This window comes from Macrotis lagotis, chromosome 7 (genome assembly GCF_037893015.1).
Source record: "Macrotis lagotis isolate mMagLag1 chromosome 7, bilby.v1.9.chrom.fasta, whole genome shotgun sequence".
NCBI lineage: Eukaryota > Metazoa > Chordata > Mammalia > Peramelemorphia > Peramelidae > Macrotis > Macrotis lagotis.
In genome coordinates, this window is record NC_133664.1 from 143,545,869 (window position 1) to 143,667,382 (window position 121,514).

The window sequence follows — 121,514 nt, forward strand, 5'->3', positions numbered from 1 at the left end:
ATTTTTGACATGGTCCCTAAAGAAGGTGAACTGGATGGTTAAGGAACATAAAGTCATGCTAGGAAGAGTTGAAGAAACTAGATATATTTAATTAATAGGAAAGACAAAGAAGAAATGACAATAATGTTCCTTGAATGCTGAAAGACTGTTACCTGAAAGAGGGATTTTGATACCCAAGGAATTTAACTTGGATTAAGGAGTAGAGTTATAAGGAGGCAAGAGAAATGTCTCTTCAACTCTGATCATTGAGTCCTTTAGCTTCTGATCCATACTTGCCTTAGAGAAGGAATAACTCAAAGGATGCTCTGAAAAATTCAACAGCCCTTGACCGTATGCTAGGTCACTCTCTCCAAATCCTTCTGTATATCCTATGACCAACGCATAATACATTATAATATACAAAATCCCTCCAGGAATCACAGAGTTTAGGGTAACATAAGGCACAGAGGTAAGCAAGCCAGGAATAACAACAAGAATAATAGAAACTAAACTTTATATAGCAATAGCTGCACTATGGAAACTGTTTAGTGCTTTACAAGTATAGTCTCTTTTCATCCTCACAACATCTCTGGGAGGTAGGGGTTATTATTGTCCTCTTTTTTATAGATGAAGAAACTAAGAGAGAAAAATTAAGTGACTTGCTCAGGGCTAAGCAGCCAGATTTGAATTTAGGATTTCCTGATAACAGATCCAACAACATTCAAGACCATGGTCAGCTGTCTGCATTCATCAGCAGTGTCCTGAAAGTTTCTAAATGCTCCTACCTATTTGGGATTAATGGTAAAGAAGTGAGATTTGAAGAGATGAATAATGACATTGACAGTTGATAATGAGAAAAGCCTCTACAAACCATCCCCTTCATGAAAATGCAAATGTATATGGAAATATAAGCATGACTACAGGCATATAGTCAAAGTCATAGGCACTCAGAAGTATGAGTAGTACAGGTGATTGTCACAGGAGTAGATAAACAATGGAATTACAGGTTATACTAGGGTAGATCTTTCCCACAGCAAATTATAAACAGCAAAGACTGTTGTCAAAGATGCTGGAGCAGAAAGTGAGAATGCTCAGGGTACCAGGACAGAGACATACCAGATATAGCAACACAGATGGGGCACATTCTTCCAAATGCTTTTCCTTTCCATTGAAGTCAATCAGCCTAGTGTATAAAAGAACTACAGCTACATTCTGCTACTAGTCATCTTAACTTTGCCCTTGTTTAAACCTATTTGACAGAGCAAATTATGCAAATTTTTTCAATTCCTTGGCAAAAAGTTGATGCAAAGTTGCTCCAAATAGACAATGCAGTTCCTTCTTAGCTAGTGTTTGAATTGGTATCTGCCTCAAAGAGATGAGGATCACTGGTGGGGCACTTCATTGGCTGCTGGGAAGGAGTTCACATGATGCTAGGAAGATGAGGATCACTGGTGGGGCATGGTGCTTAACTGTGGAGAGTGGGGAAAAAACCTCAGTATCTGAATTGGTCAAAAAACAGACAAGGGTGAATTGTAACCCCAGATTTGGATGATAAAACTTACATTTAAGAATGGAGGGGCAGCTAAGAGGCACAGTGGGTAGAGTACCAGCCCTGGAGTCAGGAGGACCTGAGTTCAAATTTGACCTCAGACACTTAATAATTACTGTGTGACCTTGGGCAAGTCACTTAACCCCATTGCCTTGCAAAAAAAAAAAGAGTGTATCCCTCAGGTTCCTCCTTTTTCTAATTCTAGTGAACTAGATACTCCAGAAAAAAAAATTCATCCATGTTGACAAAGGACTTCTTTTTCTTGGCTAAGCATATCTAGAGTAAGTTATTTCTTACATAATCTATTATAAATACTTTTCTTCTATATGTGTATATTCAAGTTAATTTTAGTAAAGAATTTTTATGGTGTCAAGTGCTATTGTTCACAAGAATTTATTTTACTTCATACAAATTAAAATGTTTATTTAGTATATAATAGGTTAACAGACTATAATAATAAATTGTTTGGAAAAATTATTTTACAGTGCTCCAACTATGTCTGTAAATGTACTTAAAATTACCCTAAAATTCTATGGCTTGGTCAGGGCCTGGGATGAAGAATGAGACTATAGAAGGCAAAGGAATCTCCTGGGATCACTTAGCTCCTAAACATAAAACTCATGATTTTCCACATTTTATTAGGCTAATCTACACAATGAGAAACACATCTGGGAAGGAATAATAAATATAAGCATATCACCCTATGAAAATTAACAAAATCTTTCTTTCAAAAGTTTTATTGCTTTTATGTAATATGGAGAAATGATTTTGTTTTTAAAAATTAGTAATTACCTAATAATGATCCATTGCAGATCTGACTGACATCCTCCTAAGATAGTACTAAGTAGAATCAACTCACCAGGCTTTATATTTGGCTTGCCATTCATGACTAAGAATGATCATTCCTATTCATAGATTCTCTGATGGAGAAGGAATAAAAGAAGAAGGGAACCAAAAAGTCTTGACCACTGTTCCCCAATGATCAAGATACTTCCTGATACTTCTGCCAACTTCTTTTTATTCCTCTGTTCATGATGCAGAGAGGTCATCTGGAAGGTGAGGTATAAAGAAGCTTTGAATAGGGTAATGTCCCAATTAAAAGATGCTATCTGACTTAAATTTTGAAATAGTATTTCTGAAAGTCTAAGGAGTAGGTTAAACTGCCACATTGCCCATAGACTATTTATAAAAGTGCAATGCTCCAGCTATAGTTATAAATTCCTAGCCTGCTAGACAAAAGGTACAATTCCAGTAACAATGCTGTAAATATCCACAATTCTCTTTTGTGTTGTCAACTTTTGCCTCAATTCTATCACTGCCTAAAAATATATATATGTCAAGCATAATACCTTTCCAGCATTCATATATCCATACACCCTTTGCATCTCCAAGGGGCTTTCTCTCTCTCTCTCTCTCTCTCTCTCTCTCTCTCTCTCTCTCTCTCTCTCTCACACACACACACACACACACACACACAGACACTCTATGCCACAAAAATGTGTGCATAGGTATATCTATATATATAGTATCAAAATATCTATTATGTATTATAAATATGTCTAATGTATAATCTCTATTTCAATGTTATATTTTAGAAATATAATGTATTATATGTTAGATAAATATCATATTTCTAGCATATATAGTATACCATATACCATATATACTATAATATATGTGCATGTTTGTGTGTGTGTGTGTATGTGTGTGTGTGTGTGTGTGTGTGTGTGTGTGGTAAACATATAAAAAAGATAAGGAGTTTCTCTACATCCCCTTAAATGGTTATGAAGAAGTGGAAATCAATTTGAGAGGATTATGACATCCTTTGACACAACACAGGAAATATCTAGTGATTGGCTAAGGGAATTAGTCATGTCCCTTGGGCTTATCTTTTTAAAAGTAAGTTATATAGCATATGGAGAGCTGGTTCAGGCCAGCAATGGAGGGACAACCTGACCCCTAAAAGACCATCTCTCTTGGAGGAGAGGAAAGGATATTTCTTTCTCCTCTTCCCCTCCCTGATCAGCCATTTCATTTTGAAGCAAACCATTCTACTAATAAATGATAGTGCATCCAACAGGAATCAGAGTCATACACACTTCAGACAGACAGGACTACGGAAAGGTAATCACTTAAAGCAGGAAAAAACTTCCAGAATGGAGACCTCTGGCAACAGAGAACCAAGCCAGCTATAACAGGGCTAACTCTGATCTTAAAGAGTTGAGCCACAGAACTGGCAATATGAAGAGAGAAAAACTTTTTAGATCCTACATTTGCTATAGTTGTAAGTGCCATGATACATATGTTTGGATGGGCCCATTGATTATTTTGCTCCACTTAAAAGTAATTATCTTTGTCAGGTAATCAATCACAAGACCTGGATATCTTCCTGACTCAATCAAAGACAAACTTACTCAAAACCCAAAAGATTTTAAGGATTTTAACATGGAAAACACACTAGAAAGACTCAGCAGCGCAGGTACAACTGGTGAAAGGAAAAAAGAGAATATAGGACTGAGCTGTGAAAGAGAAGAAAGGGACTTCAGAAAAGGCCTGACAAGCAACTTGAGCAGAAGCCTCAGACTTATGCCATCAGTTGGACCTATCTCCTCAAGGATTAATGGAAGTTCCAAGAAAATATCTATTCTTTCTGCCAACTTCCTTCATGGTGCCTGTCTATTAATAGACACTGTCCTATGCCCTGCTGCTTCCTCACCTAATTGTACCTAATTGTAACCTAAATTGTACATCAACCACAAAGAAACCAGAAGTTAGCCAGCAGTTATAAATATAAAAATAAAATAAAACAAAAAGCCAAATCTTTGCCTAAATATTAGTTACTGTCCCTGTGAAGGGCTTAGTATGATAGTGATTTTTTTCTAACTTTACATTTATTATAAACTCTATAAAACAACAGAGAAATGCATAACCTTTGATCCAGCAATACCACTACTAGGTCTATATCCCAAAAAGATCATTAAAAAAAGGGAAAGAATCATATGTACAAAAATATTTATCGCATCTTTTTGTAGTAGAAAAAAATTGGAAAATGAGGGGAAACTCAGCACAAATTATGTTATATGAATATGGAGTACTATTGTTCTGAAAGAAATTAAGAATAGCTTCAGACTTCAGAAAAGCCTGGAAAGCTTGCATACTAAGTGAAGTAATCAGAATCAGAATATTGGACACATTAACAATACTGTGTGATGATCAACTTTGAAGGACATAACTTCTCTCAGCAGATCAGTGATCAAGGACAATCCTAAAAGATTGTGATGGAAAATGTCATCTACATTTAGAGAAAAAACTGGAGTCTAAATGCAGGGCAAAGAAAACTATGCTTATTTTTTAAAACCTTTTTTTCCATTCTACAGCTTTCACAACATAACTAATATGGAAATATGTTAAACACAATTAAATCATATCTAGGTAGATGATAGTTTCAAAAACATTCAATTCAGGATCTAAGAAACTTTGAGATTAACTCATCTGAGGGCTGCCATGCCCACATTGGTTGCCATCATTCTCAGTGGCTACAAAGATCCTTAGTAGGGAGATTTCTCTTGTGATCTCTCCACTCTAGGTGACTCTATTTATAAATCCTTTTAGCCTACATATGTCTGTGGCTTGTCTCCTGATGTGTTAGGAGGTTTCCAACTTGTTGCCATGGGGAGGGGGGAAAGAAGGGAGGGTGGTAGGAAAATGTGGAACAAAAACATAAATGTTGAAAACTATCTTTGCAAGGAATTAGAAAAAAATAAAAGCAATAAAAGGTAGGAATTGGGTGCTTTTCTTGAATCTCTTGTTTTCATTTCAAAGATCTTATTCAGCTCTGGTTTTTTCGTCAGAAATACTTGAAAGTCTTTGTTCCATTACAAATCCATTACTCTCCATCTTCATAGGATCATACTCAGCTATACAAATCAATTATCCTAGGTTGTAAACACATACATATTGCCTTTTGAAATACTGATTTCCAAAATTGCCTCATTTATTTTTGAAACTGTTAAGTCCTATATAATCCTGATTGTGATTTCTTGGCAAATTCTTCCTGGCTCCTTCCAGTATTTTTTTTTAATGTGGATATTATAGGTTTTGACTATGACGTTCCTGAGACTAGATTATTTAGATTTTTTCAGGAAGTAATAAGTAGAATCTTCCTAACTCCACTTTGCAATATAAGTCTAATAGAGTTGGGCAATTTTCATTTGTGCTTTCTTAAATATAGGCTCAGGCTTTTTGTTGTTCTTTTACCTTGATTTTGAATGAATCCAGTTATTCTTAAATTATTTATATTTGACTAATTTTCCAGTTGGTTTGTTTTTTTATATCAGATACCTAATATTTCTTGTATTTTTATTTTTATTTAAATTTCTTAAAGATTAGATTTAGAATTATAATAGTAACATTTTGATTTTATTCTAGTATTTCTTGTCCTCCTTGATTTCCATTTGGTCCATTGCAATTCTCAGAGAGTCAGAGACCTGGATATGATTTAATATTTTCTGTTCTGGGGGCAGCTAGGTTATACAATGGATAGAGCACTAGCCCTGGAGTCAGGAGGACCTGAGTTCAAATACTTTCTGTTCTAAATTACTTATTCTTTTTCTTTTTTTTTCTTTTTTCTTTTTTTAATTCTTTTTCTAATCTTTACTTCACAGCTTGTATTTCATTTTTTAAATCTCTTGCTTCATTTTTGCTAGATATTTTTGTGGGAAATCCACAAAAATACTTGCAGTTGTTAAGAGTTATTCTCTCCTAAAATGAATTTTTGGGCATTTGATTCCACAATAATTCTTTAATGTAGGCAGTGTTTTCTTCAATTTGTCTCATTTCTCCAACTTTAATTACCAAATTGAACCCTTATGCCAAGGCAAGGCTCTGCCTTCTATTATATTGTTGAATGGGACAGTTGGTCTTGTTTGATCAACACAGAACACCCAGATTCCTATGCTGACCACCATCTATCAGAGTTAGTCCTCCCCAGATCTTTGAGGTTCAGAGTACTAGATCTTCAAGACTCTCTGTAATTTACATATTGATAGATAGATAGATAGATAGATAGATAGATAGACAGATAGATAGATAGATAGATAGATAGATAGATGATAGTTTCAGAAACATTCAATTCAGGATGTAACACCTTTAAGATTAACTCGTCTGAGGGCTGCCATGCCCACATTGGTTGCCATCATTCTCAGTGGCTACCAAGATCCTTACTAGGGAGACTTCTCTTGTGATCTCTCCACTCTAGGTGACTCTATTTATAAATCCTTTTAGCCTATATATGTCTGGCTTGTCTCTTGATGTGTTAGGAGGTTTCCAACTTGTTTGTATGCTCTGCCACCAACTTTGCCAGAAACTCGTTTTTCTTATTGTTCATAGGCTATTAGCTTTTTATCCAGTTCTAGGGTAGATGAAATCACTTAAATGTGGTTTCTCATTGAATAATTCTTTTTATAATATTTTATTTTTTCCCAATTACATGTTAAATAAGTTTTTTAGCATTTTTTCATTCCTCCCTTCCTCCCCTCCCCCTTCCTGAAAAAGTGAGTAATTCAATATAAGTTATACATGTGCAATCTTATAAAACATTTCCTTGTTAGGAACTTCCCCTATTCCCCTCCCACAAAAAAAAAAGAATGAAAGAAAGGAAAAATACCATGCTTCAGTCTATGTTCTGATGATAGAAACTTTTTCTCTGGAGTCTGATAGTATACTTCATCTTGAGTCCTTTGGATCATTGTATTGCTGAGAATAGCTAAGTTATTCACATTTCTCCATCATACAATATTGCTATTACAATATACGATGTTCTGGTTCTTCTCCACTTTGTATCAGTTCATGTAAGTTTTTCTAAAATCATCCAGTTTATCATTTCATATAGCATGATAATATTCCATCACAATTATACACCATAGCTTATATAGCTATTCCCCAATTCATGAGCATCACTTCAATTTCCTTATGGATAAATTTTTGATAATCATTTGGTCTGAGGTAATTTTTAGGTTTTTGCTGGAGTTGCTCTGTGAAAGCTGAGCAGTTATCTCTTTTTTGGGGTAGCCATCTAGAATGAAAGTCCTAACTGTCAATGAAAAATTTATTGGTGGGAAGGAACTCATGAGCTACAGTATTAGGAACAAAGAACTGAAGAAATTAATTTGTCAGTCTCCCTCTGGGAACACAATTCACAAGCAGGAGTATAAGATGGGGAATAACTCAGAATAGGTGCTACATATTTGCAGAGAGAGAGAGAGAGAGAGAGAAACATATTGCAGTTAATAGAGAGACAGTCCTGAAGTTCAAAAGACCTGTATTCAAGCCTTACCTCTGTCATATATTGATTGAGTGACCTGGGTGAGTCACTTAACCATTCTCTAGGCAACTCTTTACCCTTTTTTTTAAGGTTTCTGCAAGGCAATGTGGTTAAGTGGCTTGCCCAAGGCCACACAGCTAGGTAATTATTAAGTGTCTGGGGCCAGATTTAAACTCAGGTCCTCCTGACTCCAGGGCCAGTGCTCTATCCAATGCACCACCAAGCCACCCCTTTTAACACTCTTAAATTGCAGAGAAGCTAAACACTTGAATTTGTAGATGGAGTTTCCATACTAGTTGTTAACTTGTTTCAGTTGTGTCCAACACTTCTTCACCCCTCTTTAGGGTGTCTAGCAAAGATACTAGAGTAATTTTCCATTTCCTTCTTCAGTTCATTTTACAGATGAGGAAACTGAGGAAAACAGTTAAGTGACTTATCTAGAGTCACACAGCTAAGTGGCAGAGACTAGATTTGAACTCGATAAGATGAATATTCCTTTTTTTCCACAATTGATATTTTATTTTATTTTTCCAATTACATGTTATGAAAGTTTTTCAACAATCATACACAAGCATATGCATATTTACAAATTACATAATTTTCTTTCACCTTCCCTTCCCACCCCCTCCCCTCAACAGTGAACAGTCTGGAGACCAACGTATATATACTTCAGGGTATAGACCCAGTAGTGGTATTTCTGGATCAAAGGCTATACTCATTTTTGTTGCCCTTTGGGCACATTTCTTTTTTTTTAAAGATTTTATTTGAGCTTTGAGTTTTACAATTTTTCTCCCAATCTTACTTCCCTCCCCCCCACCCCCACCCCCACGGAAAGCAATCTGTCTGTCTTTATTTTGTTTCCATGTTGTACAATGATCCAAATTGAGTGTGATGAGAGAGAAATCATACCCTTAAGGAAGAAATAAAAAGTATAAGAGATAACAAGATCAGAAAATAAGATATCTGGGGTTTTTTCTAAATTAAAGGGAATAGTCCTTGAAATTCATTCAAACTCCATGGCTCTTTATCTGGATACAGATGGTATTCTCCATTACAAACAGCGCAAATATTGTCCCTGATTGTTGCGCTGATGGAATGAACAAGTCCATCAAGGTTAAACATCACCCCCATGTTGCTGATAGGGTGTTCAGTGTTTTTCTGGTTCTGCTCATCTCACTCAGCATCAGTTCATGCAAATCCCTCCAGGCTTCCCTGAATTCCTGTCCCTCCTGGTTTCTAATAGAACAATAGTGTTCCATGACATACATTACCACAGTTTGCTAAGCCATTCCCTAATTGAAGGACATTTACTTGATTTCCAATTCTTTGCCACCACAAACAGGGCTGCTATGAATATTTTTGTACAAGTGATGTTTTTACCCTTTTTTCATCATCTCTTCAGGCTATAGACCCAGTAGTGGTATTGCTGGATCAAAGGCTAGGCTCATTTTTGTTGCCCTTTGGGCGTAGTTCCAAATTTCTCTCCAGAAAGGTTGGATGAGTTCACAGCTCCACCAACAGTGTAATAGTGTCCCAGATTTCCCACAACCCTTCCAACAATGATCATTATCCTTTCTGGTCATATTGGCCAGTCTGAGAGGTGTGAGGTGGTGCCTCAAAGAAGCTTTAATTTGCATTTCTCTAATGATTTAGAGCAATTTTTCATATGGCTATGGATTGCTTTGATCTCCTTATCTGTAAATTGCCTTTGCATATCCTTTGACCATTTGTCAATTGGGGAATGGCTTTTATAAAAAAAAATATGACTCAGTTCTCTGTATATTTTAGAAATGAGTCCTTTGTCAGAATCATTAGTTGTAAAGATTGTTTCCCAGTTTACTACATTTCTTTTGATCTTGGTTACAGTGGTTTTGTCTGTGCAAAAGCTTTTTAATTTAATGTAATGGAAATCATCTAGATAGTTTTTAGTGATGTTCTCCATCTCTTCCTTAGTCATAAACTTCTCTCCTTTCCATAGATCTGACAGGTAAAACTAGTCCTTGTTCTTCTAATTTGCTTATAGTATTGTTTTTTATGTCTAAATCCTGTAACCATTTGGATCTTACCTTGGTAAAGGGTGTTAGGTGTTGGTCTAATCTAAGTTTCTTCCATACTAACTTCCAATTTTCCCAGCAGTTTTTATCAAAGAGAGAGTTTTTATCCCAATAGCTGGACTCTTTGGGTTTATCAAACAGCAAATTACTATAATTGTCTCCTGCTTTGGCACCTAGTCTATTCCACTGGTCCACCACTCTATTTCTTAGCCAATACCAAACAGTTTTGATAACTGATGAAAAGCACATTTCAAAAAAGTACATTCATAAAAAAAATTCATTAGGTAATCTTGAAGAGTAAGAGCATAATTCACTTGCAAGTAAATGAACTTCAAGGTCATATGATGATTGGTTGAGAGACCTAAAGACTGAAGGAAACATGAGTTTTCTTCAGGTATTTAAAGGGAAAATGTCAGGGAAAAGACTCACTCTGTTTGACTTTGGAGTACAGAATTAAATGGCGTGGGTAGAAGTTTCAAACAGGAAAATACAAGATTGGAGTGAGAGAAAATTTTCTAATAAGAAAAGTCCAAAAAGAAAAACGAATGCTTTAGGAGGTAATAAAACTTCTCTCCCCACCCCCACCCCCCCCAAATTGAGGAATTCAGGTAAAAGATGGATGACTACTTGTCAGATAATGTATGTCAAACCATTGGCACTACCATTGTCATTGCTTTCACTTTTTCTTTTCTTCTTCTTCTCTTCATCCTTTTCATCCTTCTATTCCTCCTCTTTCTCCTCCTCCTCCTCTTCCTTCTTTTCTCCTTCTTTTCCTTCTTTATTTTCCTCCTCTTCCTTCTCCCCCTTTACCTCCTCCTCCTACTCTTCCTCTTTTTATTTGACGAAGCAGAATGTCCTTTATTCATGAACCTAAAATTGAGAAATTCTCAAATCAATGGATTGTTTAAAAGGCAAAATTCCAATGTACAAAATCTTAAGGTGTTCCATCTTTTTTCTATATGAAATGGTTGACTTAGTGATTAGAATAAGCCTGAGGGCAAGAAGTAGCTCAAGATAAAGGAGAAACATGGGAAGTTATCTCCATCTCAAAAGTGTTTTCTCAAATTTGTTTATTGTACACATCAGGGCAGATACAAAAAAAAAAAAACAGCTCTGCCATAGACTTGCTTTGTGTCCTTGGACAAGTTACCTCACCTGTAGGGTCAGTTTCATCAGTCTAAAAATGAAATTGGATCTTGGAGTTCCCTTCCAGCTCTCAAACTGTAAATTTACAGTTTAGTTTGATTGGGGATATCCATAAACTTTGAGGAACTAAGCAGAATGCGCTAAGGCCAATTCTGCAACAAATTTACTGATTCAAATCAAAATGAGGCATTATGCCATGCCTCCTCGACTGATCCTGGATAACCACTTTGTATTCATCCTATCCTAGCCTAGTTCAGGTTTTCTTCCCAAGGGGACGAAATAGCTCAATTCCTTCTAGATTGACTTTAATATCTCAGATTAGCAGACCTAAACACCTTTTAATATCAATGAGAATCATATAACTAGATGTTTTATACAATTTTGAACCATTGTTTGTAAGTGAAGGAAGAGTGGATTGGTGGAGGGATGGGGAGGTGGGCAGTGCAAGGCTTGGGGAGGTTGCTAAACTTTTAATGTCCAGAGCCTTTTCTCTTGTCTTTGCTAAGCATATATAGTTTGGAAGTGCTGAAGAAGGTGAAAGTTTAAAAGGGTATTATAGTCTCTAGCATTGCTTTAAGCCTTGTTCTTAGAAGTCCCTAGGTTCAAGTACACAGGGAAACTAGAGGGGAATTTTTTTTACAGATAACTACAATGTTATTAAGTGGCTGCCCTTTCTACTCTGATACTCTGGGATTCTGTGACCAGAAACTGGTCACTGCTGACTCTAGCATTTGCTACTTGATCCCAAAGAAGTTTCTGTGGCTATTGCTATAGAGGGGTGTGTGTTTTGTGTGTGTGTGTGTGTATTTAACCAATTTATAGCTCTTCGGCTCCTGTTCTGGAATTTGTTCTCCAGGTTAACTGTACAGGACAATCCCTTCTTTCTCCCTTACGTTGACCTTTCGACTCATAGCAAATTAATGACGGTGATGAGTTTGTTTGTTTGTTTTTTTTAAGTTGGGAAAAACATTGCACAAGCTGGGAAGAATATATAGTTACAAGATGGTGCTGCACCTCACTGTGCTTTCTTTCCTCCAGTCTTTAACACTCTTAGAGCACTCTCCCAAAAGATCCAATATATGCCCTAATATAGATATTTGTATTTATTTTTTTCAGCCTTAACAGAATTAAAGTTCCTTCTCCTGGACTTTTTGACCATCTGAGATCATTGTTAGGCTTAGAATTCATCATCCAACTGAGTTTCTTTGGCTGGCATTCTATCAGTCCTTCTCTGGGGATATGTAAAGCATTCCACTGGTTTCTCCATTTGAAATACCCAGAGGCTTGTTTAGGTTCTTTGATCATTCTCCAAGAAGCACTGACATAATTTGCTGACTGTATAAAATACTGAGTTGGCAGTTAAAATAGCTTCTCTAATCTAACTTAAATTATCCTATTTGGATACCAGCTAGCTATTTTTAGCATGGCAACACTACATCACCTGAGAAATAGTTACACAATAGAGTAATATACAACAGATTAGATATGCTTACCTCTTCCTGATAAGAAGCTGAATCTGCGATTGAACCCCTGGTTCTGCTCCGTGTTTGAGGTTGGAGAAATCATTAGGAAACTAAACCTCATCTTTTAAATGAAAGCATTGAATACATGACTTCTAAAAGTCATATTCAGTTCAAATACTGTGGTTCTAATTTTTTAGGTACTTTTATCTCTCTTCAAAGCTCACCTTTCCTAATCCTTTTTTTTTTAACTCTGCGGTATATAAATGGGAAGCTAGGTGGTGCAGTGGACAGAGTGCCAGGCCTGGTGTCAGGAAAACTAGAATTCAAATCTGGCCTAAGACATGTAGGAGACCTGACCCTGTTTGCCTCAGTTTCCTCAACTGTAAAATGAACTGGAAAAGGAAATGGCAGACTTTTCCATTGCTTTTGGTAATAAAACCCAAAAATGGTGTCACAAAGAGTCAAACATGACTACAACATTAGACAAAGGTTTATGTCTTATAACTCATAACTGACTGGGAAATTCATTGAACTAATCAGAAATCCTACTGCAAAAGTATGAAATAAGTCAATCAATCAACAAGAATTTATTAAGTAACTACCTTGTGCTAGGAATACAAAGACAAACATCCTTGCCCCAAGAAGCTTATATTTTATTAGGGAAGACAAAATTGTTCATAAATAAGATATACCTAAAATACAGAGAATAATGTAATTAGGTGCTAATGTGTGAGCAAAAGAGAGACTAGCAAGCTAATTTCTAGAATTGTGATGAAACCTTGGAGAGACTGTAAAATATATGTGGACACTCCAAAAATCATTCTTATTGGGTAACCAAATGTGAAAAAGAAGTTCACCAATTGTATGCAAAGACATTCAAAAAGACCTATTCCTCTCTTGGTTTTGTTCAGTGAGACCTAAGGTCTTTCTCTCTTCTGGGGTCATGGGGTCCAAGAAATAGGTCTCAGTCCTTAGCCTTTTCATTTGTTCTTTACCCTTCTAAATAAAAGAAGAGTTCAACCTTGGGAGTTTTAAACTATCAGGAGAAATCAGATCAGAGAAATACTAATTCTCAGTATACAAGTACATATATATATATATATATATGTATATATATATATATATATATATTCATATTCTATCTTCAAAATAAATTTGCCTTTTTAAAGGAACGCAATGCCAAGAGATTAAATGGAACTAGGGTACCAGTAGCTAATGTCTAACTTTAGGGGAAATATAGCCAATGGAGACATAAGCCAATGACAATAGAAGAGAGACACGTGACACTTTCTCAGGGTGCTGTGCTCTAACACCCTGAGAAGCAGATAGAGCAAGAATGTCTCAGAGAGAACCAGAGCTATAATAATATAAGCTAATTTTAGGAGAAAAATAATGGAAGCATCTAGGATGAAGGAAAGGTAACCGGAAGTGTTTCTTGTAAAGAAGGTAGTAGGAGTGGCTAGGTGCCACAGTGGATAGAGCACAGGCCCTGGAGTCAGGAGTACCTGAGTTCAAATCCAGCCTCAGACATTTAATAATTACTTAGCTGTGTGGCCTTGGGCAAGTCACTTAACTCTACTGCCTTGAAAAAAATAAAGATAAAAAAAAATAAAGAAGGTAGTGTTTGAATTGAAACTTGTCACAAAGAATTCTAGGAGGTAGAGGTGAGGACATAGTGCATTCCAGACTTGAAGAATAACTAGTGTAAAGGCATGGAAATGGGAGAATGAATGTTGTATGTGAGGAAAAAATAGAAGGTCATACATAGAGTATGAGAACTAGAGGAATATCTTAGAAGACTGGAAAGATAGGTTAAGACCAAGTTATGAAGGGGTTTATGCCAATCAAAGGACTTTATATTTTATCCTAGAGGCAACAAGAGTTTATTAAGAGTCATTGGAGTTCATTGAGTAAGGGAGTGACATAGTCAGACCTGTACCTTGGGAAAATCACTTTGGCAGCTCCAGTAGGCATTGGCCATGCCCAGCTACAACCTCTAAGTCCTGAATGTTGCAATTATGATGAGGAAATAAACCAAGGATATGCATAATAATAATTTAAGTAGATGGAAACCAGAAAACAAGATTGAACGGGGGAGTGGAAGAAAAAATCTAGAAAAGCAAACTTGTAAAACAAAGGAAAGGGAGAATCTAAACCCTAGAGGATACACGGATCCAAGTCACATAAGTCCTATTTGAAAAATTTCTGAGTGACTTTTGGGTGATATGGTCTGAAGCATTTTTTGGGGAAAAAAAGATTAGGGGTGGGGTAGGGTGATTGTTGCTCTTCTGATTTGGCAAAACCTGTACCATTTACATGGGTGGCTCCTATCAGGACTAGGATAACCTCTGGGAGGTAGTGAGAAATATAAGGAGATCCAAGTCCAATTGCAACAGCTATTGGGTTACATCTTTTCATCTTGTATCTTTAATCACTAAAGTTCTTATGTCCATTGAGTTAAAAAAAAAAAGTAATACATTGATATGAGTGCTCATATTTTGCCCAATTAGTAATATGAAACTATGCAAGATAAAGTTCCATGAAGGATGGATTAGAGGAGGAAGAGGAGAAAGACATTAGAGAATAAGAAACCCATTAATAAGATATTAAAATAGTTCAGGTAAGAGGTGACGACAGTATGAACTAGTGTTGTAGTCTTGTGAGTAGAAAGAAAGAGACTATGATAGGATTACTATTAGAGTTCCCCTTCTCCCACCTATATGTGGGATTCCTCCCTGAAAATTTTCAGTCATCCCAGGACTTAGAGTTCAGCCTCTCTTCAGGAATCTTTCTGTTGGCCTCTGGAAAAGCTTCCTGTTCTCCTACAGTCATAAAAAAAAAAAGGTCTATTCAAACGGAGAATATTTGATTTGGAAGATATGCTGAGAGTATGACAAAGACCTGCTGACTAGATAAGTTTCCAAATATAAGGGGAATAGGGAGTAGGACTCCTACCCAGGCTAAAGATTACAGAATCCTTATTGAATTTTCTTTCTAAATCATAGTTAAGAAAGTCTTCTTTGGTTAACAATTGAATTTAAGTTTCTCATTTCATTCCATCATCAAACCTAAATTATCAAGAAATAAGTCTAAGGGGATGGCTAGGTGGCACAGTGGATAAAGCACTGGCCCTGGAGTCAGGAGTACCTGGGTTCAAATCCAGTCTCAGACACTTAATAATTTACCTAGCTGTGTGGCCTTGGGCAAGCCACTTAACCCCACTGCTTTGCAAAAAAAAAAAAAAAAAAAGAAGTCTAAGCTAGGTCCACCTATTACAAGGAGGAGATAAAAGAGATATTATAAGATTTGGCGATTGAATGGATACTTGAACTGAGAGAATGAGAAAGGACAGAACTCACCCACCCATTTGCCATCTAAGTAAATTCCAAATTTCTTTTCTGGCCTTAAAGAACTATATAACATAGTCCTGTACATTCCTGACTTTTTTCATGTTTATATCATACTATTCTATACCAAAACCATCTTACCAAACTGGACCCCCTTTTGTCCCTCATGCACACCCTTGTAAACTATAAACCAAAAGTAAGAGATAAGAAATTCTCCCCTTTATAGACATGTGATTGATCAAAGAGAATGCTTATTTTGGGCAGTTGCTATGGCAGCAGAGAAACATGGGCACCACAGACAAACAGGAGAAGCCACACCTCCCCTGGAAGGAAGATCATGCAAGGCAGGCAGTTATTAGAGAGAAAAATAACATGTACCAACATGGTAGAAGAGGTAAGCTAGCAGTGACATTGGGTCATGTCTTCTTCCCAAAAAATTATAGAATTGCAGAGTTTCAGAGATGGAAGGGAGATAAGAGGTCACCTATTTCAATCCCATAGAGGAATAAGAATATCTTACCTAGCCTTTCTTGAAGGTTGCCAGGATGAACCAATCAGTATCTTAAAAACAAGTTCATTCCACTTTTAGGCAATCCAAATTGGTAGATAAATTAGAACTCATTGGCAGAGGTGCTTGAATGCTAGGAGTTATTTGTATTTAACTCAATAGGCAACAGGGAGTCAGTGAAAACTTTTACATTAGAATTATATGCACAAAATTAGGAAGATTGTTAGGGCTATAATAACTGGACTAGGCCCAGGAAAGACTCCACAATGAGAACTCAGGGGTGATATACTACTTACATGTTTTATTAAATAAAATAAGTGAAAAAACTAGCAAGGATACAAGTTGGTTTAATGGTGCTTCCTATGTCTTCCTTATTCTTCTGGTGAGAATATACTTGTGACCCCAATAGACAATGATCTATACAGAGCTGGGGTTCTATCAAGTTAAAGAAGCCACCACCCTAGGGTTATATCATGCTATTTTGCCATAGTATAAGTTGTTTCTTTCCACTAGCCAATGTGGCCTCACTCCATCATTTGGAGCTTAGCCATTGGTATAGGGTAATCCTACATCAGCACCTGTCGGCCTTCCTGGTTATGCTATTCCTTCTATAAACCAAGCTAAATTTTATCTGTGTCACAGTGGTGTCCATGTAGATGATTGAAGAAAGGAAAGTCTAGAAACATCATGACAGTTAGGAGACTATTATTTTGAGGTAAGGAATAATTAGAATTTGAACTAATCTGAATGGAGGAAAGCAGACAGAGTCAAAAGGTATAATAGCAGTAGTGCCAATGGGACTTGGATGTTGAGACTAGGGCTTAGAGAAAGAGAAGGAAGAAGAAAGATAGCTCTAAGGTTTTGTAAAATCTACAAAAACATGGAAATCAGAGAGAGGGACTAGTTGGAGACAACAATAAGTAGTTCAATTTGGATATTCTATTTTAGGTGCCCACAGGATAGTCAGGTCTTAGAGACCATTATAAATATGAAATTGAGACTCTGAGGGAAAGATTGGGAATATATGTGTGCAACACATGATTACATTAGCCCCCACTGCCTAAAGACCAGGTATGCCTCATTTTGCCCTTTCCACAAGGTCCTCCAGTACCATAAGTGGATTGAATCTACCATGGACTCTAGCCTCCACCAACATATACATATGGATACACACACACACACACACACACACACACACACACACACATATTCAGAGTAGTTTTTATGACTATTTCTAAAGTAGAGAAAAAACAAATATACAAAATCTCCATTCTCTCTTGCATTACCTCAGTCTCTAAGGAGGGAGGAGGAATAAGGTGACAGCTTGGTTTAATTCCTATACATAGTCCTACCATATTTCAAATGAAAACCCTCTTGGATTCAAGTACCAGCACTCTGGCTTCTCAGGGCTTCTCTGCCAGGTTGACAGCAATATCCCATCTGGAATCCTGGTTTCCAAAATCACCATGGCTCCAGCTCCAGGTCCATCACATTCTTAGACCTGAAAAGGACAAGCAAAACAGAACAAAATCCCAAACCCATTTCTTAAGTTCTAAAGGGAAAAAGGAAAGAAGATAGTCCTTTCCCTCTTGCACCCAAATTGAACAAGCTTCAGGTGAAAAGGATTTATATCCTGTGAAATGCTACAGAAAGGTGAGCAAGATTGTCCAAGTCTGGTAGTTTTAAAGATATAGCCTTTTCTAGCCATATAGTCAATGGAAAGAAACTACCTATATACTTGGTCAGAGCATACAGAATGTCTTCTACCAGCAGAGAGGTCCCTAGTACCCACATCTCCATTTGGGCATGTAGACCTCCATGCTCAGCAAAGTCCCATTACACATACATAGAGACATATATATAAACATATATATTTTTATATATGTATATATATATCCTTATACATCATATATATGTATATATATGTATATATATATACATATATATATATATATATAAAATTAAGCTCCAATACAAACTTAAAACTTCACTGAGACTTTTGGAATACAGATATAGACATATGCATATATAAATAGGTGTGTGTGTGTAAATGTTTATGTATGTGAGGATTATTAAGGTAAATTCATGTAAGAAAAATTCAGTAAGAGAGGGAGGGCAAGGCTGAAGGCCGAGGACAAGGAAAGGAGACTTTAATAGATAACAAAATCAATAGAAGGTAACAGCCAAAATATGGCAGTCAAAAATGCCCATATATAGTAAGCTGCCTTAATAAAAGCTGATAGCTGATAGCTCTGTTTGTAGTGACAAAGAACTGAAAATTAAGGGGATGCTCACCATTTGGGGGATGACTGAACAAATTGTGGTATATATGTATGTAATATAATACAATTGTTCTATAAAGAAATCATGAGGGACAGGATTTCAGAAAAACCTGGAAAGACTTACATGATTTGGTGTTGAGTGAGATGAGCAGAATCAGAAGAACATTATACACACTAACAACAACATGAGGTGATGATCAACCATAATGACCTTGCTCATTGCAATAATTAGGGACAATATTAGGGAATTTGTGATGGAGAATACTCTGTACCCAGAAAAGGAACTGTGGAGTTTGAATGAAGAACAAAGCTTATCATCTTCAATTTTTAAGTATGATTTTGATTTATTTATTTTATGATATTACGATAATTGTGTTATAAGAGTAAACATAAATGCCCCCCCAAAAGAAGATGAGAAACCTTAAGAATGGTGAGAGAGAAAAAAATGTACTTCAGTCTGTGTTCAGATTCCAATGGCTCTGTCTCTGGGGTGAGTTGTCTTCTTTATAAGTTCACCAGAAAAGTTGTTTCAATATTTTTCCCACAGGAGCTATTACTAGCTGTATTTCCCTCCATTCTATTCCTCCCCACTTTCATTTATTCTATTCTCTCTCGCTCTCTCTCTCCTTTCATCCTGGCCTTGTCTAAAAGTGTGTTGTATCTGAATACCTTCTCCCATGATCTTCCCTCTCTTCTGTCACCTATTCCACCTCCTTTCCCTCCCCCATTCCCCCTTATTCAATCCCTTTCCTCTCATATTTTTCTCTAGGTATGATAGATTTCTATACTTTATTAAGTGTGTATGCTATTTCCTCTGAGCCATTTCTGATGAAAATGAAGGCTCACTCATTCCACCCTTGTCTTCCCCCTTTCCACTCCATTGAAAAAGATTTTTCTTGACTCTTATGTGAAATTTCTTAGCTCCTTCTTCCTCACCTTTTTCTTCCTCCCAGTACTTCCCCTGTCTCCATCATTTTACTATGTTATACCAATATATATATATATCCCTTCCTGTGCCCTGTCTATATATGCTCCTTCTAACAGCTCTTACAAATGAGAAAGTTCATATAAGTTATCAGTATCTTCTTCCCATGCATGAATACAAACAGTTCAATATCATTAAGTTCCTCATAGTCAGTCCTTCTCATTCACCCCCTCTATGGTTCACCAGAATCCTGTACTTGAAGATCCAACTTTCTGTTCAGCTCTGGTTGTTTCAATAGGAAAGTTCGAAAGTCCCCTGTTTCATTGAAAGTCCATCTTTTCCCCCTGAAAGAGGATGTTAATTTTGCTGGGTAGTTGATTCTCTGTTGTAAACCAAGATCTTTAGCCTTCTGGAATATCATATTCCAATCCCTATGAGCCCTTAATGAAGATGCTGCCAGATCCCCTGTATTCCTGACTATGGAGCCTCAGTAGTTGAATTGTTTGTTTCTGGCAGCTTTTAGAATTTTCTCTTTGACTTGGGAGTTTGGGAATTTGGCTATAATATTTCTGGAAGTTTTTCTTTTGGGATCTCTTTCAGGAGCTGACTGGTGAATACCCTCAATTTCTATTTTACCCTCTGCTTCTAGGATCTCAAGGCAATTTTGCTGTATTATTTCCTTTCTTTTTTTTTAAAGTTTTTGCAAGGCAAATGGGGTTAAGTGGCTTGCCCAAGGCCACACAGCTAGGTAATTATTAAGGGTCTGACACTGGATTTGAACCCAGGTACTTCTGACTCCAGGGCCAGTGCTTTATCCACTGCACCACCTAGCCACCCCTGTATTATTTCTTGAAAAATGAAGTCTAGGCTCTTTTCCTGGTCATGACTTTAAGGTAGCTCAATAATTTTTAAATCATTTCTTCTGGATCTGTTTTTGAGATTGGTTGTTTTTCTTTTCACATTTTCTTCTAATTTTTGGCTTTTTTGGAAGTGTTTTATTTCTTCCTGATTTCTTGCAAAGTCATCAGCTTCCTTTAGTTCTATTCTGCATTTTAAGAAGTTATTTTCTTCAGAGAGCTTTTTTATTTCCTTTTCCAGCTGGCCAGTTCTGCTTTTTTAAGGCATTCTTCTCCTCGTTTGCTTTTTTTTGTTTTGTTTTTTCCATTTGGCCTAAACTGGTTTTTAACATATTATTTTTCTTTAGTATTTTTTTTGTATTTCTTTCACCAAGTTGCTGATTTGGTTTTCATGATTTTTCTGCATTGCTCTCATTTCTCCTCCCAATTTTTCCTCCACCTCCCTTAATTACTTTTCAGTCTTTTTTTGAGCTCATCCATAGTCTGAGCCCATTATCTATTTCTCCTGGGGGCTTTGGATATGGAAGCTTCAATTTTATGGTCATCTGAGTGTTTTGATCTTCCATGAGATTCAATTTTCTATGGTCAGATTTTTCTTTTTCTGTTGTTTACTTATTTCCTCAGTCCAAGACTAATTTACAGCACTTCCAAGGCTTTGGAGGTTTTTTTTTTGGTCTCCACTGGGACCTTTATTCCTCCAAGATCTTATGCTCTCTTTACCCTCTGCTCTGGAGCTGTGAGGAGGATCCCTGCTATCTTAGTTTGAAAGGCCAAACTGAAACCTGAATCTGAGTGTGGGCAAACAGCAGAGCCCTTCCCCCAGGAAGAGCAGAGAGATTTCTGCAGTCTACCCTGATCCCCATATTGTCTGTGGGCTGTGCTCTGGAGGTGCTGGCTGGTTTCCACCAATTCTCAATGCAGGTTCTGTGACTGCTACTCCTCACTCCACACTCATTCTGGTGTAGCAGAATTCTTTCACCTACCCTTCAAGCTGTTCCCAGTGATCCCTAGGCTGGACTGGACTGGGCTGGGCTGGGCTGCAGCTGGGCTGGGCTGTGGCTGGGCTGCAGCTGGGGTTTTTCCCCAACTCCTGATCCTGGTGAAACACACCTCTCCCACAGAGGTTCTAAGTTATCTTGGACTGGGAAAATGTATCACTCAGTCTTTCTGTGGGTTCTGTCCCTCTAAATTTTAGATAGAGGCATAATTTGATGGCTTTTTGAATTTTGGGGGAGTTCACAGGAAATGCTGCCTTCACACTGCCATCTTGGTTATCTTATATAATATATAATTTTGCTCTCTCTAATGTGTTCTCCCTTTTGGAACTGATTTTGATCTATACTTATCATGGATAAAGCCTATATCAGATTACCTGCTGCTGGAGGGCAGAGAAAGGGAAGAGAAGGAGAAAAATTGTAAAACTCAAAAACCTTGCCAAGAAAAATGATTGGAAGAAACTATCATTGTATGTATTTGAAAAACAAATAAAATATCTAGATTATAAATTAAAAAAAATTAGCCTGTCAATAGATAATTTAAAAAACATGATTGGGTGACTAGAATTACATAATACAAGAACTTTCCTTTGTAAACTAAGAGATTACAAACCACTATGGCACTAATACAAATCTCCAAAGATCCTGGGTAATAAAAACTGTACTGATAGCAACAATAAAATAAAAGCAGTTGATATTAGTGAAATATGTGCTTGACTAGGAATCAAGGGATCTTCATTCAAATCCCACCTCCAACACATACTAAAGAAAGGAAATTGGGAAATAGAAGGAAAGATGAAGAGCTTAAAGACATTGCCATAAAATTATTCATAGTTTCTGACTTCATCAATTGTATTGGGAAAGCCAGGATTGTGACACTATGGTCTACAGAACCACAGGAGAAGAGACACAGCCTTGAGCAAAAGTAATATCCACAAAGCTCCTAGTCAAGCAATGGCCTTTGAATAGAGAAAGGGAAAGTCAGGTCTGCCACAAAAGTGATCCATCTTAAGATTTGGATAAATTCTAATAAATTTTAAAAATAATTTCACTTAAGTACATGCTCTGGAGTTACTCTTCCAACCCCTACTCAGACTAGCAAATCAGATTCCCAAAACTCTGCTGCTATATCTCCTCAAGCTCCTAGGGATGGGGGCAGCTAGATGGTATAGTAGATAGAGCACTGGCCCTTGGAGTCAGGAGGACCTGAGTTCAGGTCTGGCCTCAGACACTTGGTAATTGCTTATCTGTGTGATCTTGGGAAAGTCACTTAACCCCATTGCCTTAAATAAATAAAATTTTTAAAAAGTTCCTAAGGGTAGCCCCAAGGGGCTGGGATTTCTAATGCTGTATAACTCATGAGCCCCAATGGTATGCCTTCCCTCAGTGATTAAGTTGATAACAAATAATGAGTCAGATTTATTTAGTTTTTCATAAGGAGTATTTTATTTAGGTGGTATAATAGAAACAATTGGTTTAAAACATATAAACCCCCATAAGACTGTGACAATCATCCAGTAAAACGGAGTCCAGAGAAAAATAGATTAGATACAGAGCACATGTAACAATAGAGTCATTCAAGATCTAGGTGATTGGAAAGCCTTTGCTTTCTGTTTGTGATTTCCATGGTGTTCCTCTTAGACATAGTGTGGTTTCATTGCTGTGTTCCTTGTAAGATTTTTAAATATGCTTATCTTGTCTATGGCATCCCAATCCAGGCATGGCACTAGAACTAGGACACTGATGGGAAATCCAAGTCTCTGGTTCACAAGGTTCTTCTCTGATTAATAGCTGGGAAAAAGACTGACACCTAGACCGGGTCCAAAGTTCTTTCCATTCTCTGGTCCCCAAGTGCTTCTTCTCTTCTCCTCCCCAGTCTAATCTTGGGTAGAAGGTTTCTACCACTAAGCTACCAAACACTCTAATGCTTAGGTTCTGAATTAACTTGATATTTTATACAAAAAACCACAGAGAAACCAAGGGTCCTAGACAATGTGAATATATTTCCAGTTCAGTGTCCTTCAATGACTTTAAAAGGACTTAAATCAAGGATCTTTTGCATTTAGTCTAAAAAAAATCTTTGATTTCATTGATTGATTGATTCAGTAGAGGTATATAAACTTTTTTTTCATATCTAGTCAACACTTCTGTTTGATTGACTCAATTTAGATGTCTTTATAATCTGATAAAGGAATCAGGGTTTAGTTATGCGATGATAGATTGAACATCTCAATCAGTCCCTCCCTTCTTCTCTCCCCATATAGCCTTATATCATTATGATCAATATTTTTCTTCTCTCAATACTGTTTTTGAAGCAAAATTAGAAAAATAAATAGCTACTGAAATGATTTTTTCAAATCAGTTTTCCAAACTCCTTACTAGTTTTTATTATAAAATATCAATATAAATATAATCATAAATCTTAACATTCTACATTATATTTTACATATATGTGTGCATATATATACATGTTCCAACATTATAACATGAATGTAATTATAAGCTATAGTCTAAATATATTATTAGTGGCTCATTTAAGCAGGGCTTTCATTAAACAAAAATGCTGTATAAAAATCTGGATTAAAGGACTCATAGTCTCCTTCCTAATGTATATGTGTATGTAAATATGTAAGTATGTATATACAAACATAAACACACATTTATATATACATGTATATGTTCCCTACCTTTTTAAAGTACCCTTATGCTGATCCTTGATTGTTCATGGAACCCAGAAGGTAGCATTGCAGGTTTCAATCTGCCCTGTGTCTACCACCAACCCCTACCTCAATTTTTCTATCTTGTGTCCCATTCATTCATGTGGCTTTTCCTCTGCTGGATGCTACTGAATAGTAATGTTAATGAGGTAAACTAGCCCCCAGATGAATTTGAGTTAATATTCTATTATACTTCAATCTAACTAATTTAAAATGTATTCCTCCGGAAGGTCATTAAGTATTGACTTATAACTGAAGAAATTTTAGGTAAGGTAGCAAATTTGCAAAAAACATTTTAAAAACCACACACTTTGGGGCAGGTCTGTTATAATTATATCTTCAAATCACACCACATAAGCAGCTGGCTAATCTTCCTGCCAGCAGTCTTTAACTTTGAGAGACCCAAATGAGGTAGAAGTGTTCTGTAGAATGCCAGAATAGGTAGAGAAAGAATAATTCAGATATTATCTTTCTGAATTTTTTCTTTGCCATTAAATTGCTTCTTTTTTCTTGAGACTTAATGATTTTCTTTCTGAGGCTGACATTATCAGTATAAAAATGTACATTAACACAACTTTAATATCCTTTTCTGCCTAAGTAAAGCAACCTAAGATTCATTATGAAATTAAGTCATCATCAATCATAAATATTAAATGAGATACAGTCCTTATGATGAATTGTTCAGTTTTTGGTTAACAAATCTAGCAGTAGATTCAGAGTAACTGCCCTAGAAACTAAAAATGTTTTCAAAGGAGGTAACCCCCCCCCCCACAAGCTCTTTCACCACTGCTTTAATACCCCTCATACTAGTACCCTGAAGTATTATGCTTGGTTGGCACATGTGATTCTAGCTGATGTCAAAATAATATTGATGCTCCATTTTGAAGTCTAAAGAATGATGACATCATGTTCATGATTGAGATACTACTTCTCATTGTCAGGAATTGCTTTTTTCAAATATATATTAAGTGCTTATTTGGCATAAAGCCCTGTGGTAGAAGCTGGAACAGAAGAGACACTAGAGACCTGTGATTTCATTGATTTCATTGATATGGAGAATTACCAAACCAGGACCCTGACTCTATCAGGGCAAGCCACACCTTCCCTGAATTTTAAAGCCTTAGAAAATGGAGTTGCCTCCAGTTTTGAAAGACTTGCCTGGGGTCAGGTAAACAGTACAAGTCAAAGGCTGGACTTCCCTACAATGTTTTTCTTGGTTTCAAGACCAGTTCTCTACACAACACCACACTGCCTCTCCGGGTATTATAGGATTGTATTACAGCAGAAAAATGCTCAGTTTGGAGGAAAATAGACTTATTATCCATACTGTTACTTACTACTTGTGTGATATTGGTTTGGACTTTATGGACCTCATTTTCTTCAATAGTAAAATGAGAAACTTGAACTAAATATGCTCTAAGGTCCCTCCTAATTCTAAATCTTGATCTTATGACATTCAATAATTCTTCAAAATCATATTCTATTCAATATTCTTTCCTTTATGTAGTTCCTTGTAGATTCTGACTCTGGCTTCCTGGTCACCTAAGGGCATAATATAGCAAAGCCTACCCAAGTAGAATCCAGGCACTTTAGATTTGGCCAACATCCTGAGGCCACATAAGTCACCACACCTCTACTCTGCCAATCAGAAGACTAGTTTCCATAAGGAGATGAGGAGGGGTTGTGTCTACCTGAACTCAGAATCGACATACCCTTGTCAAATATTCTTTGTACATTAGGACTAAATAAGGCTTCTTTTGTTGACTGTTGAACAGCTCACAAGTGCCTCCTTCATCCTAACACTGAACCTGAACTAACAGGGTAATGGTCTTATTCAGTCCTGCCTCTAACATCTGTCCATTCCTCAATGATAAGATAAGAACAAATTATCTTAGTAAGCTCAGAACTTCTAGTTAAAGCCTAAATAGTCATTAGTGGGTGGTAAATTCCACTAACATGAGCTGTAAATGAGTAATCAAGAAGTGGAGAAATGAAAAACTTTGTATCTTATTGGAATTACCCTGAATTATTCATTTCCCCATTTGAGGGCAAGTTAGAGATTACTGGCATAGACAGCATTGGGCCATTTGTTCAAAGTGGTTCATTTGTAATGGGCATATTTCAACATTCAAATGTCACTAAGATTCTACTCCCTGCCCCCCCTTGAGTGAAAAAAAAAAACCCTGTAAGAGGGAATTTAGTAGAAGTCAGTCAGCAAATTCATAACAAAGAAAGAACTCAATCTCTGTCTTCTCCAAACAAGCCCTGACATCATTAGGTCTCTACTTATCATGGACCATGATGAATCATACATTAGAATTACAAAAATATGCCTCACAGAAGGTCATTTCTTCCTCTCCACAGATTGCATCTGTGTATGTATGTGTGTGTGTGTGTGTGCAATTGTGAGAAGTAGAGAACATCCATCAAATATATACATGTGTATACATACATACATACATACATACATATATACTTTAAGAACTCAAATCATTCAGCATAACAATCATGCTAAAAGAAAACTACTATAAAGAGTCCAGGATAAGATTAAATGCAAATATTAGACAGAAATAAAGAGAACAAAAAGGAACTAGAAAATTTCTCAATCTTACAAAATAGTGGTTACTCAGGAATGTTAAATGACAAAGACTAGATTCTGTTCCCTGTTAATAACTGATTTGCCTTCAGGGTTCATCTTTACTTTCTTAATGAGAGAGAAAACTCAAGTCAGAACTCAAGGAGGTGGAATGAATCCTTCGTTCATTGAGGAAGAACAAAACATAATCAAAATAACAGTTTCTATAATTCTTTATATTTTAAAAGATTTAAAGCAAATAGTAACTCATTAAAAACTAATACAGTTGTATTAGTTGGCAACAAGGTGGCTATCCATCATATGGGAATTTTTCACATTTGATTTTTTGATCTGGACCAGTGATTTCATTGATATAGGGTACTCTCTGTGAGTGTATCAAAGCAAATCAACAATCATTTTGCCTCTTATAGCTTTAGGGATTTTCTTGAGTAGTGAAAGGTTAAATAATCTTTCTAGAGTCATAGAGCCAGGAATACACATTAGTAAGATGACTTGAATTTAGATCTTCCAGACCAGATGTTAGCTTTCTTTTGGAGTGATACTCTTGATTTATACTCCCTTAATAAAGTCAGATATGTCTCTTCTTGAAGAGTAGTAGAACTGTTTTCTTAATTGCACTGAGTTCAAGCCCCCATTCCAGTGAGCCCTCATTAACTGTGATTTGTATCCAGTTCTATTAAATCAATAAATATAGTGAGTTTTTACAAAGTTATATTTGCTGAGAAGATAAAGCAAAAATGGAAGTACAAGCACCCCCCCCCCAACAGTTGGGGACATACCATATGGCTTTGACCCCTGGGGAGAGCAGGATCAGACAATGCAGGTTGTACTTGCTTTGGTCCTACCAAATTTACCTCCAAATACAGCATGACTTTTGGGCAGATGATTCTGCATCTTGGTCAGTCCTCAAATGGAAGGGGCAGGATTCTGGTAACTTTGCTGTTTACCCACTGGCTCCCAGCAAATCCCTACATTGATTCTGGTAGCTGATCTCTCAAACTTCACAAGGCTATTTTCCTTCATTTAAATAGGAGAAAGAAATGATGTAGTAATAATATAAATAACAGCAAAGCAGTCATGAATCATATCAAAGCAGCCATAATAGGGAGATGAATGATATCTAAGGTCATTCTCTTTCCCTACCCCACCCCCACCCCAGTCCTTGCCTTCTCTCTCAAACGACCAGTCAGGGAAAAAAAATCAAAGTCAAGAGCAAGGTCTTGGCTAGCTAGTGTCTTTTGAACTCACCTCAGTTCTGCCTATATAACCAATCAACACCCTATATCATTATATGATTGAGAGACTTGGTTGTCAACAAAATAGTTCTGCAGGCTCTAAATTAGGGCACAGGGCATTACATCACACCCATCTTTTCTTTCCAGAAACAGTTCTTCAGTCTCTTTATGTGGAGGATTGGATCAATCCTTCTATTCCTCTACCTTCCCCATAACAGTATCCACTAATACATGCTGCTTTGAATCAATCCTATTTTATAAATTCAAAAATAACAAAGGATGAGAATTAATGTCAGACCTTTTCCCTATTCAAGCATTTCTAATTATACCTCATTATTTAGTCCATAATATTTTATCCTCAGATGAGTTTTCTTTTATTCTTGACATGCAAAAAATCAAAAACAATCCAGAATTTAAAAAAGAAAGAAAAAAAATAGCCAAGTCTCTGTCTTATTCTTCTCCATGTTTTCCAGGTTATTATAAACTCAGTGCTTTAATAAGTTCAATACCTCACTCACAAATTTTGGACTACTTCAATCTCTCCTTTCTTCCTAGTCTATCAAAATATTCACTTTCAAACACTTTCAAATTTATCATTTTATTAAACTCCTATCATATCCCAGTCCCTGGAAGTACAAACACAAAAATGAGACAGTACCTTGCCCTTAAAGAGTTTATATTCTGCTGGAAGAATACACCATGATTGTGAATATCTATGGATATAGATTTATGTGTGTGTGTGTGTATATATATAAATATATATATATATGTGTGTGTGTGTGTGTGTGTGTATACATATATACATATATATATATATATATATAGAGAGAGAGAGAGAGAGAGAGAGAGATACACCTATGAATGTAAGTATATAGATATATGTACAATAAATACATAGTGGGGAGGGGAGACTGACAAATCAAGAAGTCTAAAGCTATAGGGATTTCAAGAGGCAAAGATGATGAGGGTGAACATTCAAAGCATGTAGGATAGCTTATCTACATAATGCATGAAGCCAGGAAATGGAAAATTCTATATAGAGAATAGTAACTATACTGGCTTCCCAGTTCACCAATATTCTAAAATTCCTTAATCTACATCTCCATGCTACCTCCACCACCACAAGATGGTCATATCTAGAACTTCATCCCCTCCAAATCCTTCTACTTCCAAGAGCTTGGATTCTGAAATTCTCCTTTCTGATAAAAAGGTGCAATCTTTCTACTTCTTACATTGCCTTAACTCTTCCTAAATCGAATTTTCGTCTTTCTCTTCAGTTCCTTAATTTCTCTCATTTCAACATTGCTGTTATTGTCATACTTTCCACTCTTCTATCTTGATCCTATGGTTAATCAGTTCAGCAAGGTTCTATTTTCTACCATTGAATCACTTGACCTCATCTTTTTCTGTTTATAAAGTATTAATCCTCAATCCTGAATTAGCCCCCAACCTTCTGCCTTTTCCAATTCTTCTTCAAAGCCAATGAACAATATTGGAGGAAGTCACAACCATATTGACAGAGTCCACTAGAAATTTATGTTATCTAATACAACCAGACCCTCACTGAATCAAAGCAATTCTTTCATTCCTCTTTGATTGACTTTCTATCACATTCCCCACAGTGACTGTTCCAAACTCTTCTTCTATCCTTAATTTTCCAATGAACTATCTCTATGTCCCTGGTTCTCAGCACTGACTTCATAACTGGTTTCATTACATAGATTGGGGACACTGAACAAATTATACTATACAAATGAAATGTAATAATATGCCATAAGAAATGGCAAATATAAAGAATTAAAAGAAATTTGGGGTGGGGTGCTTTATTTGAACCAATGAAGAGCAAAATATTACCAGGAAAACAATATTCAATGACAATAGAAATGTGAAGGAAAACAATTCTGAAAGAAAATCAAACTTCTGATCAAACGTAAGGTCTATCATGATATCAGAAGATTAATGATGAAGTATATTTTTTTCCCCTCTCAGAAGAGAGGTAGTGGATTATAGCTGCAGACTGAAGCATATATTTTTAGACTTAGCCAGTATATTCATTTTAGAACAGCTGGGTCATGCAGTGAATAGAGTGCCAGGTCTGGAGTCAGGAAGACCCCTCTTCTTGAGCTCAAATCTAGCATCATACATTAGCTCTGTGACCCTGTTTGCTTGTTTTTTTCATCTGTAAAATGAGCTGGAGAAGGAAATGGCAAATCACTTCAGTACCTTTTTGAGAAAACCCCAAATGGGGTCACAGAGTCAGATATGACTGAAAACAACAGAACAACAGTATGTTTGTCTGTTTTATATAAGTCGGGGTGTGAAATATGTGGTCTATAGGTCACATGTGGCAGCAATATTATCAAGATTAAACCAGCCTGAATCAGATTAAAAATGTAATTGGGAAATATTTAATAAAATAGCAATGAAACATAATGTTAATATGTGATTTTCTAAGTCAATATCCTCTTACAAGAATCCTGATGTAGGGTTTAGTGGCCCTAATTTCTATTTGAGTTTTACAACTCATATGCAAGTATAACTGATCTTATTTATTACAGGGGAGTGTTCTTTTGGAGATGGGGGCAAGTGGGAAGTAATACTGATGTTTGGTTTGCTCAGCTGTTTTGGTTTTTTTTAAGATTATTACTAAAACATTTTTAATAGAAAATTGAAGCCATGAGTCATTGAGGTCTCTTACTTACCCTATACTATACCTCAAAAATTCTTTTGAACTTAATATCTATTTAAAGGTCTCAAATGATAAGATGGTTCCTCCTCTTTCAAAAACTACTCTATCTAGACCATTGATCCTATTCCCTCCAGGCACTCTCCTTTGAAATATCAATCCATATATCATCTCTCTGACCATTAGCTTCAATTTTTCCCTATTTACTGACCTTTTCTCTGTCATCTAAAAGTATACTCAGATTTCCCCCATCCTTTACACAAAAACAAAAATGAAAACAAAACCTTCCCTTGATCCTGCTATCCCTTCAAGCTATCTTATTACATTTTTTCCCTCACTTTTAATGCTAAATTTTCAGAAAAGTTGCTCTACTTCCTCACATCCCACTAATAGCAGTCTTGTAATCTGGTTTCCTACTCAAACTCAACAGAAATTATTCTTTCACAGATCATTCATTATCATTAATATGCTAAATCTTTCTCTTAGATCTCAAACTCTTGTATCTTTCTGTGGTTTGTGATAGCCACCCTTACTTCTTGGATACTTTCTCTTCCTCTAGTTTTCTGTATTTCTCCTTCTTATAGGCCTGTGAAAAGCATTTCATTAGAGTATTCACAAAGAGAATTTTTTAAAGTGAACATTTACTAAATTCAATCATAAGCAGCATTATTTTAACTCAGCAAATTTTTTTTGAATTTTACAATTTTCCCCCAATCTCACTTCCCTCCCCCCACCCCCCACAGAAGTCAGTCTGATAGTCTTTACTGTTTCCCTGCTGTACATTTATCTAAATTGGATGTGTTGAGAGAAAATCATACCCTTAAGGAAAAAATAAAATATAAGAGATAGCAAATTTATATAATACATAAGATAACTTTTTTTTAATTAAAGGTGATAGTTTTTGGTCTTTGTTTAAACTCCATAATTCTTTCTTTGGATACAGATGGTATTCTCCATCACAGATACCCTAAAACTGCCTCTGATTATTGCACTGAAGAAATGAGCATGTCCATTAAGGTTGATCATCAGCCCCATGTTGCTGTTATGGTGTGCAATGTTCTTCTGGTTCTGATCATCTTGCTGAGCATCAATTCATGCAAATCCTTCCAGGCTTCCCTGAATTCCCATCCCTCCTGGTTTCTACTAGAACAACAGTGTTCCATCACATAGATATTCCACAGTTTATTAAACCATTCCCCAATTGATGGACATTCACTCAATTTCCAATTTTTTGCCATCACAGAGCTGCTATGAATATTTTTGTACAAGTGATGTTTTTATCCTTTTTTCATGATCTCTTCCATAGACCCAGTAATGGTATTAACTCAGCAAAATTTTTAAAAATATAATTTTAAATTAAATTATAATATTTCTACATATAACAACTTTTGCTTTAAAGAAAAATAAACTTTTTTGATTAAATTAAAATACCACTTTCTAAAACATCGGTGTTTGCCTGGATATATCTAAATATAAAAGAACATGTTTCATATTCTTTCATGTCTGACTATTACCTCTAAATCTCCTTTGCTGATTTATTACACAACTTCTATGCCCTAAACACGGTTGTTTCTTTAAGGCTTTATTTAGTATTTTTTCTTCTTCTCTCTTTCTCTACACTTCTTGGTGGTCTTATCTACTCTCACAAATTCAATTTTCACTTCTATCTAGATGATTTCCAAGTCAATACATCCAACCCTAATCTCTCTTTTGCTGTATTGTTATGGGTTCAATACAATATGTTAGAAAAAACTTGCATCTCTTTCAGACTTATTTCTATTTAGCACAGAATTCTCTCAGTTAACCAGGTTTGAAAACCATTTTTATTATTTCTTTATTATCTCCCATATCTAATAATTTGCCAAGTCTTGTTAATTCTAGATCTATAGCTTTTAAATATATCTACTTCCCTATAGTTCCACACCATCCCTATAATTTTCTGTACCAAAATACCCCTTCTTTGTCAAAGATTGACATAAATATTGCCTTCTACAATTAACATGTTAAGCTACTTGAGGTCTTTTCTTTTTATTTATAACCCTAAGGTTTAATATATAGTAAATACTTTTTCATTCATTCATCATATAAGAGAAATACAATTTTTATGTTCATTATTTAAGGGGCCACTAGGTGCGGCAGTGGATAGAGCACTGGGCCTGGAGCCAGGAAGACCTGAGTTCAAATTCAACTTCAGAAACTTAATAATTACCTAGCTGTGTGGCCTTGAGCAAACCACTTAACCCCATTTGCCTTGAAAAAACCTAAAAAAAATGCCAAGAATCATTCATTATTTATGAGAAAGCCAACTTCTCTTTAATCATATTACCATCACCTTCATCATCTCCCCTTTTTCCTTTTAAATATTTTGTTGATATTCATTTCTTTTTTAAAATTACAATCTTTTCCTCCAATGATGTGCCCTTTATCCCAATAGGACCCTCTCTTGTAATAAATAAGTATAGTCAAAAAAAAGTCAACATATTGACCATTTTTGAAAATAATGCTTCATTCTGTACCAGTATCATCTCTCTGCTAAGGGGCTTGAGACATTTTTGATTATTAGTCATGATAAACTAAGGCATTGGCTAGAATAAATCTTTCAGTTTTGTTTTCCTCTAAATGATAGTGATCATCTTGTAAATTATTCTGGTATCCCTGTTTACTTCATTCTACATTTATTAAAAAATTCAAGTTTAGGGGTGTCTAGGTGGCACAGTGGATAGAGTACCAGCCCTGGAGTCAGGAGCACCTGAGTTCAAATCTGACCTCACACACTTAATAATCACCTAGCTGTGCGGCCTTGGGCAAGCTACTTAACCCCATTTGCCTTGCAAAAACCTAAAAAAAAATCAAGTTTTTCTGAGTTCTTTTTTTTTGTCATATGGCACAATGATGTTTTATTATTTTCCCTCTGTCTTTGACATACAATGATTAGTAGCAGCATACCTAGGTCAAAAGGTATGTTCAATTTAGTTACTTTTTTAGTTTTCCAAAATATTTTCCAGAAAGGTTAGAATAATTTATAGCTCTAACAACCCTACATTAGTTAATGTGCCTTTCCTCTCACAACCCCTCCAACATTCACTACCTTCATTTTTTTTCTTTACTAATCTGATTGATGTAAGGTAAAAATCTCAAAGTTGTTTTTATATTTCTCTTATTATTAATGTTTAAAAGCATTGTTTCATACAGTTCTGACTGCTTAAATTTCCTTTTTTTTGAGCACTTGATATTCTTATTGCTTAAAACAGTATCTGTCACATAGCAAGCACTTACTAACTGTACATGTACTTTTATCATTTATTTTTGGGGGTTTGGCTCTTGTTCTTATATGGTTGCATCTATTTCCAGTATAACTTGGATATTAGAATTTATCACCACAGGTCATTGATCTAGAGCTGAAAGGAATCATTTTTTTTTACATTTTTCCCCAACTACAGGTCATGAAAGCCTTTCAACATCCATCTATTTGCCTATTCTTAAATTACACATTTTTCTACCACCCTCCCTTTCCACCCCACCCACTCTCAGTGGCATACAGTCCAGGGTAAAAGTTGTACCTGTACACTCAGGTTCAACATGCCCACATATTAGTCATTTTGTATATGAGGAACTGGGAACAGGGGAAAAGAAAGAAAATTCTGGGACACAATAATAAAAATAAGAGAAGTTTTTTTTTTTAAAAAAGTGATGCCGCAGTGAATAGAGCACTAGCCTTGGAGTCAGGAGAACCTGAGTTCAAATCTGGTCTCAGACATTTAATAGTTACCTAGCTGTGTGACCTTGGACAAGTCACTTAATCCCATTGCCTTGCAAAAAAAACAACAAAAAAAGTGAATATATTATCCATTCAGATTCTGTTGTTTGCTTTTTTGCCTCTGAAAGTAAATGGCATTGGCCATAACAGGTTTCCCAGGGCTGTCCTACTGAGAAGAGCTGCATCATCAAGGTTGATTAATTTACAATGTTGTTGTTAGTGTAGTTCTCTTGTTCTGTTCCCTTCAGTTCAGCATCAGCTCCTATAATTCCATTCTTCTCTAAAGTCTAACCATTCATGATTTCTTATAGAACACTAGTATTCCTTTACATTCATATACCATAACTTGCTCAACCATTACTCAATTGATGGGCATCCCTCCATTTCCAATTCTTTGCCTCTATAAAAAAGAGCTGCTATAAATATTTTTGAATATGTGGGGCTTTTCCCATTTGAGCTGGAAGGAATCTCAATAGTCATTGAGTCATTTTTCAAATGAGGAAAATGAGACTCCAAGAAGTTAAACAACTCACTCAACCTCACACAAGTCATAAATAGGAGATCCAGAATTCAAGCCTAGGTCCTCTGATTCCATATTCATCACTCTATAGTTTATCTTGATGCTCCCAGATGTTACTGGGAAGATTTTTTCCTCCAATTAATTGCCACTCTTCTAGTTTTATCTACTTTGCCCAAAAGTCTTTCAATTTTATGTGATGAAATATATCCTTTATAATTACTTCTATTCCTCCTTTATTTAAGAATTTTCCCCTCTAGTCATAGATCTATGTCCTTTTATATTTGGATCACACCCTCATCATTTCTTGCCTGTACTAGCCATTAGCTGACTATTATAACAGCTACCAGTTGGTTTTTTTGTCTCTAGTTCATCCTCCACACAGCTGCTAGAAATATTTTTCTGAAGTACAGGTCTGACATTGTTTACCTCCTGATCAAAAACTGTAGCAGTTTCTTATTGCTTCTAGGATAAAATAGAGAGACAGCTAGGTGGCATGGTGGATAAAATACTGACTTTACAATCAGGAGGACCTGAATTAAAATTCAGTTTCAAACCCTTGGTAGTATGACCTTGGGCAAATCACATAACCCTGATTACCTCACATCCAAGGCCACCATCTCCAGGCATCTTGATTCATATCTGGCCACTGGACCCAGATGGCTCTGGAGGAGAAAAGGAGGCTGGTGACTTAGCAAAGTTTCCCCTCACACAAATTCAATCACATGATTGTCATGGCATCACTTTCCTGAGGTTATGGTCTTTTTCAAGGAGGACAAATATCCTCTGGATAAAATAGAGACTCATCTTGGCATTTTGAGCCCGCTACAATCTGACATTCACCTTCCATTCTTACTTTGCAACACCTTTTTATCAAGATAAACTTACTAGTCTTTCTTCTTTTGCATCCCTGGGTTATTCTGTCATCACTGTCCCTACCAGGGAAAGTCTGAATTTAGTCTTAGAGCAGACAAGAAAACATGGAAGGTTCCAGCCAAACTGGATTCCTGGCTATTCCCTCATGTTCATATTCTTATCTAGAGGTTGAGTGCTGGGACCAGTCAGACTGGTCCCCCTGTAAGGAACTGATCATCAGTGACACCTTTCAGAAACTTTATCTCTCTTTAAAGCTTAGTTCTGGGGCCACTTCCTTTTTGTAGCCTTCTCTGATCCCTCCCCTGAAAGTATTCTCTCCTTCCTCACATTTTCCTAACATCCCTTTGTATCTTTCCCTTGTTCCCATGCCTCCCTACATAGTGACATAATTAAATATTTATAAGTCCTATCCCTTTCAAATCTGCCCCCAAACCTCACACAGAGAAATGTCAGTTACTTGAGGGCTAGGATTACATGGTTTTTGTCATTGTATCCCCAGTATTTCACATAATGTCTTGCACATGGTAGAACCAAATTTTTAGCAATAAGAAGGGCAATCCTTTATTTTATAGATGAGGTAACAGATCTAAAGAGGTTAAATAACTTTTTTTTGTATCCATTTTTATACCCTTAGGAAGAAGTAGAGCAAGGACCTTAATCTAAGATCCTGTGATTTCATGTCTCTTCAGTGCTTGAAAAAAGTTTGTTACACAGATACAAGTAGAAGAGCAGAGATTTAAGCTCAGTGCTGTTTCTAATTGTATTCATTCTGGGTCAAAAACCCAGTTTGCCTGTTTATTTGAAGAAAAATTAAACAAACAAAACCCAAAAAATTTTGGAAATATCTCCTAGAATACAAAACACATCCATGTTAACCCTTTCCAAAAATATCAAGTTATATTGACTCAGATTTTGCTATGAGAGCTCTCTCTCATAGCCATATGCACCAACATATATCCCTTTGCCACTGGGTATTAATACCAACTAAACCAAAGATAGGTTTCCATATATTAATTCTCTAGTCTTTTACACTGACAGCTTCAGTGATATTATACTTCATCTTTGTTTTCACTAGTTTTCACAGTATTGTCTTTAATGATTTTTCTTCCAGCATTACACCTTGCTCTTCTATGCCAGCTTTTAGACACATGACCTTTTTGTCGATCTCATTAAAGCTTGCACTCATTTTCTCAAGTTTCCTATCAATCGGTGTAATTGCTTCCTACACAAAATTCAGTCTCCTATTAACTGGCTCATTACCTTAAGTTAAAAGTTCAGAAACTTCTTCAGACCGTAATCACTATGGTGTCCTAAAAAGAAACTACTTTTGAAATTGCTGACACATCTGTAAGTTAAAAGCTTTGGGTTTGAATGTATTGTTTTACAGAGTCATTTTATTCCTTAGTAAGTTCTTTCTCCTAACTGTAACAGGAAATTGCTACCTTCTCTAGACACAGCAATAGCAGAATTACACAAGGTTGAAAAGAAAAGAAAAATTAATAACAGTTTATGCTGATTAAAAAAGTAGTACTGTATCTAGAAACTAATAAATATTTAATAAATGCTTATGGCTGGTAAAAATAATATGGTCCAAAAAAGGAGATAAACTCCTTTTTTCATGAATTTGGAGAATGTTCCAATTTGAGAACATGAACAAGGGTCAATAAACTTTTCAGTGAATATTTTGTTCTATTTCCTCTCCATTTAACTTTAAGCCCACTTCACTCAGGCTGATCTACTATTTCCTCAAAATAATGTTCTACTGGGTGTAGTAATCAGAAAAAAGGAAATATAAAGAAAGGAGAGATAGGGTCTGGACAAGTTATTTCATAGAAACAGGATATTCCTAGATGAGAAAATTCACTCTATCAATGAAGGCTGGCATCTTTTAGGTAATTTATAGGCTTAGGAAGTTCCCTAGAGGACTAAAAGTTTAAGTGGATTCCCTAGAGTCACAATCAGTATATGAAAGAGGTAGGATTTGAACATAGGTCTTTGTGGATATGAGACACAGTGAGGTCACCGTGCCATGCTGCCTTTCAAAGGAAGAAAGATACTTCCCAAATAGAAAAATGTATGGACTAAAGTAAAAATATCAAATGGGAAATAACAATTTATGACCCATAAATACAGATATACATTTATATATACATGTATATAAATAATACTTAATATATATGATAATTATAAAGTAGTTCATTCGTAATAACCTACTAAAGCAGGTAATATAATAAATATTATTTCAATTTTACAGATCAGCAAATTGAGGTTTAGAGAAGACAAATATCATGTCTACCATTAAATACCTGATAGGACAGTAACCAAACCAGGACCCCAAATCAAATTTTCAGATTCTAAATCCATTTGTTTTGCTCTCACTATCTCATCTTTAGGGGAAAGAAATAAAAAACATAATGTTTTGGGTTTTTTTTCCTCTTTAGGATGTAGGGAGGGAAGAAAAAGAAAAAAATAAATTTACATGATTATATATTTAAAAGGAATAGCAAGTTGTACATAATAGATTTCTGTTTCAAGTACAATCATCTTTTTTTATTACTATGTAAAAGAAATGCTTGTTTTATTCCATAAATTAAATTTTTAAAAAAATATTAAGTGATACTGATCCAAGAACTCTCCCAATAACAGTAGTATGATATTTGCTCTTTTCTAGGCAGTACAGAAATATTTCATTGTTCCAACAGCTGTGGCAGTAGCAGCAAGCATTTTAATGTCAATATAATAGCATTCAAGACACAAGATGGTGTATGGTAAATGTTTAAGGAGTAATACAGACAGCAAGTTCATTGTAAAGCTTTGGAAAAAGGAAATTAGATTTGCACTGAGTCTTGAAGGCCAAGTAGGACTTCTGTAAAGGAGAAGAGAAGGTCCTTCCTTGCAAGGAGACCACATGACGGGGAAGAACATATAGGATATACAAATGAGTATTATATAACTAGGGGATGGTAAGTAGACCTAACAGTTGGAAAATTCATATTAGTAAATAGTATAAAAACTGGGGAGAAAAGAGGGTCAGATTATGAAGGACCTTAAAAAAAACAGCCTGACAAGTAAAAGGTTTTGCAATGGAGTGAAAGGAGGGAAGGTGAGGGGAAATGAGCCTTACTCTCATCAGAAGTGACTCAGAAAGGAAATAACATACACACTTAATAGGGTATAGAAATCTATCTTACCCTAGAAGAAACAAAAAGAGGAAAGGGATGGGAGAAAGGGGACAGAGAAAGGGGAAAGGGGAAAGGAGGTGAGGGTGACAGAAGAGAGGGAAGATGGAAGAGGGCAGTCGGGTATACTTTTGAAGAAGGACAGGGTAAAAGGAGAGAGAGAGAGAGAGAGAGAGAGAGAGAGAGAGAGAGAGAGAGAGAGAGAATAGAATAAATGGGGTGGAGGGGAATAGGATAGAGGAAAATACAGCTAGCAATAACTGTGGAAAACACATAGAAGCAATTTCTCTGATGGATTTATGATAAGAATGCTATTCATCCCAAAGAAGGAGCTGATAGTGACTGAATATGGAATGAAGCGTACTTTTTTCCCCCTCTCACTTTATTTTTCTTGAGGTTTCTCCATCTTGGGGGAGGGGAGGTGGATTATGTTTACTTTTACAACAAGACTATTGTAGTAATGTGACAAAATAAAGGCAAAAAACAACAGTCTGAGTTTACACTTTTTTAATAGATAAAAGGGAAATGACATGTACAAAGATGTCTTTAGGAAGATTTGGCAGCACCATGTATGGTACTGCAATGGTGCAGAGTTGGAACAAATAAATCAATTTGGAAAGAACACAAATAGTGTCTTTATAAGATAATGAGAAGCGAGATTTGGTGGGAATGGAAAAGGATCTCATCAGAACAAATAGGTTTTTTTTTAACAACCATAGCTGTGAGGAGACCTGAATCCAAACCCATGGACCTTAATGAAGCGTATAAAGTTCATTCTGAGGGATAGAATTTATGATAACCTTTGACTAAGAATGAAGAGTCCTGGGTTCTTTTCCAAGTTCTGGCACTAGATAGCTTTATGACCTTAGACAAATCATAATTTTTCTGTCTCAATTTCTTCCTAAGAGAGTAGAATTAATAAATCAGAAATTTTACTCCACCTCTTAAAAAATATCTTTACCCTGCAAATCAAAGTCATAAGACTTTGTCTAACTAAAGAATTGATTTGAATTCATGCCTTCTTCAAAGATTCAGAGGCAAAACAGTACCCACAGGTGCTACCCTGTAATAGCTTTGAAACCTCAGGGTGACATTCTAATTATTCTCAGGTGGGTATGACGGTAAAAATGTACCTGAGGTGGCACCAGGCTGAATTGCGTCCTTGAGACCCTCTCATTCTGAAAATATGTATTTTTCTGGGCCATATGCATCTTTAATAAGGAGCTTTTAAAATGTGAAATCCTCTGATGTACAAAGAAACTAGATTTAGTTTCATAGGTCTAGATCTTTGAAATTCATAGATCTAGAATTGGAAAGAAATTCTAATGTTCTAATGCCCTCATTTTGTATATGAGGAAACTAAGGCCATAGAGATTAAGTGACTTGTCTCAGACCACAAAGATAATAAATGGTAGATCTGGGTCTTTGCACATCAAATTCAATGCTCTTCTCATAATGTTGTGCTTCCCCTCATTGAACTAAGCACAAGATATTTTTTTAAATTTATTTTTATTAAAGATATTTGAGTTTTACAATTTTCCCCCCAATCTTACTTCCCTCCCCACCCCCACCCCCACTGAAAGCAATCTGTCAGTCTTTACTTTGTTTCCATGCTGTACATTGATCCAAATTGAGTGTGATGAGAGAGAAATCATATCCTTAAGGAAAAGATGAAAAGTCTAAGAGATAACAAGATCAGACAATAAGATATCTGTTTTTTTCCTCCTGAATTAAAGGGAATAGTCCTTCAACTTTGTTCAAACTCCATGGCTCTTTATCTGGATACAGATGGCACTCCCCTTTGCAGGCAGACCGAAATTGTTCCCAATTGTTGCACTGATGGAATGAGCTAGTCCTTCAAGGTTGGACATCACCCCCATGTTTAAACAAGATATTTTGAGGGAAGGGAATATACCCCATGTTTTTCAAATAATACTAAATAGGAAAAGATCTAGTGTGACTACTTATAAAGCCAAGATATGGTTTATTTAGGTCTATTCAATATTTGGTAGTATTTGCATATATTTACTCCTGGACCTCAATGAGCTTCATATTTATTTAGATGGACTATTAAATCTGGGCTTTGGCTGGGGAAAGGAAGAAGGAAAAAATTCATGGAATTTATATAATAAAACATCTCTCAACAATTCACATTTTCTCCCATCTCCAACAAGTAAAGTCAAATACTAGGAATTTCCTTGAATCAATCTGAAATACAAGAAAATTTAAATCTTACCTGGTTGAGTTACAAATTTACAGATTACACATGAGAATACTAATATCAGAGGCTACAAGCTATCTAGCTAAAAGCCTGACAGCAATACTGAGTAAATTTTTTTTTTTTGATTTTGCAAGGCAATAGGGTTAAGTGGCTTGCCCAAGGCCACACAGGTAATTATTAAATGTCTGAGGCTGGATTTGAACCCAGGTACTCCTGACTTCAAGGCCAGTGCTCTATGCACTGCGCCACCTAGCCACCCCTTATACTGAGTAGCTTTTAAAATATTTTCCCAGCTCTATCTCCTCAAAGTAGATAATATTACTTGGTAAAATAAATTCAAATGGAAATTTTTAAAATAATTGATCTCTCGGTTATTAACAGGAAAGATCATATTCAAACACTTCAAATAGGACCATATGTATATTGGTGGATAAACCCAAATAGAAAAGATTCAAATTCAGAGCACAAAACACTTAGTTGTATATTTGGAAGCTATTGAATGTTTGTAGAATACTCTCACCACCTTGGAATTAGACCAAAAGCACTAAATAAGAAATAAGTATTTTGTCTATCATTTTCAACTTTTAAGTCATGGGCAAGAGCAAGAAATTAATCTTCAAATTATAAGATTTCTGTTTTTTTTTCTATTCTTGGACTTAACAGATGATATGCTATTTCAGAGTCTTCAGGATGCCATCACTATTTTAACAGTGAAAATTCAACATGTTTTTGTGAAAGAAATGCAAGAAAAAAACTCAGTCCCAGAACTTTGGCCACATTTTTTTTACTAAATTAACTTTTTTATGAAATATGCTTTGCCAAACTGAAGAAATATTAGATGTAATATGATACAAAGGCAAGGGGTTCATGCTTCCACATTGTCATTTAATGTTTGTCCTTTGTTCTTGAGGAAGACCATGCCATCAGAGAGGTCATACCATGACAAATACATGAATTGTATTTGAGTGAGGGGATGCTGTGCTAAGTCACCAGTCTCACTTTTCTCCTCCAGACTCATCTGGGTCCAGTAGTCAGATATGAATCAGGACAACTGGAAATGGTACTGGGTTTGAGGCAGTCAGGGTTAAGCAATTTACCCAGGATTGCATAATTAGTGTCAAGTGTCTGAGGTCAGATTTCAATTCCTGTCCTAAATCTAAGGCCAGTGCTCTATTCACTGTTCTACCTAGCCCAAATTACTTAAACCTTTGTGAGCCTGAGTTTCATCTGTAGAATTAGGAGGTTGGAGTAGGTGATTCCTAGATAGTTTCAGAAGTTTCATTTAAGCCAGCTTATAAATAGTAAGTAAATTCTCATTGTTAAAGGGGGGGGGGGGAAGGAAGCAGAAGTAGGTAGGACTGTGGTCTTTTTGTTTTAATTTATCAAAATCAAACTTTTTGATGACTTTTGTTTGCTTTGTTTTAAGAAGCTAGAAGTAGGGGCGGCTAGGTGGCACAGGTCGGCTAGGTGGTGCAGTGGATAGAGCACTAGGCCTGGAGCCAGGAGTACCTGAGTTCAAATCTGACCTCAAACACTTAATAATTACCTAGCTGTGTGACCTTAGGCAAGCCACTTAACTCCATTTGACTTGCAAAACCCTTAAAAAAAAAAAAGAAGCTAGAAGTAAGTTGGAAAGAGAATTTCTTTAATTAAAATATTATCTAGACTAATAAGAATGAGATATGATTAAGATGACATGAATAGTTGGTGACAGGGACTCTAAATCTGACTTTTCCAGATATACAGCCTCTGGCAGCATTTTAGCGGCTTGACCCAGACAGCAGTATGCTGTCTGGTAAAGGAAGGAGCTTTAGGATGACTTCATGTGAAATGTACACACCACCCTGTTTTTTTTTCTTCCTTCTTCAAATATGCTATTATAGAGTACACTCTAGCTTTAAGGAAAGAGAAATTTCCAGTAAGAAGTTGGAAAATTTGGATTATGAGGCTGATAGACAATGTTTCAAAAATCAAGAGACCATTTAAGTTGGTGTTCTTTGCTGATTACATAAAGTTCTCATTCCCAAATCCTTAAAAAGCCATAAGAATAAAAACTTCATGTCCAATAATAATAATGCTTCACATATGTATAGTAGCTCTAACTTTCCCAAGAACACTAAGACTTAATAATCTCATTTAATACTTCAAAAAGCCCTGCAAGGTAGTCATTGAGAGTCATGGTGGAATTAGTGGCTACAGGGCTAGGTTCAGAATTAGAAAGATATGGATTCAAGGCCTATCTTGGAACTGTCTAGGTCACAGTGGACATGTCTCTTGACCTCAATGCCACTAGCAATTCTACAAAAAAGTCAAAAGTTATTAGTCTGTGTTGGTAGAGCAAGTTTCCTCTCTGGACTCCCCTCCATCAATGACATCACTAGTCTCAACAAGAAGATAGGTAATGGCAGAGGCATCCATGACTCCTATTTGACATGAGGTGACTGATGCTTCCTGGAAGTAAATTGCTCAGGATCATATATGAATTACTTGTTGAGTTGGTATTCAATGTCATCACCCAACTCTCTGCATGGGTTGGGTTTTTTCTAGATCATTCTGTGGCATGAGATTCTTTCTATCAGTCTTTATGGAGTTTTCTAGCATAACACATATTATCATGGTGCTATTGCCTGAGGGCCAGGTGTATCACATTTTACTCCATACTCAAGGTTCTTCCATACCCTTCAGAGGATCCTGGGAACTCTAGACTCAGCAAATGGCTCTAATCCCCAAGGCTGATAGTTGCTTTATACTTTATACAAAAACGTTTACTTTAGAAGGCATAGTCAAAAATATAAAAACTTGCTTCCCCAAAATATGGGAGGCATAGACCTTCCTTCCCTTACTCTTATTCCCCCATACCTCCTCAGTTGCCATAAAACACAGGTACTTTGACTTCTCAAGGATTCTCTGCCAGAGTCAGCTGCTTCATCTTGACTCCAAGATAGTTGCCATGGCTGCCACTTTCCTTGCAGAGTAGGGGAAGGAAAGTCCTTCTCTTCCTCCTGGTTCCATTCATGGTGCCTGTGCTGTGGGGAAATGTGCTCTTCACCCTCTGGACAGCAGAAAAGAGTACCAGTAAAGAGAGAACAGTTCGATCTTATAGTTGCAAAGATGCAGGCAGCCAATCAAGGAGCTTACCAGGTAGAAGATGCAGAGCTCTCCCTCTGAGTCATTCTAGACTTGCTCCACAAGCCCCTCCAAGGGATCTCTACATCAGACAAAGTGGACATGCTATGATTATACTAGGAAAGTATCAACTTTCCCACCAGTAATTTTCTTCTTTCACCAATATTGTTATAGTTGTTTAATTAATTAATTTCATGAAGCACTTCATAGCACAAACACTATCAATTTTGCTTATTTTTCTTAATGGTAGTCACAAACCACGATTATTACCAGCTGAAATTCACAATGGTCCTAATGAGGCAGAGAAACAGGGGCATGGGGATGATGAGATCAGTTGGAGACAAATTTTGTAAATCTTTTGTTTGCATTGTAAAGGGAATCTTCCTTCATCCTTCCACACCTGAGGACCAGACCTTCACACTTATGTGGATTGCATTGTTTTTTTGACTGGGCATCCAGGGAGCATGCAGAGACCCCTCCCCAAAAGGCAAAATCTCCAAAGAGGGACTTGGGTCATTTTCAGGTCAACCACCCCCTCCCACTGACTCTGGGAGAAAATTTAAGGAGATGCAAGGGAGGGGCTAAGTCCTTTTGACCTTCCTGTCTCCTGCTGAATCCTGGTCAGCTGGCCCTACCAATTCAATCAGCAATCCACTTGGTCTTCTCTTAAAACTCTTTCTAACTTTTCTATCCCTTTCTTAATATGCTGTAACTTCCTTTAATAAATTTCTATTTTCTCCCCAAAACCTGCATTCCCAAGTCTTCAGTCGAGGAGCAGAAATGAACCCAAGAAACAAATCAGTGGCTTCACTAACACTTTTCTGGGTTATTAAGAGAATTTGATTTTTACTTTAAAGTTTTTCTTTGTTAAGCAGATGTGGTAGCAAATGCTACTTGGTATAATAATGATAGGACTTTAAATGGTGTCGAATAGTATTCCAGTCTAATAAATATTTATTGAGAACCTACTTTGTGCAACTAAGGGATATTGTAGTGACAGGCTACAAAAATGGTTAGGGATTTTACAATCTATTTACAACACAAACTATGTATTGCTGATAAAGAGTATGCTCTTGTTCAGTTGCCATTAATTTATGAAAAACAGATCCATGTAAAATTTTCTTTTTCTATTTCTCAGCTATTTTTGTTTCCGGTATCATCAAGAAAAATTCAGTTCATTTCCCCAAGGAAGCTGAAATGGAAAACACTAGAAAGAAGTCTTTTGACAGTTTCTACTTAATATACATAATTGATGTAATCTATAGATTCTTTTTACTTGCAAGTATGAATTAGGCTAATTAAGGTAGATAAGTTGTTTTTACACAACTCACTCTGGGAAATGATGCAAATATGAGGTAAATGGCTTAAAAATAACTTTGGCCACCTCTTCCAACTTTATTAATCTTCATTTTTACTTCTATTCCTAAAAACAAATATCTAAATAATCATGGGGCAAAAGTCTAAAAAAATTTCATTTTCAATAATAAAAAAAATCTAATCAGATCTTTTACCTAACTGATGAAAACAAGTGAATATCCAATCAACATTAATTGTTTTTCTTTTTTAAAACAGAGTATTTAAAAAAAAGAGTATAATGATGGAGTGTGCCTAAAGGGATTGGAAAATTTGTACTGAAAATCAATACACAATACAAATAAACTATTAATGCTTTAGATATTTCAAAGGCATCCATACCACCCCACCCCACCAACTTAAGCTATTTCACTTCCTCTACTCCATAAAAATTTTGTGGGGAAAAAACCATGATACAATCCAAAATGAAAGTGTTTTCAGAACCTTAGATGAAAGGTACAGTTAAAGTTATTTGCATTTACACTACAATTTATTATAGGGAGATATAACAGGTCTTCCATGACAGCATTCAGTATATCAATATCTACTTTCCAATATTGACCTAAAACTACTATTCTCATTGAATGGCACCTGATTTAAAAAAAAAGTGCCATATGTGATTATTATTTTGTTGTCAGTCCTTCATTCTCAGACTTCAGGAAGGAGATAGCCTGACTACCAAATGAGCTGAATTTAAGAGAGGGAGGGCCCTGCAGTCATCAGCCTCACTTTCTCCTCCAGAGAAGTGGCAAGAAATATTTCAGATTGACTTGAGATAGCCTAGTGGAAGCAGAGACCGTGACCTTTATAAACTAAGGTCTTTCCTTGGTCTCAATTTGCTTGAGGCAATGTCTATGCAGTGATTAAGGTTAGGTAAAAAAAAAGAGGCAAAGAATGGTCTCTTTGCCAATAAAAGTAAATAAATAAAATCAATGAGGGGTGGGAAAGGGGTGGTGGTGGGAAAGACCTTTAGGGCAAGTCACCTAAACTTGATTTCCATATCTATAAAATTGAGCTAATCCTTGCTACAGAACTGAGCTTTTGACTGGAAAACACTTTATAAATGTGGTGTATATATTTTGACATTATTTAAAAGCTTTTCATTTTTTTTTAGAAATCATCTTAAATGGAGTTTTTTTCCCTTTCACAAAGAATTTCATTTTAAAGACAAAGATATTTCCTTCCCAAGGATACTTCCTATATAAAGAATTGGTTCTTTGAAATTGGATATGCATTTTGACAAGCAGAATGAACTTGGGGGAATGTGCAGAAGCTGGTCAGGTGAGGCAAAGAATGAGGATGAGAAATTCAGTTATCAACTATTTGTTGTAGAGATTAGATTTGTCCAATCCCACCAAAGAGGTTTTTCCTGTTTAGTAAATACAGGTAGGTTTGCATTCTGCCTTATCCCTCTCCTCAATTCCAATGACAACCACCCCCCAACCCCCTTCCGGAGAGTAGTGGATTTGGAATCCAAGGACCTTAGGTTTACTATAGCTTTAGCCACAAACTACCTCTTTGTCCTTGTTCAAGTCACTTAACCCCTCTGAGCATCAATCAGTTTTTTCATTTGTGAAATAAGTGGGTTGGACTAGATTAATTAAAAGTCCTGTCAAACTCCAAATCAATGATCCTATGAACCCATTAAAAAGCAAAAATGGCAAAAACCATAAGGAGATAGCAATATTCACACCAAATAAATAGTTTAACATTTAAAAGATATGCTCATCTTTTCCAGGAGATGGTAAGTACTTGCTGAACAAGGAATGATATTATCTATCAACTGCCATCCATTTGAGCATTTAGAGATGTATTCCTCTTAAATGGAAAATCCTCCTTACTACCCTTATTTCTTTCTAATTCAGGAATACTTACATATTGGAAAATAGGGGCTGATAAATTGCCCTCTTCAATATGGAATAAGACATGTAGCCATGTTTTTCATGTGTTGCAGAAACTCCATGTCCCTGTGAAGATTCCTTTAGTATTATTCTACTGAGACACTGACAATCCCTACATTTTGAAGAATTTAATCAATTTTATTTGTCATACATTAAAAATTCATTACAGGGTAGCCAATTTTTTTGGACATGACTGTCTCTGAACATCTAGATTTGCTATTTTAGTAAAGGGATACCTAGTCTGCTCCCAGATCCCTGAAAGCTATTAGTCTCCAGTGGGAAGATTTGAGAACCTGAGGTCATCTTCATACAACATAGGATTGTAGGTTTCAAGCTGAAATTTTAAAGCCCATTTGGTCCAACTAGAGGTAAAGGGCTTATCCAGGGTCACAAAAGAAGTGGCAAAGCCCAAGTCTAGATGTTGTTCAGTTATTTGTGTCTGGCTATTCATGACAAGATACTGAGGTGGTTGTTCATTTCCTGTCTAGCTCATTTTACAGATGAGGAAACCAAGGCTTAAGTGACTTGCCCAGGTTACACAATTTTACTCAGTGTGACACATAGCCGTCCCTGTTCATCTGAGCCCAAATCCGTTCCTCTAAATTGTGCTGCCCCTTAGAATACAAATTTAAGGGACAATAAATATTAACCATAAAACACACAAAATCAAGAAAGTAAACAACAAATAAAAATGCTTAAAATTTTTAAGATTCTAGTCACTAATAGTCAATGAAAGACTTTCAGAGGCTAAAGTGAAGTTAGAAATTTAATTGCCTGGAATGAGATGATTTGATTGTCAGGCTATTAGCTCAGTTCTATTCACTTTTGAAAGGTCAGTTCAAAGGGCACAGTTTATTTCTACAATTGGATGATCTAATCAAATTTTACAGAATACTGGAATGTTCTCAATCCCTGAAGATAATGACACATAACTAGTACAAGTTCCAGATAAGAAATAACCTGGGCTTTTAATGCTTTATTGCTGTAACTAAACAGAAACAGAATTCCATATTGCTTTCTTTGAAAAGTCACTGAAATTCCCTAAATTTTGTACTTTTTCAGTTTTCAGTTTCTAAACCAAGAGAGAACCTTACATGTATCTTGACAGTTGCCTCTAATAGCACCTGATGAGGCAACTTGTTGGCCATTTCCTATCAATCCTTACTTCTTCCTAGTCCCTTTTCTCTTTCAGTCTAGGCTAAACAGTCTGTTGATTCCCTAATTAGATAAAAATTTTATAATATAAACCAAAGAAACTTAGAATATTATAATACATAGAAAGTATATAGAAAAATCCATTCAAATATAGAAAATAGCAAGTAATTATTTACTTCTTTGCTATGAGCTAAATAAATGCTGTAGGGAAAGAGGAAGATGCTGTAGGTATCTGGAGGTCAGGTTCAAATGCCACTTCTGAATTTACTAGGAAAGCTCTCCCTCCTCATCTGCCTCTTGGTTTTCTTCAAGTTCTAGTTAAAATCCTATCTTCTATTAGAAACTTCCCAATTCCTTCTTAATTCTAGTAGGTAACCAAGTAGTGCAATAGATTAGACTGCTGGGCCCGAAGTCACAATATCCAAGTTCAACTCTGGGCTCAGACACTTAATTAGATGTATGATCCTGGACAAATCACTTATCACCTGTTTCCTGAACTGTTAAATGGGGATAATAACACCACCCAACTTTCAGGGTTGTTGTAAGGATCAAATGAGACAATTTTGGGCCTGACATATAGGATGTGTTGTAAAAAAAAAAACCCATTGCTTTTTCTTCTCTCCATTGATAATTTTCAATGTAATCTGCATATAACCTAATTGTATATAGTTGTTTGCATTTTATTTATCTGAACAGTTTTCTCTTTCCTACCATTCCTCAGTTCTTCCTTGTCCCTTTCTCACCTTCCTTCTCTCAACCTCTCCCCTCTCCCCTCTCTTCATCTTCCTTCCTTTTCTCTGCTCCTGAAATGGCTAGAGCACTGGCCTTAGAGTCAGGAGGAGGGAGTTCTGAATTCAACTCCAGACACTTGCCACTCACTAGTTGTGTGATTTTAGGCAAGTCACTTAACCCTGATTGCCTGATTTATATCTGGCCACTGGACCCAGGATGACTCTGGAGGAGCAAATGAAGCTGGTGATTTAGCACAGCTTCCCCCTCACTCAGATTCAATTCACATGCTTGTCATGGCATCACCTCTCCGATGTTGTGGTCTTCTTTGAGAATGAAGGACAAAAACAATATTATCCCCTTATCTACCAGAAGTAAATAGGGCATGGTTAGATGGTGAGCTCCCAGAGAATAGGTGCTGTCTTTTACCTTTATTTGTTCACACAGTGTCTTGCATAAAGGGACTTATCCAGGGTCACAAAGGTGCTTGATGCTTATGGACAGACTGACCTAGGTCTTAAGGTCTCCTTTGCAAAATGATTCTTCCTTTGGATATAACTGAGGCTCAGGGTTGGGAAAGATGCCAATAGTAAGATTTGTGTTCTAGTCTCAGCTTTGCCATAAACTAGCAGAACCAGTTGATGTTGTAAAAAAAAAAAAGAGACTGAACTGAAAGGCAGTGATGATGGGCAAGGTGAGTCATTTAATCTAAGATTTTTTTCCTCTGTAAAATAGAACTAATATCTGTATTGTTTACCTGAATGAATTGTGATTTTGACTAATCTTCTAACCTCTACAATTTTTAGCTGAAAAAAAGAAATTGTATTGATAACCTAAGATTTAAAAGTTTTTAACCAGAAATTATTTTAAAAAAATATTTGGATAACCATATTACAAAATAGAAATTGGATTAATAACCTCTAAGATTTAGTTTTTTAACCAGAAGTTATTTTAAAAAATAAAAAAAAACAGTGGATAAAGCACCTGCCCTGGAGTCAGGAGTACCTGGGTTCAAATCCAGCCTCAGACACTTAATTACCTAGCTGTGTGGCCTTGGGCAAGTCACTTAACCCCATTTGCCTTGCAAAAACCTAAAAAAATTAAATAAATAAAAAATAAAAAAACCGGCCCTGGAGTCAGGAGTACCTGAGTTCAAATTCGACTTCAGATACTAACTAATTACTTAGCTGTGTGGCCTTAGATAAGTCACTTAACCACATTTGCTTCGAAAAATACCTAAAATACCTAAAAAAACCCCAAAATAAACAAAACAAAAAATATTTTGATAACCATATTACAAAAAAGAAATTGGATGGATAACCTTTAAGATTTAGAAGTTTTTAACCAGAAGTTATTTAAGAAAAATATTGATAACCATCTTACAAAATAGAAATTGGATGGATAGCCTCTAAGATTTAGAAGTTTTTAACCATAAGTTATTTAAGAAAATATTGATAGCCATGTTACAAAATAGAAATTGGATGGATAACCTCTAAGATTTAGAAGTTTTTAACCAGAAGTTATTTAAGGAAATATTGATAGCCATGTTACAAAATGGAAATTGGACGGATAACCGCTAAGATTTAGCAGTTTTAACCAGAAGTTAAGGAAATATTGATAGCCATGTTACAAAATAGAAATTGGACGGATAACCTCTAAGATTTAAGTTTTGAACCAGAAGTTATTTAAGGAAAGGTTGATAGCCATGGTACAAAATGGAAATTGGACGGATAACCGCTAAGATTTAGCAGTTTTTAACCTTTAGTTGCTCTGATAACCCTCTTGCAATACAACTGATTGTCTCTAACTATCCTCAGCATTCGGATTGCTTCCCCACACGGCCCCAGCAGACCGCGGCACCCAAAGCGGGGCGGCGGGGGGCCGAGCCCCTCCGCCACCCTTGCCCGGGCCCGCTCGGGCTCCGGGGGATGCGGAGACAAAGGCCACAGTGCCTTCCCCAGGGGCTGCGGGCGGAGGCCCGAGCCCGGCCGGGAGCTCGGGGGCGCCCTCACCCTCGGCGCCGCCCGCCTGCCAGGCTCGCCGGAACGGGCAGCCGCGGTGCCCCCGGGAGCAGCTTGGCAGGAACAAAGACATTTGCATAGCGCCGAGCCGCTCCGAGAAGCCTGCCTCCCGCAAGGTGCCTCTTGCTCGCGCTGTGGGATTAGTCACTTCGAGCCCGTTTTATTATTCCCTTTTTTTTTGGGGGGGGTCGTTAAAATAAGGAAAAAAGGACGGATCTTTCAAGGGAAAACAAATTACAAAGCAGAACCCCCCCCCCCCGGGAACGAGGAATGCGCATGCGCTTCGGTTCGGTGGGCTGGAGCCGGGAAAAGCTCGCAGCTCGGGCCTCGGCCCCGCCCCCTCCAGCTGCTCGCCTTCCCAAATAACCCGAGCCTGCCGCCGGGCCTGCCTGACGATTGGCCTCCGGCCCCTTCCGTTTCCGCCCAGCCCTCCCAAGCTGGCCAATCAGGTGGCGCGCTCGGCTCGGGGGGCCGCGGGGGAGGGGGCGCTGCCGTCGCGCCGGCTCCTCCTCGCCTCCTCGCCTCCTCTCCCCTTCGCCCGCTGCTGCCTCCGCTGCCTCCTCCGCGGCTCGGCTCGGCTCCGCTCCGCGGTGAGAGTGTCGGGCCGGGGCCCGGGCGGCGGGGCCATGGAGCTCGGGGCCGGGGGCTGGAGCGCGGCTCGCGCACAGGGAGCCGGGCCCCCGGGCGGCCCGCCGCCTCGGGAGCAGGAGCGGAAGCTGGAGCAGGAGAAGCTCTCCGGCTTGGTGAAGAGCGTCCACCGGCGGCTCCGCAAGAAGTACCGCGAAGGTAAACAGCTGGGGGCGGGGGGCGGGGGGCGGGGTCGCCCGCGCTGCCCTTTGCCCTCTAACCCCCGGCCCTGGAGGAGGGGGCACCTTGGCGATGGAAAAAGGGGGGGTGGCTGAAAGAAAAGGAATGCCCTCCGCAAGGCAGCCCCCCATCATCAGGAGGCGGGGGGGGGCTATGAATAAAAAGTCTGCAAAGGTGGAGCAAAGAAACTAAAATCGGGGGGAAAGATCAGGTAAGAAACCGTTATCACGGGAGGATGAAAGTTGCCCCTCATCCCTTTGCCGCCCCTGCCCTCTTTCTCGGCTTGCCCCCATTTCCCACCTCTGAACCCCGAATTCACAGGGTCTCTGGCTTTTGGGGGGGGCTTTCTGCGGCGTGGGTGTGGTGTTCTTTAAAAGAGGATTCCAGATCCATCCCCCCCATCCCTTTTACCCCAGTTCTTCTGTATTTACAATGTTTTGAACTTGGAGGGAGTTGTTCCAATCATTCTTTTTTTCGAACCCTGTCAGTGTCTTCAATGTCAGAATCTTTTCTACTAGTTGTGCCTGAGAGACCACTCTCCCGCCGTCAGGGGTGTTTTCTTTGAAAGTGGTGGGAGCTAGTTGGGGAACATGATTAACTTTTATTTCGTGTTGGAGGGAAAATAATAAAAAGGAATGATTATCGTTGAAATCCTCACGTCAGTGGACAAAGAGATAGATGACTGTCCTTTAAAATCTCGGTTTTTCTTGTAAACAACTATTAGACATTTTCGATGATGATTAAAAGTACTCTTATTTTTTCTTTCCATGATTAGGAAGCAATTTTCTTACAGTTAGTTTCCTCTCTAGCAACATGACTACTCCCTTCCACTTCTATATGTATTATTTTTAGTTTATCCACAATGTAACAGGTTAGGGTGTTTATAGAACAATACTGTGGCATGAATCTTATATTTAGTTATCATGTTACCAAAGTTTAATATATATATATACCTAAACCTTGTTGAGTATGGATACTTAAAACTAAGTATCCTTGTTCCTTTTTAAGGCTTATAACATTTTATTTTTCCAACCATAATTCAATCTTATAAAGATATTTGGCAGGAATTAATAAAAAATTTGTTGCCCCAAAACATTGTCCCAGAGAGTGGTTTAATAGGTGGCACAGGGAAAGAGCCTTATTATCATAGTTAAAATGTAGAAATTTTGTTTTTTTAAAGGGATGTTTTATCTCCAACCCACAATTTATTCAATAAAAGGAATAGTTACCATAGCAACTGTTGCATCATTCTTGATCTTCAGAGAATGCGCTTACATAATGGCATTTATTGTAGATTTTTACATTGTTTGGAAAGATGAGGAAATCAGTGAATATATTTTCTTTATGTTTGTCTTGCTACCTTATGTAAAACATATAAGAAATTTAAGCAAAGTGCATCTTAAAGGAAGGGAAATAAATAAACATGTTTAGAATGTGCATTTATACTAATATTTTACTTTTCCCCTATTTATAAAGGAATAGATTCTACTAATTTTAATAGGCTACTAATTAAACTTGTGCGATGATTTCTTAAAATACTGCTTACACTTGCTTAGTTCCCACATGTTAAAACATGTCTTTAAACCTGAATGTTTAATCATGGGAACACTACTTGTTGATAATTAGAGTTCATATTTGAAAGTTATATCCATTTGTATGTACTCAAAAAAAAAAAGACCTGGTTCTGCTTTTGTTCAAATTCTAGCAGGCCTAAAAGATTATAGACGACTAATTATTTCTCTTGGATTCTGAATTCTGCCATTGATTTAGACTTCTTGTCACTTCATTCCAGTAACACAGAAAACCTTATTAAACAATTGTCTCTTGACTGACAAAATTATCTTAGTGAGTATGATGATCTGAAACCCATAACTGCAAAAGAGTAATTGGATTTTGTGCATAATTACACATTTAAAATTTTTTTTCTATTGTATGTTAGAGTTTTTACTAATGGTAATCCACAACTTCTGTACATGTCCCAAAATTCATTAATATGTTGGATTATTTGGAATACTAGGTATTTTCCTATATAAATGGATTTTGGACTCCCAAGCTAGCCCGCTGAGTTCTTTTTAGCTAGTACCAAAATTATAGTATTTTTATAGAGGGATGGCAGGGGTTGACTAGAGAATGTTCTGAATTCCAGTCCAAGTTTTGGAAGACTCTACTTTTTAAGTGCCAGTCTTAGGCTATTTTCTATGGCCTGAAGTAGAGATTAAAATAAAAAGGATTAAGGGGCTTGAGGTAGTGGAGCCTGACCTTGGAGTTAAAGGATTGTGGGGTAAAGATGACCCAGAGTAGAAACTTTGATGTGAACTAAGGGATGAGGAGGAGGAGGACATGTAGTAAGGAGACTACAAGATTCTAGGGTGGTATGAAGAGGAGCATTTTTTTCAATGTTTCTTTCCTCTTACCTTTCCCCAGAACTAAAGGGAAGGAGTGACCTTGGGGATACCAAGGTGTTTATTTCTTTTGCCTTCTCTTCTCCCCCTCCCTTACCCTTTATTGTTCCTTTCCTGCTCAATATTACCACATTGTCACAAACTCTGATTCCAGGTAGTCACAGGGATCTGTAGAGTCCAGAGAGAAGGAAGAAAGGAAATTTCCAGCAGCATTGAGAAAGGTTGTTGAGTTTTATTAAAGACTTTTTTATGTTGGTTATGTGTAAGTCATGTCAGTATATTTAAATGGTTTTTATCTTTGGTATATAGAACTTTCAAATCCAGATCACCGTATGAACCAGAAATCTTTTAAATGTATCACAGAGTTATAGACATGCATATAATAAGAAACAGCATGTTTTGCTTTTCAAACAAAGACTTCATTGTTTAATCAGATCAGCCTGATAAGTACACATCAAGCTGAGAACTGAAGTAGAGCCATGTGTTTTTTCAGGTGCCTTTGTATTATTTTTCCCACAATCCTGTTCTTTTAAAGAAGCCATGAATGATTTCCATTATATTTGACAACTTTTCTCTAAACTTATTTGGTGTCCATATCAACACTTCAAGACTATATAAATGACAACAGCTATTGGCATTAAAACCATAATTGCTATTTTCCATAGTTAAACTTTTTCTTACAATCTTGTGTTTATATTTTAGTATTTTAACCCTCATTCAGTACTGAATATGATACCTACATCAAGATGTTAGTGATGGGAAATATTTTTCACATAAGTCTATAGTTTAAAACAGTTTTAAAACAATGGATATAGAAAAACTCAGGATTGATTTGTTTCATATAGTAAGTTGAAAAAGGAAATGATGTTAACTGGCGGGTTCAAGTGCAAATCACATTTTGAGCGGTAGATTGGCTAACAGTGCTAAAACACATAGTAGATGCTTAACAAATATTTCCAGGTATTTCTATCCTTCTTAGCAGAAGGCTAAATGAGAGTGAGATCTATATGATGACGTGGTAGCAGGTACACTGTAAATTTGGAGTATAAGAGACTGGGGTGTTCAAATTTTAGATCTACTTTTACTAACTGAGATTAGGCCAATTGCTTCCCCTATCTAGACCTTGGTTTCTTCTGCCAAATTAGGGGGGGGTCAAGATTGAACTTGATGATTCCCTAAAGCCCTTTCAAAGTTAATAAACATAGCAATTTGATGAAGTGAAAAGTAAAAAATGAATCAGGATATTGCTCTCTAGATCAGAGATTTAAAACTCCTTAAGGGAATTAAGGTAGCAAATCATCTGTTTTTAATTAAAATTTTTCTGGATTTCTTCCCCCAGGGTATTTAAAAGGGCCAAAGGAAGAATTTAAAGAGTTAATGTAACCAATTTAACACTCTCCTCACAGGACTCTTCCACCAAAATCTTGAGTAAATTTTCTTTGGTTTCTTTTAATTTTTGCTAGTTAAAAAATTTTTTTTTATTTATTTAAGGCAATGGAGTTAACTAGGCAATTATTAAGTGTCTGAGACTGGATTTGAACTCAGGTCCTCCTGACTCCTGGGCTGGTGCTCTATCTACTGCACCACCTAGCTGCCCCCTGCTACCTTTTTTTAAAAGTATGATTATACCCATTCTAATACAAAGTCAGAAAGTATTACCTTTTGTGAAAGCATCTTTGCTAAATTAGCAGTTAAGTGAATGAACACTGTCTATAAAAGCTGTTTAGGTTAGCTTTTCCTAGGACATTTTGTTAACTGTTAGCCACAAATTGGTAATGATTGTGCAAAGCAGTTCATTTTCTTACCATTTCTCTACCATTAGTAGAGTATCCTAATTTATAATCACAAATTATATAAATGAAAGACATTTTCAGAACTTAAAAAGTTGAATTGTCAATGTTGAATTGTCTATACCTAGTGACTTAAGTTTCTTTGATTTTTTTTTAAATAAACATTTCTTTGATTTTTTTTTTAAATAAGTGTTACATTGACTCATAATTTAATTGCCGGTACTGTGTCTATAACTTTACTTTTTAGGCAAAATTGTTATGGTAGCCCTAGCCTTCTAGCCCTAGCTATCACTAATAACTTGAAGATGGATAGACAAATGGAAACTATTGAAGTAATAGGAATCAAGAAAGATTGTTGTTGGAACAGGGTGTCACTTCCAGGATCTGCTTGTTTTACTTTTCAGATGTCTTAGTTGATGGGCAATTTAGGTAAAGTATAATGTTCATCTTTTTAAAAAGCTTTAGTTTATTTAATCTTAAACCTTGTTGTGGTTTCTTTGTTATCTAGTCTCTTCTGCCTTGAATCATTGGTTGTTTCTTGAAGTTTACATAAATAAATAGCCTGAAATCTCAATAGTACCCAATATTTGCCCTTGGGTCTCATTAACACATGATAATGTATAACTCTGATATTTAAAAACTTCATTGAGCAAGTTAAACCATTTTTTTTTACTAAATTCTGCAGTGTGGTAAATTTTATAGTGACAGTTTTGCTTTAAGAACTCTGTACTTTTAGAAATTTTTAAAATACTTAAATATAAATAATAGAATAAAGTGAGAAACTAAATATCAGGAGCAGATGGATTGAAGTGAGACTAGAGGCAAGAAGGACCAACTAGGGGGGATCAACCATTCTTAATAGATAGATATTCACAAGCTCATATAAAAAAGTCATTGAAAGATTATCCAAGGATTAACAAGAAAACCAGGAAAATTTGGTATCCTAGAAACTTGAGTAGGAGAGATGGAGAACACTGAGCCTGAAGTCAGGAAGACAAGTTCAAATTTGGCTTCAAACACTTAATAATTATGTAATCTTAAGCAAATCATTAAATCTTTTTGCCTCAGTTTCCTCAGATGTTAAATGAAACTAATAGTACAAATGAAATAATAATTTGTAAAGAACTGAGCTTAGTGCCTGGAACACAGGAGGTGGTATATAAAGGTTTGCTGTTGTTATTATGTCAGATTACAAAGAGAAGATTAGACAAGGATTATATAAAAAGACTAGTGGATTTGGCAAGAATTCAGCACCCACCTACTTGGTAGATACAGCTTTGTATTCCTTTTAGTACATTCTGGCCACTGGACTATTCGTTTTCCAGCACATACTCTGGAACCTTTACTACCTGCACCCTAGTACCAACTATGTCTGCCTGACAACACAGGAGAGGATTCCTAATTTACTTCAAGGATTGGCTTAAGTGCCACTCTGATTCCCTAAATTGTCCCTGCCCCCATTCCCATGTATATTATTGTACCTGTTCCCCTCATGGAGTACAAGTTCCTTGAAGGCAGGAATTACTTTATTTTTGTCTTTGAATTCCCCAGAATCTAGCATGGTTCCTGCACCTGTGATTTGATGTGTTTGGGGCTCCCTGAAGTGCCTGGGCACTGCGACTTGTCTGCACATATTCACAAAGCTAAGATGTACCATAAGGCAAGACTTGAACACAGATTTTCTTTACAAGGTTGATCTACCCACTAATTATGTATACTGCCCCTATGTATGAGACACAAAGTAAGAATTTAAAATTTGTTGAAGTAATAAAGGAATTAAAAAATGAATTTTTAACTGTAACAATTGGATCAAGACTTACTTCTGCCATCAGCTATCACTATTTTTTTAAAGTTATTTATTTATTTTGAATTTAGCAATTTTCCTCCATCTTGCTTCCCTCCCCCCACCTCCCACAGAAAGCAGTCTGTTAGTCTTTACATTGTTTCCATGGCATACATTGATCTAAGTTGAATGTGATAAGAAAGAAATCATATCCTTAAGGAAGAAAAATAAAGTATGAGAGATAGCAAAATTATATAATAAGATAATGTTTTTTTTTTTTTTAATTTAAGGCATTAGTTTTTGGTCTTGGTTAAAAATTCACAATTCTTTCTCTGGATACAGATGGTATTCTCCATTGCAGACAGCCCAAAATTGTGCTTGATTGTTGCACTGAAGAAATGAGCATGTCCATTAAGGTTGATCATCACCCCCATGTTACTGTTAAAGTGTACAATGTTCTTCTGGTTCTGCTCATCTCGCTCAGCATCAGTTCATGCAAATCCTTCCAGGCTTCCCTGGATTCCCATCCATCCTGGTTTCCTAATAGAACAGTAGTATTCCATCACATACAAAATACCACAATTTATTAAACCATTCCCGAATTGATGGACATTCCTTCGATTTCCAATTCTTTGCCACCACAAACAGCAGCTATCACTGTTAATCATGAAAAAATCATTTGACTTCTGAGTTTCAGTTTATATTTACTAATCCAACCTGTCCTTTGTCATGGGAGGAAAATGTTTAGTCACTTAAGAAAATTTAAGGCAGCAATTCTCAAAGTGTAGATTAGAATGACATTCCCTCTCAAAACTATATAAAAAGACTAAGACATTATTTGCCTATTTAAATATTTTTCCCTTTTTCCAACTACATGTCTTTGGAAAGCTAGATTTTCTTCATGTACTTCAACTGAAATAACATTGTAGCAGATTGAATGTAGAAAGCAGTTAAGAGAATCCAGCTGGCTTCTAGTATGTCAGATTTTTTAGAAAGATTTTCAAAAAAATATGTAAAACAATGACTTACCGGTTTTTTTGGTTGAAAAAGTTATTTTTCATAAAAAGTTTATTTATGTTACCATATAGTGGGATTATTGGGTTTTAATTTTAAATACGGTAAAAATTGATAGATGTAACCAACCATTAAAGACTTTCTTTGAAGTCCTTAATTCAGATGTAGAAAGGGGGTCCTCATGAATTTTTTAGAATGTAAAGGAGTTCTGAGACCAAAAAGGAGTTGCTATTCTAAGGGAATAGTTCCATTCAGTTTTCTATACTGCTGTGTTCATGGGTTAATGGGTTTTAATACAACATCTAGGGTAAGAAGTTAAGTGCTGAAAGTGCTATTGTTTTTCAACATTTCCTATGATACTTTGATTATAATGTGTTTACCCTTTTACAGATTTCCATTTGCTTAAAAACCATTTTCTAAGGAAAGGAAATAGCACCTATATTGACAAATTTTGCCTTAACTATTTAGTTATAGATCCTACCTTAACCACTTCCCCTTTTAACATACCTTGCTTAGTTGGGGGGGGGGACACCCATTATTTTGTTTTTACAGCACCTTAATTCTAAGTATCCCCCTCTCCTACCCAAAGAGCCATCCTTTGAACTAATATAGAAAAGGAACATTTCAACAAAATTAATGAACTCATTCACCTGGTCTAGGACAGTATTTTCTTTACTATTTTTAAATGTATTAATCCTATTACGTATTCTTCTAAAGAAAATAATTTTTTTTAGGGCAAGGAACAGGATCTATCATTTCATTAGTCTAGGGAATTCCCAAGTAAGGAAACATTACAATACAAGTCAGTACCTTTGGCAACTTAAATTCTTGAAGGTTAACTTACAAGTTAAGTGATAGGGCCAGGGTCACAAAGCCACTATGTCAGAGGACTTGAGTTCAAGTCTTCTGATTACAAGGTTTTCTCTCTCTATTCATAATGGCTACAGTCTTATAATTTTTATATCTGATTAAAATTAAATGTTGAAGTTTGAATTGAGACTATTTTAAATTATAGTTGGTAATTTTCAAAAGAGAAACCTTGTATAAAAATCATCTAAATATGAGTATCCACTTTCACCTAGTTGACCTTCCTAATTAGCTAAGTTCCCTGATACAAAGTATATTAAACCAAAGTTAAGGTAAATTTTGTGATTCTGAATAACTTCTTAAATTCATTAAACATTAAGAGTCTAATATATGCTTATTACTATGCTAAACATTGGAGGAGATGAAAAATTTAGATAAGAACCTGTCCCTGCCACCATTAACTTTGCTTGATGGGTTATAAGACATACATTAATAACTATAACAGAACAAGTTCATTACAAGAACTATACCAATTTGGATGAAGTATTTCATGATGGAAAGGAATAATTGAGATAAGGCTCAAAATAGTATAATGTTTAAATTAAGGATGGTCTTGAATTCCAGTCAAAAAATTTTAAATTCCTTTGACAGGTTTTTGATCAGAAAGATGTTACCAGGTCAGTTCATAGAGATTATTCTGGTATCAGTATGAAAAATAGATTTGAACTGACTAAAGGACAGTAAAGAGCAGCTTAGGGGTGGGGGTCAGGAAACAGACTTGACATTTTAGGAAGCTGCTTGGTGATAGTAGTGAGAGTGGATAGAAGACAAATAAATGTGATGTTGCAGTTAAAGAATCAACTTGGTATCTGATTATATCGAAAAGTGAAAGAGAATCGGAGAAATGTAAGAATGGAACATATCTGTGACAAAATATAACTACATTAGTATGAATAATTAGATTTCTCTTTAAAATTAATTTTAAGATGAAAAAGGTGTCATTTATAACAATCAAATCTGTGAGGAGCAAGATCAGCTCTGGGCATTTTCTGTTTCCAGTGCTTCTGGCTTCCCTCAAGTCCCAGGGGAAAATCCCACTTTTTAGATCCCTTTCTGAAATCCAGGACAGTTCCCTGTTTTGATTATTTTCTGTTTATTGTATTTTTAGCTCACGCCCCCCCCCCCCCCCCCCCCATTCAGTTGTGACCTGTCAGGGGCTATCCTTGGCCTTTTTTTTTTTTTAAATCCCCAGTGCTTAGCACAGTGCTGGATACACAGTAGGCATTCAGTAAATTTTTCTTGACTGACTGCCCTAAGACAGGGTGAAAAGATTGACTTAAACTGTCTTTAGGCCTCTCCCCTCCCCCCTCCTCCTTTTAGATAATGCATTTATGTATGAATGTACACACATACACACACAGTTCATAATACTCTAACAGGAACAAACATGCAGACATTTCTTTCAAAGTACTCCCTTGTACCACCTTGGTCTGTAGGAGAGTAGACTGACTCAAACTCAGATCACTTCCTAAATTGTGTTGGTCCTTGGAAGTTCTTCCTTCAGCGTATTTAGTTCCTGAGCTGACTGAATTTCTGCTCTGTGATTCCTGTGGCTCAAAGTGGGACTCCACTCCTGTACCTAGAGTAGAGAGAAGACTAAGTTATCAATCCCAGGCCATGTAGTTTGGACCTACTGTCTCATCTTTCCTTTCCATCAATCAGTATGTATAATTCTGGTTCTGCTGTTTTTCAGTATTCACTAAATATGGGATTTTCTGTATGTTCTTGCAATTCTTAATATTTTACAGCATCATGCTATTTCATTGTTATATACCATAATTTATTTAGCTTTTTTTCTAACCGTTATCATGGAAAGATGTAGCCAGTATTTTTATTTTTACAGACAGAGCAACAATGAAGATATTTGTACAAATAGGCTGGAATCATAACAGTGGAATTTGAATAAAAAAATAATAATTATAATAAATTTTGTTATTATATAGGGATACCATTCTGCAAAATATTTGCACTAATCACATCAGAACAACAATCTGAACTTTGCCTTTCATTATTTTAGAATATTTTTGCCATTTTTGTGGTTGTAAGTTTCAGCTTTAGAAATCATTTTAATATGTAATTATTTAAATGATGTTTCAGATATTAATCCAACTTCATGCCACAGTTCAAGTAAGTTAATTGCTCCTTAATTTGAGAATTTTTGGTTTTGAGTTTGTAACTTTTTTACTTGATTTTTTAAAATTGAAGCCAGTTGAGTTTTAATCTTTAAATTATGAGTCAGAATTAAATTATATCCTGTATTTATCACTAATTCTGACTGTTGGTAGATTGTCTTCTCTTTCTCCCCCCCCCTTATATTTTCAAAAGGGATTTTAGAATTGTGAGAAATAATAGAAAAATGAATTTTATATTATTATCAAATACTTGACTTGTAAAATATTCATTAGTAAGCAGGTCAATTGAAATATTTTATCAGCATCTCCAGTTTTTATATTTTTAAAAATAATAGCCCTATTATAGCTGTTAGAATTAGACATAAATATTTACAAATAGACACTGAGATATGTAACAAATGGGAATAAAGAAAGCAGTCTATCAATTGTAATATACTTGTTTTCTCATAGTCCCTCCAGTGATTTTCATTTTATCTTTTTTTGTTTTTTGCTGATGTGTTGGGTATAGGGTGGTATTTTAATTTGCGTTTTCTTTTTGGTGATTGGATCATTTTTCCATGTGGTTTTTTTTGTTTGTTTTTTTGCAAGGCAATAGATTAAAGTGATTTGCCCTAGGTCACACAGCTAGGCAGTTATTAACTGTCTAGTCTGGATTTGAACTCAGATACTCCTGACTCCAGGGCCACTACTCTATTCACTGTGCCGTCTAGGCACCCCATTATGTGGTTTTTGATGAATTATTTTTTTTTTACTTTGAGAACTACCTATTCATACTTTCATATTTTAAGATATAATGAGAGTTATAATTTCTGTTGTTCTGCTGTAGTTTTCCCAGTAGTTTTTGTCAGATAGTGAGTCCTTTACCCCTCATAGATAGGTCCTTGGGTTTACTGTCAAATAATGTTGAGTACAACTTTGCTGTAAAGTTTGAGATGTGATACCATCTCACATTTTTTGCTATTATTTCCCTTAAGATTTCTAAACTTTTGTTTCTCCAGATAAATTTCGGTATTTTTCTCATTCTAAAAAGTAATCCTTTGATTATTTAAATTTTAATGGCAATAAATAAGTAAATTGATACAGTTAATATTATTTTAATTGGCTATCAATGAACAATTAGTATTCCTCTAATTATTTAGGTATGATTTCTGTAAAGAGTATTTTGTAGTTATGTTTATTATTTTGTGTGCCTTAGTAGGTAGACTCTAAAGTCCACTGTATCCTGTTTTACTGTTTGTTGATCATATTGGAAGGGCCTCTAATTTATCTCCATTACATTTGATGCTTACTCTGCTTTAGTTAGTTATTTATTGAATTGAGCCCCTATATGGCACTATATAGAGTGGAGTCAGGAAGATTCATCTTCCTTAGTTCAGATCCAGCCTCCAGACACTTAGTAGCTTTGTGGTCTTGGGCAAGTCACTTAATCCTGTTTGCCTCAGTTTCCTCATCTGTAAGATTAGCTGGAGAAGAAACTGGGAAACCATTACATTCTCTTTGTTAAGAAAATTCCAAATGGAGTCACAAAGAATCAGATTTGACTGAACAACAACAAAGCTTAACATTAAAGGCACATTTTTTCCTAAAAAAAAATAGAAATGGTACTATATTTTGTCAAAAACCTTTTCTGAATCTGTTGCTATAATTATAAGGTTTTTGTTATTAATATTGTCTGTTGTGTTGGTATTTTCCCTAATATTTAACACATTCTATACTCCTAGTATTTAAATCCAACCTAGTTATATTATAGTATATAATTTTTTGTATGTTGCTCTCTGTTAATTATCTATTGAATCAATATCATTAGGGATATTTTTCAAGTTTTTTAGGTGTTTTGTTTTGGTTTTTTTTTTTTGCAAGGCAGTGGAGTTAAGTGGCTTGCCCCAGGCCACACAGCTAGGTAATTATTAAGTGTCTGAGGCCGGATTTGAACCCAGGTACTCATGACTCCCAAGACCAGTGCTCTATCCACTGCACCACTTCACTGCCCCTATTAGGGATATTTTTCTATAGTTTTCTTTCTGTTTTAACTCCTAGTTTACATGGAAATATTATTTACATAATAGAAAAATATTTAGTAGCATTCCTTCTTTTATTGAAGTTAATTGTTCAATAGAATTTGCACATGAATCTTTCTGGAGAGTGAGAAAGGAAAGAGGAGGGTGGGGAGGGAGGGATAGAAGGGAGATAGAGGGAGGAAGTGTGAGTGTGTGTGTGTGTGTGTGTTTTGAGAATTCTCTTACTGTTGTATTTCTTCTAATATTTGATTATTTAAATTCTTTTAATATCTGTAATTTTAATATTTTATATTTGTAAATATTCATTTCATTTGTTTGTTTTTATTGGCATGTTATTCATTCATTTCAGTTGTGTCTGATGCTTCATGACCTCAAATGGGGTTTTCTTGGCAAATCTTTCAGAAAGGAAATAAGCCATTTCTTTTCCCAACTCATTTTACAGATGAGGAAACTGAGGCAGAGTTAAGTGACTTGTCCAGGATCATATGACTAGTATCTGAGTTCAGATTTGAATTCATGTAGATGAACACTGTGCTCTGTTTACTGCGCCACCTAGCTGCCCTTTATTGGCATGTAGTTGTGCAAAATAGTTGTAAATTTCCTTTATTTCTTCATTTGTTATGAATTCTTATTGTGATTTTGGTGTGCTTGATTTTCTTTTTTTAAAAAAATATTAGCTACTAGCTAGTCTATTGTATTTCCTATTTTAAACCATCTAATTTTATCAATTCAGTAAAATAATAAATAAAAAATAAATTTTTTTAAAATCTGTTTGTTAATCCTATTTTTCAGAATTTTTATTGAGACTTTATAATTTGTTGATTTTCTAGCTTTTTTCTTCATTAAATGTTCAATGCATTATTTCTTGTTAATGAAATATTTAGATTTAAGATTGCTTTAACTGCATGTCAGATTCTTATAGTTTGTCTCAACATTATCTTTAATGAAATTCTTATTTCTATCACTTGTTTTTTTGTCCTAATTAACTCATTTAGCATTTTAAGGGCATTTTATTTTAATGCTGTAATGCATAATGATTTTTAAATATAAATGTCATTTAGAGCTGACAGATCTACTGTACTTTATTTTCAATCAGTAATGATTGCTAAAATTTTATTCAGGGACTTAATTTTGTTGGTAAAATTTCTGTCTGAAAGGGTTAAGGTGAAATTTCCCTACTATTATGATTTTACTATTGCTTTTTAACTTAGTTTTTCCTTTAATTATTTAGAAATCAGGCAATTTAATTCAAATATCCATTCTACTTCTCCATAAAATCTAGTTTCATATCTTGTGATCTAGTTTTTATTTTTGTAGCTAATTATCTGGACTTAAGAAATTGGTGGGGAAAATGTTAATAATGCATTTAAAAGTATGTGATACTTTTTCCTCAGAGAGACTTCTGTACACAAGACAGAAAGGGGAAGAGGGAGCATAAGAGAGGTTATGATTGGGGCAGCTAGGTGGCGCAGTGTTTAGAGCACCGGCCCTGGAATCTGGGAGTTCAAATTTGACCTCAGACACTTAATTACCTAGCTGTGTGGCCTTGGTCAAGCCACGCTGAACCCCATTGCCTTGCAGAGAGAGAGAGTGAGAGTAGAGAGAGATTATGAGTCTAGATGGGACTAGTCCCAAGTAAAAACAAAGTTTAACAAAGATAATGCAAAAATGTTAGTAGCAGCTCTTTTTTTGTAGGTTCAGAGAATTGGAAACTGGAGGAATTCCATTATTTAGGGAATGGCTAAAGAAAGTATGGCATCTAAATATGATAAGATACTATTATTTTGTAAGAAAAGATGAAGGGGATGATTTCAGGAAAAACCTGTAAAGACTTAAATGAACTGATAAACACTTGAGGTGAATAGAGCCTGAAGAATGATTATAAAGTGATAACAGTATTGTAAAGACCAAAAAACTAAGCAGAACTAGTTATTCAACAAACTATTTATTATGTACTATTCACCAAGTACTGTGTGATGTGAATTCAAATACAAGCCAAAAAAAAAAAGATAGTAACAATTCTCCGGAAACTTACATAGAAGCCTATGTATTAAAGGAAAAACTGAGGTGGGGTGGGGTAGGATAGAAGTGTCAGGGAATGGTGATGGCAATGGTGGAGGCCAAGACATGCACATAGGTGAGAAATACTGACTTGGACGTCCTTCTTAAATGGAGCCATATGATACAAATAGGCAAAGGGTACTATCAAGGTTTGAAAAGAACAGTTTTGATGAATATTAAACTGATAAGAGTGAAATTAGCAGAATCCGGAGAATCATTTATACAATAAAAGTATTGTAAAGAAATACAACTGTGAAGAATTAAATAATCATCCATGGTTCCGAACCACGATGACATATATGTATATAGCCAAAGAGGGAATTCGCTGGTAATTGGTTATATTAGATTTGTTACTGTTATATTAGACTTTTCATGAAGTGAGAAGAATCTATAAATGTCTTTATAAAAACAAGAGATCTAATAAAACTTTTTTATTTACAGTTTTACTTAAAATATTGGATTTTATAAGTAACTTTAAATATATTCAAGCTATATTTTGGATTAGAAATACATTATTAATTAGTATATTTAAAATACAATTACAAATATATAATTCTATTTTCTTTTTAGTTGGAGATTTTGATAAGATCTGGCGAGAGCACTGTGAGGATGAAGAGACACTCTGTGAATATGCTGTTGCAATGAAAAATCTTGCAGATAATCATTGGGCAAAAACTTGTGAAGGGGAAGGTCGCATTGAATGGTGTTGCAGGTAATTTGTTTAAACTTTTAATACAATTTCCTGTATTGTTATATTCAGCATTAAGATTTATAGTATTGTTTTGCTTTTTTTTTAGTGTTTTAGCTTTTGAAACTAAAAATTACTGTTTCATTCAATTTTAATTTATTATGTAGCAGAATTCATTGTACTAGAAAAGGACCTGATCTTGATTCATAGACTGCAGACTTTGAATTGAAGAGGTGATTTCTTTGAGATACCTAAGAGATAGAGAGATGCTTGACACTCAAGGATTAAATGACTTAGAAGTGATTGGATATTCCTGAGATCACGCACTTTCATTTTTCTTTCTTCTGTCCTCGGGGCCCAGCATTTAGGCCTTGCCTCTTTACATTCTTAATATTTAATATTTGATTTACATTGACTAGAATTGGTAAGCTGGGATGTGAACCTATGTTTCCAATCCAGTGTTCGTTCTAACATTACCATTCTCATTATACATATTTTAGATTAAAATTCTATAGGTCATTTTGTTTTAGGAAGTTTAATTCCCAAATTAGGAGACACTCCTTGTTTACCATATTCTTTAGTTATTGGGTTTGATTTTGATTTTAAAATTCTATGTGCCATTGGGTATGTTGAGGGAACTTGAAAAGGAATTTATAGAAACCAACATTTTATCTACTATATAAGGGTACTGTAAAGTTTAGTACTATTTAGATGGAGTCTTGATTATCTTTTGGTTTATGATTTGTCTGAATTTTTTTTTTTTTTGTGCAAGGCAGTGGGGTTAAGTGGCTTGCCCAAAGCCACACAGCTGGGTAATTTTAAGTGTCTGAGGTCGGATTTGAACTCTGGTACTCCTGACTCCAGGGTCGGTGTTCTATCTACTGCGCCACCTAGCTGCCCCCGTCTGAATATTTTTAGCAAAGAAAATTGATAGCTTGAACAAATTGTGTAGTCTGGTTGAAGAAGAAAAAGGTACCTGCAGTTACTTATTTTATTTTTTTCAATTTTATACAAAAGTAGTTTTTAACATTCATCTATTTGCAAATTTGTAAATTCCACATTTTTCTACCACCTTTTCCCTCCCCCTCTCCATGGCAGCAAATAATCTGATATGAGTTGTACAGTACAATTGTGTTTAATACATTTCCATATTAGTTTTGTTGTGAAAGAGCAATTAGAACCAAGGGGAGAGAAAAAACCATGAGAAAGAAAGGAAAAACATAAAAATAAAGTTTGAAAAAGTGGTATATACTTTGCTCAACATTCAAATTCCATAATTTTTCTCTGAATGTGGATGGCATTGTTCATATTCTCTCAGTATTGTCCTTGATTTTTGAACTACTGAGAGGAGCTGTATCCATCATAACATTATATTGTTAATGTGTACAGTTTTCTCTTGGTTCTGCTTACTTCACTAATATCAGTTTATGCAAATTTTTCTGTGTTTCTCTAAAGTCTGACTACTCATGATTTTCTGAGATAACAATAGTAATTCATAATGTTCATATACCACATAACTTGTTCAGCTAATCCCCAATTGATTGGCTTCCCCTCAAGTCATTTCAGTCATGTATGACTCTTCATGACCCACCTTGAGGGTTCCTTGGTAAAGATGCTGGAGTAGTTTACCATTTCTTTTATTATTATCTTTATTTTAAAAATAATTTGTTTTGGTTTTTATCTTTTTTTCCCCCAAAGTTTTGAGTTTTACAATTTTTCTCTCCCTCTCCCCTCCCCCTCCTCCTGACAGAAAGCAATCTGATAGAGGCTCTACATTTATAACCATGCTAAACATAGATTGATATCAATCAGGTTGTGAGAGAAGAATCAGATCTAAACGGATGAAAGAGAACATTAGATGAAAAAAAATGACATACATAAGACAACTTTTAAAAATTGAAGATAAACTTTGGTCTTCATTTAAATGCCACAGTTTCTTCTGGATGTGGATGGTATCTTCCATCACAAGTCTTTTAAAATTGTCTTTGAATATTGTACTGCTGAAGTGAACGATCCCATCGTGGTTGATCATGACCCCAGATTGTTAATGTATATAATATCCTTCTGGTTGTGCTCATTTCACTCTGCATCTATTCATGCAAGTCTTTCTAGGCTTTTCTGAAATCCCATCCCTCATAATTTCTTATAGAACAATTGTGTGGTTTGCCATTTCTTTCTCCAGCTCATTTTACAGATGGGGAACTGAGGCAAACAGGATCAAGTGACTTGCTGAAGGGGTCATTCAGCTAATAGGTGTCTGAGATCAGATGAGAACTCAGGAAGATGAGTCTTCCTAACTTTTAGGTCCAACACTCTATTCTGCTGCCCTGATATCTGCTTAGGAAAGGAAAATAATGTTCATTTGTTGTTATCACTAGCTTCTGGGTAATTCTTTACTGTCTAATGATATTCTGAAGCAGCAATGTCATTAGAAGATCAGTGATTATAACATTAGCTACTTTCAAATCATCTTTATTAAATCTTTATGAGACTTTTCAATGTTTAGTAAAAAAATCAGTTTTGATATTGTACTTTTGATAATGATTTTCTGAGTAGAAGAAATAGATTTTTCCAGGTTTAATTTATTAGTTTTGTATTTTAGTGGATTATTGTTTAATTTTATATCTCCTGTGTATTAATTTCTTACATACTACAATGTATTCAACTTTGTATTAACCATATATATATATATATATATATATATATATTAGAATGTATTACTTATGTAATTCAATGTATTATATAATCAAAGATGATGACCAGACTTCAACTGCTAGAGGTATATAACTGAGGATCACTAGGCTACTCAAGGAAGGATGAATTGACCAAGGTTAGAAAAATAGAATCAGTTTAAATTTCTGTGCTGATCAGTATTGGTAATCAAGACTGTGAGAAGTATCTGCTGCATGTTTAAGTTGGGAGACAAAATGGGTAGACCTTATTCTTTATATTTTATTTTTATTTTTTCCAATTACATGCAAAGTTAGTTTTCAACATTCGTCTTTTTGCAAGCTTTTGAATTCCACATTTTTCTACCCATCCTCTCCCTAAGACAGTGAGCAATCTGACATAGGTTGTACATGTACAATCATGATTAGCATATTTCCATATTAGTCATGTCATGAAAGAAGAAGAATTAGAAGGGGGGAAACTATGAGAAAGAAAAAAAACATTAAAAGAATTAAAACGTAATCATAAAGCACATTGCGTTCAGATTTCATGATTTGTTTTTTCTGAATGTGGATGGCGTTTTCCTTATCAGTTCTCTTAGGATTGTCCTTTTTGATACTGAACTTCTGAGAGGAGCTGCTTCTTTCATAGTAGTTCATCTTTCAATGGTGCTGTTAATATGAAATGTTAATTGAAAATGTTGTACCTACAAAGTTTATGGCATTGTATTAGAAATTAACAACTATATAAAAGATTAGGGTATATGCCTCTATCTTCCAAGAGCCTTTTTCAATACAGAGAGATATATATAAAACAAGAATGCCCTTTTTAAGGGGACCAGACTTGAATTTTGTAAGTATTTGAAAATTCTGTCCATACAGATTAATTGTTCCAAACTTTGAAAGTTGCCTGAACTGCCAAGGTTTATGACTTTGCTGAGGGTCAAACAATCAGTAATTGTCAGAGGTAGGACTTGAATGTCCCTAAGAATTTTTTGTTTTTATGGTCTTGGTAGATACAACTATGTTTATAGTATGCAGTAATTGACTGATTTTGTGACCACCTAATAATAATAGGACAGTTCATATTTTGGGGATCTACAACAGATAGCTGTACCTTGGGAAAGAAGGATTATTCTGCAACAGCAGTTTGGAAGAAAACCTATTTGTCTATAAATTAAAATCTTGCTGTTTTTTCTTTTGAAGTTTTACATAGGAGCATTATAAAAGTACATCATAAAATGATTTGGTATCAAAAAATTGCTCTATAGAATTAATGACATAGGTATAGTGATGAAAATACTTAGATGAAATAAAATTAGAAACCAAGATTTTTGGTAGCAATTCCTCTTATTAACAGACCTAAAATTTAAGATAAAATTTCCATTTATTGAGATGTTTAAAAGTTTATACTAATGTAAGTTATAGATATAAAATCTTAAGTCAGTGGAGGAATTAGTGGCTGATAGTTGTAATTAAATGATTTCATTCCTTATTTTTGCCAATTTAAAGGATTGTTTCAACTAGGTTGAAATCAAACTCAAATTGAATAGAACAAAGATATAGATAACAGGAAAAAATATTATGAACAAGAAATTGGCATTGTTGGATTTGAAAATTTTAGTTCATAGAATCAGAGTTGTCAAAGAACCTCATGAGCTCTCTAATTCAACCCATAGTTTAATAAGACTCTTTCTGCAATATCTCCAGTAAGTGATTATCTTTCTTTGAAGAGAGGAAATGACCTCCTAAGACAACACTTGTCACTTTTGGTTAGCTCTAATTGTTAGAAAGCTGTTGTATTACATTGAGGCTGTTGTGAGTCAAGATAATGGTGGAAATGGGCAAGGTGAGTTTTAATCCTCTATATTCTCACTTCTCTATAGACAGGAATGTTACAAGCAAGAAAGTTGCAGGGCAGAACTATAGTAGTTGGGGATAATTTTTATCTGAAGTGAATTAAAATTCATCTGTGAGCCCTTTGGGCAAGAAAAGGAAAGATAAGTTTTAAGATTTTCAGTTTTGAAAATGCAAGCATAGAGATTAACATTTATACCTGTTTAACTTCATCTTATTTAATTTAGATCATCTTTATGTCCTTTGAAAATCTTTTTAATGGAGACCATGTCATCTAGTTAACTGTTCCTTCTTCCTTCATGTCCCTCTGCAGATTTTGCCAAATAATAGTTACTACTACATCTAGGTCATTAATAACAGTGTTGATAAGAACAAAGACAGACCCTTGGGGCAGTATGTCTGAGGTCCCCTCCAAGTTGACATGGGTCTATTTTTTTGACATTTTTAATTCTTTATTTTTTTCGAAAGATTTAAGTTTTACAGTTTTTCCCCTAATCTTGCTTCCCACCCCCCCACCCCACATAGGTAGTCTGTTAGTCTTTACATTATTTCCATGGTGTATACATTGATCTAAGTTGAATGTGATAAGAGAGAAATCATATCCTTAAGGAAGAAAATAAAGTATAAGAGATAGCAGAATTATATAATAAGATCATGGGTTGTTTGTTTGTTTTTCCTAAATTAAAAGTTAGTCTTTGGTCTTTGTTCAAATTCCACAATTCTTTCTCTGGATATAGATGGTATTCTCCATCCAAGATAGCCCAGAATTGTCCCTGATTGTTACACTGATGAAATGAGCAAGTCCATCAAGGTTGATCATCACCCCCATTGACATGGGTCTGTTAATGACTTTGTGGGTCCTTGTTTCTTTCAATCAGTTCACCTCATTCGAGGAGCTCTACTTTCATCTAACCCAGTGGTCTTCAAACAAAAATATTTATCTAGTGTTTATTATGTACCAGGGGAAGTCGGTGCTATTAGTAGGCCCATTTTATGTAGGAGGAAATGGGCCCAGGGTCACACCACCGGTATCTGAAGACAAATTTGAACTTAAGTCTTATTGACACCAGGCCCAGTGCTCTGGGCCTTGGACCACCTCTCAGCCTCTTGGAGTAAACAGATTTTTAACATATAATTATATTATATTCATATATTTAAAATTATATACATGTACTTTTGTACTAATAGTTACATATGTCATTGAATGTCTTAATTCCACTCTTGATTGCACTACTGATTCTTTGGACCCTTTTCTAGCATGTCACAGCAGCCTTCTCATTCTGTGTGGCTCATTCTAGCAAAATGAAAAAAGAGTGATGCCAGTTGCCATCCGCCTCAGCCCACCATCTAAGAGAATAGAACAAAGAAAATAAGTACTTTGCACAGATAGGGGGAATGGGTGGAGTGGGGAAGGAATTATCAATAGGTTGGTAGGATTATGGTATAAAAGAGGTGGGGTGTAGTTAGGGAAACTCATGACTGACTATAGCAAGATGGATTGGATGCAACTTTATCTTCTCTTTGGGATTAAACCTTTGGCTTCTACTTTGGAGACTACTAATCTAGGTCATAATGTTTTTCCTTCATTTTTGAAGAAAACCACAACATTAGGGAGGCGATGCCATGACAAACTCATGAATTGGATTTGAGTGAAGGAGTGCTGTGCTAAATCACCAGCTTCACTTTCTCCTCCAGAGCCATCTGGGTCCAATGGTCTGATAAAAATCAGGTCCTGAGCCAGTTAGAGTTAAATGACTTGCTCAAGGTCACACAGCTAGTAAGTTTCAAGTGTCTAAAGCTGAATTCAGACTCTTGTCCTCCTGACTCTAAGGCCAATGCTCTAACTACTATGCAATCCAGTTGCCCTAATCTATCATGCTAATCAGTTCATATTATTCTATTTTATATTCAAGCATAGCATGAGATACTATTAAATGTTTTGCTGAAATCTTAGTTTCAGCATATAATTATAACATTCTTTTTGTTTATTGTGTAGTTTCTAGAAAAAGAAGAAATTTTGTTGGTCTTTCATGACCAATCATGTTCCCTTTTAGTAATCTCTGCTTTCCTTGGCATATTCTTAAAATTATCCTCTTAATAATGTGTTTCATAGCTTTAGATAAATTTCACATTAATTTAGTTAGATTCCTAATTTCAAACACATTGTACCAAAGTGGGGGAAGTGCTATAGTGATGATTAATCTGAACTTTCTGTATGCTTTTGTTCCTTGCACATATTGATATTTACAAGTTTAAACTAAGAATTCTGTTTTGCATCCATATTTATATACTTATAACAGCTTGTTAACATAAGGCACCATCATTTGATTGTTTTATTATGCACTTACATATGTCTTTAGAATATATGAGTTGTTCATAAAATCATGCTGAGTTTTGGCCAAAACAATAACCAAATTCTGACCTATGTCCTATAATATCATTAACTTTTATGTTTGACTTATCTTCCAAGGGCTACTCATCAAAAAAACATTTTTTGGTAGTTATTCATGGACTGAATCATTGTATTTTTATGAAATCACTAACTTGGGAATATTTAATTGTGGTTTAAACTGTAGATTATAGAGTAACTAAATTTAACTATATGTCTATATCTTTCTGAAACACTTTATGTTATCTTACATAGTTGGATCAAGCTATATTACAATTAGGTTGCATTAGTAGATTGGTATTACATCCCTTTTGATATACCAAAGGTCCCTTTGGCATATTTTCATTAAAATTCATATTTCTTAAATTGTGCTGCTTTGGCAAATAATAGGAATTACTTTTACTAAACTATTACAATTTTATAGAGAATGGTGAATAATCATATAATCCGTGCCTCCCTATATGGAATTTAATTTCTGTTTAAGAAAGTCCAGAAAAATAATATAAATACTTTCATACATACAGTATGTACCAAATAATAAAATATTAAAAAGAAAAAATATTATTTGATATTAAATAATAAAAGCTTATATTTATCATCATTGTTTTGTTAATACCTTTATTCTTTCTTGAATATTCTATAAGAAATTTGAACTTTATTTGTTTAATAACTTGTTTTAAATATATTAACTCATTCTTTAATCTTAAATTCATTAAATTTATGCTTTTATCATAATTTATTTTTCTTGTATTTATATACTATTGTATATAATTTTATTTTACTTTAGTGTATGCAGAGAATATTTTCAAAATGGTGGAAAGAGAAAAGCCCTTGAAAAAGATGAAAAAAGAGCTGTGCTTGCTGCTAAGAGTGTACCAGCCTTAAGTGTTAACGATTCATCTAAGTTTGAAGATCATTTAACCAACTTCAGCTTTAAAAACCCTGAATATATAACTGAGTAAGTTTACTTGTTTTTTGTCTTATTTGTTTAAAAACATGATAATATATACATACACATGATAAACCAATGGAATAATTTTTGTTTTCAAATAATTATGGAGTTGTATAATCACTTTAATGCTTGATGAACAGATTTTTATTTCACTTTCAAAATGTAAAATTAAAGCTAGCCAACTCTTAACTCAGTTTAACTTGAATGTAATAAGCATCTTTATTTCCTATGGTATGGTAAATTTCTATTTGTTGGCAATTCATATTCCCATAGATTGACAATATATCCAGCAAAGGTTGACTAGCAAGGTTTTAATATTTTGTATTGTTCATAGAATCACAAATTTAAAACCCAAAGGAATTATAGGAATCATCTTGCCCAGCTCTCACTTTTTGTAAATGAGAAAACTAAGACCCAGAGAACTTAACAGTGATTTGAGCCTCGAATTTTGAACCCCAAGTCATCTAACTCCAAGAAAAGTCACTTTGATACTAGGGCTCCTTGTCTGTCTCCATTGTTTGTACTACATTTCAGAGATAGCTTTATTTAGTTGTTATAATGTCTTCAGGGGCCACTAGGTGGCGCAGTTGATAGAGCACTGGCCCTGGAGTCAGGAGTACCTGAGTTCAAATCTGGCCTCAGACACTTAATAATTATCTAGCTGTGTGGCCTTGGGTAAGCCACTTAACTCCATTTGCCTTGCAAAGACCTAAAAAACACGAAAACAAAATAATGTCTTCAATATTTTCTTGTCTCCATTTTAACAAGGGCTATGCTTTTTGGTAGTAGTAGAATGAGAGTAGGAACTAATGTCCTAACTGCAGGAAGGAATTGGGAGCATTTAATCTGTCTTTATCCAATGAAAGAAATATCAATGTAAGGCATAGACACTTCCTATATATAGGGAATGAGGAATATTTATTAGAAATGTTGCTTATTTACTATCCATTCTGGAACATATAAAAATCAATTATAAATAAATGTGAACTTCCAGATTACACAACCTGAATGAATGCCAAGAAAAATGTAAGGAAAACTGATTATGATTAAAATTATCATATTGTTTTTAGATTTCAGTTAAAGAAGTCATGTTAAGAGGATTAAATTACCCTGCTTAGAAATGAGGTAGTCAGAAGCATTTTTCCGTATTTCTTTTTGGTGATCAATGACTCTTAAAATCTGGATTTTTAGTGACTGGATTTTTTTTTAAATGTACTTTATGTAACTACAATTTTTTAATATTACCATAACAGTCATGTGTTAAAACAAAATTATATATAAATATCCAACTATACATAAGAAATCTACTCACCAGTATAGTTGCTTTCATAATGGTTCTCATAACCAGCACTTTATTTAAAAAGAGTTAGAATGACATAATGAATAGATTGCTAGATTTAGTAATGTGAACCTGGTTTTAAATCCTGCCTCTTGACACTTAAATCTGTGTAATGTTCTATAAAGCAACTTCCTCTCTGGAGTTTCAGTCTCTCCTTAACCTGAAATGTTGAGCCTAATGACCTAAGCACTTTTACAGCTCTAAATCTCTGAGTCCTTGAATTTCCTTTCTGATATTTGCCATATTGATCACTTATCTGATATTTCTGTCCTTGCTTCTTTTTATGTGTGTCTATCTTGATTTCCCCAGATAGCTCCTTTAACATAGGGAAAACACTATGCTATTTGATCTACTGTAGAATACCAAGGATAGTAATCTACATATAATAAGCACTTAATAATAAATTATATAATTTCTTTATCTTTTGCAGTATCTTAAGACCTTGAAAAACAGTACTTTAGACTAAAGAATAGAGCAAAAATCAGATTAGAATCTGGAGATCAGTCTTGCTTTGTGTTTTTGAATTTTTTCACCTGTTCTTTCAATTTATATATTGATTAATTCTTATTATGTGAATTAAATTAGTTGCTTCTTTCAAGAATCCTACAGTTAAGTAAAGGAGATGATGTGCAGAAATAATTTTGATGCAAGGCCAAAAGTAGTAATTGCCATAACAGAAGTATAGCAATCTTAGAAGACTTAGAGAAAAGATAAAACTACCATTTGTGATCAGGGAAAGTTTTACAGAATTATAAGAATCTGAATTGAAAGAGACTGTAATGGCTCCCTAGTCCAATATGAAAGAAACCCTTTTGTAGGCTAAAATGTCTCCATTTCTTATTTCTTTTTTTTTTTTTTGCAGGGCAGTGGGTTTAAGTGACTTGCTCAAGGTCACATTTGAACTCAGCTCCTCCTGACTTCAGCCAGGGCCAGTGTTCTCTATCCACTGTGCCACTTAGCTGCCCCCTCCATTTCTTTCATTTAGTTCTCCTATGGCATTATCTCATGGTTGACCATCTTGATGACCCTTCTTTAACTACTCTTTTACTTTAACAGTCCTCTTTTTGATCCTCTCTGCAACCTAAACCACTATTGTTCACCATCTCCTCAATACACTTTCTTTCCTCTCTAGATTTTCTTGACACTTAGTTTTCCTGCTTGTCCTACTTGTCTGACTGTGTTGGATCTTCATTCAGGTTACATTCCCTTTAATCTTGAGTTGAGTATGCTCCACTTCAAGCAATTAATGGTTCATCTTCAAACATGCTACTTGTTGCTTATTAGAATCTGTATTCCTAGTGTCTGGTCCATACTAAACACAAAGTCAGTGCTTGTTGACTAACTTCCAATAATGTGGCACCCATTACTGACACTGGTTTGTCAAGGACAAGTACAGTCATTTTACCAATTTTTATATGCCCCTAATTCTGATTCATGTGAACCTGGTGACTTAAAATTCATCAAGAGCTAAAAATTGTTTTGTTAAACTCTTACTTATTTTGCTAATGACCCTGTGACTAGGCAAATAATTTTGAATTTAGACTCAGAGAACCTGGAACCAAATCTAGATATGGGTACTTTTTCTTGTGTATTCGTGGGAAAATTTCAGATACTCAGTTTTGTTGATCTATAAAATGAATGAGTTGGACTGACTGATCTCTATGGCTTCTAAACAGTGAACTTGTGTCATTTAGTATCAACTCTATTCTCTTTTGCTAAGAAAAGTAAAGTAAGGCTTGAATACTACTACTTTTCTGTCTTATTTTATCATGTCCTCATCTTTTTCTTTTTTTTTTTTTTGTTTTGACCCTGAGCTATTTGATCGGTCCTTTATTTTACCCTTCCCTTTTTTTCTCTATAGGTTTTTGCTAGGCAAATGGGGACTCCAGGGCAGGTGCTCTATCTACTGTACCACCTAGCTGCCCCCTCTATAGGTTTTTAAAAACACTTCTGTCTGTAGCATTTTCTGCCTTTTAACTCCTTCCTAGTTTTATTGTTTCAGGCATATTTTCTTCAGAGCAGTTCCATGTTTTATTTTCATTCTCTTGATTTCCTTTGTCTGCAATCTCTTTTATAAAAATATTAATAGATGAGTGAACTTACTGTCAATCCATGTTTGTCTCTTGAGTCATTCCTCTTTTTCCATTTCATCATAATATTTCTGAGTTAATTCATTTTATAGATAGCTAAATTTTTCCAAACCACTTTTCAGGTTTTTCTCAGAAAGTTATCAGGTGGAGAGCTCTTTCTTAGGTGATTGTTTTCTAGTTTTATTAAACACTGGGTTATTGAGTTCCTTTATAACTGACTTCCTTATCTAATGTATTCCATTGATTTAGTTTTTAGTTTTTGCAAGGCAGTGGGGTTAAGTGGCTTGCCCAAGGCCACACAGCTAGGTAATTATTATGTGTCTGAGGCCGGATTTGAATTCAGGTGCTCCTGACTCCAGGGCCGGTGCTCTATCCACTGCACCACCTAGCCTCCTCTAGTTTCCTATTTTTTAAAAAGAAGATGTATTTTGGGTAATTGTTGCTTTATAATTTGAGACTCCAAAGCACTATTTTCCCTTTATTCCTACTTTTTGGTTGATATTTTTTTCTTTCAATAAAATTTGGTTATTTTATCAAACCTTTTAGTAGCTTGATTGATATAGTAATAAATTTGTAGATAAATTTTGACAATATTATAATTTTAATATATTGGCATGGCTGAAATATGAGCACTTTACTCCAATTTTTCTTCATTTCTTTAAGCTACATTGCTTTTGAATGGAAACAAAAGAGCTTTTTGATGTATATAGTATAACACAAAAAGAAAAATATATACCATGTTTTTTAAAATTCTGTTTGTCGGGCAGCTAGGTGGTGCAGTGGATAGAGCACCGGCCCTGGAGTCAGTAGTACCTGAGTTCAAATCTGGCCTCAGACAATAATAATTACCTAGCTGTGTGGCCTTGGGCAAGCCACTTAACCTCATTTGCCTTCGGTGGGGCCTGGACGGAAGAAGGACTGCCCAGGATGGGCTCCTGCGTCTCCTGAGGTGAGGGGGGCTCTGCAGCCGGGCGGGGGGGGTGGGGGTGCACCTCTTTGGGGGTCCCCGCTTCCTCTCCCCGTCACCCAAGGGCTGGGACTTGTTTATCTCACCCGCGGGGTGGGGGCTGGGGGGGGCTGCCAGGACACCCCCTCCTCAGTGGAGATCTGCAGGTGCAAAAATCTAAAAAAAAAAAAATTGTTTGTCTCAAAATTTTCTCTTATGCATTTTTAAAAAGTCTTTTTTGGCCCTTTTAAAATACTATTTTATCTCATAAGCTATTGTTTTCAATTCTTTTCTCCAAACTTTTTGTTTTTATCTTTTTGCTTCTTCTAGGTATTCATTATTCCTTCTGGAAAATTCACTTTTTGAGTTTCTTTTTATATATATGTTTTGTGTAGATCAGGGTCTTAGGTTTACTCAGCAGTAGGATAAACTGAACAGTCAGTTGTTCCAGGTCCAAGACCCCCCCCCCCCCCCCCATCCCTTTTGAACTTTTGATTGAAGTGGTCAGCCCTCTTCATTTTTATCCTGAGTCACCTGGCTTTCCTAAACTGACTTATCTCCTGGGCTTAGGCCCCCTGAATCTTAGAGGTTTATAATCTTGGAATTTTAGGGCACTGTAGTGTAAGGACCGTGGAGTCACTTGAAATCTTAGTTGTCCTGCTTTGAATGTAGAATACTTGGTCCCAGGCCCTGGGGCTTTCAAGATCTAGTTTCCACCTGCTCTATGACTTTCTCGTGACATCTCTCTTCTTGATTTTACAGGAAGATGTTCACCTAAGATGCACTGGCTTTGCAGATGGTCCTTTTCCCTTTGCCTTTGGGCTTCTCCATGACTTTGTGTAGTTGTGCAGTGAAAAAAAATCTCTAAATATAGCTTCTCATTGGAGTTCATTATCATTATTCTATCTGGTAGACATTTCAAGTTTTTGTTAGATGTTTTCATCTTCTGGATTGGGATTCTAATATAGTTGTTGGTAATTTGCTGTTCTTTGGATGATTATGTACATTTTGTACGCTTATTGATCATCTAGTTCTGTTAATTCCCTGTATATCTTAAATATTAACCCTTTAATGGAAATGTCTTCCCCCACGAATAATTTTGTTGCAGCTAAAATTTTTAAATTAAATCAGGAGAGTTGTTTCAATCAAAAGAAATGTTTTACACTTTAAAACAATGTATTTTCTATAAATTTTATGAAAATAATATTCTTTTGGGGCAGCTAGGTGGCACGGTGGATAGAACATCAACCCTGAAGTCAGGAGGATCTGAGTTCAAATCCGGATTAAGACACTTAATAATAATCACCTAGCTGTATCTTGGACAAGTCACTTAACCCCATTGCTGTGCAACCCCCCCCCCCCAAAAAAATTACATATGTTCTTTCACTTGCTGTTGTTGTTATACTTAGTATATCTGAACTTTTTTCATATAAAAGTAGTTGACCCTATGCAAGGAAGTCCTCTGAAAGGAGGCTTAAATTCAGACAGATCAGCCTTATGATAGTATTGTGCATTTTCAGTTAATTCTTGGATACTATATTGAAAATGAAGGATAAAAGTGAATATCTGCAACTTTATTGTGAATTTACTTCCCTTATAAATTAATTGTCTGCTACATAAAGTTATTACTAATAAGTAATAAGTGCTTAGGAATTGTTAACATGGCACACATTTTGTACAGCAGATATTCCTTAAGTGCTTACTATGTGTCTAGCATATAATAGAAAATAGCATATAATTAAGGACTCAGAATGACTAATTAAAAATAAACAATTGAATTTTTCATTCATCTGCTTTGAGATTGTTGAATTAAAATATAGACTTTTTTTGATTGTCATTATTTTGCATACTACATGAAATTCATAGGGTATTAGTTCATTTTTGCTTAAATATGGAATAAAATCATTGTGATCACTAGGAGGGAATGCTGAGCTTTGCTTTTTCTTTGAAAATCAGACATTTTTTCATGTAGTATATATTTTTAGACTACTCCATTGGCATCCATTTAAATATTCCTTAAAAAAATTTAACCTATATTGATGAAATCTGCCTTTTTTTTTCTGACTACAAAGCAGCAATACAAAAATCATTATTTCAGTCCAAGAATGAAATATTCAATAATGTGATTCACAGCCAAATTACTACTGTCTTCCATAGAATAATTATGTACTACATCATCCCCAACTCTTTGCCTAATATAATCTTTAAAAAAAAAATTTAAATTATAGCTTTTGTTTTTATATCATCTTTTTTTCAATATATTCCTCTTTGTTTTACCTTCTTTCCACTCCTAGAAATTCTTCCCTTGGTCTTGTTAATTTTATATGCAGTTGAAACACAATGCAAGTTTCATCTGGATTATAACTAACCACTTTAAACAATCCTTTCCCACTCCCCATTTCCTCAGTTTCCTTTGTTCTGTTCTGTGGGATACCTGTGAAATTAGATTAAATTCTGTTCCAAATTTTACAACTGCTTCACAAAATGACCTTGAGGAAACTGCTTAACATTCTTTGCCATATTTTTTTTCTCTTCTATAAAATTGAGACTTTGGGCCTTTATTGCTTGGCACAAGTGAAGTCTATAAAATCCTAAGATTCCTAAATATAGTGCCATGGATCAAAAGGTGAACATCAACAATAAAGGAGGGCCTTACAATAGATTTTACAGATTCTCAGGTTCATCCATGATCCTTTAGCATTTGTGAGCTTAGTAAGATTAAAATTTGGAAATTCTATTTATCACCTAGGAAGCAAATTGAAAAAAAAGTAAATATAATATTATTTAGCTTTAACATTTAACTAGTGTGTTTTTTGAGGCAGCTACTCTTCCTTATACACAATGTGTGCAATACTTCCAAACTAAATTAGATTCTAGAAACAGGTTATATTTTGATTGACCAAGTTTGGGAAAAAAATTGGATCAATAAACATCTTTTTAAAATAATTTTTTCTGTATATCTTTTCATTGACTAATTGATATATATGCTATTTTACCTCCAACATAGTGTAAACCTCTTGAGGACAGGAATTATTTAATCTTATTCTTTATCTTACCAGTACCTAACACAGGTTCTGACACATAGTAGGCACTTTTTATAGTATGTATATATATATGTATATATATATTTTTTCCTTTTAAAGATTTCATTTATTTTGAGTTTTACAATTTTCCCCTAATTTTGCTTCCCTCTCCCCACCCCCCACAGAATGCAATTTGCCAGTCTGTACATTGTTTCTATCATATACACTGATCCAAATTGAATGCAATGAGAGAGAAATTGTATCCTTAAGGAAGAAAAATAAAGTATAAGAGATAGCAAGATTGAATAATAAGGTATTGGGGTTTTTTTCCTAAATTAAAGGTAATAGTCCTTAGTCTTTGTTGAATCTCCACAATTCTTTTATGGATACAGATGGTATTCTCCATTGCATCTTCTCTTCAGGGTATAGACCCAGTAGTGGTATTACTGGATCAAAGGGTATACACATGTTATTCCATATACTTAGGATTTTCCATAGTTTACTTTTGTAGTATTTATGTAAGTGCATGGTATAGTGGAAAACTATTAGTGATCTAGGCTTTAGTCTCCACTCTTATTAATTGCTAATTATATTACCTTGTCAGTAAGTAAATTGAACTAGTTTCCCCATCTTTAAAATAAAGGGGATTGAACTAGAATACAGAGTTGTAATAGACTGCATAATTTGATTACTTATTTGATTGCTTATTCACTCTTTTCCACTAATTTTAATCCAGGACCAGACAATTTTCATAGTCCTTGCTTTATAGTTGTGTGCAAATCTTTGCCTTCCTAAATTTTTTCCTTCAATATTCTTGACCTTGTATTCTTCTAAATAAATAAAATATTCCTCTATTAATTTAATTCCTATAGCATTGAATTTATAGGGTAGTATATAGTCATTTTTTTATCATATTAGCATGGCTTGGTAATAAAATTGAATAGTTCTCAAATTACTTGAATCATTTATTTCTGTAAATTTTTCTTTGTCATATATTTTAAAATGCAATCTATGTTAAATGGAATTTTTATTATATCTCTGGGTATTCACAGTAAATTTTTGTTTCATATTTTTTAATAGATTCTTTAGAATTCTCTAATAAACTGTCATTGACAGCAAAATTCTAATACAAGTCATCTAATTTGAATGAGTCTTTGAAAATTCTTATCACTCTTGATTTTTCATGTAACTGCTTGGAAGTAAAATTCTATTTAAAATTCTCTCCCTATCTCCATTATACTTAGCTTTTTTAAGATAACTGGGTTTGGTTTTTGTTTTTTTGGAATATTGTATTCCAGTTTTTCCTCCCTCTAACATCTTGAGGTATTTTAATGTGGTTCTGTGGTTTGTATTTTTTCTTCCATTTGGAGTGTTCTTTCTCAGACTTGGGAGTTCTGATGCTTGAGGATCACATTTCTGGGTGTATTATACTTATCTTTTTCTTTGCTTGCTCAATCTTCTCTGTATTTTTTTCCTTAGAGAGTTTTTAAATCCTGCCAAGGGAAGATCCTATTAGTTTATGGTAGATACTGGTTTGACTGCTGAATGCAATTAGTGAGGGTCTACCCTATCTACTGTTTTTTTTTTTAGGTTTTTGCAAGGCAAATGGGGTTAAGTGGCTTGCCCAAGACCACACAGCTAGGTAATTATTAAGTGTCTGAGACCGGATTTGAACCCAGGTACTCCTGACTCCAGGGTCAGTGCTTTATCCACTGTGTCACCTAGCCATCCCCTTATCTACTGTTAATCCCAACAGTCTTCTGGTAACCATTGCAATAGTGTGCAAGCATGGGAGGTATCATAGGAAGTCAGCTGAGAAAAACAAGATGAAGGCCAGTGGTAAAGGTCCATCCAAACTGCTCTTGGGCTCAGGATATCTTTCGTCTCTAGCCATTGCCAAGTGAAATCTATGGCATGTGCAAAAAAAAGCATATGGTGCAGTAAGCCAGTATCTCTTATGCTGTGGGCAGAGTAGAAGCTTATTTTTCCCTCTTATTTAATGAACGATTGCTGATTTTATCTTTTGCTTCATTGGTGCATTTCTAATTTTTTGAAGACACAACTCACTTGATCTTTTTACCCTATTAAATTCATTTTTACTATATTTGATCCATCATTGTAGTCTGTCAAAATATTTTTGGATCTGGATTGTTGTGCCACTGCTCAGTGGTTCTTGAGTAATCATGGAGAGTGGCAGATGTATGACAGTACTAAAGACAGGCAAATGTGTCATATTTTGTCATCTGCAGATTTGATGCCCTCTGAGCCTTCACCCAAATCACTGATAAATGTTAACTAGCCTAGGGCCTAGAGCACATCCTTGGGACTCAGCAGTGGAAGAAATTGCTTGATTTAGATCCAAAATATATATATTTGCTTGGTACTGGGGATATAAATAGCAAAAAAGGAAAACAGGAACTTATATCTTTGGGGCATTGTTATAGGACCCAATTCATATAGTAAGTCTTTAACATTTTCTGACTATATGATCTTGGCAAATCATTTAAATTCCCTTGTTTCTCTATCTTTTAAGATGAACTATCCTCTTGAGATTCCTGGTTCTTTGAAGTAAACAGATAAGTACACAGTGTTTAAACAAGGAGAAAGTACTAACAATTAAGCAGGAAAGGTTTTCTTTAGAGGTGACATTAATCTTTACCTTATTAACCTTAAGGGAAACTGAGGTGTTTTAAGAAGCCCATAGTGTGGAAAATAATACACATGTCCCTATTTTGAAAAATCAAGACAATGTTTGGCGGTCCCCAGTCTAGTGACATACTGAATTCCAGACTTCCATTAAAATGGTTCTAATGTTTTGTCTAAAAAAATTATTCCAGTTCACTTATCAGGGCATTTCTCTTAACATAACTCGCCCCAGCCTCTTTCTGGTTGAGAACCTTAAAAGTACTGAGGGGGATTGGAGGGGGCGGGGATATTGTCTTGTATTCTTTCCTATACATTGAATATCTTCCACCGCCGTCTTTTACCTAGTGAATTACTTCCCATCTTTTCTAAGTCCAACTCAAATTCTGCCTTGTAGAAAATTTTACCTTTGTCTTGTTAGTCAACAAGAACAACCACATCCCTCTTAGATCTCATGTATTTGTTTGTTCATTTATACTTAATATTATTTTGTACATGTACAAAAGTCTCTAGCTAGACAGCAACTCAGTGAAGGCAAGAGTCATGACTTAGCACATTTTTTTGCACATGCAATATATACTTAAGGAATTTTTGCAAAATTAAATCCTTTGTTCATTTTCTTTCTCTTCTCATTCCTTACTACAATGAAAAGATTGTATGTTTATCCTTTTTGCTGGGGAAAAAAGTTTTTGTTCAAAGAATGAATAGTGTAAAGATAAGAAAAGAAATCATCACCTGTGAGGGAAAAAGTAATTTAAAACTTTCACTTAAAAAGTAAGAAATGCCTTTATTATGTAAGAAAAGGCCAATATTGTTTATTGATTTAGTGTACTAATGACTATATTTTAACTCTCCTACCATCAGGGTTCCTGACCCAGTTTAATAATGTTGTGAAATGAATAATTACATTGCTTAGGTAGTAACTTCTGCTTCTCAGCATTTACTTAGCTAGTTCCAAAGTGTCAATTTGAAATAAAGCTGTACTAAGTTGTAATCCAGAATTTATTAATTCAAGTGAATATATTGCCAAGCACAGTAACTCTTAACAGATGATTTGGTCAGGGAATAATGAGGTATTTAGTGTCTCAATTTAGTTAGCATAGTATTAAATTTATTTATGCCATGGTTGCAAAAAAGCATTCCATATTATCTTTTAAAAAATTTAGGAGTAGCATTCTAAAACTCAATAAATGAAAAATGTTTGCTTGATAAATCCACATTCCTAGAATCTTCTTTAAGAGCAAAACACCTTTTTCTGTCTGATGGGAATCATTTCAACAAACATTTATTTAGATGCCTATTGAACAAAAGAAATGATTTGATGAATTCTAGAAAGTTCCTGTCACTGAGGCTAGTAAATAAGCAATACTGAACTACTCTGACCTGTAGTTCAAATCTTGAAACTTCCTAGTTGCTTAGCTCTGGACAAATCCTTTCGTCTCCTTACCTTAAAAATATGTGTGATATGACAGCCCTTTCCTCCTGGGGAGACTGTGAGAACCTTGAAATAATAACTGTGAAGTGCATAGCATAGTGTCAGTCCTACATAAAATGTTGGGATCCTATCTCACAGGCTTCTTCTTATGAGAGTCAATTGAGAGAGTATTTATAAAAGGAACTGACACACGGTAGGCACTTATAGACCATTTGTCTCCTTCCTGCCAAAGAAGTAATCGATTATTAAGACAAGTCCAGCTTTATAGTCTTTGATAGACTTTTTGTGAGTGTGTGTGTGTGTGTGTGTGTGTGTGTGTGTGTGTGTGTGTGTGTGGAAAGTTGAAAGAATTTTGAAACTTTTATAGGTCTTTTGACTATTTTTGCACCTTTGAAAAAGTGCCAGTTACTTGAGAATTTCTGATATCTTGAAAACTTGTACCATAATCTGAATCAGACCATATTAGTCATGGGAAGCATAAATTACTTGTTCTCTATGCTTCATTTCTCCCATTTTAAGAATGAGTCTGGCAGAGGGAATTAGCTTTTAGTATTTTGTTACAAATGATACCACTGGAATGTAAAAGTACTTTAAAATGAAAGCAAATAGTAGAAATTAAATTTTCTCTTCAGGTTAGAAAGCTGCTTAGGAGTAAGTTTTACACTTTCTATTTTGATGTCTTCCAAATAGTTTTTGAGACTGAAATGGAGAAAGGGCAGAGGAATTTCACAAAGAGGGAAAAAATAAACTGTAAAAATTCCAGCAAACTGGAATGATTTGCTGGTATACCCACAGCAAAATTATTTTGTAATAAGGGACACTTGAATTTGCCTTAATTTAATTTCCAAAAAAAATGCTAAAAAAACCCCCACTAGAAAATAATACACTTGCCTTATGTTCAGACTGTGTGAAAGCAATCTCTTTTTTTGTGGATTGTTTTCAACATGTTTTAACATTTAAGACTATTGATCTGTCATTTCATTGTGGAGTTTTCTCTTTCCACAAATCCAGATGGAAGCCCCTTTAAAAGTTCATTAGACCATTTGTGAAAACTGAAAGAAAATTAAAAAATTAGGGTATATATATATTACCTGAATTTATTTATGCATGCTAAAAAGTGTGTTTAGAGGCTGCAATCATTATTCATTTGGAGGAATTTTTTTTTGAAGAATAGTCATTTCTTTTTCAGATTTGGTGAAAAGTAAAACAAAATCTTCCACATAACTGACAAATAATATTCCCAAAACCACAGACCTGACTTACTACTCTTGGTAATTAAACTTTTAGTGAATCCCATTTACTCTTAGATCAAATAAATACTCATTTTTTGGCATATAAAATCCTTAAGAACCTGGCTTCAATCTACCTTTTCAGCCTTATTCTCCCCCCCCCAATGCTTTATAAGCCAGCCAAAATAGACTTTTTTTCCTCTTCATCACACATAACATTCCTTCTCCAGTTCTTTATATAAGTTATTCCCCATGCTTAGAGTACATTTTCTCCTTCAAATAGAATTCCTTGTTTCCTCTAAAAGTATGCCTCAGCTACCACTTCTTATGAGGTCTCCTGATTTCCCCACAATCTCCCTGCATGCTTCTCCTGCCTTCCTCAGATTATACCTTGTAGTTATTTTATAACATCCCTGTACATATCTTCGTAATAGAATATAAGCTCCTTTAGGGTCGAAATTGTTTAGAAGATAGATTATAGGAAAAATGTTAGACCATTTATTCAGTCTTTTCAGAAAAAATAAGTAGGATATATTCATATAAAACAACAAGAAGGCAATGATAATTTTTTGTTATTTACAGAACCTCTAAATTCTTGTCCAGGGTCAGGGAAAGATTGTTTTAGAGAAAAAAGAGAAATTAAACCTGATTGTGCATGTTAGTATATATGATATTTCCTTTCATAATTATTTTACAAAGAGGAATTTTACTCCTTTTTTCTTTTTAATTCAGTTTTAATTCAGATCACAAGAATTTTTTGAAATAGAGTTTGTAAATATTTGAGAAGGAAGATAATTGAAAGACCCTCTAAGGTGAAAGGATTATATGTTTTGAATTCTTGCTTCAGGGTTCTGCTTAGTGCTACTTCATCTCAAAACTAAAAGTCTTCTACATAATTGGACCCCATAAAACAAATGGGAAAATAAGGAGGGCAAAATGAGTATTTCAGAGTAGTATTTAAATGTAGCCAACTGTTTCACAGGAAATATTTAACCAGGTTTTTGGTTTTTATTCAGTACTATTTTTGTGTAATAAGAATGTAAAAACTGGCAGTGTATACAATGTACTTTTACAGGTTTTTTTTTGCCACTGTTAATGTGATTAATGTGATTAATTTCATTACATATGCTATGATCTTGTAGTGTTTGGGGTGCAAATCAGCTTTTCTTTTCTTTTCTTTTCTTTTTTTTTTTTTTTTACAAAGCAAACAGGGTTAAGTGGCTTGCCCAAGGCCACACAGCTAGGCAATTATTAAGTGTCTGAGACCTGATTTGAACTATGGTACTCCTGACTCCAGGGCAGGTGCTCTATCCACTGTGCCACCTAGCCACCCCCCAAATCAGCTTTTTTTAATTTAAAGCAAGAAATTCTGTTTTAGTAAGTAATTTATTAAGAGCTTACTGTGTACCAAGCACTGCTAAATGTTGGAGAAAGACAAAAGTCAGCCCCTCTGACCTCAGGAAGCTCACAGTCTAGTGGGGCAGATAGCAATCAAACATATATGTATAATAAAAAATAAAAAGAATGGAGGAAAGACACTAGAATTAAGAGGAATTGAGAAAAGCTTAATGGAGAAAGTGGAATTTTAGTTAGGACTTGAAATATTCGGTTGCCTTAGTGTCTAAAATGAGAAAGTGACATCTAAATAAATGAGATTGGGGAAGGAGGAACTTCTCTTTAGGAAACTTGTATGTTTGCATTCTAGAACATTATTTGGAATAAGTCTGAATGGTTATAATGGCAGCAAGTATTTTTCTCAAAGGTATTTAATATTTGGTATAACACCACTTGATTTCAATATGATAAGTTGGTCAGTGAATGGGCTGGATTCAATATGCAGAATGAGATATAAGTTTTTGAAAAGGTATTTTTCATTACATTGTTGGAATCCTTGTATTAATTATTTTGGGGTAAGGAGAATTGGAGCTGGTGTCACCATGAAACTCAGAATTCTGATCTAAAAATGAGCATCAGGTTAGGAACAAGGAAATGAGAGAGAAGGATATACAGAGGAGGGCTAGTGTTGGAATGAATAGTCACAAACAAAACAAACTTTTATCTTTAGAAGCTGTATCATAAGGGAGACTTAAAAGGAAAGAAAGTATAAGCACTAGTAATTAGGGTCTGGGCAAGCCTAGAAGAGCAATGGAGTAGGAATAGATCACATCAGTTACAGATTACAAGTGGAATCTTATTCCTTTTCTTAAAAACCCTCTAAATCCGGGGGTGGGGGTGGGGCAAAAGAATGGAAAGAAATAGTTAATAATTAAAATTTTGAATAGGATGAACTCATCCATAGAACAGCATAGAAGGATGGATTAGATTAAAGAATCCAGAATATTTTGTGTATAAGGAACACAATTATAATATTCAAAGTTTAAAAAGCAGAATTTATTATGCTTTAGGTAACCCCTGGTTTAGAGATTTTAGATTTAAAATTTTTTTAATTTAAATTTAAATTTTTTCCCCAATTGATATTTTCTTTTTCTTTTTTTTTAGGGTTTTTTTTTTTTTGCAAGGCAAATGGGGTTAAGTAGCTTGCTCAAGGCCACACAGCTAGGTAATTATTAAGTGTCTGAGACACTTGAACCCTGGTACTCCTGACTCCAGGGCCGGTGCTTTATCCACTGCGCCACCTAGCCACCCTGATATTTTATTTTTCAACATCTATTCACATACATATGCATATTTAAAAGTTATTTATTTCCTTCCATACTCCCTTCCCTCCCCTCAACAGAGAACAGTCTGGTAAACATTGTACAAAATTGTACATACAGATACATACACACACACACACACACACACACACACACACACATATTTGTGTAACATTTTTATAGATTAGTCATTTTCTAAATGAGGAAGTAGGACTAAAGAAAAAAAAACATTGAGTTAGGAAAGAAAACCATAAGAGAAATTTTTAAAAAGTGAATGTAGTGTTTATTCAAATTCTGTAGGGTTTTTTGGTTTTGTTTTTCTTTCTTTGGATGTGGATAGCATTGTCCATAACAGATCTCCCAGGGGTTTCCTAGCTCTATGGACTACAGGGTGGAATTTTATCCATCAAGGTTGATTAACTCGCCATGTTGTTGTTAATGTGTACAATGTTCTCTTGATTCTGCTCCCTATGCTCAGTATCAATTACTCTAATTCATTTTATGCTTCTTTAGAGTCCACCCATTTATAATTTATTATAGAATAGTGGTACTCAATAATATGCATATACTATAACTTTTTCAGCCATTTCCCAATTGATGGGTTTCCCTCAAGTTACATAATTTTTGTCACTATAAAAAGAGCTGCTAGAATATTTTGAGACATGTAAAACTTATCCAATTTTTTATGACTTTTCCTGAATATAGATTTGGTATTGCTAACCAATCTGATAGGTGTGAGACAGTACCCCATGGTTGTTTTAATTTGCATTTCTCTAATCAGTAATGATTTAGAGCATTTCTTCCTATGATTGTATGTAGCTTTAATTTCTTCTTTTGAAAATTGCCTGTTCGTATCCTTTGACTATTTCTCTCCTTTTTTTATTTTTATTTTTTTGCAAGGCAGTGGGGTTAAGTGACTTGCACTTAAGTCACACAGCTAGATAATTGTTTGAGACTGGATTTGAACTCAGGTCCTCCTGACTCCAGGGCCAGTACTCTTATTTACTGTGCCACCTAGCTGTCCCCTTTGACCATTTATCAATTGGGAAATGACTTGTACACTTATAAATTTGACTCAATTCTCTATATATTTTAGAAATGAGACTTTTATTGGAGCCCCTAGCTGTGGAAATTGTTTTCCTTTTAATCTTTTTTTTTTAAGGGTTTGGGTTTTTTTTTTTTTTTGCAAGGCAGTGGGGTTAAGTGGCTTGCCCAAGGTCACACAGCTAGGTAATTATTAAGTGTCTGAGGCTGGATTTGAAGTCGGGTACTCCTGACTCCAGGGCTGGTGCTCTATCCACTGCGCCACCTAGCTGCCCCCTCCTTTTAATCTTGAATGCAATGGTTTTATTGATGCAAAACCTTTTTAATTTAAAGTAGTCAAAATCATCATTTTTGTAAATTATAATGTACTCTTATTTCTTGTTTGGTCATAAAAATTTCTCTTTCCATAGACAGATTGAATGTTTCTTGATCTGTTAATTGGTCTAAAGTATTGCCCTTTATGTCTAAATCCTGTACCTATTTTGACCTTATTTTGGTGTATAGGGTATGAGATGTGGATCTATGCCTAGTTTTTGCCATATTATTTTCCAGTTTTCCCAACAATTTTTGTCAGAGGAGTCTTATCCCAGAAGATGATGATTTTCTTGCTTTTGTCAAATAGTAGATTACTGTAATCATGTGCTACTATTTTGAACCTATCCCAATCCACTGATGCATTACTCTGTTTCTTATGAATAGCATTCTTTTTCATAAAGTCCTTTGGAGTTCTCTTGGATCACAGCATTGCTGAGTAAAGGTAGATCATTTCCTACTGATCATCCTGCAGCATTGCTGTTACTTTTGTATAAGGTACATTTCTCATTGCAACTCCTTATATAAATTTTTTACTGGAAGCATCTTGTTCATCATATTCAGAACAGCATTTCATCTCAATCATATACCACAATTTGTTCAACCATTTTCCAACTGCTAGGCATCCCCTCAATCTCCAACTCCCAGCCATCAGAAAAGGGATGCTTTAAATATCCCTATACAAATAGATCCTTTTCTTCCCATATTTCATCTCTTCTGGATGAAGAGTGGTATTGCTAGGCCAAGGGGTAGGCATGGTTTTATAGCTCTTTGGGGATAGTTGCAAATTACTCTGGAGAATTGTTGAATCATTTTACAACTCCTCCATCAGTGCATCAGTGTCTCAATTTCCCTACAATCCTTCAAACATTTGTCATTTTCTCCTCTCTTACTAGCAAATCCAGTAGATATTGAGTAGTACCTTAGGATTGTTCTAACCCAAATTTCTCCTATCAATAATGAGGTAGGACTTTTTAAAAAAAATATTAAAATGGATCACATTGATGACCTAATCTGAAAGCTGTTCATATATCTTGATCATTTATCAATTGAGAAATGGCTCTTTTTTTATCTTCTGTGTGTATTTTGATCTTCCATAAGACCAAAGTAATTATCTATGGTAGAATTTTTTTTTTCTCCTGTTGCTCATTTCCCCAGCCTCTGACTTGATTTCAGCTCTTTGTTAAGATGGGGCTCTGCTTCCAGGATGAGGACACATTCCCAAACTTTTGAGAGTACTTAATAGCTATTTTCAGGGATGCCCCCTAGGAAACCTGCAAGTTCTCAATTCCTCCAAGGTCTCATGAAAAGCTCTGAGTGCTCTCCTGGCCTAAAAACTGGTCTGTGGATGATCACAAGTCCCTCCCTCTGCCCTGGAACTGTGAGAGTCCCTGCTTCACTATGGCAGATTGAAACACATATCTGTGTACAGGCAAAGTAACAGAGTCCTGCCTCAGGGATTTCAAAGAGACCTCTGCAATTTCTCCCAATCCCCTTTCTGGAAGCAGCAGCCAGGTCTGCACTGGGCCTGTGCTAGCCTGGGCTCCAAGAGTTTCCATCCCCAAAATCTGTTCCTGAATGGCTGTCACTGGTTCACTGCACTGTGGCCGGCAACCTTTCTACTCCTGGTAGGGCCAGGAAAGTAATCAGAGCTTGGGACAGTACATCCTCCATCCTGGAAGCAGAGTCCCACTTTAACAAAGAGTTAAAATCAAGTTATAGGCTGGAGAAATGAGTCATCTTCCCAGTTGTCTTAGACTAGAAAATTGTTTTACCCCATCTCTTTGTGAATTCTGCCACTAGAATTTGGTTAGTCATTTAAGGATATTGAGAATGGTTTGGGAGAGAGCTTTCAGGAGCTACCTGTACTTCACCCTCTTGGCTCCCCCCCTACCCCCTGATTTTTCTTATTTAAATAAAATTCTCATTTGATACCCAGAACGATTTTGAAATAATTAGAATTTTTCAACTATTATCCCTGTGAGGATGCTTCCTAAATCTTTTGTATCCAATTCTGGTATCTCCAATATAAAATTTCCCCTTTTTCCAGCTATTTATTTATGTTCACCTAATAATCTGACTGATATCAAAAGTTCAAAAAATTGGTTTCTTTTCATGAAACGTGTGTATTTTAGTATCTATGTTAGCAATAACATTGTTAGCCTATCATGATTGTTTCTCACGTCTGCATATTTGACTTTCTCCCTCTCCTTATGATTATTTACTAATTCTTATCCCTGCAAAATCTGTACTGACCTTTTTATTAATCATGAGGATAATAATAATAATAATAAGCCACATTCATAGCTTATTCACATACTCTGTGTAAAATAAGTATTCTGGTATAGTGAGAATACTAGAGTCTGTTATGTTCACATTTTAACACTGTTCTTTTGGAAATATAACACCTATACTGAATCAAGAGTAATTCAGTAAAACAGTAGCATTTTTTTTAGTGAGATTGTTTAAACACCATTTTGATTCTGCCTAACTTTAAACCTGTTATCATCTCCTAAGTAGATCTAAGTGTGACCTGCACATTAAAAGGGGAGGAGAAACTAAAACATCTTAATTAATCATTTAGTGTACATGGTTAGGTATCAAGTTACAAGCTTTATGGCACTGCTGAAAAATTAATCAAATAGTTCTTTCATCTTGTGGAATTTTTTAATGCTACTGTAAAATTTTTCCCCCAAGAAAAAGAGACTGAAGACTTTAAAGTCACATTGTATTAGTGATGAAGGCTATACCTACAGATACATTTGTCTCCTTCAGACAAGACATTGAACAAAAAGATATTATAGAGAAGACTGTGGAACCTTAGAACATGTAACTAGCAAAGCAACAACAAACAAGGGGACAACTAGGTGGTGCAGTGGATAGAGCGCACCAGCCCTGGAGTCCAGCTTCAGACACTTAACAATTAGCTAGCTGTGTGACCTTTGACAAGTCACCCAGTGCTTAAATAAAAAATAAAGAAAATTCCAAATGGAATCATGACTCAACAATAAAAAAAACAACAAAAACAATATTGTTCCCTCACCATCAAATTATTTAAAGCTATATTTTATCAGTGGAGGCTGCATTTAAAAAAGATGCATTACCTTCTGTTTCACAACTGCATGCTGAGGATCAATGTGCCTTTCTAGCTAATTTGCTGCAGAAAGTACCTGTATGTGTTTTCTCATCCTGTTTATAGACTATGAACAACTTTTATAGTAGTAACTCATTTATTTTTCTGTATGTGTTGCCTGTATATAGTATGGGACTTTGCATATAGCAAAGACTTATTAATAAATGGTTTTCTTTAATTCCTCTTTTAGTAAAAGCTTACTGTGAAGACCATACACCTACATGAAATCCCTTTTTTAAAATAAGACTTATAAAAACCCCTTATTTATTACTTCTTCCAACATTCTTTTAAGATTTTTACATTTTCGGTTCCAGATTCTCTTCCTTCCTCTAATACTTACTTCCCTGAGCATTAAGATGGCAAACAACTGAGATAGCAAACAAATATCAATTATAGTACATGTGAAATCATGCAAAACATTTCCCTATTAGCCATATTGCAAAACAAAACAAAAAAATAAAGTGAGAAGCTTTGCTTCAGGTTACAATGAGAGTTCATTGGTTTTCTCTCTTTCTAGAAGTGGTGTAGCTTTTTTTTCACCATGAGTCCTTTGGAATTTGTTGTGGTTCATTGTATTGATCAGAATAGCCAAATCTTTCACAATTGATCATCATCACAACTTTGCCGTTAATTGTGCATTGATCTCCTAGTTCTTACTTTATATCGGTTCATAGAAGACTTGCCATGTTATTCTGAAACCAACCCTCTCTTCATTGCTTATTACACAATAATACTCTTATCACAATCATTTGCCACAAATTGCTCAGTCATTCACCAATTGATGAATATTCCCTTGGTTTCCAACTCTTTGCCATCACAAAAAGAACTAATGTAAATATTTTTCCTCATAGGTCTTTTTTCTTTTTCCTTTGAACTACTTGGAATATAGACCTAGTACTGGTATTGTTGGGTCAGAGTTTGCAGTTTGCAGACTTTGGGGCTTATTTCCCAAATGGTTTCAACAGGTCACTACTCCACCAAATGCCTTAGTGTATGTATTTTTTCCTCCTCCCCTTCAGTGTTTGTTATTTCTGATAGATGTGAGGTGTGGCATCTCAGAGCTGTTTTTAATTTACATTTTTCTAATCAGAGGGTGGTATTGAGCTTTTTTGTTTATAATCTGTGGTATTTTTTTCAGCAAAATTAGTTTCCTTATTTATCTTTTAATATGATCTTTTCTCTTTTTATTTGGCTGAGATCATGATTGCTGTACTTTTTTTACTTCAGCAGCAGCATCTTAAGCAGCCATTTGTTTTAACTCTATATGTTTCAGGTATGTCACAACATAATTTCTAATCCATTCTGCTCTCTGCTTCCTTTGTATGGACTAGCCCAAGGATTCATATTCAAAGTTATGTTTATTTACTGTGTATTTTCTATTTATCCTTCTCTCCTCCAAAGCCTATTTTGTTTCTACCTCCCTTAACTGTCTCCCATTTTTTTTCCTTGCTAACTTCTAACTTGTGTCATCTTTCCCTATATGATCCCTTTTGAGTCCCTTATGGGTATTCTTTTATTTTTACCTTTTTATACTTAATATTCTTATGGAATGTCAGATTTTCTGTTTAGTTCTGGTCTTTACATCAAGAAATTTACAATTTCTCCATTTCATTAAATATACATTCTTCTCCCCACAGGACTATGCTTAGATTTGTTGGATAGGTCATTTTTGGTGGCAATTCTAGCCCTCTGCAACTTTAACATGAAAGCTGCTAAATCTTGTGTGATTCTGACTGATTCCATGATATTTGAAAGGTTTATTTCTATATATAGTTTCTCCGTGACTGGAAGCTCTGGAATTTAACCATAATATTCCTGGGAATTTTCATTTGGAGACCTTAAGGAAGTAATAGCAGATTCAATTTCCATTTTATCCTCTGGATCTAAGATATTGGGGGCAGTTATAATTTTATAATTACATTTTTTTCATTCTTTTGAGTTCGTTTTATTATTGCTTCTTCAAGTGTCATGGAGTCATTAACTTCCATTTGTCTAGTTCTTTGTAAGGAATTATTTTCTTTGGTGAATTCCTTTCTTTTCCATTTGGTCATTTTGCTTTTAAAGAAATTCTGCAGCAAATATTTGTGCTTCTTTTACTATGACTATTTCTGTTTCAGTATTTTTTTTGTGGGTTTTTTTGGTTTTTTTTGTTTTTAGGTTTTTGTGAGGCAAATAGGGTTAAGTGGCTTGCCCAAGGCCACACAGCTAGGTAATTATTAACTGTCTGAGGCCAGATTTGAACTCAGGTACTCCTGACTCCAGGACCGGGGCTCTATCCACTGCACCATCTAGCCACCCCTCTGTTTTAGTCTTTTTGTACTTCTTTTAACAGCAATATGTTGACAGAAGGAAGTATCACACAGATTGCTGAGTCATGCAGTTTTTGACTTGGCCTATACTGTAGCACTGAACATTCTTTCACAATTAGAAATGGCAGCTTATGTTTGGTGTAGATTTCTTTTAAGGGGAATTCACTGAATTCACCCAATCAGCTTTTAACTACTTGAACATGTGATTTATCTATGTATATGACTCTTGGTATCTTCAACTCTGCTGTTAGGTATTTAGTATATAACAAAACAGATCCAGCCATTAACAAAAAAAAAATTGAGCAAGATAATAAGAAATACTCAGCATAATCCTTCAAGTACAAGATCTTCTGTCAATTGTTTTATATGGTTGGGTATTTACATATACAATTTATAGTATTATTAATTTTATATCTTAATAATTAACATTAACACAAGACCTGTGTTCCTTCTAGCTAATAATTTGATCTTCCTGTTCTTTCTTCACTCTAGTGTCCGACCTTTTCTTCACATAACCGACACGATTATAAAGGAAATTAGATATCAAATTACCAGCTCCTTAGAATAGAAGATATATTCTGGAGACAACATGTCACCAAGGTTAAACTCCCAGGCAAAGTTAAAGCAAAATCAGAAGCGTAATATATTTTCCCTCAATTTTTATATTAGTTCACGTGCACTTAAGATTTTTGCCAAAAGAAAAAACAAAACACAAAAAGGAATAATTAGGTGTATCTGGTTTGAACTAATTTACCAATGTTTTTGTTGCGACTCAACAATTCATCTTATTTGGGACGTCTCTGTATTATGATTAAAGTACATATCCATTTAGCATAGTTTTATTACCTTTTAAAATGGTAATATGTATGGTATTTTTGGTCTCTAAGAATTTTCCCTGTTCTTTGGGTGTCCTGCTAGTTCACAGATATGCTATTCTTCAAGAAAGAAATTGATGACTTTGATCTTTGTGTATCACCAAAACAAGTTAGAATTTTTAAAAAGGTGCATTTACTGCATACAATGAACTGGACCCAACCTGTTATTAATTGGACCACATTTATCTACATGCTTGCCTTTTAATTTGCTTTAATTTTGTTAATTGTTATCTTTCAAGTAACAATTCATAATTTCCATCATCTCTTTTTTTCAGGTTGTTACAACCCTCAGGAAAGATCAGATTACTTGATGTTGGCAGCTGCTTTAATCCATTTTTAAAATTTGAAGAATTTCTGACTGTTGGCATAGACATTGTACCTGCTGTGGAGGTATATTTTTGCACTAATATATTACACAATTTTTTTTTTTTTTTAAGATTTTGCAAGGCAATGGGGTTAAGTGGCTTACCCAAGGCCACAGGGCTAGGTAATTATTAAGTGTCTGAGGTCGGATTTGAACCCAGGTACTCCTGACTTCAAGGCTGGTGCTCTATCCACTGTACCACCTAGTGCAAATACATTGTCAACAGAACTTAACCCTAAAAATATCCATATACTTCCTTTGCAAATATTGCCTAACTGACCATATTTTTAAAACAACATTTATAGTATTGAATATTAGCTTTTATATCTTTACTTAATAATTAACATTAACACCACCTTAGGCTGCTGCTTTTTCCTTTCTCTTTCAGACTTAGTTATTTGGCTATAATATGAATTGAAATATAGTTAAATTTTTGCCTATTTGGAATATTGAAATAGTGAGCTCTTCGAAATAGCAGAGAATTAGCCCATGTTTTTATATTTTTATTTTTATTTTTTAGGTTTTTGCAAGGTAAATGGGGTTAAGTGGCTTGCCCAAGGCCACACAGCTAGGTAATTATTAAGTGTCTGAGACCAGATTTGAACCCCTGATACTCCTGACTCCAAGGCCACTGCTTTATCTACTACGCCACCTAGCCGCCCTAGCCCATGTTTTGATAGAAATTCTTCCCAAAATGTGCCATATACTAGGCTATCCTATTAAATGAAGTATATTTATCAACATTTAACCTTTTCTGAATGACCTGAAGATCAAGAGTCAAGAGAACTTGAGTTCAAATTTATATTCTGACATACTATAGTCTTGAGACCCGTGAGCAAGTCACTTAACCTCCTTGGGCTTCTATCTTCTTATCAGACTAGTTGGTGTCAGAGGTTGTTTACAACACAATATCTGTGTTCCTCTGATCTAAGGTCTTTATTACCTCCCTTCTAAGGCCCCCCCCCCAAAAAAAATCCTGTTATTTTATTTATGGTTGCAATGATAATCCCTGTAACCCTAGTCCTTTTTTTTTTTCCCTAGAGAATCCCCTATCTTGATTTTTTGCTCACTTATGAAGTGGAAAGATACCATTCTCAGAGTATAACTAGGTTGACTTTTTGCATGATTAATGAACTAATAAAAGGTTGAAGCAGGTTGCTCTTTAAATGGTGGATGTGGGTGTATTTCTCCAGAAATCAATCCATTATTTAATAACTGTCAGGAAGTATCAGGTTTTGTGACTAAATTTACTGCTCTAAAATTATAACATTGATTCTCTCTTTTCCTCTTTGTTCCCAAAAAACAATTACAATCCTTTTTCCATATAAGCCTCTTAGAAATTTAGATATCTCAAAATTATGTTTTTCCATTTCTTCCAAGCAATCCTCATTTGATGTCATTTCAGATCTCTTTATCATCTTTAGATGCCCTTTTGGATAAACCCCAGTTTGTAGCATCTGGTTCTAAACATAGCATTTCAAATGCTGTTTGACCAAAGATGACTACAGTGGGACTCCTACCTCTCAGTGTCTTGACAGGAATGAAATCTTATTGTTTTGACATCCCTATTCACAATCAGCTAAAGCCTCTTAAAAGGTCATATTTTTATTCTATAGAAATTTCAAACAAATTATTTCCAACCTTTTAAGGAAATTACTAAATGGCCACAAATAACTCTGCTTATAACCTGATAATCCAAACTTAAGTAAATATAATCCTAATTGTTGTCTCTGACAATTTTATTACTTTTCCATAATGTCTTTTGCAAGAGTATAGTTGAGTGCAGTTGAGATTTGTAAGGAAAACTAAAGTTAGTCACACAAATTTACCTAACTCTTTAGGAAATGTTCAGAGTTTGGCATAATACATTTTTTGAATGGATAACTGTTTGGGGTAAGCAATGGGAGTGTATGTGATTTATTGTGGAGAATGGAAACTGTGACCATGATTGTTCTAATTAATAAGCAAACAGTAATTTTCAGAATCTTAATTTGCTCTTCTTTTCCCCAGAGTGTCTATAAATGTGACTTCCTGAACCTGCAGCTTCAGCAGCCACTCCAACTTGCACAAGATACAATAGATGCCTTTTTGAAACAGCTGAAAAACCCAATTGATTCTCTTCCCGGAGAGCTTTTTCATGTAGTTGTTTTTTCTCTTCTTCTTTCTTATTTCCCATCACCTTATCAGCGATGGATCTGTTGCAAAAAAGCCCATGAACTTTTAGTATTAAATGGCCTGTTACTCATCATCACTCCTGACTCCTCCCATCAGAATCGACATGCTATGATGATGAAAAGCTGGAAGATTGCTATAGAGTCTCTAGGTTTTAAACGTTTCAAGTATTCAAAATTTTCCCATATGCATCTAATGGCTTTTAGGAAAATCTCGCTAAAAACTACAATTGACTTGGTTAGCAGGAACTATCCAGGAATGTTATATATTCCACAAGATTTCAACAGTGTAGAAGATGAGGAATATTCTAATCCTTCCTGTTATGTCCGATCTGATGTAGAAGATGAACAACTGGCATATAGTTTCACAGAGCTTCCTGATGCTCCATATGACTCAGATTCTGGAGAAAGTCAAGCAAGCTCAATTCCTTTCTATGAGCTAGAAGATCCCGTATTACTTTTAAGTTAATATAAATGCAAAAGAAAAAAGCCCTTTTCAGTCCAGACTCCTTTCTTGACTAAACTAATTTGAGATATTAACATGGGCTCAGTACTTAAAAACATGGTTTGCATAGAAAAACTGCAAAGGTTTACAGAGTTTGCTATTTTTTTCTACTTCTAAATTTTAAAATTTATTCTTATATAAAAAAGCTTAAAATTTCATGCAAAATGACTCCTGTTGTAGCAGAAACTGTTACAGTCTTTAGAATTTGTAGCACTAAAAATATAGAAAGGTACATTTTTCTCTTCAGTGCTGTTGTGTGAAATGAAGCATCATTTTGCTATGTTTTCCTTTTTTATTTTTTACTTTTAAATACTGTTGGAATTTAAGATGAAGTGGGAGACATTTGAGGTATTTGCATAGAAAGCTGTAGTTTGCACTTTGACTCACAAGTTAAATTTGATGTGAAGTAAAAGATTGAATTGTTTGGGGGTATTTTGGACGCACTTATCAATTTTTTTCTTTTTTGGTAGCAAAAATATTGTCTGTAGTAGAAAGCTATTTTCCGTTCAATTTTGGCTGATGAACCAATATTGCCTGTGCTTTATGGATATTAGTAATAATACTCATTGTGGTTTCTTTTCTGCTATTATAAAAAGCTCAACAAGAATTTGGTAGGGAAAGGAATGTGTGGCATAGTATCACATTCAAGAAAGAATGTCATACATAGTGTCCTTTTGTAGATTTTGACAAAATTATTTTTTACTCTAAAGTAAAATCTTTGGAGAGGAAAACTTTGTAAATGAATTCCATTAACCTAATTACCCAGTTAGTATTTTTCATACATCTCATATTGATTTGTACATAAATATTCTAATAATTACTTGTGGGTGGCTCTTAGTTCACTATATATAGAATTTTAAATTAGGTAGTGATATACTGCTTCCCACTGACCCAAAGCAGCTATGTTAACATTTGAACTTGTTAAAAGTACTGTGATTTATGAATTACCTTTTGTTATGTTCTTTACCGTTTTATTTAATTGATGACATTTGGTTATTGAATTTTAAAGAAAAATGTAAAATACTCCACCTGATAATATCACAAAACTGTTTTGATAGTATAGTATACTTATTTTTCTGAATTCTAGCAGAGTAGCTTATTCTCTTGGAGTTAGATGGCAGTGGACATTTTCTTCCTTAAAAAAATACTTTTCAGAACATAGATGACAGGGAAAATTGTCTAGGTGAAGACAAGCTAGTTTTGACAACTGGAATATTTAGATCATCTTACCTTATTTTCATCAGCCAGAAACTGTCTCATTACCTATCATTCTTAAGAGTGCCACTATGTGGATTTTTTTTCAAGTGGTTATTACATTTTAAAAATGCCTCATACTGAGGTTTTGCACTGAAATGTCAAAATTTCAGATTTCATGGTTGCTTTAAAAGAAAAAGACTGCATTTTCTATAATTGATCCTAAGATTCATAAACTGCACTTCTGTACTCTGATATGAACTGTTTTGTGCTTATTGTGACTTGCTATAGTTAAGATTGAATGTCAAATTTTATTTAGAAATATACCAAATTAGATTTTATTTTCTAAATTACTGAAAATTAGATTTTAATTAATTTAAAATGTCATTTCTCTAAAATGAATATTGTTGGTTGAAAGTGGTAGAATATGATTTGAGGTAATTGACTTTTTTAGGTAGCAATATTACTCAAATTAAGACAGACTTTTCTTTAAAGTTAAGTTCTGTGTTGGTTGTCTCTTCTAACTAGAAGGAGTGCTGAATTTAGGATAATTGCAAAACTACATTATGATCAGAGTGCCTACACTGCCATTTTCATTTTCTTTGATTTCCGCTAAATTCAGTTACAAGAGCAAAGAAAACAAAGTAACATGTTTTAAAGTGCTTTGAAAGTATAAAATATTGTGGGGGAGAGGGATGCTCATGTCAGCATGCCTTGGAGTTAGCAGTTATGTTACAGCTAAAATGTTGGTGCTATATATTTTTTAAATTGTTTACACATATTACTGATTTTGCTTATGCTCCAAAGTGTGCATGGTGTTATTTTAATTAGTGCTTTAAAGTTGTCTACAAACTTATTACCATCTAGTATAAATGTGTTTGAATTCATGAATATCACTTGGTTACTCTGAATTTGCTGCTTATTCAGAGATGGCACAGAATTCAAACAATACATAGTCCATAAAAGCCATTTAAGTGTTTTAAGTGTTAAAATTAATCCATTCCTATGCCTTGGTGATGAGGATATATGTAATGCTATTTAGGAGCCTCTGAAAAAAGTTAATAGTTTTACTCTCTAGGTACTTTGCAGAATGATTTCATTTGGGTGTGAAAAATTCAGGGTGAGGGGAGTCATGCCGTTTAGGCATGGTCAACTAATACAGGATTGTCTGAATAATTGGGTTTTTTAAGCAAACGATAATCTTTTGATTGAATTCTTCAGGATTATGACTAGATCAGGTGAGGTTAAAACAGGGTTGCCAAGGAGTGGAAGGGTAGCACACCAGATAAATATATGTTTGAGTTGATGTCCTTTTTCACTTTTTTTGTGAACAAAGCACATTTATTAAAAAAAAAAATTAATCTTCCCATTGCCCTGTCTGTTACTCATAAATTGAGAGCTTTTATTTAGAAATTTTAGTAAATGCTATTGTGGTCAGCTGGTGATTATGGTGTAATTAGTATTTAAATGCCACTTATATACTAATGGTAGTAGAAAATTCAGGGCCAGCTAGGTGGTAAAGTGGATAGAACACAGTTCTGGAGTCAGGAGTACCTGAGTTCAAATTTGACCTCAGACACTTTATAAAATTATCTAACTGTGTGACCTTGGGCAAAATCATTAACCCCATTGCCTTAAAAAAAAAAAATAAAAACAAAAAGAAAAATCAAAATTTTAACTCTAAGAGGTATAAGTATCTCATTCAGTCCCTTCATTTTATGTTTGAAGAATCAGTGGACCACAGAATTTAAGTGATTTTTCTCTTTACTACTTTGCTCTCCACCCTCCCCATTTATTTATTTAAGGCAATGGGGTTAAGCGACTTGCCCAAGGTCATACAGCTAGGCAATTATTAAGTGTCTGTGTACAAATTTGAACTCAGGTCCTCCTGACTCTAGGGCTGGTGCTTTATTCATTGCGCCACCCAGCTGTCCCTCACCCTCCCCAGTTTCTGTAATTATGGCAAGAATATGATTTCACTAGTGTGGGTATTCCTTCAGGTAGACATTTTTGAAGTTTAATTGGGAAATTAATTGTGAAGATGAGCATTTCTGCAAAATGCAGCTTTACAGATTGCAATGGATGAAAAATTCATTATGTATTAGCCATCCAATTCAGAAAAATTAAATCCAAATTTAGACAAGACCATGGACAAAAAATACATAGTCTACTAGGTAGATAATCAGATACCAGGACCTATCAGAGCTTATACAATACTAATATGACCTCTAAGCACTAAACAGTGATCTCTATTCCATGATGAATCATTAGAATAAGCATCTAATTGGTTGACTCCTCCATGTCATTGAAAGATACTGACAATTATCTGTAGTGGCAGCATTATCAATAAAAGTTTACTATATGTAGATATAATCCAAGAAGAACCAGATCCAAAAACAGACAAATTTTCTCTTCTGGCAGAAAGAAACAATAAGAATTTCCAAAAAATGAATCTGGCTGCCTCAAGATGTCAAAATAGAATTTCCTTTTGGAAAGAACAGCCCCAATTCTGATGTTTAGTTATTTGACTCAGCCAATTTCCTTATTTCAGTACTTGGTCTAGAATTAGGTTTCTTTCCTTTTTTGTATGTCATGGACCTCTTTAGCAAGCCAATAGAGCCAGTATATGTCTTTTCAGAAAATGTTGTTAAGTAATTTAGGGAAATGCTAAATTTCAGCTAGAGGTTAGGAGAAAAATAAAAATGTAAAATTTCACATTCTATTTCATGAGCCCTCTGAAATCTAAACACGGACCTTTCTGTGGATTCTACTAAGAAACCCTGGATTTAGAATCAGGATCTCATTTCTTCAAGCCTACTTTTCTGTCCAGTGCTTTCTGCATTTGTTTTTAATTTATAGGATACAAATTAAATTATGATTAGTAATATCACCTTATTACCTTTAAGTTCAGTAAATAATGATTTACTAGTTTGAAGCCTCTGGTGCTTATTGTTTTGTGACCTTGGGCGAGTCACCTAGCCTCCAAAAGACACTGTTTCCTCTAAAAAATGAAGTTTAACTAGGATGATCTGTTTCATCCCTTCTAGCTTTAAAGCCATCATCCTGTGGGTTAATCTCTCTTGAAATGGTTTATATATCCCTGAAAATTTGAAGTTGATTTAAACATAAATTGGTAATGTAAGTGTGAAAAAAAATCACTCCCATGATAGTTTATTGTAGTGTAAGACCTCCCCCCCTCCCCACCAAAAAGGACCAAAAACCTTTGAGAATTGAATGTTCAATGTGTGATACATCATAGGAAAGATACTAGTTAGGTGACATAGTTTAGAGTTCTCTCTGCACTGAAGTTCAAATATTAGGTTTAACCCTGTTTGACTTACTCTTCAATATGCATGTTCCTATTAGCCTATTAGTATAAGGTTCTTGTCCAGAAAAACTTCAAATTAGGTTGTTCTAAATTCATAAATTTAGAATTTAAAATGAATTTTATTTTCCTTCCCCAGTTAACAAGCAGGAACTTAAAAACGTTATTTAAAAGTAACTGATATATACAGTAGGTTTCCATTACTTAAATACTGATCGTTACCATAAACATCGCTTGATTTTCTTATTTTCACTTCAATCTATATTAACTACTTTCATCACTGATTTATATGAGTTAGAATTTCAGTCTATATCTTGTACTTCCATAGTACCTTGTTAGTAACTTTTATTGTTAATGATGTTAGCAATATTTTCATGATGATTTTATTTAATCATTTCATGCCCACTTACAGCCCAGCAAAGTATGTAGTACAAGCATTATAGAAACTGAAACTGATTCCATGACTGCATCTGTCTTTCTACCTATCTCTATACACACATTTTTTAAGTTTTATAGATCTAATAAAAGAAGATTTAAATTGGAAAAAACTAAATTGTACTCATATCTGCAATATTCAATCCTTTAGGGAAAATATAGAAGTATTGAAAAATTTTTAAAACTCTAATAAAGGAGCCAGCAATGAAATCCATAGTCTCCAATGTCTATTCACACATATCCAAAATATGAATAACAAGATTGTTTAAAAGCAGGAAAAAATGACCTCATAGTCCTTACTAAGTATTGATGGGAATGGAACTCATGACCTGTGGAGGGGACTAGGAGTTGCTTTGTATTAAATTAAGAAGGCAAACTCAGGTGAGGAAATCCTGAAATCGGAATGGGGAAGCATGGTAGAGTGCTTTTGGTTTAGAATAAAAAAGCAAAAACATGCTATTCTGACTCTTGCTATTGACTATGTGGAATTAAAGGAGTTGGGAGAATGGAAACCAAACCTGTTCTGGAGACAAAGTATAGCAATGGTGGGGAACTTCAATTTAATTTAAAACAGTGAGAAGTAAACTTCAGAATATACTCCCCACCACTAGGAAGGAGGACAAGCATGGATGAGTTCAGGAAATTTTCCATTCTGGCATGGAGAAATAAGTATTTGATGAAGGATTTAACATACCAAGACAACTTTTGAAGCTTCTATGCCAAACACAGAAAAGTTCATTTCTTTTTTGGATTCTGGCTAAAGGTATATTAGGGGAAAGAAGTGTCACAGCCATAATAACTGACAATTATTAAATTTGCAAAATCCCTAATCTATGCTATGATGCTAAATAAATAGTATGATTTCATGTACATTCTCAATTTCTATGTAGGACCTCTGGGGTGAATGGGACAATGGTCATGGTTGACTGAAAGGAGACACAACTGCTTGATTTCTGTATCTTGGAGTGTGATTTTTTTTCCTGTTAGGTCACCTGACTTGCTGAGATTGAAAATAATTAATAAGGAGTTGAACCGAAGATTGAGATACCATAGCTGCTCTTAGAAGTTTCCAGACCTAGGTTACTGAAAGAAGTGTTAGATGTTCATTGATGATCTTTGAGAGATAGTAGAGTTGGAGAAATACCCAGAGCACTAGAAAAGGACAAATGTCTCAATTTTTACTAGAAGAAATAATAGATATTATAAAATAGGCCTATAAGATAGATTGACTACCAAATTCTAAAGTTTTATTAAACAGATGGTTAGTGAACATCTAAATTGTGATTACAAAGTATGATTTCATCAAGAATGAAGCTCACAAACTTATGGGACAGAGAAATGCTATAGATGTGATTAGTTTGGAGTTTAGTAAAGTATTGACAGTCTTATATTCTAGTAAATGAATGAAGAGATGTGTACAAGTAAATGAATTAAAACCGCTTGAAGTACTGCACCCCAAAAATGGTCAGAAATGGCTCAGTGACAGCTTAGAAATTCTATACTAGGGTGGACCTTGGATCAATTCTTAGCATTGTGCTGTTCAATATTTTTATGAATGACTAGATAGAAAATGGAAATATCCCATAATATGTAGCTTTCCTTGGAGTAAGGAAGACCAGATTCAAGTACTACCCTTCTTTCTCTCAAGACTGAGTTGTAGGGAAGGTGCTGATCTGCATTGATAGAGGGAAGCCCTTTGTAGTCTATCCACATTTACAAAAAGTGACTTAAAAGGGTCATTCTGCTTATTAAATTTGCAGATGACATAGTTAAGAGAACATGCTAGATGACAAATTCAAAGGACAAGTTAGAACTTGTGCTATGTAAAATAAAGTTTAATTTAATAGGAGTAAATAGTAGTCTTCTGGGATGAAAAATAAATCATCTTCCCAAATACAAAATGAGGACATGACTGGACAGCAATTCATATGAATGAGATCCAAAGATTTGATGACTGACTTGCAAGGTCAATGAATGTAATGTATTACATCCTATCAAGAAAAGCTACTGCAGTTTTGGGCTGCAATAAAGAGCAACAGTATCCATGTTTAGGAATTTGATAGCCCTTTATTCTTACCTGGTCAGATTTCATCTGAGGGGTCCCCCCCCCCAGTTCTGACAACATTTTAGGGAAGAACACTAAGAAGAATGTGAGGAAATAACCTAAAGGAAGAAGGGCCTCAAGAGCATACCATATTTGGAAGTATTAAAAGATTTGGGATGTAGAAAAGATGTATTAAAAGGCTTATTGTGTTAGAGTGATTAGTCTCTTGGCTTTAGAAGAATTTTTGCAAAGGGAGATAGGTGTGATTTCTCAGAACTATCTAAAAGTGAAGTGGATTTCCCAAGAAGGAATATTCCTTCAAAAAGATCTTTAAGAGAAAGCTGGATGATTACTTGTTAGATATTAAAGTATAAGTTGAACTGAGTAGCCTCTGCTGTCATTTTGAACTTAAATTCTCTGATAAGTTCAAAAAGGATCAGCAGTAGTAATCAAGAATAAGAATGCAAGGGGCAGCTAGGTGGCATAGTGGATAAAGCACCAGCCTTGGAGTCAGGAGTACCTGGGTTTAAATCTGGTCTTGGACACAATAATTACCTAGCTGTGTGGCTTTGGGCAAGCCACTTAACCCCATTTGCCTTGCAAAAACCTAAAAAAAAAATACTAAATTTTTGTGTTATAATCAGAATTTTCAAGGTCTATTAATATTGAAAATTCTGTCTGGATTTCATATTTTTTTAGATTAAAGTAAAAATAACTAGAAGCTAAGTACCAAACATTAGGATTGATTAATCTCCATGCATAGCTGTTAATGGCAAAGTAGCTGCAAGGTTGGCATTGATTTGTTTTAATACCACATACCATAAAGATGATTTGGGGACATCATTGCCTAGCAGGCAAAACACTGCCAAGTAGCTGTCTGTTGTCTGAGGGTGCATTAAATTTTCTGTTCCTAGGTAGAAAAATGGCTTTGAATGTTGGGGAGGAAGGAACACAACAGTGTACTTTTTTCCAACCACATGTGGTAGCAAGAACATTGAACTCAATATATGAGCATAGGTTTGGGGCTGTGTTGAATAGAGGCAAGTCACATAACCTCTTTGAACCTGCTTCTTCAGCTTTAAATGAATGCTATAACTTGCACTACCACTCCTCCAAACTTTTGTAAGGAAAAAGCCTTGATATATGTAAAAAGATAATAGTATCATTTCTCTCTACTCCCCTTTTCCTTCATAAACACGCAAATTACAGTCCCCTAACTCAGAAAATTCAGGGGTATCCTCGAGACACTATAGGGTTCAAGAATCTCATTCTCTTTGTTTCATTATGGAAAATGAGGATGTTAGATTCATTAACCAGTAAAATTTATTTTTAATATTTCATGAGTCTTTTTTTGGACAAGAATCTAGGGTATGTCATGAGTCAGTCATCTTGTCTAGGACTGCTATTCTGAATACAAAAGAATAAAAGCAGTGTGAATACATCTGTCCTGAGTCTATAGATGCACAAGCCCTTTATATTCTAAAACAGTGCCACACTTTAGCAATTTCCACCAGCTGCTACTAAACAAAAAAAATAAAAATGCAACTACAGCCAGATTCCTCAAGGTTGCCCTTAAATTCCAGTTTTAAAAATAGATTTGGTTGCATCCAGAATGTCCAAAGAAGACAGATTCAAGCAAAGATATGCTTTATAAACATCTAAAGACTTTCAGCTCCACCAAGTAGTTTTTTTAAATTGTCTTAACTTTGTTCCATGGTTTGCTCTTAAGACCTATGATTCCATTAAAAATAAAAAACAATTCCACTTGTAAAGTTTTGTCAGAGTTTCTCTTATTGAGTCATTAGGGATATTTGAACTAAAATGTTATGTCAGTGCAGGAGAGTAGTGTGCTACAAGGGGTTCAAGAGACCCATTGCCAAAAATTGATTAGAGAAGTCAGCCAGAGTGAATGAAATTATATACCTTTGGGTTAAAGCATCATAACTCTTGAATGGTACTAATAACACTGGTAGGTATGGTTAAAGTTCACCATTTCAGTTTCATAGTTATTGCAAAGATCTTATGATTATGGATAAATGATACTTTTAGAAACCAAATTGGTTTTCCACAAGAAGATATAAAATTCAAATATGAACAAACACTACAATGATAAATAAATGAAATGTTGAGAATACACGTGTGCTGTTCATCCATGTATTGTTCATGAAAATTATTGTTGATTTACTTTGACAGTATTGTTGTTTTTAAAAAAAATAATACTGATGGGTTTTCTAAAATCCTTCATGGAGTCATTAGTTTTCTTTTGTGACCAACAGCAAACATGAAACAACAAAGTTAACCTCATTACATCTTTCAACAAAATATAGAGCATTATACTGAATCCAGGGCGGGGGGATAGGAGAGATAGAAATAAGAATAAAGAAATAAGAATAACACCATCTCTTCCCTCTTGGAAGTTCAAATTTCTTGAGGAAAAAAAAATATCATTCAAACATCATATGAAAATAAGCTTCAATGCCCATAAATTTGTACTTATAAACATGGTTATATACTTGCATATGAAAAGAATTCTAAACCTAGAATTCAAGTCCTGGCTTTTGCCACTTAAAACCTTGTGTATATCACTTTTGTATCACTGGTTTTAGCTTTAGTGATGAAGTGGAGATGCTTTCTCTGTCTACCCTTGGACTTGTAATAAAGCTCAAGTAATATATGTAATAACACTTTGTAAATTGCAATACAAATTTAAGGCAGTTTTTTTTTTACGTTTTTGTAAGGGAAATGGGGTTAAGTGGCTTGCCCAAGGTCGCACAGCTAGGTAATTATTAAATGTATGAGACTGGATTTGAAACCAGGTACTCCTGACTCCAAGGCCAGTGCTTTGTCCACTACGCCATCTAGCCACCCCTGGCAGTATTATTCTTAAGAGAAAATTTGGAAGCTTCTCTAAGAATCAAAAGATTTTTGTATCTTAGCAGTTGTTTCAAATTAATAAATACTGATTAACCAGGAGTGCCTTCAAAGGTGCAAAACAAGGATTAATTAAATATCTGCTAGCCACTGTTCTGTGGGTTAGGAATACAAACAAAAATGAAACAAGCCCTGCCTCTCATGAAGCTTATTTGCATTCTTAGTCAAACCATCTTGAATATTCTTTCTCAAGCTTCAGTCCTTATTCTCAGATACTTTCTGTATTTCATATTCAGAAAACAATTTTACTGCCTTCATTCAAAGTTTCAAATGCTGATTTCTAAGATTTTCCTTCTGAGGCTATTCAGGTGCCCTAAAACAATTCAAAAAAGAGATCCACAGGTTTCAGGGATCTGCCAAAATAGTTCATCTCATATATACACAAAGAATTCCTGCCTTAAATTTTTCTCCATTTCACAAAGTTTCCAATCCCCTCATTCTTAGGGTAACAACCTATAGCAAATGTATATAAAGAAGTCACATACTCTCTCCCATGTATATTACAAGTCACTCAAATATTTCAGAATTTTTCTTTTTTGTTTCTTTGAATGTTACATTCCTGTAGGCCTGGGGTGGGGAAGCATTTTTCTGCCAAGGGCCATTTGAATATAACATCATTCTCTGACTATATTTGATCAAACATTTCATTCATCCCTAAGAAACTACTGGATTTATTAAATTTTGAGTCTTGCCAATGGTTGCCTTCACAATGCCAGTCATGGGTGTTCCCTGCCCCTGCTATAGACTGTCAACTTTGTATTCAGTGCTTTTGACTGTTTTCCCTACTACCCTATTTCTGTCTGTGATGGGGATATACAAACACAATAGTGATCGATATGAATTACTAGTATCACTTTTTATTAGTAGTTGATTCAAAGTATTACGGATGGCAGAAGAAGGTGGGTTCTTAGGTTCCTAATACCTTAACTTCTCTTTCCTATCCCTGAAAGATTAAGCTTAATGTTGCCTCATTCACCATAGAAGTCAGCAGAACATTATCTCATTCATTTGGATTTTTCCTACTGCTCCCAAATAAATGACAAATATTTATGAATCAATAGATATTTCTTGGTTACAAATACTCTAGAAGATTGTTTTTCAAATGAAATGGTATAAAGGAGATGCTCCTCATTCAGCTATGGATAAATTCTTAGCTCTGTCTGGTAAGTATCATCACAAAGACAGATCACATCCTTAAACATTAAATGACCATACCCTGTTTGACTTTCTCCATGGTGAGGCATTTCTGAATTCATTAGAGTAGGAAAGCTAAAGTTTTAATACTACCATCTTTCCTAGAATTATTACCACGTCTCCCATTCTAATATTCCTAATACAATTTTATACAAATATTAATTATAATTAATACAATTTTAATACAAAACTTGCCCATACAGTTTTCAAAAAGAACAATTGTTACAGATATATTTTGCTTTAAATTTACGCCATTTTCCTCTTCTGACATTCTCCCATTTCCCTCATTTCTTAGTTTAAATTGTTTCAATCTTTCCATTTCTAAGCTGGTCTCTTAGCTTGCTTTTATTTATAATGATAATGTTGTTTCAATACATTATGCTACTCCCAGTTGATTTCTATGCTACTCCCAGTTGATTTCTAGGCAATATACCTGAAAACATTTAAGTAAAAAAAAATACAGAAGTCATAGTACATGCAATCTTGTCCCTTTTTCCATTTTTTAAAAATACAGGAGGTATATGCTTTACATGTTAGTAGTAAAGTTGTCCAATAATTTTGATATAGGTTTTGTTTCTAGTTAAAGTTTTCTTTATTTACAAAGATTGTAGCAATTGTATTTTTTATTGGGTTGTATTTTACCCCACTTTGGTTCTGCTTTGTTCATTCTTTTGGGGTCATTTTTTTTTGGTTGGTTGGTTTCTGCAAGGCAATGGAGTTAAATGACTTGGTCAAGGTCACCCAGCTAGGTAATTAAAGTGTCTGAGGTCACATTCACATTCAGGTCCTCCTGACTCCAGGCAGGTGCTCAATCCATTTGCTGCCCCTTTTCATTCTCTATCACTCCATAAAAGTCTTCTCCCTTTCCTTGAAGTCATCAAATTCATTTTAACTTATAGTAATATTCTATTATATTCACATAGCATAATTTGTTTAGTCATTCCCAAATTGTGGGGGGAATACTATTTCATTACATACAATATTTTTGCTATTACAAATACTGATGATAATGAATTTTTTTTTACTTACTGTGAGCAAAGCACCATGCTAGGGATGCTTATATTTTTCTTTTATTTCTGATATTTTTCTGAGAGATTGGAACACATACAGTAATAGTAAATACAAAATAACATCAAATGTGAAAGAACATTAATCATTGGAGAAATCAAAAAAATATTTTTTAAGTAGAAGATGGCATTTTTTCTGAGTCTTGATGAATAAAACTAAGGATTTTCCCACCATGCAGAGGTAGCCTGTGCAAAAGCAAAATTCTCAAGGTCAGATGTTCTGACAATTTGGCTAAAATACAGAGTATGTGACTAGGACTTAATATGAAATGTCTGGAAACTTAGGGAGTATCCAGATTGTGAAGAGCTTTAAATGCTAGGATAAGGAGCTTAGAAAGGATCCTAGAAGTAATAAGCCTATAAAGATTTCAGGAGTTTAGGAATATTGATTTGACAACTATATACAGGATGAATAAGAAAAGGGAGAGATTTGGAGAATGGAGACCCTATTAAGAAGCTGTTGCAAGGCCAAAGAAAGAGAAAATGAGGACTTGAAGTAGAGTAGTGACTGGATGAGTGTAGAGAAGGAAATGAATATTGTTGATAACCTTGGGATATAAAAATTGTGGAATCTGGTAATGAGGGTGACTGGATCTGATTATCTCTAAAGTCCTTTCCAGTTCTAAATCTATGATCCTATGAAATCAAGTGATACTGTGTTTTTGTATTAATGTGTGCTTAGCTTACTTTAAGATCGAGAGATTTAGGGACAAAAGGAGATGGTCATGTTAGTAAGGGTAAGGGATAACCAATGAACAATGCACATCATTGTTCTCCACACAATGTAGAAAGATCTAGATTATTTGGATGCTTGTCCCCAGTATGGCTGAGTGAAACAGTGGAGGATATGTGGGTGGAGGATACATGGGAGCCCATAAGCAAGAACCTCACATGATGAAATGGCATCACTGGAATGCAACTGGTAATGTCGGAAGGAGACCAACATCAAGATCACAGTACATTTCCACTTTGGTTTCTATAGCCTATATACATACATACACACTAACAAATAGAGAGAGGTAAACTTAATATTTATGGAAGGTGAATTTTAAGGATCCTCTCAAATTTGAGGATATTGTGAGTTTATCTCATCAAGAAACTTCCTTGATTAAAAACCAAACCATAAAGTGTTTACAAGAAGCATTAAGGCTTCAAGTTTGGATAGTTTTTTTAAAGGAAGCTGTAAGCAGTAATTAAAAGCCCTCTTGTTTCATTGAAAAGAAGAGTTGGCCTTGCACCATTACCTCAATATTGAATTAGACTCACCCAGATGTATTTATATATTCATATACACACACCTACCTTTATCTATTCCTACATTTATCCATCTATTGCCACTATTGGTATTCTTTTTTCTCTCTCTCTTCCCTTCTCTCCTCTTCTCTTCATTCTCTCTTCTCCTTTTCTCTCCTATCCTCTCTTCAATTTTTTTTCTCTCCATAAATAACCACCCCCCCCAACACCTATGGACACATTCAGCTTAATTTCTAAATAATACTAGTGCTGCCAAGTTCATGCCCAGATATGGTTTGACTGTTGATGAGTCCTTGTCTTAGCTACCTAGTCTAAGTGATAGAGGTCACTCCTTAGTGGGACATTTTTCTTGGACTGATGTAAAACCTAGTATGATTGCTGTTGCCTAGTCTTACCTTATGAAAGCGACAAGAGTAAAGGCTCCAATCTGTTCACCTTGTAGGTAGAAAGCAAACACATAGGCCAATGGCTGAGGGCCTTTCATAGAGGCTATAAGGCCCCAGGTATACAATTAGATCAATGCATACCATGGAAACAATGTAAAGACTAACAGCCTGCCTTCTGTGGGTGGTGAGGGGGGGGAAGCAAGATTAGGGGAAACATTGAAAAATTCAAAGTAAATAAAATCTTTCAAAAAGAAATTTCATGGACCTCAGAACTCCTCTGTCCCTCTGGCTCATGTTACTCCTTGCCAGAGAGATCTCTTTCCCTGTAATAGAATTATCCTGTCTTCACTGACATTGATGCCTCAGAGTTTCTCTTCTTGATTTTATTAGTATGATTAGATACATTTTCAACAGGTGTTTCTAGTCTGAAATATCTCCTGTGGGTGAAATAATCCTGTGTGGAGTTACTGCTCATGCCAAATGTGCAGGTCTTGCCTGCATGGAAGCAGGTGGGAAAGAATGGATGTTGGGGTTGTTATGCTCATTAGACTGTCATTAATAACCCCGGGCTGAAATCTCTTGTCCCTGCAGAGGTCCCCTGGTGACTGTCCTATATTCAACTGCTCAAGTAGACTCACCTGATATTAGGGGTTGGCCGACAGCTCCCATTTCAGTAAAGGCAGCTTTAGGCAGAAGTCACCCGGGCGGCTGCGGCTCCACCCTCTGCCTGTGGTGCCAAACCCTGGGCTGAGGGTTTTTACAGATATCTCCTTTGAATAAGGGGGAATTGCTTAGGATCTGATTATGGTCCTCATGCTCTGGACTTCCCGGGCATACCCCAGTACTCTCTGAATGCCAGACAGTATCACAGTGGTTAGTGCCAGTAGAATTAAGGAATTATAAAGTATCAATGGCAAGGAGAGAGAAGCAGGGAAGCTTCATTGAACCTAGTGATTGGGAATCAGATAATGTTGATGTAGCCATAAAGCCCCAACACTCATACTCGGGGAACGGCGAACTCCTCAGACACCCGCAGGCCTTTATGTTGTTAATGCTGTCAGCACTTCTGTTTCATTCACCCAATGGGGTGTGCCATGGAGTTATGAGTTCTTCACCTACAGTTTTCCCATATTTTCTGTACCCCTCCCTCCATTTTAGGATTCATAGGATCATGGACCCAGAACTAGAAGCAACCTCAGAAGCACTCTAGTCCAACTCACTTAGATGATGAAGTGGCAGTCCAGAGAAGTTATATCAAAGGTGATAAGCAGTAAATGTAAAATTCCAACCAGATCCTCTGATCCCAAGCAAGTGCTCTTTTTCCTGAACTACCATGTTTCAGTCCTCTTGCCCCTGAGATCTACTCTTTTCTTAAACTATGAAACAAACAAAAAAAGAAATAAAAATTAGCAAGGAAGCAGGTGTGGAAGAGTCCATTTTGTCCCCAAGAGATTTTCTACTAGATTTCAGAAGTACTGTAAAATAGGGTAGGGGGATAATATTTCTGTATTCCAAAGTTTTTATTGTGTTTCAGTCCTGTTTAACTCTTCATGACCCCATTTGGGGCATGTTTGGCAAAGATACTAGAGTGATTGCTTATTTATTTCTCTTTTACAACTGAGGAAATGGAGGCAAACAGGATTAAGTGACTTGCTCTGAGGTCAGATTTGAAATCATGAAGATGATGCTGATTGTAGGTCTATCCACCGTGCCACTAGCTGCTCCCACATTGCCAGCTGCTAATTCCAAAATAAGATACTAAGTCAAACAGACTTTTGCATATAATTTCCCATTGGTCATTTAATGTCAATTCACATAAATTCTTCATTATTTTTGCTGCATCCTTGAAAACTCCCTATAATGTCAAGCTGATTTAGCTATTTTCTTTGAAATTTAGATGATCCTAGGCTTAATATACCCTAGCCGGGGGCTGAGGAAGGTCTGCTGGCATCAATTAGAAAAGAAAAGAATGATAGCCCTAACAAGAAGGCAACAGAAAAGTAAGTATGTCAGCCTAGAGAACTAGTTTGGGACCACCAGAAAAGAAGCACAGCTAATGAGTATGATAAAGCAGAGATTAAATGAACATATTTCAAACCAACATTTATTATGTACTTTACTAAGAGCCCGGCCTTAGGAACTGAAGGAGAACATAAATTCACTGAGGACAGGGATTCTTTGATTGTTGTTTTTAATTTAAAATGTTTTATTGTTACCTTTTAATTTTATATCATAGATCAAATTATAGCCCCACCTCTCCCCTTCCAAGGAAGCCTCCCTTGTAACAAAATAAAAATGGTTAAGCAAAAACAAGCGACATAGCTAGGTGGTGCTGGGGTCCAGCCTCTGCGAGGTCCTTGGAACCTGACAGGAGGGATAGAGTCGGCAAAATGAGTTGAGTCAACAAGTGGGTAAAGGCAGGAGCAGGTTGACTGACTGTCAGCTGCTTGGATTTATTTTTATAGTTTCAGAATCATGTATGTTTCAAGCAAGCAAGCAAGCTGAGATCATTTCCTTGGTTACAAGAGTGTACAATTTTCATAATCAATCATATAGTTCATATGGTTACAAGTTTTAAGCATGTGATTACAAGTTTAAGTAATAATCATATAGTTAATTGATTTCTTATCCCTACTCAGACCATGATGACCTTAACCTGTCTGTTACCTTATTTATTACTACAATGTATAATTGTTAATTCATTTAAAGTTATTAATTAATCAATTCTTTTAATGGAAAGTTTTTTATATTTTTTGTGTAGGTAATGTTTTTTTGATACACTTCCTTAACAATCTATAGTGAGGGTCTTTATGCTTGTCCACCCATCTGTTAACTCTTACAATAACCAATTTTTCTTTCCGGCCTTGTTGGTAGAAGCCACAGTTTCTGTGACTTTTTTTATTCTTTCCCATGAAACTAAGGCTGCTGGAGTTCACATATCGGTCACCTGTACTATTTTCTCACCATCTTTTTCATATATTCCTATGTATGGTAAGGGGGGACAAAACTATTAATTTCCCTGGAATTCTATCTGACTCATCTTGTATCTGTTTTCCCTGTATATATTCTGGCATCTCCTTGGAATTCCCAGTGCTGGGTTTTCCAGAGATTTCATAATGTTGAAACTTTTTGTATGCCTCAGAGAGAGGCAGTCCTGTTAAATTTGGACAGAGTTTAGAATCTATTTTATTCAAGGAATTTTTCTGAAATCCTTCCTTTATAGTCATTCCAGTATTAGGGTGAGTAAATATTGTAATCAATTATAAACCTATAAATATTGGTATGCATGAAATCCCTATATATATATATTGAAGAAGGAAATGTTGTTCCATTAGGCAGTGTGACTGCCTGGAGTCTTCTTGCTGCGACTGTGTCAAACAGCTTAGAGACCCTGGCTCTCAACAAGGTGGCACAATGGATAGAGCACTGACCCTGGATTCAGGAGGACCTGAGTTCAAATGTGGTCTCAGACACTTAATAATTACTGAGTTGTAAGATCTTGGGCAAGTCACTTAACCCCATTGCCTTGCCAAAAAAAAAAAACAAACAAGCAGCATGGTGAAGTGGAAAGAGGACTGGTTTAGGAGTCAGAACATCTGGGTCCATATCATGGTGGAGCACAGTTCCTCATATATAAAATGAAGGAGTTAAACCAGATGACCTCTAAAGTCCCCTCTGGGTTGGCATATATGATCCTGTGAACTGATGTGGTGACTATACCTGATAATGCTTGCAACTTTTTACTACTCTTCTGACTCACATTTATTTTTTTGTGAAGAGGGAAGTATTGTTCATTATCTGTTTATTGGAAACAAGATTGATCTTTATAGTTACTCAGAGTTGAGCTGTCATTCAGTATTCTTTTCATTTTCATATTTTAATTATGGTGATTCTTCTTACTTCCCTCTACGCAAGTTAGCTATCTTCCCACATTTCTCTGAATTCCTCAGACTAGCTGGACTACTTGACTTATGTCTTTGAATTCCCTAAAACCTGTGTGATTATTTGTACATAGTTGGAGTTTAATAAATATGTGCTGAAAGAAGTAAAGGAGACATTGCTACTGCAATTCATATTAGCTCTAGAAAAATCTAATTTATCATATTTAACACTCTTACTCAAAGTAGTTTTGGGCACATGAGACTCTAGATTAAGAGATCAAAGGATCCTCAGAGATCATCTAATATATACCCCTCCCCTATTACAGATAAATGAAACCTATAGAGATTAAGAAACTTACTCAAGGTCATATGGTAGATAGAACAGTTAAAATTTGAACTCAGATCCTCAGACTGCAGATATGAACCTCTTTTTCTTGAACTACACAGCTCAATGGATAGGGATTTAATGAAAATTTTTTATTTAAGTGAACCTTTTTCTTTTCCTCTCAAACTCTAATTCTGCTCCAATTACCTGTTTACTTTCATTATTTTATCTTCTTATGTTCCCAAATAGCCTATACACAAGCACTTGTGAATCCTATGACTTTTCCTGAGTAGGTATATATTTCTAATGCTTGCATTTAGTGATGTAACGAGGGATTTCTGGGTCAAAGATCTAATGATCTATAAATTGTTCCAAACTCAGAACCAGAGGAATGATGATACATTGATAAGGCTGGTGGTACAATGATTTTGTTTTGACAATGCAAAAGAGCACTTTCTTTGCTTTGTTTCTTTCTTATGTGCCTTAATCACTGAATGGGACTTGCCCCAGTCAAAACTGAGACCTATTAAAGACCTTAACTTAAAAAGGACAAAGTCCTCCATTGCAACCAAGGCCATCTCTAGTTATCCTGATTTATATCTGGCTGCTGGACCCAGATGGCTCCAGAGTCAAACGTGAGTCAGGTGACTTAGCACAGCACCCCTCACTCAAATCCAGTTTATATGCTTGTCATGGCATCACCTTCCTGATGTCATAGTCTTCTTTGAAGACAAAGGACAAAGATCATCATCATCATCATAATATTAGCTTTTAGATACAGGGTTCTGATACATGGAATGTCTTCTATGAGTTAAAATTGTGGTTCACCCAAAAGGCATTACTTAATAGGTATGAGCCGACTGCAGTGGTGTAAAGGAGAATCCTGTACAAAGCCCAGAAGAATTGGGGGAAAAGATGCCATTGGAATGATGTTTGGCTTGAAGAAAAGAAGGTTCATCAGGATGTAAAGAGATACCATATTTCCCCATGTAGAAGATATAGCCTTTTATGAAAGATTTGGAATCTAAAAACTGGGAGCAGGAGCATCTTATACAGTAGTTGTAGATTTTTTACTTGAATTTCCAGCTCTTTTGTGCTTGTTGACTTGGCGCTCATTGTTTCAATTTGTTACTGGTATATTAGGTTACTTTTTTGTTACATTCTACCCAGAAATGGCTCAGAAAATATTTTTGTACAGTGCTGAATTCAAGTTCAAAGTGATCTAGTTTGAAAAAGTGAATGGAACTGAGAAAACAATCCAAGACTAGCTACCCGAAGAAGAAATCCTAAAAACATGGCAGAAGAAGACCATGAGATGCAAGTCATTCAAATGGCCTGATTTAGAGAGAGAATTGAAAAGATGGATTGAAGAGCAAAGGGCCATTGGAATTCCTGTGTCCACAAAGATGGTTCAGCATGAGACCAGAATTGCTGATGAAAAAGAAGTGACTGATTTTAAAGGAAGACACCATTGGTGCTTCAGGTTCATGAAGCAGAATGATCTAAGCATGCATCCACGTACCAGCCTTGCCCAGGGAATGCTTGTGATCAACCCCAGACTAGAGCATATGCAGGAGAGCAGGCAGTGCCTCTCCTAAGAGTGATTCCTTTCCAAAAACAGATGAGGATGAGCTCATGGATGGGAATTTTGATAGTGATGAGTTGTATAAATTTTATGATGAATAAAGCTTGAGTTCAATAATTTTGTGTAATACATTTTTTTTCAAATTTTGAACCCCAAATTAAAGTGCATCTAATTAATACATTGGGCAAAAATATGATATAACTGATGGACAACTTACATGTTTCACTGGTATCCACTTGATGTTAAGAAATGTAATAGAGAATCACAGAGTAGACCCCTTTTGCAGGACTTACCAGATGTGGACAAGTTGGCATGGGTATGTTTCTATCTTTATTATTGGAAAAAATACCAGCATGGATGAAATCAATCAACCAATCAGCATTTATTAAGTATCTCCCATAGCAAGTACTATGGTAGTCACTAGGAATATAAAAATAAAAATGATATTGTCCATACTCTGAAGGCTTTTTTTATGACTATAAGGGGAAAAGATACAGGTAATACATTTTAAAATTTTTATTTTTTGTCCTAAATTAAACTAAAATGGGCATTTTCATAATAAAAAGATATGCATTTAGAAAATATTCACCTTTTTCAAATTATTTAGGCCTGTCTTTTATTTCTGTATTTTGTAGCTATATATCTTAAATTCCTGCATATGTCTTGGTAGGTAAACTTCCAAATACTTTAAATGTTCTATAGTTATTTAAATATTTTTCTCTCTTTGTTGGGTTTGTAATATACAGAAATGCTGATGATTTATGTGGGTTTATTTTAGATCCTACAAATTTGCTGGTTAAAATTTCAGTTAATTTTGCGTTGACCTTTAGAGACCATTTATAATCTGCAAAAGGTGATAGTTTGGTTTCTCCTTTATGTGGGCTTATTCCCTC

At 35.2% G+C, this 121,514-nt stretch overlaps 1 protein-coding gene and 1 long non-coding RNA gene across 2 annotated transcripts; both read left to right on the plus strand.

Moving 5' to 3' along the window:
* The first annotated feature begins 3,465 nt into the window (after positions 1 to 3,465).
* LOC141493862 (uncharacterized) lies at positions 3,466 to 4,347 on the plus strand. Its single transcript, XR_012470343.1, has 2 exons — positions 3,466 to 3,652; positions 3,889 to 4,347. It is a non-coding gene; the product is annotated as an uncharacterized LOC141493862 (long non-coding RNA).
* Positions 4,348 to 52,039: 47,692 nt separating this feature from the next.
* SAMTOR (S-adenosylmethionine sensor upstream of mTORC1) lies at positions 52,040 to 112,206 on the plus strand. Its single transcript, XM_074193882.1, has 5 exons — positions 52,040 to 52,282; positions 66,941 to 67,082; positions 74,761 to 74,931; positions 98,236 to 98,350; positions 100,335 to 112,206. Exons 1-5 carry the CDS (start codon positions 52,123 to 52,125, stop codon positions 100,962 to 100,964), a joined length of 1,218 nt encoding a protein of 405 aa, XP_074049983.1. The 5' UTR covers positions 52,040 to 52,122; the 3' UTR covers positions 100,965 to 112,206.
* Positions 112,207 to 121,514: the final 9,308 nt, after the last annotated feature.

Bases quoted from the DNA above. Each gene is read 5' to 3' on its own strand.
- SAMTOR (XM_074193882.1), top strand. From the start codon at position 52,123: ATGGAGCTCGGGGCCGGGGGCTGGAGCGCGGCTCGCGCACAGGGAGCC. The intron at 67,083-74,760 runs GTAATTTGTTTA...ATTTTACTTTAG, and splicing joins CGCATTGAATGGTGTTGCAG to TGTATGCAGAGAATATTTTC. The intron at 74,932-98,235 runs GTAAGTTTACTT...TCTTTTTTTCAG, and splicing joins AACCCTGAATATATAACTGA to GTTGTTACAACCCTCAGGAA.